At 49.6% G+C, this 142,488-nt stretch overlaps 2 protein-coding genes across 13 annotated transcripts; one reads left to right on the forward strand and one right to left on the reverse strand.

The window, feature by feature from the left end:
• Positions 1–1,029: 1,029 nt before the first annotated feature.
• On the forward strand, positions 1,030–20,994 carry CTPS1 (CTP synthase 1). The gene is made up of 19 exons (XM_075773965.1): positions 1,030–1,179; positions 1,527–1,704; positions 2,160–2,330; positions 3,109–3,209; positions 4,404–4,520; positions 5,938–6,021; positions 6,266–6,346; positions 8,075–8,226; positions 9,539–9,671; positions 11,145–11,233; positions 12,144–12,238; positions 12,777–12,839; positions 13,695–13,738; positions 14,647–14,743; positions 15,007–15,062; positions 15,147–15,243; positions 15,544–15,688; positions 17,974–18,063; positions 19,576–20,994. The coding sequence occupies exons 1-18, from the start codon at positions 1,075–1,077 to the stop codon at positions 18,056–18,058; spliced, it is 1,893 nt and encodes a 630-aa protein (XP_075630080.1). The 5' UTR covers positions 1,030–1,074; the 3' UTR covers positions 18,059–18,063; positions 19,576–20,994.
• Positions 20,995–23,156: 2,162 nt separating this feature from the next.
• SCMH1 (Scm polycomb group protein homolog 1) lies at positions 23,157–96,411 on the reverse strand. Of its 12 annotated transcripts, XM_075773955.1 has the most exons (17): positions 96,200–96,293; positions 85,161–85,310; positions 79,414–79,475; positions 76,137–76,221; positions 73,367–73,435; positions 67,516–67,586; positions 66,484–66,718; positions 63,406–63,494; positions 62,203–62,446; positions 43,250–43,482; positions 42,564–42,690; positions 41,330–41,530; positions 40,467–40,652; positions 34,832–34,963; positions 28,294–28,497; positions 26,973–27,115; positions 23,157–25,230 (listed from the first exon to the last, which is right to left on the reverse strand). In XM_075773955.1, the coding sequence occupies exons 4-17, from the start codon at positions 76,159–76,161 to the stop codon at positions 25,105–25,107; spliced, it is 2,085 nt and encodes a 694-aa protein (XP_075630070.1). In that variant the 5' UTR covers positions 76,162–76,221; positions 79,414–79,475; positions 85,161–85,310; positions 96,200–96,293; the 3' UTR covers positions 23,157–25,104. The 12 variants fall into 12 exon arrangements, 11 of the variants coding, with proteins under 11 accessions (XP_075630070.1, XP_075630069.1, XP_075630071.1 ...); XM_075773954.1 differs by lacking the exon at positions 85,161–85,310 and having other exon boundaries at positions 96,200–96,330; XM_075773956.1 differs by lacking the exon at positions 85,161–85,310 and having other exon boundaries at positions 79,414–79,520.
• Positions 96,412–142,488: the final 46,077 nt, after the last annotated feature.

Genomic DNA, 142,488 nt, shown 5'->3' on the forward strand with positions numbered 1-142,488 from the left:
TGGTAAGTGATGCTTTTCAAATCACAGGGACCTACCTGCAAGGAAGATGCATAACAGAGAAGGGAAAGTAGGAGAAAACAGGAGAAAAACAGCTTGAAGCTGCATATCACAAAACCAAGAGATTGAGTGATTTATTTCTTAAAACTGTACTTCCATGTACAAATTGTATTTGTCATAGACAAGCACAGTGATGAAGGCATACTTATTACTCCACAGCTTAAAATCTGTGAGAACATTTTGGATGATTTATGATCAGGTAAAATTGAGCCAGGGGAAAGGAAAACGTGTGCAGAACATCAGGAGCAGTGTCCCGACAGTGAAACGGGTCAGTCTGTCCAACAGTCACGAGAAATCCCTTGCTATGAGATGCCACCCAACTACTGAGGACAAAACACCGGTCTACCAAAGATCAGGGCAACACTTCTTCTGGGCCAAACGGGCCTTCCCTCGCTCCTCCCCTCCCTTTGCTCGGGCGCATTCCTTTTCCTGCAAGAACCGCCTGACTGGGTCCCACTCACTGGTTGGAAAAGAGCACAAAAGTGATTGTAAAGAAACCTTTGTCTGATATTCTGAGTTCCTTTAAGTTCTGCTTCCCTAGCATACAAAAAGCGGCTGTCAGCAGCCAGTCTGAAGGGAGGCCGAATCCTCCTCCTCCTCCTGACAGGGCCAAACCTCCCCAGGCTCCCTTCTGTACTTCTCGAACCGCGCTCCGAAGCCACCGCAAGCTCTCCTGGGCCAAGCCCGAGGTCTGCAGCGCTGCAAGTCACCCACCCAGCTTCCCACGGAGCTGCTTCCCTCGCACCCAGCGGCGCTGGAGCCCCCATCCCTCAGGGGGTGGACGCACCTCCCAGGGAGACCTGCCAGATCCAGGACCCTCCGGCACCGGATCCCCGCCGCTGCCGGGCCCGATCCCGCCTCCCGCTGAGGCGCCGGTGCGCTGAGGGGCGGGGGGCGGGGCGGCCGTTACCAGGACCACGCCCCTCCCGCGCTGAAGCGCGGCGGCCTCCCCCTCCTCCCCCTACGGCGCAGGCGCGGTTCTCCCACGGCGCCTGCGCTTCGCCGCGCGCCGGCCTCATGCGCTTCCCCGCCGAGCCGGCTGGCAGCAGCGCCGCGCGCTCCGCTCCTCGCCCCGCCCGCCGCGCACCCTCCGCGTGCCGCCCCGGGCCCCGGCGGGCACAGGTGAGGGCGGGGGGCGCGGGCGGACGGGACCATGTGAGCAGGCGGGGGGGGGGGAACGACGGGGAGCGGGCGGGACCACGCGGAGGGGGGGGGGGGGTGCAGATGGTTCGGCGGGGGCCGCGCCTGCGGCGGGAATTGCTGGCGGGGGAGACGGGGGACCGGCCCTCTCTGAGAGGCGGGAATGGCGGGCGCTGACAGGGAGGGGTCTGGCGGGGGGTGGGCGCTGGCAGGGGAGGAATGGAGGGGGCGTCGCTGACAGAAATGGCGGGGCGCGGGGCTCCTCCAGGCAGCGGGTCCGTCCCTGCCTGCCCGGGGCAGAGCCCTCGCTGAGGCGGTGTGGGTGTCAGGCAGCGAGGCAGATGAAGTACATCCTGGTCACGGGCGGGGTGATCTCGGGCATCGGCAAGGGGATCATCGCCAGCAGCATCGGCACCATCCTCAAGTCCTGCGGGCTGCATGTCACCTCCATCAAGATCGACCCCTACATCAACATTGACGCTGGCACCTTCTCCCCGTACGAGCACGGTGAGTGGCCCCGCGGCGCCGAGCTGTCAGCGGGCGGCCGGCCCTGAGCTGGGCACCGGGGTCTCCCGGGTGGGTCCCGGGCTGGCTTTGCCTGGAGGGGAGCAGCTCCTTTGCGTGGCAGAAGGGTTTGCCTCTGGTCCTGCACGTAGGACCCGAAGCTGAGCCTGCCGGCAGTTTCTGGCTGACTGGTGGGGCTGATCGTGCCACCACAAACAGCAGAGATGAGCTCTGGTCTTTCATCACTGCTGCCTGGTCGGGGGGATTCGGTTCTCAGTGTAGTAGTCCTCTTTGTTATATAAGGCTTTTAGTTTTATTAGCCACTCCTAAGCTTGCTGTAGCAATCAAAGAAGGTGTTTCCTTACATTGAATTCTTCCAGCTGTCACAGGCAAAACCAGCAAATTGCTGATGCGGACTGTTTCCCGTTGACGTCTGTGCCTTTCTCTGTGTGCCGCAGGGGAGGTGTTTGTGCTGGATGATGGAGGGGAAGTGGACCTGGACCTTGGTAACTATGAGCGCTTCCTTGATATCCGACTCACCAAAGACAACAACCTGACTACTGGGAAGATCTACCAGTACGTCATCAACAAGGAGAGGAAGGGAGACTATCTTGGCAAAACTGTCCAAGGTGATGTGAAGCTTCATTTCTGACGCTTAGAAGTCTGTGTTTCTGTTCTGGTTCGATGCTTTTGTATTTCATCCTAGCTTAGGTCTTATATGCTGTCCTTGTGATGTTATTTGTTTGTGTTTTTAAAAGGGGAAGTAGAAGACACAGCAGTGCAGGTGTAGTGGTGCTGCCATACTGATTCAGGTTACTTGTAAGCTCCTCAAAAATTTCCAGTGGTCAGCAATGTGCTGCCTGTTGTTGGGACTGAATGCTGGACTTGAGTCCAGCTGTCTAACATAGCCAATAGTAAATGTGAACAGACTTCAGACTAGCACACCTGTGGATTGTTTCTTAGGTGGTTAAAGTGGTTATTGCTTTTGATAACTGTCATGTAATTGGAAAACCCAAAGGATCTTTGAGGATCAGACCAGTCCCTTCCCTTTGTAAGCGTCCTCCACAGCTGGTTTGGATAAGGACTTTTGCAGACAGTTTAAAACAGAGTAACTCTCTCTGCTTAAGCAAAGAACTGTTTGTACTTGAATCTTGCAGCTTAAAGGAAATGTTGCCTACATGTGTTTAAATTGAGGCAGGATTACATTTCCTGCCAAGGCACTTCTCTTGAAAATCGCAGCCAAGAATAATCACTTCAAAAATGCATACTTCTTTAAAGACGCAAATCAGTGCTGAAGTGATACGGGAAGCACTGGCTAGTTAGTTTCAGTAATTTGTTCTGTAATGAATTAGAGGGAGAAAAGCGCATGAGTTGTGGCTTTAACCCTTGCCTGGGTTTCTTTTTCAGTTGTTCCCCACATCACAGATGCTATACAGGAATGGGTAATGAGGCAGGCACGAATTCCTGTAGATGAAGATGGCATTGAACCCCAAGTTTGTGTGATTGAGGTTTGTAGCTCTGAAAGAAAAAAAATAGTTCTGCTTCTTGTATGGAGTAAACTGTATACTTATTTTGCACGGTAAAATTTTTTCACAGTAATGTTCAACTTTGCATGTTGATGAATTGGTTAAAAATCCCTCCTTGCTAGCCTCACTTAGTCGAATCTTTTGAATGCTCTGTGTCTGAATCCACATGTAGAAAGAGGTAGGTGTTGGACAGTTACATATCTGAGATGCTTTGCTCTCTTGTGTATTGTGAATTAGTCTATAGAATGAATTTTAGGTCTTGTAAGTATATACCAAAGCCTGAGTTAGTCATGCTGTGCCCTCTTCTTCCTTGGTGGGTGGAGGGAGGGTAGGTAAGTCAGCATCTGGGTGCAGTTGTGTTTCTTCCTTAGCGGTAAAGGGAGCCTTGGTGTGACTACCTCAGGCATAGACCTAGAAAAGTGAATGGCACAAGTTAGTGGTGACAAACCCATTCAGTTTCCTGTGTGCTGTATGGGCTATCCTGCTGCCAGAGGAGATGGAGCAGGGTGAAGATTCAGATGGTGCTGCCGAGTTGGCTGCAGGATATCCTAGCAGAGGAGAGAGGGAGCCTGCCAGAATGCCTGGGTCACGGTGACTTAGGACTCTCCCTGCAGTGTCCCTTGAGTGCCAATTTCTGTTCCAGGATTCATGAGCCTGGATTCTGAAGTACCCAGGAGGCATTATCTGACAACACGTGGGAGACTGTCAGTGCTCCAAAGAATGCCTTGTGTCTCTGTTCCTGCATGCGTCCAAAACTGCCCTATATAGTTACTAAAATTTAATAGAAATTTTGCTTCTCGGTGCCACCTAATGTTCATGGATGATAATTTTAACATCTAAATCTTTTCCCTGAAGAGCGAATAGAGGTAAAGCTAATGTCCCTGGAGAGGCGCTACCCATATAAGAAGTTGTTTTTCTTGTGGCTTTTTGATTTTTTGGGAAATCATGAAGGTAAAATAATAGTAGGTAGATGGGCGGCCGTGGAAGTAGTACCTACAACTGGGAAATCCTCGTGCTTTTCGTCTTGGTGTTGATGCTTCTTTAGGGAGTCAGAGGGAGGTGCTAGGGAGGTGTTTTAGTGTCCTTTTACGTATGTTTTAGTATGCTTTAGCGTACAAATTCAGTAAAACATGTTTTGGTCCTAACTTTAATTCTAAATGTCTTTGTGTTTTTTAGCTTGGTGGGACGGTAGGCGATATTGAAAGCATGCCTTTCATTGAAGCTTTCCGCCAGTTCCAGTTCAAAGCCAAAAGAGAGAATTTTTGTAACATTCATGTCAGTCTAGTTCCCCAGGTAAGGACCTAAAATGTTTTGGTGGTCAGGGGCTTCCCCAATTCAGAAGTTGCTTTCTAAATATGTCTTTCTGAAATGCTATAACTATAGGCTTTGTTATATTTGTATTTCTATATATAGAAACTTGTGGAAGAAATGCAGAGAATATATGGTTACATATTTTAAAAGGTTTGCAAGAACTGAACAGAAACTTATCACAGTGTGTAAACGTGTAATAGGAGTTGCAGCAAATGTAGCGTTGCATCTTTGACTACTGTTTTTCCCTGTGGAATTGTTTCCTAGCTTTCGCAGGTAAACTTGCTGTCTACAGCTGAAAACTTTCAGTTTCCCTTCATTTGCATAGCCTTTCATTTCTGCAAATCTCATATAAAATGCAGTGATGTAGCCAGATTTCACAGCCATTTGGACTTATTAACAAGATCAAATTCTAAGCTCTTCCTGGAGTTATTTAAGATTTCTGTTGCTGCCCCCCCCCCTTTTTTTTTCTTTCCTTCCCCAAGATTTACAGTAACTGTAGTTCATGAAATGGTTTAGGCTACTCTTGTAATTTCAAAGCATAATACTGTGTTTTGAAACATAATCTGGGTTTTTTTCCCTAGACAACATTTTTAATGTGTGTTTTGATGTTTGACATTAATTTCATAGACTCTGACTGCTGTGTAAGCCAGAACAATCTGAATGGCAGTTGCCCTTGGTTCAGAAATGCAATTAAGAAAAGGTGTTAGGAAGCAGTGCTGCAATAAGAATTGGTTAATTAGGAATCACAAAGAAAAACAACATATCCTTATGTGCCAAGCAGATGGGGTGAACTCCACTTAATATCAAAAGCACATGAAGGTGTTTTATGCCATATAATGCCTGATAAAACCTCATCTGTATTATCTGTTCTGCTTTTGGAGATAATTTATAATCTTAACCAAACAAAAAATCTGCTGAAAAAAATTCTTCCATGGTTATGTTAACAGTACTGGAGAGCATGAGTATTCCTTGTCTCGGAACTGGATTTGACAGAGCAACTCGATAGTTACTGGAGTGCAGATAGATCAGTCTTGGTTCTTCTCTCTCTTTCTTTCCTTTTCTGTCCAGGCTAGGTTACTTATGGAGAAAAAATCAGAAATATAAAAAATTAGGTATTTGGAGGGAGCAGTGGATTAAAACTTTCGGATTTCTGCTCTCTCATTCCCTCACTGTAATGCACACCTACTTACAGACCTGAACTCCGGTTTCTGCTGGTTGCTTTCAGTCTTTGAGATTAACATGATAGTGTACAGGGGTATTTAAAATTCATGTGAATTGTCTAAGAACTGGGTCAAAGTTTTTACAAGATGAATGGGGTGGAGAGTCCCGATTAGCCTAATGAATCATTGCTATATGTCATCATAATTTGATATACCAAATTCTGCTCTTCTCTGACCAGCCAAGCTCTACAGGAGAGCAGAAGACTAAACCCACCCAAAACAGTGTTCGTGAACTCAGAGGTCTTGGTCTCTCACCAGATCTGGTAAGTTTGTTACATGGCTTTGGATTTGAAAATGCAGTACTGGCATGTTGCAATGACATTCTAGTCTAAATAATGCTTAGGTTGAGAGTTCTTGTATATTAGTAATAAGTAAAAGTATCATGGGTTTTTCCCGCCCCCCCCACGTCACAGAGACTGCAGAAAGACAGCTTTTTCAGGGGTTTGTTGTACGAATGTCTCAGTACTTCTGTTTTGCTTCACAACCTTGACGTTGCTGTTCTGTTAGATTGTTTGCAGGTGCTCCACTCCATTGGATACCTCAGTAAAAGAAAAGATTTCCATGTTCTGTCATGTTGAACCAGAGCAGGTAAAGATTGCTGTCTGCACTCCCTTGCAATAAATATTCTAACTATTTGTCAAATGCTGAGTGGAGTTTTATCTGAGTGTAGCATTTTTGTGTTTTAGCTGTGTCTTTTGTTAGCTGCATAATTTATTTGGTGCTTTGTCTTTTACCTACCTTCCTTACACATGTAACCGTTGCAAAAATAGTTCTTTTTATGCCAGCGCACAGGCTTTCTTATAAGGTAGTTAGCATAAGCTTAGAGAATTCTATGGAATCCAAGGTATTTTCTCGATAGCTAGTTTTGACCTTAGTTATTCTTCCACGTTCCTTCTGTGAATACAGAAGAATGAGGTTTTTCAGTGTTAGAGGCCAAAGAGTAGTTGCCTAAAATTAGGTTTAAAGGATACCTGAATGCATTTCAAAGAATACATGAATGTACGCTGCTTTTCTCACGATATTATTTTTCTGCTCAACATTGCATGAGGAGGGATTGCTCAGAAAAATTGAAATGGTATTTGAGAGAAGCATTGCTTCACTTGAATGTTATGTGATATACAAAAATTCCACATTAGCATGATTCTTTTTATACTGAGACTTCTCTGCATAGCATAGTCTGAGGTAGACCTTGGAAAATAATCAGTCCGTAGGCTAAATATTACCAATTTGCAATCCAGCCGGAGCATGAAAAACTTTGTTGTTGTGAAAGACTGAGTATCACTTCACAATTCCAGGTTCTGCCAAGTCATCTTTGATAACTTTCTATACAACATGATCAGACTGAGTTGTGTAGTTTCACGTATTACATGCAAAATTAGCTGCCAATAATACTGATCTGTCAGCAGTACAGTATCTGCCTCGTGTTGGTCAGGAATTGAAAGTTGGCTCTTGTCAGTCACTTTCCAGGAAGTTTAGTGCAGTTTTACATAGCTGTCTCTCTGGCTGCAGTTGCACTTGAATTGAGACGTAAGTGCTGTTGACTATAAAGGAGGAGAATTTGCATCCTAGGGGGTTTTACTGGTGCAGTGTTGAACTCAGCTTTCATTTGAGTCAGGAGAAACGAGGCTTTAAAAATAGTTGTGCCAGTATATTTTTGATCCTTAAAGTACAGTCCCATTTCTGATGGACAGGTGACAGTTGTCCAGAGCCATCTTTCCTTTCTGTGGAAGCCCGTTTTGTTGAACTAGAACCACTGGCGTAGATACACCTCATTGACCTAAGAGTTCTTTGCTCATAGTTGTTTAATCCTAAATTTGATGAAGGAAAATTTATTGCTGTGTTGAGATCACAGATTTCCCTGGGCTTTAATCAAACTGGGAACCCTGGTTAAGAATGACAGTGGTGGGAAATGGGGAAGCTGGCCTTATGGGCAGTTTAACCATAGTTTCCGTTAGGATTCCCAAGAAGCTGTATCACAGAAGTCTCTTTGCAGTGTTCTTTGAACTTTGATATGCACTTGCATGACTTGCATAGCAGCTGACTGTCTTACTGCTAGGTTATCGTGTTCTAGCCCTTCCCAAGGAGCTCCAGTGAGCAGTAATCTCTGGGAAGTGTTGACGGATGACCTTTTCAAGTATGTGGAAACTACTGCTAAGCTATTCATATGTTGTTATGTTGTTCAACAGATGTTATTTCCTGGAAGTTTATGTGGTCATATGGGTGTCTGCTAGAGATAGCAGCTCTCTGAATATCTGTCTAAAAATAATTGCAGAGTCACTTAGATCTGGTTTAATGACACTCATATTTTATGAACAGGTCATCTGTGTTCATGATGTCTCTTCTATCTACCGGGTTCCTCTGTTGTTAGAGGAGCAGGGAGTTGTTGACTACTTCAGACACAGGCTTGACCTTCCCATTGAGAGGCAGCCCAGGAGGATGCTCATGAAATGGAAGGAAATGGCTGACAGGTGAGCTGCACTGCTGGGCGTAGTTTGAATTAAGACTCCAGATTAGTTTCTTTTCTTGGTCGTTGGTTATTAGATGACAAGTGTGATTTCATGCTCCTCGAGTGTTCTCATGTGGTCAATTTTTTTCTTTCTTTTTTTTAACTACAAAAATTCATTTTCTTCCTGGATGTTTAACTGTTAAAAAAAATCCTTCAACATGAGGATCCTGTAAGATAATATTATTGAGCTCCATATCTTGTGTTGGTAGTGTACTATGTCAAAACTAGTTTGAAGTAATTAAAAGGTGGACTGCTCTGCCCTCCCTTTTTATACAAAAAACCCAGTGATGTTACAAAGTGGTGAAATCCTTTTGTAGGCATATGTAGGAGTCATCAGGAGCGTCAATAAAAATGTATCTTTTGAGTGTGCTTTCAAGCAAGTGAAACAACTGTTTGGTAACTGTTCTGTCTGAGACTCCTAGGACGTTTGTTTGGTGTGGGGTTGTTTGTTTGTTTGTTTTTCTTGTGAGGCATAGACTTCATGTTTGTGGGGAAATAGTGAATTGAATTAGTTCATTTGGTATTCAGCCCCTTTCTGAAGCCTCAGATATGTTTGTCCTTAAATTAATTTTCAAGATCTAGATGTTTCCCTTTATATGCACAACACAAACCACCATTGTCAAGAACATTTTCTTTTGACAGGGAAAACCCTTGGTAACCAGCTTGGTTGAAGGTACTTAGCGATTTTGAAATAAACTTTAAACAATCTCTCTGCTGTAGCCAGGAATGCCAGATAAATCTCATGCTGCCAGATGCTGGGGATTGAAAGTGTAGGCAGTACGACTGCAGGACTCTAGAAGTCCTTTCTGTATTTCTAGGTGCTGAAGTGAACTCAGTCAGAAGCAGCGTGGGAAGATGCTGTGCAGTGTAAACATATGCAGAGTTGTGCTTTGATCCTCTCTCCTAATAGTTTACTTCAGACTTTGAATCTAATACAACTCCCTGAAAAGACAGTTTGGATCAACTCAAAATGGTTTTCAGCATAAGGAGTGAAAAGTTAATTTATACATGACTTTCTGCAGCTCTTTTTCTCTGTCATTGTTTTGGGTTTTTGTTTTGTGTGGTTTTTTTTTTTCCTGCCTTCTATTCTTGCTTTGATGTTTCTAAGTCATAATTGCTAAAAAAGGTCATCTCTTCCGAAGTCATCATCTCTCTAGTTGGACAGACTTTCAAGAGCCCAATTGTTTATATTACTTAAAAGCTGAATAGAATGTGATTCTTGCCCTCATTTCCTGTTAATGACGAAATAACCCTTGTGTTTTGATTTTGTTTAGGTATGACCGTCTCCTTGAAACATGTTCCATTGCGCTTGTTGGCAAATACACCAAGTTTTCAGATTCCTACGCATCTGTCATTAAAGCACTGGAGCATTCTGCACTGGCTATTAACCACAAACTTGACATTAAGGTAGGGGGGTGTGTGTGTAAAAATTCCCTCCCCTCATACTCCTTCCACCTACAGTGCGACCCATCTTAATTAAGCTTTTCACAAACCCTTAGACAGTAAAGGAGAGGTGATTCAGCCAGTAAACTTTAAATTGGTCCTTGAATTACAGCATCAAAACATCTGTTGTCAGGCATAAAACAGCTTCAAAGCAAACCAGCCTTTCATCCTGTAAGTTACACAAGGTGTCTGTGTAACTGATGGAAACTCTTCAGCACTCAGTGTTGCATGCTGAACTGTGATAAAGCAGTAGATATATTTGAGGAGGGCATTGTTTGCTTTGATTTCTCTGACAGTTGTTGAAAGTGATCTTTTTTTTTTTTTTTTGTTAGGGTTGTTGCTGTTATTCTTGTGGCACTCAGAGGTTTTATAATGCTTCTGCCTCAGACTTTATTAAGGTTTTAATGCTGGTTTGGCTCCACAGGTGCTTTTAAGGGTCTTGGTTGTAGCTAGATGCTCTGAAGAGGTGAAAAAAATATCTTATGTCAGAAATTTTACTTTAAATATAATTTTTAAATGTCCAGCGGTTTCATGATGCTGGTGAGTCATGGAAATAGGTACTTGCTTTATATAGCATTGTTCTATGTTTTGGGTTACCTTTCGACTTACAAATCAGTAGAGGAGAAAAGAAAACCACTAAGACTGGAGAAGGGTAAACCCTGTGCATGCATCTATGGGTAGTTCCTGACACAGCTGTATTTGTACATTTCAGGAGGGGAATGGGATCTGTGAGTTCTCTGCATGGAGATCTTATGCTAGGTTCAAGAATGGTTTAGTAGTATTCCAGACTTTTTTAAAAAAAAAAGAAGAAAAAAAAGAAAAGCCCAAGACATAAATGGTTGTTTGAAAGGGTAAGCAGACTGCCAGGATGTTCAGAAGTTCAGAGATACTGGAATACTGGAGATGAGAAACTGGAAAATCTGCAGTTTTTTCCATATGTAACATTGGTCACAGCATCCTTTAATTTCAGCAGCCTGTGTTTCACCGTATCCTATTTGTTCTTCAGTCTCTTTTGAAGATTAATTGATGTATATTTGATAAGATAGCGATACAGTCTTTTCTCGCTGTGTGGTTGTTTCTGTCTGCATAGCCCTGTGTTCCCATCTCGCTGTGCTCTGTTAAGACTTCACATTTAATGGGTCTGGGGCTTATGGGCATCAACTTCATTTATGTGGCAGCAGAGCTGCAGAGAAGGGAAGATACAAAAAACATGGCTTCTGTTTGTGCATCAGTAGTATGATGGTGCTGGAAAGCAGTTTCGTTGACTAGCAGACAGGAAATCAGCTCAGAAAAAACATAAGCAAGTGTCTAATAGGAAACAAATCCAGAGCTATCGAGGAGGGATGATGATATCTTAATTTAACGAGAATTAAGGAGACCCCATATTTACACTCTTGTGGCAGTATCTCATCATCTTTTTTTTGGATTTCTTCCCAGTATATTGACTCTGCTGACTTGGAGCCAGATACTCTGCAGGAAGAACCTGTCCGATACCATGAAGCATGGCAGAAGCTGTGTGGTGCTGAGTAAGACTCTTACGCTCTGGCCATTTCTTTGGAGCATGTCTGGTAAACTTGCTGCTATTGACAGTTTTGGAATTAAGAGCCTCACTGGAGACTGTTTTCTGAGGCACCATACCAGCACACTCTGACATTGCCCCAAATACCTCTCAGTGAAATTCAGGATAAGATGTAAAATGGAGAATTGTTAAATAAGTGAGTTTATGAAAGGCAGCAGTAGGGGAGATGATCATGCAGATGAGGATATGCACAGGCTTAGCGGGGAAACTGGGTGAGAGGAAATAAGGGGAACGGATAGGTACTGGCAAAGGCTGTTAAAGCCGGAGAGGATGGAAGGTGTGAATGTGCTATAAAGTTTTTCAGGAAGAAAGTGTGAGAAGGGGACAAAGCATTAGGATGCAGAGGAGTGCCAAGAGTTAGCTCAGAAAACAAGAACAAGTGGGGCTCATTAGCCCTGACGGAAGCAGGCTTTGGGTGCTACCAGGAGAAGGAAGAATTTCCTGCAGAATTTGGTGTCCTTGTTCTTGCAGTAAGTACAGTGTGATGGCGCAGCCAGCGGCTTCCTCAGCATGGGCCTGGCTGGGTGGTAAATTTGCAAACACGTTTGGCGCAGAGCATGTGCGTCATGCAATATGAACCATTCTAATGAACCTGCATTGTATTGGGGATTTCTCAGGAAGGTAAAATGTGCATTTATAAAATGTTTCCCTGAAAATTCTGTGACATTTTATGTGACGACTCGTGAAATCCTATGGAAACTGCTGCAGACAGGCTTTGTCACATAGGGCACTTTAAAGTACTTTTCAGGAGTGAGGTCTTGCAAGCCCAAGATTTTATGGGAGAGAGGTGGTTATGTGGTTGGGGAGAGCCATGCTGGTGAGCCTCGTGTGAATGGAATCTTTTCATCCTCATGCAGTGGAGTTCTGGTTCCTGGTGGATTTGGTGTTCGAGGGACAGAAGGCAAAATTCAAGCTATTTCCTGGGCAAGAAAACAGAAAAAACCCTTCTTAGGTGAGAAGCATGTTCATCCGTAAGAGGAAATGAAGGAGGTTGAATAACAGCCTAACTGGTCTGCAGCAAGAGCTTTACTGAGTTTCATTAGTATTTAGAATGTACAATTTTGAAGATAATTGGCTGAGGAAGGCAATGATCTATGCTCTGCTTAACCAGGTAATTCAGCCGTCTGTAGTTGGCTCTGAAGTGGTCAGGGCTGGCTGGAATGTGATGACATGGAGTCTCTACGAGGGGGTAGGAGTCTCGGAGGAAGTTTCGGAGGAGGCTGTGGTGATCTTGGCATGAGGAAATATGTGACTGCATTTAAACGAAATGGCAAGAGACTGGACACATGTGAGCAGAGTGGATGGAGGAGGGAGGGGTGGAGTAAAACTTGTCAGAACTACTTGGTACAGGGTGAAGAGACCCCTAAATCCAAGTCAGAGGAAAACCTGGATGAGACAGACCTTTGACTCGGGACTGCTCTGTGAAGGTGTGTGTGCTCTGCAGTGGTCCTTGTCCTGACTTGCTCTGTGTTCTGCCTTGCCTTCTGCAGGAGTTTGTTTGGGAATGCAGTTAGCAGTTGTGGAGTTTGCACGCAGTGTTCTTGGTTGGCAAGGTAATTGCACAAAACACTTCCTGGGTTTTGGTCATTTCTTTGATTGCTTGAGTAATACCTGTAATTTTTAATTTTTTATTGATAGGTAGATTTAATTTTTTTTCTAGGCCTGTAAAATTCCCCATCTCCTTTGCTAAGGAGAAGGGAAAAAGAACTATTTCCTTATCCTATTGAAATAAAAATCAATGGAGTAGGGCATGCTTATAATGACAGAAAACTTTCTATTGCTTAGAGTGAGGTTCGGCTCCTGAATGAAACACCTAAGTAGAGTTGTGCCTGTGTGTGCTTGACATCCTAAATTCCCATTATAGCCAGAGGGAGTGAAGACCAAAAAGCAATTCAGCTGACAAGGCATTTGCACCTACTTCAGTGAGTTGAATTGCTTTCTGGGCTCCAGAGCTTGAACTGACTAGGTCCCTGTTGTCAAAAATCCCTGTACAGAGTGCTAATTTTAGTTTCTCAGCCTGATTCTGAGTGTCACTAGTAGTGAAGGTAAGGGAAAATGTATTTCTGAGTATTTTTGTTCCCTTCCCTCTCCCTGGCTTTATTTAAAATATTCTAAGCTATTGAATGTATGCTTTTCCTGAATGACCCTCACTTTCATCACTGATGGAACTAGACTGGTTGCCCTAAGGTTGCAACCTCTAGGCAGTCTCAGAAATTCCTATCAAACAGGGCTGACAGAGTCCTGTTTCTGCTCTCTGGGGCTGAGCTGGCAGCTCTGTGCTGGTGAGCAGCTCAGCACAGTTAAGGTTGATGCTCCAGAAGCATGGGGATGAGACACAGTACCTGTACCTGGGGGAGGTCCTGTAAGTGCATGTCATGGTCTGAGGGATTTCGTGTTTCTAATTGCAGATGCTAACTCGACAGAATTTGACCCCAAAACTGCTCATCCAGTGGTGAGTTTATGGCGACTTGCCTGTAATATCCCTACTGTGCTAGACTTCTCTGCACCTACCTCTTGGTACAGTTAAGAGCTTGTAGCTTTTAAGTCTGTTTTCCATCTTTTACTAATTTGAAAAGAAATGTCTTTGCCTAGTTAACTGTGGCAGTTGCTTTTTCGTAGAAGATGAAGTGCTTATTATAGGTGAAACACTGATTACTGGTTTTTTTTATATTTTTAATTACACTTTTTCATAAAACAAGGTGTTTTCTAAGGTAAAAGGTTCTTAAAGCGCAGCTTGAAAGCTAACTGATTTCACAGAGTAAATGATTTGATGATATCCAGATTCCACTGCATAATTGTGATCTCAGAAATTAACATAGGCAGACATGAATTCCTTGGAACACTTGTGGACAGGTTTCTGAACCTGCATTTCTCAGACTGCATGCTCTGTGTGCCTTGTCCAGGGTCCAGCATAATGATTGGCCTCAGCTATAATCTAAAGTGCTACTCAAAAGAAAAAAGTTTTCAAAAAAATAGCTTATGAAGGTATTTATCACAGTGTAAGCGATTCTGATTTGGGGATTTTGTTTCTGTTGCTTGTTTGTTTGTTTAACACTTAGGTCAGTAAATAGCGCAGTATTACTGCGTGGGATCTATGTAAGCTTTCACTGAGATCGTTTCCTATGCAAGAGCTTCTGGAATACCCCCAAACCTTCTGTATGTTCTGTACAGCCTTTATTGGAATAACTCAACTAACTAATCTAGTTTTGTTGGTCTGCCTTGTCAAGACAATGTTCCTTGGGGTGCTTTGCTTGTTTTCTGTATGGATGTTGGTTTTTTTCCCCTTTTAATGTTTCAGAGTCTCCCTGAGACTGTTATTCCTCCCTCATTCTCACCTCCCTCTCTGAATGCTTCTCGCAGGTCATAGACATGCCGGAACATAATCCTGGACAAATGGGTGGGACCATGAGGCTTGGCAAGAGAAGAACGCTGTTCCAAACCAAGAATTCAATCATGAGTAAGGCATTTCTTACCTCTTTTGGAAGTGTTTCCTGGGAATGAGATGCATATATGGGGAAGAGAGACTTGGGAATGTTAAACCATCCTTGAATGGCTGGTGTTTGCAGACTTTGTTCTGGTAGTGAAATGGAAATTCATCGAATTTGGTCCCCTCGAGAAGCAGCAGATTCCGATGGATGCTGTTCATATGAACTTGCTAAAACTTGGCATCACGTGAACTGTTTGGTATTTGCTCTAAGAAGTGTCATCCTTTTGGTGTAGGGAAGCTGTACGGAGATCATGATTTCTTGGAAGAGAGACATAGACACAGATTTGAGGTAAAAATGCTATTGTAGGTTTTGAGCTTTTTTGTGTAATCCAAACACAAGAGATCACGGGTTTTCTTGCTTCTGGTCTTCTAGGTCAATCCAGAATTGAAAAAGTGTTTTGAAGAGCAAGGTCTGAAGTTTGTAGGCCAGGATGAGGAGGGAGAGCGAATGGAAGTGGTTGAGCTGGAAGGTAAGTACTTAAGCAATTAGTTTGTGGGTGTAGGTACTTACAAGGGAAAGTGTGCAAAGGGTAGTTGAGCAGGTTTTTGTGTGGGACCAGTCCAGGCACTCTCAGAATGATTCCATCCATAAAATTACATTAAAAAAAAAATAAAATCCCATGTGCCTGTCTTATTTAGGGACAAAAGGCAGGATAGAAATGACATTTCTTCCCCATCATCAGGGCTTCAATGTGATCAGCACATTCAGCAGCAGTTCAGCCACAGGCTTAAGAGATCTGACGTTAATATTTTCTGATTCTTTCTCTTAGAGCATCCTTTCTTCGTTGGTGTTCAGTATCACCCTGAGTTCCTCTCTAGACCAATTAAGCCATCTCCCCCATATTTTGGCCTCCTCTTGGCATCTGCAGGAAGACTCACACATTATCTACAAAAGGGCTGCAGGCTCTCGCCCAGGTAGGTTGAAGGAAGACGCCAGTCAGACCTTTCACAAGGCAGTGCTTCTTCCTATGGGATAAACTGGAGAATCCTCTTGGTACAAAGTTACTGCGGGGTGACGAGGGGGTATTGGCAGCACCTCTTTTTCCACTCTTTGAAACCTCTTGTCCTGCATTTTAAGATTGACTGTAGTGCCTTAGAGCTGTCCCACAGTGAGGCCCTGACTTGAGGGAGAGGTAACTGCAGTCTTGTGTTGCCAGTCAGAGGTGTTTGAGGAAACTGCAGCTCTCAGATGTTCAGAGACCTCGTGGGGTTTCCCCACATTCCTTGTACGGGGTCCTAGCTACAGGCTGGTCCTTAAGAAACTTGTTCCTGCTGCTGATTTAAAGAATGGGCCCTGGTGGTTGCAGCTTAATTTTTTTTTTTTTTCCCCTCTGCTGACTTAAGCTTTCTTTTGTCTCAATTTGCAAATCAACTAATGTTCTGGGTGGACTTAATGGTGTGTTTACTTCCTTCTCCTGCTCCCTAACACCCTGCAGTTCTGCTCAGCAGTCATGGCAATATGCAACAAATAAACGTCACTTTGATAGTGACCCATTTTCCTCCTTATAGAGGAGAACACAGAAGGTTTGCCTGTGCAGCTGGAGTGCTAACATGCACTAAACAAATAAACCCAAACTAAATGCAAAAAAGAAATAGCAGTGAATGTATTAAACTAAAGCAATGAAAAAAGCAAAGTATTGGCCTTTCTGGGTTGTGCTGCGATGCAGCTATACCACAGGAATTCCTGTGTCAATGTCTGGAGAACGGCTGTCAGTTGTGCTCTGACTGATCTGCTCTGAAGAGTGTTTCTGTGTGAAGATGCTTCACTTCAATGTTTCCAAGGGTTGAGGGATCTTTTAATTTCCTGGTTTTGCACATTTGAGTTTTAAATGGCCTCTCACAGCAGGGGAGCTGAAGTTTGCTCTGTACTGTAGCATCCTAGGTGAGTATTATCTACTGTTGGAGTCTTTTGTGATTGTGATCACAAATTGTTTTACAGTTAGCATATAATCTAAAATACTGGTGGCAGTTACAGCCCAGCCTGTACTCCTTTTTATTCCTGTGCTCTCGTAACTTTTATCATGTGTTCAGGTAAGTCTCATCATAGCACTCTCTTGAGGTTTGCCAGTGACCCCAAGCCAGGGGGAACAGACTTTACGCTTGAGGACGGGACCACTGTTTGGAGGGACCTGGGCTGGAGGAGTGGGCCAGCAGGAACCTGAGAGGTTTAACAAGGACAAATGCAGAGTCCTGCATCTAGGAACCCCTTGCAGTGACACAGGCTGGGGAAGGGGCAGCTGGGGGGCGGCTCTGCTGAGGTCTTGGTGAACAGCAAACTGAAAATGAACCAGCAGCGTGCGCTGGCAGCAGAGGAAGGTCGAACAGCAGCCTGGGGTGTATGAGTAAGAGCACAGCCAGCAGATAGGAGTGATTATGTCTCTTGACTTGGCATTTGTTAGACCACATCTGGAATATTCGCTGCAGTTTGGGGTTGCTAGTACAAGTAAAACATCAGTAAAGTGGAGACTAGTGGAGGGCCACTAAGAAGGTCAGGAGGTTGGAGTACTTGCACAGTGAGTAGAGACGGAAGGAGCTGGGCTTGTTCGGCCTGGAGAAGGGAAGACTTTATCAGGGACCTAAGAGCAGCTGCAGCACCTACAAAACTGTTATCAAGAAGATGAAAACAGGATCTTTGCAGAAGTGTATGGTGGGAGGATGAGAGACAAGGGGCATAAATTGAAATAAGAGAAGTTCTGACTGGATATAAGGAAAATCTCACCATTAGGCCAGTCGCGCGTTGGTGCAAGTTGCCCAGAAAGGCTGCGCAGTCTCCGTCTTTGGAGAATTTTGGAATGTGACTGGATAAAGCCCCGAGCAGCCATGACTGATGTGCTCTTTGTCCCTGTGGTGTAACTGTCCTGAGGTCCCTTCTGATCTGAATTATTTTGTGATTCTGAACAAGCTGTTTAATGGTTTCAAGGCAATCAGCTGTTACTGGGAAGCTGAAATAGAATGGCTTATGGGTGATTAAGCAGTCTCCTATTTCCTATTTAATGAAATTCCTTTAGAATAACTTTGCCTTATCAAATGCCTATTATATATATAATCATTTTAATTCACAAACCTTAAAACTGATGATGACTCAGCCCTATTTCCAAAGGGACAGCTACACTAGGAATTTTGTGTGCTCTGCTTTTCAACCTCAGCTAGCAGTACTTACTACCAAACCCCACTAACTAAAATCTCTCTGAATTCTGCAGGGATACCTACAGTGATAGAAGTGGCAGCAGCTCGCCTGACCTGGAGATAACAGAGCTGAAGTTTCCATCAGTAAATCATGACTGATTCTGGTAACTTTAATGACCTCAACATCTTCCTTTACGGAAAAACCTCCTTGCCCAGTCTTTCCTCCTGGCATCTGAATGTTTCACATCAGTTGGCAGAAAACTGACACACCATGAAAAGTGGTGGTGCTCACATACGTGTTCCAGCTGTGCTGAGGGATGCATAATACCTCATGTCTGTGTAACAGATGTGGGGGGGTGTTTCCTTAGCAAATTGACACATAATAAAGTATAAAAATACATGCAGGAGTTTGAGATTAAATTCAAATAAAGAAAGCACAAATCTAGCACACATTGCTGAAAATGGAGGCAAAGCTGAGCAAGGGGTTACTGGATTTAGAAAGTTTAGCGTTTTGGGAGCAATATCTCACCTTTGCCAAAACACTTTTGAAATTGTCGTTCTCTCCATCTCTTGAGACAGTGAGTTTCTCTGTCAAACCAGTGGGCTTGAGCTCTGAATTGTAATAGCTGCTGCAGATGTTATGTGGATGCAAAAATTGGAAGTATATAATCCAGTCTTGGGGGGGGGGGCACTAAAACCCTATCATTCAGACTTCACTAGCAAAAAAGGTAGACTTAATTTTTAAATGAGTTCTCCCTTGGTGCAGTAGGTGATTGTGGATGTAACACTTTCTCCCAGTGTTCTGGCTGGCTTTGTGTGGTATTTTTGGAGAAGTTCAGCAGCATTTGTGCACACGCATGTCAAGTGAGAGCAGGGGTTTATTGTTGAATGCCAGGGGACCAAGGATGTCCAACTCTTTTTTTCCTCCCCCCTCCCTTCATATAACAGACACTTCCAAAGGTGGAAATGAGTGTTAGCCCGCGTCTAGCACAGAAGTGCTTCCCCATCCCTGGTCACGGGACTGGGCCTTTGTGGTGCTGAAGATACTGGAATCGCTAGGTGTTGGGTTGTTCCAGATCTGGTTGGCAGCAAACTAAAAGCTGAATAGTCCTCTCTAGATTTTTTTTTTTTTTTAATCGTCCTGAAGATACGCTGAACCTTTGGCTTGCTGACAGTATCCAGAGTGCTCCCTAATGTGAGAAGTCTGGTGCTGCACTGATAGCCGACAGCATGGAGGCTTGTCCCGAATGGAGAAGTTGTAGAGAAAGTGACACTGGCACATGTGGTGTGTCCGCTGCCTGGCTGGCTGGTACACCTCTCACTCAACTCTCTCTGAATAGCTGCATCATGAAGATTTTCCTTTGGTACCAGGCAGTGCTGGGAAGGGCATGAAGTTAATTCTTAGTTTACAGTGCTCACTCCCTACGTTTTACTGAACCATCAACTTGTAGAAGGCGCTTGCTTTCTTAGAGATGTAATACTCTAGTCTTGGTGCTGCTGTAGTGCCCCTATAAAACCAACAGACTACTTGTATCTGGGGAAGAGGAGTGTTGTCAGGTCCATGTGTTGTGTTTGTCTGGGGTGACGTATGTAAGACTCAGACTTCAGCGTGCTGTGCAATTCTAGCTCTTCTCTGTCAGTAATTCCTGCTCCTTTTTCTTTCTCTCTTTCTCCAGATGTGTCTTTGCTGAAGAGAAGAGTCTTCATTAGATTTTCCAGGCATTCTTACAGCAATAGCTTGAACACTGTCAGCTTTGGGCTTTCTTAAGTTATGGTTTTATAATTTTCGTTATGAAATCCTGTCCCTTTATTTCTTCTTCTATACATTTATTTTCGGTGTAGATTCTCTTTATTTCTGGAGGAAAGCTCATCACAGCACATGCATCTCTAGACTTTCTTCATTTAGCACCATCTTGAAGATAAAAAGCAAATTCGGGTATGGGATTTGATGTGTTGGGGAGAATCCAGTTGCACACTTCCTTCCCTAATGCGTGGCAACACCGGCATGAGTTTGTATGAGACATGGACAGCTGAGCAGCTTTCTCCAGCCTTTCTGCTCCCTCAGCAGTCTTTATTACTTAATGGTGAAATTACGTGGTTGACTAGATTTTGGGGCCTCACTCAATTCTTGAGCTGTGCTGTGCTGCAGAGGATGAGTCTGTTCAGCTTTATGCAGCTTTCCTTTGGCAGGGGGTGGGATGTTTTGTTATTTTTTGGGGGTTTTTTGAGGTTTTTTTCAATAGTATTTAAAGCATTTGGCACTGGTGGTTTTGGTGCATTCATTGCTGGCAATGAACTTTTAACCAGGAAAATCTTCCTGGAATAGAGTTAACCTGGAGCATGATCAGCTCTAACTGACATGTCACTCTGCAGGGATATGAATCACTTGGATCGGGGAGGGGGGGCATGGGGGGAGCGGGCAGGGGAAGAAGCAAAAAACTGTCAGGAAAGCCCCCTGTTGCCTCAAACGAGGCGGAACTTTAGCCCTTTCTATGCCAGTGTTTGCTGGTGCTGCTTCTTGGGCTGGGAAATTGCAACTCCTTGCATCAAGGGGAGGTACAGAAGAGACACAAGTGACCTACTTTCAGATGCTGCCTTTTAACAGCTCCCATCGTGATTTGCCTTGGACTGAACAGTTCATGGTGCTTGCTTTCGTTGGTTGGAATTGGAGCCTTCCGTTGCCTTCTTTTATACGGCGGAGCCATGCATCCCGCGCTCGATGCAATACAGAAGTGCTGTTTCCTGAGGGAGGGGCTTCACAATTTGCCTGCGGTGTTCCTTGGTTCAGTTGGTAGATGTGTGCTGTCCCGCGGTGACAAGCTCAGCTTTGCAGTCCTGGGGTGGGAAATGCACTTGCTTTTTTTTTTTTTTTTTTTTTTCCTGCCTCTTGCTGCAGTGTAAGCAACACAGTTCTTGGTCTTTGGAAATTCAGAAGAAAGGAAGAAAGTGTCTCAGTTGTGTGAGGTGTTTTTTGTTCGGAACCCTTCAGTTCATTAAAGTTTGGAGGGGGCTGCACGTCTTCAGTCTGGCTGACTACTAATGCCTGTGTTGTCTGATGCCAAACTTAATTAAACACTGTCCTGTCTCATCTTAAATGATCTTTTCCACAGCCCTTCTTGCTTTATTCCTCAATTACATTAAATCTACGCCGTAAAGCTGCTTTTAGCCAGGAAAGCTTTGAGCATTCTTTGTGTGTGCCAATTACAACAGTTCTGCAAAAAATGATCAAGCGTGTTGGGATGCTCTGTGTACTTGAACAAACACTGGTGGTGAAAGGGCTGGTCCTCTGGCAGGGTGAGATCATTCTTACTGTAGCACAACGTTGTTTTCTTTCTCCTGAAATGTTTTTGTTTTGGCCAGAACTGTGCAACTGACTCAAGCATTTAATGACTATTTGTAATAAAATGAATAAGTAGCCAAGAGTTTGCTACACTGCTTCCATAGCTCAGAGGGAGTGAAAAGGACTGAAGTATAATACTTTTTAAGTTCATCCAGTGTAAGCTAGAAAAAGTTAGTTAACCATATTTGCAGTGGTTCTCAGACATGTATTTCCAAAGTCTGGGGCTTTTCCGCAGCAGTGGAGAACCCTGGGGAAGCTGGACCGATCCTGCAGCCTGTGTGTCCTGCTGGGGGGGGAGGCAGTGTACCCCTGGGCTGCAGGTGTTTCTGCTTTGATGCCTGCCCTTAGCTGCTGCCAGCTTAGCTGCTGGGGCTGCAACCGAAACGAGCGTTCAAAGTTAAAGGAAGATGCAGTGAAATTTTACAAGTAAAATGGGTCTCTGCGGGGCTTGTCACAGGGGTGCAGCAGCGCAGTCACTGTGGGACCTGGCTAAGGCAGCGCTGTGCTCCTTCCAGCCCTGAGGGTGGACGGATCCAGCTGCCACCCAGGCTCTGCTGCCGTGGGGTGTGGGCTCGTTCCCATAGCTCTCCCTGGAGATGCAGGATCTGGGGGGAGGGCTGGGTGCTGATGTGGTGGCCCATCAGCCAGAGCTGGGAGCACCACACTGCTGGCGTGTGGTCCAAGGGGTCCTGGGGTGCTCAGCGAGCCCCAAGGCAGCAAAGCCAAGGCTGCAGGAGAGACCTGGGGTGCTCCCCCCACCCTACCCAGTGCTGGACCAGCCAAGCCTCCTTCTCCCCTGCAGCACCCACCTCACTGCCCTCCCGGGGGCTGGGTGCCTCTCACCTGCCTTCTCCAACCACCACCATCTTCCCTTGCCACCAGCCCCTGAGGAGATGTCACAAGGTGCTCCAGGCACCTGTTGAGCAGGAACAAAATTCAGGCTTGCCCCACATGGAGGCGAGACCCACCGGTGGCTTCATCACCACCTCGTGGTGGTGTCACTGGAGGACCAGCCCTGCCGAGCCTGGGGCACACCCAGAGCCCCCCAAGCATGGTGTGGGGCCTGGCCGGGCCCTCTTGGTCTCTGCCCCTCGGTGTTGCCAGCCCCTGCCCCATCCCCCTCCCTGTGGATGGAGCTGCCCCCGACAGCTCGTAGGAGCTCCCACCCGACCCCAATGTGGGGTCCATGGTCAGGGCAATGGCCTGGGTCGGTGAGCAACAGGGGCGCTCGGCTCAGCTGCTCCCCACCGTCTGGCGGCGTTACCTGCCCTGGACACCGCCGTGGGGCAGACGTGCGGACTTGAGGTGTGTTTGCACAGTGAGGGGTTCGGGGACTCCAGCCAGGGGCTGCTCCTGCCCCAACAACCCCCACAAGCTCCCTGCAGGAACAAAGACTTGTGAAAGCCTCTGCCCGCACCACGGCACGTCCCTGAGCAGCTGTGTGCCTGGGCCAGGAATGGGTGATGCCAAAGGCTCCGAGCCAGCGCTGGAAAGGTGGTGGTGTTTGTAGGGCCGGAGCCTTTCCACCACGCGTGTGTGGCAGTGCAGGGACCTGCAGCGCTTCTCTCAGGGACGCTCATGGGGAAAATCATCCTGGAGAGCAGCGAACAGCTGCTTTGGACAGGGCCAAGTAACACTCGAGGCTTCTCGCAGAGCTGCAAAGAGCAGGAGCCTGGGGCTGTGTCAGAGGGGCTGAGCAGAGATCAGGCAGAAGCCGATGCACCTTGCTCTCGTTACCTCATTCATCGCATCACCAGACTGCTTGTGTTGGTTTGCTTTCCTCAACAAACAGCTCTCCTGCAAACAGCCCCGGAGGAGCCGCCATGGGTTTGCCTGTCCTGAAGCAACACCCTGCTCCTCGTCCCCGCACACGGCAGGGGCCCAGCCAAGCGCTCCCGTCAGTGCACACACAACCAGTGAGGAGGAACATAGTTATCCTTTTATTTATAAACAAATCAATGTAAAATAAGTGCAGAGGAAAGCACTGGCTGACCCCGCACGGGGACCTGTCTGCAGCGGGATCAGCGTCAGGTAAAAACGAGGGGTGTCCCGGGGCCGATGCTGTGAGCAACGGGGCTCTGCGAGTGGCCGGAGCCCCACCTCCCTCTGACCACGCTGCCGCAGCAGCAGGGACTGCAGCACAGCACAGACTTTGCTGTACAACTAAAAGCCTTTTTATTACTTTGGGGTATTTTTTTTTTTTTTTTTTTTTTTTTTTGCAACTTTTCCCCTTAGGGGTAAACCTGACCCAGTGCAAGAGACTGGAGAGTTGTTCACCACGGGGCCCGTTCTGCTGCTGGCCAGGGCCCTCGAGGTTGGCAGGGAAGAGGGTGCGAGACGTTGCTCTGGATGCACGGAGGGTGAGTTAAGACAGGAGAAGAAAGAAGTGCTTGCAGTGGAGACCCTTGTCCCAGCCCTTTGGTCTTTGCAGAAAGGAAGCGTGTGCAGGAGCGCGCTGTGGGTGCGTGCCTGGGACAGCCCTTGCCTCCACGGCTCCCCGTCAGCCCTCCCCAGCTCATCCCAGGCCAGGGCAGGCGACGCTCCAGGGGACGGGCGGCCCCTGTCCCCACAGGCAGCCCCCAGCCCTGCGGCTGCTGCACAGGGGACGTGGTGGCACGGCTGGGTGGCCTCCGCTCTGATACTCCTCCTGCAGCTGCAGTAACATGTCTGGGACAGCGGGTTACCGCTCAAGTGCCATCAACAATAAATACATTAGACTGTCTGAAACAAACAGGTGCCCCCGGGAAGGGCCAAGCCCTTGCAGGAAGAGCAACGCAAGGACAGGTCACCACGCTGTTGCCGGACCCAACACCCTCTTGCACACGCTGTGGTGGGACAGACCGAAACACCAGAGGACTGGGAGGGCTCCTGGGAAGACGAACCTTTGCATCTCTGGCTAAAAATCACCAAGAGTTGCGAGTTCAATAACAGGTAGAAAAATCATTTCATCAATTTAAACAACTCCTTATAAAAAAAAAATTTAAAAAAAAAAAAAAAATCAGTTGAGTCCTGCAGCATCCAGCCAGCCTCCGACGCCAACCCAGGCGCGTCCTTGCCATGGGCACGCCAGACCCAGCCACGCTCCTCGGCTTTCCCACAGCTTGCTCCATACTCCTGGGCAGCACCATGTGCCGCCTCCCCAGTCAGAAATAAATATGAAGACCTCCATTCCCGGCCCGGCGTCCCCAGCCGGAGGAAGGCTGGGAGCTGAGGGGCTGGCAGAGCTCAGGAGGCGAGTGGCCGCCGGGACAGGTGTCTGGGTGCGCCCCAGGCGTGGAAGACAAGGATGGGGGTGGTTGTTGCTCTGAGCTCGACGCGGCGCTACAGGGGCTGAGCGTGGGGCACTGTCCCCCTTGCAGCTGGGCTGCCCAGCGAAGCGCAAAGCGTCCAGCCCCCTGGCCCACACCCCTGTGAGGGGCTGGGAGCCGAAGGCCGCCCTGAGCAGGCGAGGCCGGGAGCGCACGAGCCACAGCGAGGGAGAGGAGCTGGCGTGAGCACCCAGTCTCCACGGGCTCTGCCCAGAGCTGCTGCTCCATCCCAGGGAAGCAGGACCGGGAGCCTGCGGAGAAGCACTGGCTGGGCAGCAGGGAGGGACCCTCCGCTTCCAACAGGGTGCCCACGACTGAGTCCGGTGCGAAGCCTCGGGGCCAAGCACGCGCCAGCCTCCTCCCGAGCGCTCGCCGGGGCCTGGCTGCTGGCGCAGGGGCGGGTGGGCGGCTGGACCCCTGCAGCGGGGCCGGGGTGTTGGCGAGGTGTCCGTCTGCGGCGTAAATGGGTGTGTGTGCATGCGTACCTGTCGGCAGGCGAGCGCGGGTATGGATGGCCAGGAGCGGAGCTTCCAGGATCCGTCCTGCCAAGCGTCCTCTCAGAACTTGCCTTGCTTTAGCTTGTCAATGTGGTAACTGAGCTTCAGGGCTGGCCCCAGCTTCAGCCCCATGTACTTCATCATCATGTCACTCCGCAGCAAGAGCAGGGCTTTCCCGTCGATCTCCTGCAAGGAGGGAAAACAAGCTCATGAGTACCACCAGCCGCACACACCTGGCAGCCCTAACCCTGCCCACTGAGCCGTGCTGTGCCCAAAACGATGACAGCTGAAGCAGCACGGCTGGGTGTGGGAGCTGCATCATCCCGGCGTGGGCATCCCTGCATCCTGCCCTGCCCGCAGCATGGGGTTTAGCCTCAGAGCCCTGCGTGGCGGTGGGAAATCTGCTGTGTGAAACACCCAGAAGCCACGTCCAGCTGGTCAGCAAATCCTGAAGGGAGGAAGGAAAAGAGATTTCCCTGAGAGGGGAACGGTCGAGGCAGCAGCTGTGCAGGGGAGCAGTCTCTTACTCGAGGGCATTGTCATCCATTGCAGCAGTCCTGCCACCACACTCGCAGCCCTGAAGTCAAGGTTGGAGAAGGCAGCAAGGGACCAAACCCTGTAAACCCAGAGAGACTGCCACTGCTGCAAAGCAAATTTCTGGAGTTTCTAAGCAAAATCCCAGAAGCTAGCAGAGCAATGGTGGAGCATCTCATCTGCAGCAGGGCTGATTTCAAAATCACAGCTTTCAAAAGTATTTGGTGCTTTACAGCTGAGCCAGATGTGCCTTCACTGAGGCTCAGGAGGGGAGGGATCCTGAAGCTCAAAATAACCAAAGAACAGCTTTGCACTTAGCATCTGCGACTGGAAGTTTTCCAGTCCCTTGCAACACTCCTTTCCTTGACCAGAGCTTTGCAGTGGACAGGTTTCCATTAATGGACTTCTAAATGAAAAAAAAAATAAATCACAACCTCTAACAACAGAAAATCCTGTCCTATGCCAATGCTTGGTTATGTTCATACTTGGTGAGATCTCCAGGAATCTCCAGCACCAGGTTTGTTCTACTTTTCCCTTCTTCAAATGAAAGTGAAGTTCTTCCTCAGGATTGCCAACACAGGGAACTTTCACCCCTTAGCAGAGCTGAGCACTCTCTTACATAATTAAAACAAAACATTTTTCAATTACTGGTGGTTCTAAAATAGAGCTAATTTAAAAAAAAAAAAAAAAGAGTGTTGTCTGAGCCCAGCACAGAGCAAGAAACATCCCATCCACCTCTCCTGCCTGGGGAAGAAGGGTATTTTCTCCTACTGCTCTTCTGACTTCATGAGCACCAGCATGTATAACATGGACTGAATCAAAAGGCAGAGGGAAGATGAACTGTCTGGCAGGAATCAGGATGTGGAGCTGCCAAAATTTTTGCAGCTTTAATTGTACAAACTTCGTGCTGTATGTCTGCAGCTATTTTACTCTTAAAGACACGCACAAGAACCAAGACCCCTTTTTATAGGAAACAGGGGAGTTTAGCAGCAACGCGCTCAATGAATTCCACTTGGAACATGTTTCTTGCCAGGAGAAATTTGCTATGAGGTGAATATTAAGACTCCAGGATGAACAAGGCTTCATGTTTTTGGCGCTAGGGTTCAAATCCATCTTGGAGCTGAGCTCTCCATACGCACAAAGGCAGCGCTGCTTGGAGCTTTAGCTGGGCTGTGATGGCTTCCCCTTGGCGATCCCAAGCCTGAACACGGTATGAGCAGGATTTATGAGGATATCTTTCTTCACACAAAACTCCAGCTGGAACAAAGTGCTGCCATTCTACTGACTCTCCCAGATTTTCCTTGTGTGATGATCTGCCCCCTCCCATACATAATATATACATACACACACACATATACACACACACACACAAATATATACATATACAGACATACGTGTTTTCGAAAGAGGTCAGCGTGGGGTCCCAGCTGAGGATCCGCTTCTCGTATGAACTGCATCACCTCCTCCACTGTCCAGGACGAGGGGTCACGGCTGCTGAGCCGTGAGACGTCGCGAGATCCGAGGTATCTGTCAGAACCTGGGGGATTGTGAGACAGCAGCCATTACTGCACGTACCCCACAGCCACACTCCAGCTCTTATTCACCCTTAATCTATCACTCGGTCTCCTCTCTCAAAGCAGTGGCAGAGACAATGTGAAGGGCACGTCCCAACCGTGCCGCAGAGATTCCGGCGGCACAGGTCTAGCACTGAAGCCTTCTTCTCTCTCCTTAGGCCTTACTTTTTGGGGCAGCCTTCTATATTAAGCCCTTTCCCTCCCTCTAAACCCCAATTTCCCCTTGCCCCCCCTTCAGCTGAGTTTGGCCCCCCCTCCATTCCCAGTCTTCCTTGCCCATCTGCTGATGGTTCCCACCTTTGCAGAGAACAATCCTCCATTCCCACTTCTCTGCCCAGGCACCGTTATCCCCTCGCTCCCCTGCTCCGAACACCACCTTTAGCAATTTTAACAGGGCAAAGCTGGTTCGTGTTTTCATCAGCTGCATTCTCTGATGGACTGAGCCCATATGCGAAATTCTGTTGCCTTGAAGCACCGCCCAAGCTAACAAGAGTCCTGCTCCCAACGTGCCGGCATCGGCACAGCCCGTTGTTCCAGCTCTCTGCCAGCATACACAGACGTTGGGGGAGGCAGACGGATCAAGGCATCAGCAGCCTGCGCTTTTTAGAGGCTTTTATCAATGCCATGCACCTAGAAGTACAACTTTTTTTGCAAACACCTGGATTTGACACATGCTGATTTACTGCAGTGACCAGCTCTCCTGCCCCTACTCCTCCAGACAGACAGGTGCCGTTCGTGCACCCACCCATGCTCTTGGCCACCCACCCCATCATCAGGCACGTCTTGACTCCCTGGCCGTTCCCAATCCATCCTCACGGACTCAGACACCCATTTAGCGCTTTGACAGCCCCCTGCCCGTGCTCGCAAGCTCAGCTCCTGCCTGCTCCTTCCTCTCCACTGACCTCCAGGTCCCACCTAGCCATCACGCCAAACAAGCGACTCTACAAGCGTCACCTCTCCATATTTCCACCCGCCCATCTGCCATGTCTCTAGAGCTACCATTAAACCTAACAGACTACCTGGTTAACAGTGTAGAAGCCAGTCTCTGGTACTTGCTGAAGTTAGAAAGGTGTAACTGGAGTTAGAAAAGCCCTTTATTGCCAAATTTACAATCGGAGGGCTGGCTTCTTAACTCTCTTACCCCCAGAGCTAAGCCTACGCAAGGCAGAGGTACTGCCCTGGGTGAGGCTAGAGGGTTGGTGCAGGTGCCTGTATCCTTGCAGGCGATAGTCTCTGGAGCTCCTGCTGTGGCTGGATGAATTGACAGAGTTCAAGGCAGAGTCCATGGGGTCCAGGCGAGGCTCCAGGGGCCCTGGGAGCCCATCTCCCAGAACAAAGGTTTCACCTGGAACGCACCAAGCTGCAGTCAGTGCACCCGAACGCCACGCAGCCCGAAGTTACCGCTCGGCGGCAGAAAGCAGAACCACAGCAAAGACAGCGCTCGCGTGCGGCTATGGGAGCGGGGTCGAACCACCGCATCGGTTGTCTCCTTGAAAGCACAGAAATTAATCCAGGCACTGCTAAAGCGCTGCAGCCTGGTGCTTGCCCAGCAAGTGCCAGTCCAGTCAGTTAGGAGTGACAGCGGTTGGTACCCAGACTGAGCAACAGCTACTCTGCTAATGCCACCACCAGCTCCGGCTTCGGTCCCGTGTCCTTACTGCTTCCAGAGGCCCTTCTGTGACAGTGGGGCACGGCGGTGGTGGGCAGCAGCGGACTGCCCGTTCTGGATGCCAGCAGACACAGGACTCACACAACAGCCCTGAGTGGGGAGAGGGGGCTCCCCGACATTCAGGATCAAGCGCCCTACAGCACCGGCATTAGTGTGCAAGGTAACAGACCAGGCAGTTGGCATCGTGGGGGATATTTAGTCAGACTCATGCCGTAGCCCAAATAATAGCAGCACATGTGCGCAGCAGGCAGGAGCAGCAGGCTCCTCTGAGCAGCTCAGCTGCACCACCACAGCCAGGCAACGCTCCCATACCACCAGCTGCTCACCCCTCCTGACCTCCGGCTGGGCCCTTTCTCGTGGCCTGACCAGGTCAGTGACCAACACCCTTTGCTGAGACACGTGCAGGAGGGACAGGGCAGAGGGCTCTCCCTGGGCAGGGGGCCCAGCGTGAGACTGGCTTCCTCACCTTCTCTTCCAGAAACACATTCAATTTTCAGCTGTCAATGCCAACTATTAGGATGGAGGGGGAGGAAACGATGCAGGGTGATATATTGTATTGGCTGAGCCAGCAAGATCTCCCTTTGCTGTTATACTGTGACAGCTTCATCCTTGGACACATGCGTTTGAGATTTTACTATGGCACGCACAACCTACTCTCAGTCCAGGTGGACCTGATGCCTCACGCGTCATCCTCAAATACCTGCGTTCTTTATTATGAAATACCTGGCAAGTTCGTACAGCCAAAGGGGAAAACAGCTCGTACAACAAGGGGTATTGCCTGTGCACTCTAGGCCGGGCCACCATGTCTGGCTGGGAGCTGGAGCTCCACTACCAGCGTCCACAGAGACCCTGAGATCAGCTCACAGTCCTGAGCTGCTGCCACTCAACCACCACAGGAGGTGACAAGGATGAAGAAACCTGAGCGACTGCCCCAGCCAGGCCCCAGGTTTCTTCCCTGGGACTTCCCAGACCACAGAAGCAGCAGGTGAGAAGCCAGCACAGTGAGACTGTGCTGAACTGGGATGGTGGTGAGGGTGCAGAGACCCAAAAGCTGTTGAGATATTCCCAAACTTTCCTGCTAAGCTCCAGTGGCGGGAGATGCAGCTTGCCAGAGTCTGAAGTGGTACCTGTGTGTGGCAGAGGATGGGCCCCACCAAATGGGACAGCCTCTCTCAGAGACACATTGTTCTCTCTGGTTTCTCTGAACTATAGGACTATTCTGTGACCTGGGATCCTCTTGTTTCAGCTCTTCTGTCCGTGCTTGAGCAGAGATCCCAGAGGTGAGTTCAGCTGGAGGCAGCCAGCCTATACCTTCCTTGGCTTTATCTCATGAGGCTACAAAATGGAAACATTCCTCTTATCTAGCAGTATGGCAATTCAGTGAAGCAGATGTGAGGTTATCACCGGCATACCCTCCATCTCGTGGGCTTTGTTACTCTGCACTTGAGGCATTTCTGCCTTTCTTTGCTTTTAGGTCTCTGGGACACTCTTAGAAACCAGCAGCATATCCTTAAAATCTCATGTAGAGACAGTGCTCGTGTGAAGACTGTCATTCCCCCGGTGACCTGTGCTGTGTGCTGGCCCACATGTCACCGGTTTCCTGTGTGGGTAGATGTGTTAGGGAGCTTAGGCAGTGTGGGTTAGATGAGTGGACAGTGAGGTGGGTTGAGAACTGGCTGAATGGCAGAGCTCACAGGGTTGTGGTAAGCGGCACAGAGTCTAGTTTGGAGGCCTGCAGCTAGTGGTGTGCCCCGGGGGTCGGTACTGGGTCCAGCCTTATTCATCAATGACCTGGATGAAGGGACAGAGCGTACCCTCAGCAAGTTAGCCGATGATACAAAACTGGGAGGAGCGGCCGACACACCAGAAGGCTGCGCTGTCATTCAGAGAGACCTGGACAGGCTGGAGAGCTGGGCGGAGAGGAACCAAATGAAATTCAACAAAGGCAAGTGTAGGGTCCTGCACCCAGGGAGGAATAACCCCAGCACCAGTACAGGTTAGGGGTTGACCTGCTGGGAAGCAGCACTGCGGAGAAAGACCTGGGAGTCCTCGTGGACAACAAGCTCTCCATGACCAGCAGTGTGCCCTCATGGCCAAGGTGGCCAATGGTACCTGGGGTGCATTGGGAAGAGCGTGGCCAGCAGGTCAAGGGAGGTTGTGGAGTCTCCTTCTCTGGAGATATTCAAAGCCCGCCTGGATGTGATCCTGTGCAACCTGCTCTGGGTTATCCTGCTTTAGCAGGAGGTTTGGACTAGATGATCTCCAGAGGTCCCTTCCAACCCTGACCAGTCTGTGGTTCTGTCATTCTATGTTTCCACCTGCTCTTTATGCATAAAAGGCTTCTGACTCATGACTGTCCCTGAATAACTTTGGACCCCTCCTTCACTCCTACACCTCTTTCCCACCATCCCGTTTCAGCACGAAGCTGGATGCCAACCCAGCACTGACCTGACTGCTCTGGGCCCAGAGGTGGGCAGAGACTCCCTGGCCCAGGCCCAGACAGACCCACGCTGTGGATATAACTTACACCAGTGGCACTCTGTAGGAGCTTCTTTATAGCCACTATACAGGGTCTCCTCTCCACAGGACAGTTTTGCTTAAAACCCAAACCACTTTCCATTAAACATCTGTGCAAAAGGGTGATGTCTGACTCATGGGAAAGTGCAGAGGCACGAGAGGGATCAGCGGGCACAGCTCTCTGCGCTGGCCTGGGTGCTCTAACAGGAAAGTGGCTGTGGGCATGGAACAGGTCTGTGCTGCACAGATCCATCCTCCAAGGAAAGCCAACACCCTCTGCGAGGTGAGGCACAGCCTCAACTTCCCAGGAAGCCCTGGGACACTCGTGCCAGATGTGTTGGGTCAGGCAAACGCGCGTCTAACTGCTTGTGAGGACCCCGAAGCTCACACAGAGGGGATCTGTGTCAGCAGAAGGAACTTCTGGGCTCAGTTAGCAAAGACTCCAGCCTGGGAGGCTGGGGGACCACGTGCACAGGCTCATGTCAGTGCAATGCTAAGAATCCAAAACTCACCCTCTGAACATATTTAACTCAACAATTAACACACTGTCGTTATCCTGATGTGAGTGCACTGTGATGCATTCCTCAAGTATGTAATCGTGTTCTCACATGTGCTTGTGATCATACATCTGACAAAGGATGAGGCTGTGCAACTGGGGAGCTCTGGGTTTTGCTCAAGAGGTAGAACTGAAGCTGCACGTTCACCCTCAGGTTACCTATCGTGGGACTGGCGAGTGCTTGGTTGGGCTGTAAATATTGCGGCAGGGCTGGAGGCTGCTTGGTAGGGTCAGTGCAAGAGAGATTTAGGATTTTCTTAAGAATACAAACACACAGAGAACAGCTCAGATGAACGGTACCTCCAGAAAGGGGAGAGGGAAACAAGGCAAGAAAGGAATGATTACTGGCTCTGTGAGTCATCTGTAGCAGAAGACAACATGCTTCTGCAAGTGGCACAGACTGCGTTCAGGCATAGACACTGTCTAGAATCCTTTTGCCCTTGATAAGTAGCTTTGGAGTGAGGAGGAGGTGGTTAATTCTTTGGCAGATTTTCTTATACGAACTGCTAGTTTTAAATAAAGGCTTGCATTTAGAGCTTTGTAGGAAAACATACCACAATTAGTGGTGAAGAGGCAGGGAGCAGATAATTAAAGTTTAATTAAACAAATAGTACTATAGATTCAAGAGTGTCGTTTTACTGCTAAAACATGGGAGTTTGGCCACAAGCATAAATCTGATTTGCACAACTACTAAACACCCACTGTTTCCAACAAATGATAGTCTTTGAAAAGCAGGTCCCCACTGTGCTGGAACTGCAGCTTTTTAGCATAAAGCTACATAAATGCCACTGGATGCAAGAGGAAAAACAATGTAAGAAGTGAGATCCCCTCCTCATCTATCTGACTTTTTGCCAAAGGCACGATGAACGCAGACTTCCCACTGCTACTCGCTGCCTTCAATTTGGCAAACTGGAAACTGTTCAGGTACTGTTGTCTGTCACGCTGCTGAAGCCAGAATATGTTCTGCTGGAGGAGTTCATCACTGTGAGAAGATGTACCTCCTTCCTTGAGAAATATTCAATAGCTGAGAATTCCAGGCTCATATTCTTAAAATATATCCTCTGGAATGCAAATATTCCTGCTTGCACTTAAATTTCATGGGGGAGGAAGATGAATAGGCTTTTAACTATGGGATAAAAATTATTTTCTAGATGGAATTTGGAACTGCCCTTCATTTCCCCCTGCCCTGTACACCCCCTGCTTGGACCAAGAACAGAACAGGACCAAGTTTTTGTAGGAAGTTCTCACATCACCAGAACCATCACCCTCACATGAAGGCACACTTTCTGCCCACTTGTCTCTACTTTTACAGAAGAGGGTGGAATATTCTGGGCATCCAGATGGCAGGACCCATTCAAAAGCCAAGAGATAATTGAATGGACTTTGAAGTAGACTAAGAATCAGTCTTGTAGACAACCTAACCTAGGTTCCTCCTTGGAATTACCCATTACAGAAGCCTTCTCACTTCCCTGACAATAAGGCAAGCGTACGATACCCACCACCTAACCAAGGCACCTTCATCTCTAGAGCACACCATCACGCTTCAACACCAGACCGAACACTGTATGTTCCACCTGCCCATAGAGAAGGAGCAGTCAGGCTTTGCTAATGGTTACCTAAGTGCAGTGGTTGATGGATTAGAGGAGAACGTCAAGGAGACCAGCAAGGATGTGTATCTAGAGGTGAGAAACAGACTGGGCCTCAGGGAACAATTTTTGACTTGTCAATATGCTGGAATAGATGAGACAGTCCCACACGTCACCCTGTTCTTCACATCAACTATGTGACAAACCTACAACTGCAACCAATGTAGATACTAAGGCCACTAGAAACTGTCCATCATAGGGTGCAAGTTTAGATCAGCTGTGCTTACATAGGGGGTCAGTAATCCTGAAAAGGACAGGGCACAGTGATGGATGGAGACTAAAATTACAGCACAGCACATGGGAGGCTGTGCACTCTCAAATCTGGGATCAAAAACCCACAGCGAACTCAGCAAGAACCAAGGAAACAGTGATTCTAAAGGGACAGCAACAGAGCACAAAGCCACTGAACTACGGGTCCAGCCAAGAGTCTCCAGCAATTTTTCAGGGACATATTACAAAGAATTGAGACTAACACCTTAGCATTTCATCATCAGTTAATTAAAAGGCTTTAGTAAGGTTAAATCTCCAGTCTGCATTATGGAGTGCTTGCAGTTCAAAACAAAAGGGAAGGTGGAAGCATATTAATTGAAGTCTCCTGCTCAGGCAGTCCTCCAGCTACCTGGACCCCCCAGAAATATCCCACCTGCACGTGCGAAGGACACCTATGGACCATATACCAGAAAGGACATTTCTGCAAGTGCTTTTGAGAACGTTGCACAGCACATCTGCACCAGCTGTACCAAATGGACGCCGCAGGATGTGATTTGATCTGGTTTAGCCGGTGGAGCACACGCCAGTGAGACCCTCCCTGCTATTTAGGGAGGATTGTGAGGAACAAGATGGGATCCTGGGAAAGGGCAGCAAGTTCCTGGCCGGACAGCTGCACATCAGCATCTGTACAATACACAGCAGCAAACCATCATGGAAAACTTCAGGGGAAGATTGAGTGAAGCAACTGGGCAGTTTTATGACCGTTATCACCACGCATAGCAATGGAAGCTAAAATACGTCATTAAATCCCACATTATATGGTAATTAGACGATGACTATCAGGGTTAGAAGGAATTCTCCCTGCATTCCACGTGCCTTACACAACTGCTTGGGGAACCTGCCTTGGCACAGAGTGGTTTCTTTGCTTCTCTCTGAAACGCCAAGCACCGACCCATGCCAGAGACAAAGCAAAGCAGATTTCCTAAGCGCACGGCTTGATTTGGCACTGCAAGTCTAATCCTGCTGCATCCGTTACAAGGCGCTATAAGCAGCCAGCTTTGGGAAGAGACGCTGTGCTCACCTTCCAAAGGGTGACGGTCATTCTTTGGTAACTTGGGGGAGAGAGGAGCACTGTATGGAGGGGAATCTTGGGAATATCGCTTTGTACCCCGGCCTGGTCCCTGCAGAGTGCCGTCTAACGAACTGCTTCTGTCTAGGAAAAGAGAACAAGCCCTATTTAGGAGTGCAGACTTTCTGGGAAATTCAGTCTTGCCAGAGTCACTTGAGACTCGCATGCATCGCCAGCCTGGTAACAGCCTGTTAAAACTGCAATCCAGCACATCTGTCAGTGCTTAACTTTTCATATTTTGCTTTGCAAGTTTTATCAGAGGAAAAGGGTGGTGAGAAACCTAATGAAGAATCTTAGCCACATTTTGCCATATTTCACCCCAAATATCACCTCTGATTGACTTAATTCCATTTCTCCTCATTCTACCCCTTGGCTCATCCCGCACAATTCCTGCTCCTCCCCACTCTTCACCTTTCAGACGCACGTAACCCTCGGATGACTTGCAAACAACCCTTGGATGATTTGCAAACACTCTGTGCCATACACAGTGCTTGATTAAACCGTATTCAAATTTTCAATCTTTCCCCAACTGGATCCCTCAAGCGCCCCAGCTGTCACTGCTGCTTTTCTCCAAATGCTTCCCAACGACGGGTTCTCCATATTGTACGCGGCAGACGGGACGTCAGGCTGGGCTGCGAGACGTCTCCTTGCAGACGGCTAAAGGCTGCACACAAAGCGTCGGTGTGTGGATGAACACAGAGCATGGAAGCGCTGACACAGATGGGAACAGCAGCCAGGCAAGCGATACAGTGGGTGGCAGACCATGTCCCACATGGGCACGGCATGGTGAACTGAGAAGCTATGACGAGGTGACCCACCAGCACCCACGCAGGCCACCAGCGCTGCTGGCCGGTCCCTTCCAGCTGCCCCGAGCACGGACACATGTGAGCCTGCAGCGTTTGAGGTGTGCGGGGAGAGAGGGGTGAAATGCTCGTAGTCAAATGCCGGGAGCTGGACAACAGCACGGAGTGGCCCCAGCTGGCAGCGCAGGGCAGGGACGGGTGCTGGAGGGGTGACAGAAATACGGCGGGGAGCGACTGGGGCCGGACACCAAGGGAGATGCATCACGCCAAACAAAGAAACGAAGGTACAGATGGGTGAGAAGCATCAGACGGTCACAAATTAGTTGAGGAAAGAGAAATACAAAGGTAGAGAAAAGTATCTGTTCTATCAAAATCCTTTGGGGAAACGAGAGATAAGCTGCTGATACTGAGGCCCTGGGACTCCATATGAGTATGATCAAAAATCACTGTAACATTATTGGAAAGACAAATACTGTCCTCAGGACAAGTACCTGTAACAAACATTCATTGCCCAGACAGAGATGGGAAACAAATGCTCTTAGTGAAGTCTCTGGATATCTCTAAATGTAAAACTGCATGACCCTCCTCACCAAACAGTCACAGAACCACAACAAAAGGTGATGCTTTTAAAAGGATTTAGCAGGTTTTGTTTTTTTTTTTAAATTGCTTGATTTTAAAAGTAATACACACAAAGAAGGTCAGGTTGCAGAAGATAACCCAGGGAATCAAAAGTTAGGTCAGTGTAAATTAATGAAAGGATAAACCAAAAGAAGGTCTGTAGTTAGAGTCTCCAATTTTAAAGGACAAATTTTAAGAAAATAAAGAAATGAACTAATACATAGAACTGCACTCAGCAGTCACAATGCAGATCGCCAGGAAAAAAAAAGAAAATACCTTCAGTTTAAAAGATGCCATAAACATCACGAATGTGTATCATCAGTGAGGAAATAATCTGGGAGGAAAGGACCCCAAATCTAACGGATAAACGTTCACTTTGAGAAGGATGCTGAGAACAAGCAGATCATTTACTGGAGATGAAAAGGACCTGCTCAGTATGGAGCCGTATGCCTCAGAGGATGGTGAGTGCAGGGACAAAGTTGCTTTAACATTTTTATTATTTATGTATTTATTTATTTATATTATTTATTTATTTATCTTTTAACTGATTCTGTCTTTTGACACAGTGCAAAGGAAAAGACAGGACTGCATCTTCAGCTACAGAAGTAACAAGCACATGGGAAAGGAGCGAGAGGATACTATGCTGAAAGATTGAGAAAAAAAGAAAAAAAAGGTGTCCTTGTCTGCAAACGATGGGGCAGCTCTGAGGGATATTTCACCTCACCTAGCTTGGGAGGCTGGTGGGGAGGAAGAGAAGCGCATCTGCCCATGCCCGGGTTTGTGCTGTTGGCCATCCCAAGGCAGTCAGGATCGATGCCTTTACAGTCAGTGAGAGTCTGCTCACCTCATCGGGTCAAAGTCAAAGTCAAGGCTCCTACTTTAGGCTGCTGTAACTTGCACTGACTGCCCTGGTACCTCCTCCGCGACTGCAGAGCGTGCCTACCAACCTGCTCAGGTGTCGATGCCTCGGTGACATCCACCTGCATTCAGTAAAACAAATCCCACCCTTCACTTCCAGTCGCAGCCATGCTGAACACCAGGGCAAGGCTCAAAGGGTAGAAGAAACGGGACAGGAAGGAGAATATACACTATTGACTAAGAAATGGAAATCAAATAACTGAACGTACTCATGTCTTCCCAGATGATGTCTTCCCAGACATCAGGCCAGATAAAATAGCATTTGAAATGATGCAGAAAAAATATATATACAATGGAGTACCAGAAAAGAGGTAAATCCAGCAGCAAAATGCAGATGTGCACTTAAAACATTGTCCCATGAGCTGGGAACTTGCAGTTGACAATAACGGATGAGAAGAACAGGGTACGTGACCAGGACGGGTTGATCATCACCTGCTATGAGAATACAGCGACGAAAAGCAGCTTCCAGAGATGCTTCTTGTGAACATGGTACTGCCAGTGCTGTGGCATCAAGTCCCCATGAGCTCTTCCCCAGAGTGCTGGGTGGCACTCTGGTCAGCTCATGAAGTTTAATTCAAACCAACACTAGATGAGGAGAGCAGAGAGCTGAAATTTCTTACCAGAGCAGCCAAAAGGTGAGCCCCCCTGAAGGATACGACTGCTCTCTAACTACTTCCAGAAGAAGGAGAACTAAGTTAAGCTAAAAGACCATGTTAAGACAAGGAGAAACAGACACCAAGTTGCCCAGGAATAAATTTGGGCTAGAAACTACAACATAGTTTCTAAAAATTCAGAAAAAAACCTTGGAGCAGCCTCCAGTGGAAAAACAAAATCCCCAACTCCAGGGTTAATTAAAGCAACACCGTATGCTGTGGTGCCTGTAATAACAGGCCCCAAGGCTCAATGGTCCAGAAGGTCCCTCCAGCCCTGTGTTTTCTGATGGCTCCAGATCAGATCTACCTATTCACAACATTTCACAGCCCATCCCTCTTCCTATTAAAAGCAATCAACTCCCTGCTTTCTTGCAAATCTACTGCTTCCTGATGTACAACTTGATCTATTTCCCTTATTTCCATGATTATGCCTTATTTAGCAAGACAGAATGCCAGGATGCAGCTGACCTAAGGGCTGCTGCAGACCTTCCTTCTGCCCCAAACACATGCACGGATTCTCTGCGGTATCCACAGTGGTACTCCTGTTAAGTGAGTTCGTTCTGGGAATTGACGTCAGGTCCCATCCTAACCAGGGATCGTTTTCTGGAGGAACCAGCCCCATTCAGACACACGAGCACCTGCACCATAGAGGAAACAAAGCAGGACACACAGCTGAAGGTGAGACCACGGCAGCCTTGACACTTGGTGTGGTTTAAGCTGATGTACAACTGCACCCTCACTCTTCCATGATCAGCCTGAACCTCTCAAATCGCCGGTACTGTTTCTTTGCCCTCACCAGAAGCCACTCTTACGTGCAGATAACAACGTTTATCATCTTCTTTCAGGTGCTTGAGAAAAATGTTAGATGACCAGATGCGCAACAATCCCCGAGACATCAGTATGAACTACAGGACTAGGTGTTATCACTTCTCTGGACTGTGATTAATCTTTCTTTAATCCCTGCAAACACTCTAATGAAAAGTTCAGGATGGGCAGGTCTCAGCATCACATCATATCTGGTGCTCTGCCTGAGTTTCCCTGAATTCTGACTTTGCTCTTTATACTTTTCCACTCTGCCAGGCAGCCCAGCTCTTAGCACAGACATCACTGATATCTCACGGTGCCTAGAAACCATGTGTGAGCTATAGGACCCTCTCCATCCAAGCCTGCTACCGTGCCCAGACCCTGGCTCCTCTTCCTCTTTCTGGTTTTGCTGTAACTCATGACAACAGGATACTTCCACACAGAAACACAGCAATTTCTTCTTGGCGTAACCTCTAGTCCCAGTAACAAGACATGCTGTTCCTGTACAAGCCACAGCAGCCAACCCGCTGCCTACAGCTCCTCTTCTAACAGCACACCACAGCTCCCTGCTCCTGGCGTTGCTGGCTCCAGCGCGGCTCTGCACAGCCCCAGCCTGCAGGCAGCTGTCAGCCACGGAGGAAGCAGAGGACAGTCACGCCGAGACCCTCACGCTCTTTACGCTGTTGCTAACCCCCTCCCCTGAGCTTTGGGTGTTTTGCGAGAGGCCATGCAGCACTGTGGCGTTAGGCTGTTGTCCCTGAGCTTCACACTTAGCAACTTTTCCTTCAACAGTTCTTCTTAAGTGCTTATCCTTTTACATTAGAAATTCTTGTTTTTCTTGTCAGAGCCATAATTATCCAAAGGATTAACTCTAAAAGACCTCAAACAGCTGTTTGCTGGGTCGGGGGGCAGAAAGATAGTGGAGGAAGCAAGAGAGGAGAGCAGATCAGCACGAGACACTTGTGAAGTACCTAAAGAGGGTGCAGATAGAATATCATCTCCAGAATATCATCTCCACGGCTGGCATTCCTACAGCAGCAGTTCTCCCAGAGCCCCACAGCCAGCCCAGGGAGGCAGCTATCACCCCGGGGTGATACGCAGCACTGCAGGGAAAACTATTGGTTGTCTTGTTTTCCACCGCTTTCACTTAAAAGCAATTTTGCAGCCTGATGATTTGCATCATGGCATGAACTATCTTGCCGGGGGTGTTGCTTCAACGCAGCCGAGCGTTAGCCATGCCAAGAAAAACAAAGGCATCCATGCCTCAGATCGCTGCAGCGTGCATCATCTCTGAACGGGCTAAGTGTTCACTGAGGGCTGGATGAGCTGGCTACTGGCAGCAGATTCACAGCCGCTGTGGAAACTGCTCTGCTAGGTTTTAATTCTGTTTCTAATTACAGTTTACCTGCTACATGTTATCACTCTTCTATTTCTCATGCAGAGTCTTTCACCTTAATTCCTAACTGGAAACTGTACGAAGTCACTATAATCAGATTACAGGAAGTGGGAAGGACTGGGGGACAAGGAGAGGAGGGAAGACAAGGAGACAGCACGGATGAGCGGAAACCTACAGGCAGAGATGGAAATCAGACCGACAGGCAGAAAATACAGCAACTCGAATCCTGAGCAAAAAGAGCCCTGTGGCCATGTGCATGACACTAGGTGTGATGCAATGAACCCTGCAGAGAGGGCTCTGAAACGCACGCCTGCCTCCTGAGATAAAGATAAAATCGGAGTTAAGACATGGAGCACCTGGGGTACCTACAACGCCGCCCCCGCCCCAGCTCCTACCTGGTAGATACCTGTCGTGGTCGTACTCGTGTGCCCGCTGCATGTGGCTGTTCTGAGTGAAAGGCTGGTTCCCAAAGAGGTTGTCACTGCGGAGATTGTGGCAGAGCTTCTCCAGGAAGCGGAGGACGTAGGTGATACTGTTTACTGCTGGCAGGTTCAGAGTGTGCTGTTCCCGATCAAACACAGCTGGAGACAGAAACAAACAGAGCCCAACACGTAAACCCCCAGCAAAGGCAGGAGACTACGCCCAGGGCTGCACAGCCAGCTTCTGTATCTCAGCATCGCTGGTCTAGACTAGAGCAAACAAAAGCCACTGCCTTCCGCTGGCTGAGCGCTGGCGAGCTTGCTTCCCTGGGACAGGCTAAAACCAGTCTGCTGCACCCAGCGTCAGGTACGGGGCTGCAGCGCATGAGAAGCTGCGTTCGAGGGAACGGAAAGGCATTCAAGGAGGGACCTGCAATCCCAACATCCGGGTAAACACGGGCTTAAAAGCAAAATTAAAAAACGGGGAATTTCTTGTCTTTCCGTCAGGAGCTCTGAAAATCCCACCCGTTCCGCCTCCTCCTGGGGGCTCGGGCAGTGCTGGGGGACGATAGGTGAAGTCAAACGCTGCCCAGGCTGACAGCAGGGCTGCACGCTGCCTTCTCCAGCAGCTGTGCCTGGAGGCCATGCTAACCGCTCGGTTCTGAGTCAGCCACTAGCTGTTGCTTCACTGACACAGATGTTTGGCAAGAAAGAGCAGACAGAAATCTTCTGTCTGCCCCTGGCCCATGACTGCACCAAGCTTCAGGAGAGACATCTTCCAACGAGCGAATTCTTGCAATGACATCTCTGAAGGCAAAGTGCTGCAGGCCAGTTCTCACCTGAGATGACCTCTCCCCCGTGGCCTTGTTTTAAGAAGGAGAAGACTGTTTTCTGATGATAAGCGCAATCAATGCAGGCCTGTACTGCTTGCTGCAGGACAACAGAAGCTCGAGCTGGTCCAAAATGGTCCGGCAGCTGCTGAACTTTCTTCTTGTCTAGGTGGGGCCCAGTGCTGCCGTTCTTGTTCAAGTAAATGCAAACTGCCAAGATGAGAAATGTGTTTGCCATTAACCCACTCAAGAAAGCAAGAAACAGATGCCTAAAATCCAACCTGAGAGATGCTGGGATTTTAAGACTCTCAAATCACCCACAAAGGGGAATCCACCATGACTGCCTGTCTGCATCCTAACAGCAGAGCCACTTACAGAGGGGAATTGCCTCCAAAATCTTCCTGCCTCACACTCACCATCCAAGCTGCTGCTGTTTCTCCTACGCTTTCCCCAGCGCTCAGGCTCCCAAAGGCAGGCTGCAAAGTGGTCCCCATGACAGCCAGGTATGATGAGATGAAGGAATGCGGCCCCCACTTTTTAGGGACACTGCGTTCTTTAGGTTCCTCTGAAAATTGGCCACTTATGCTCTGGGGAAACAGAGGGCTCAGCCCATATCCAGTGCTTGACCGAACATATAAAAAGCAGCTTTACATTAGACTTTTCTGCCCAGATTCATCTTCAGCTACATCTCACAGCTGTAGCAGAGCATATACTCTGCACTGTGCTCCTACTCCTCCCCTGCTCCCTCTTGTCCCTGTTTGCCTCAATATCCTGGCTGAAGCTGAACAGATATGGCCACTGTCATTCAGCAGTTGTCTGCATCTTGCTGTGGCTTCAGCAGCCGTGCCTGGCACAGTTTGGGAGAGCTCACGCTCTGGACTCACGAGAGGTGCTGCCTCTGGGCACAGTGGGCCTCGAGAAGTGCCCGTCAAGAGCTGTGGAGTCATTAGCATGCACATGGTGACTCAGGGAAAGGGGTCCCTGCGCTGACCAGATGGACTCACAATCTTCCTACAACTTCATTATCTCCAAACAGACAGAGAGATAAGCGAACGGCTGATCTGAACTTGTGTGCCTCTCTTTTCCTCCTGACACACTCTGTATTAGGCCAGCCTCTCTGGAATTGTAACGTTTGCTGGTCTGTGGGTTTAGGAAGAAATGGGAGTATCTTGGTGTGTCGCTTTCTGACTGATGCAGCTCCTAACTGTGCAATCTTGTCAAGAATGTGGTTCGAGACCCTTACCTGTGGGAGCCTGCATGGCAGAGCTGGGGATTGTAGCAGCGTCCTGAGGCACAGTGCTTGTGTCTGGTTCTGGGGTACTGGTTGTTGGAGAGGTGGGTGCTGGGTTCAGCAATGTCCTAGGTTTCCTCTGCAGAAAAAGAGGAGATATTTCTCCTTTTATCCCTGCTCTCCTTTACCACCCATGATCACTACACTCTCTCCTTTGCATCCAACAGACAAGGCACTGTGGAACATGACACACTTCTGATGGTGATGACGGGGAGTCTCAAGAACCTAGTAATCAATATGTGTGTATTTTATAAACCACAATCCTGAAAAAATAACAAGCCTGAGATCTGCCACCTCTGCTTGACTTAGACCAGCTACACACGATGGATGGAAGAGCTTATTCCACCGTTTGGCCATCCTGTCATGATCACAGCATCTGCCATGCTACTTCACAGCTAATGCAGCTCCAAAGACACAGTTTCTTGATGGAAATGATCTTTAGGACACAGACATTCTCTACAGCTCTGGGGCTGGACTCTGAGGGATATTCCCAGCCCACATACCCCTCTGGTCTCCTACTTGCTGCAGTCACACAGCCAGAGGCTGAGACAAACGTGCACAAACACACGCATGCACCATCCCATGGCAGAACTTGCAGCACCTGCTTTTCACCCGCCTGCATCAGCATCAGCTTTTACCTTACTGCCAGGCTTGGGGCCTCTCTTTCTGGGGAATTTCAAAGGCTCCACTGACTTGGAGGGTGTAGGCATGGGGTGATGGATTAGCGCTTTGGTCGTTCGACCACGCTTCTTCCCTGTTTTGCGACGCCTTTGCCCTTGTTGATGCCCCAAAACAGTCTTTGTGCTACTGTGCATGCTAGGTTTCTCCGAGTTTACTTCGGAGGCAGGTAAAGGGCTCTTTGGAATCACAACTGAAATAAAAAGAGAAAAAGCAAATATAATTAAATCAGGCGAGAATCAAAACAAGAGCAGCCTCCATCTTTATACAGTGTCACATGGAAAAACCTGGCGCATTTGCAGCCCCCTGAACGGAGGCTACTGCTCTCCATGCCAGAATAAAAACCAAACGCACTGATCCTTGGTTCAGCACTTGAGCTGTGGGACACTGTGGCTTAGCCTGGATGGGCTGAACTCCAGAAGGATCGTGCTTTCAGCCATACCTTCCTTCCTGAAAATAAGTGGTACCTACACCTCTTCCTTCTGCGAGTGGTGACCTGCCAGCGATCACGTAAAATGCACCGAAAGCATTCCTAAGGGGAGGATCAGTCAAGACCTGCCTGACGGTCACAGAGCCAGTGCTGTGCTGGAAATCCCCTCTCTCAAGGCAGAAGTCAAATTTTCTCAAATTACCAGTGAACTGCAGTGGAAGGTACCAGTTCCATCCTCAATGCCTGCAAGGACTATTGCTTCCAGCCCCAAGTAATAGCTCATCTGGGTTGGATCAGCTGAGCTGCTCCTCTCACGTACTGCCAGAGGTAAGTGAAGTGCCAGCACATCGTCCATTCCTTCTTATCTTCTCACACTTTCCATGACAAAACCAGGTTTCTGGTGTATTTGCCCACCCCTGAATTTGGTCATTCATCTTTCCCAAGCCTTGTTAAAAGCTAGAGATGAACTGGCCCAGCTCAGCAGACCAGTGTTTCCTTTAGATTTAAATTTCCGCTAAAAAGAAACAAAACAAAACTCTCCTAGATTTTGAAAAATGCACAGTGACCTTTAGGATGTCTTGTTTCTTTGACCTGGAAACCTCACTGTGTATTCAACATGAGGACTCTGAATTAGAAAGAATAAAACCACTCCTGAAGTGAGGAGCTTTATAGTTAAGAAGAAAATCTTGGCAAAGGAAACAGAGTGCTCTAAAAGATTGATACCAGCATGGCACACAGCCCTAACAGTGACACAACTGTGGGTATATAAAGAGAATTTTAAGTTTTTTCTAACAAGGGTTTTATGAGCAGTTACTCCAAGCAAGGACTCATTCCCTTGGCACAAAGGAACTGTTTCCTGCCAACAGCTCAGAAGCAGCAGAGCCAGGTCCAACTTTCTAGGGGTCTGGAGAAGATCAGTGGGCTGCGAGGTCACAGCAGCAACCCCGAGTCTGGAGATACTCCAGGGATGGGGCAGTGAGCTGATGGCTCTGTTAACTACTTCACTGCTAACCAAACACAGACCGAGTGAACGGTGTGGCTGGTATGGGGAGATCTGCATAAGGTCCCATCAGTGGCAGCTTATTATGGCCTTATGCGAGCGAGCCACTGGAGGTGGAGGATCCTGCTTCGCTCTTCTGGTCTGACTTCACTCACCAGCTTCGGCTCTGGGGTGCCCTGCGCTCTCCCCAGGGAGACTGGGCATGAACCTGGCTGCCAGGTCCGAGACAACCTGAGCGAATGGTTCATTCAGGCAGCTGGAAACCAGGGCTGGTGTTATCTCGCAATAGGACTAGACGACTTCACGCAGGTGGGTGTGCTGGCCCGGCACTCCTCCAGGTCCAAGCTGCCATCGGGACTCCCAGCCTCCAGCCACATTTCTGTCTCGTTGGCAGTGCCAAAGACGGCTGTGCAGGGGGCGTGAGGGCGGATGGAGCCGACCCCAGCTGCCAGCTCAGTGTCACACATGTGGGGTGCAGAGGTTAGCAGGTACCGCAGGGAAGGGCCAGGAACACCGGGCAGCACTTCTCCTGCTGCCGGCAATGGCTGCTGCCACTGGCAAATCTTGCGTATGCTTCCACTTGCTGCCATGAGATGATGAACTCTGCTGTCCCTGCCCCTACCACACTGAGATCCTGCATGTTTCTACAAGTAACCTGCACAAAAAGTGAAGTGCAGAATGTCCTGCATTTGTCTTCAGGTGGTTTACACCCGCCCCAACCTCACTTTGCACTGGCGCAAATAACACGGTATACGGTACCTCCAGGAATCGGCCCCATTCTGCCTGTCACATGGGCAGGGCAAGATTTCTGGTGCCCTCAATTTATTTTTTTTATTTTTAATTTTATTTCCTTGCTATTGTGCATTAGGGTTCTGTATCAGATGCTGGGGAGTAGTACACAGTCATTCAGGGATCTAACTTGCCCAGTGATGTCTTTTTTTGTGTCAGGCAGATACAGAGAATTGTGGTAAAAATACGGTTTTACTATTCCTTGTTTGAGATGTTAACAGCAAGACTACTTTGCTGGCAAGAAAAGGAATACAATAGCACAAGTGCTTCTTACAGCTGATGGTTTTCCAGGACAGTGAGTGTCACCTGTCACCAGGTGACATCTGGCATCCAGCTGTGCTAGCAGAGAGGACAGGCACTGACTGCTGAATTGGTCTGCCTCCAGCCTTATGTGTGCATGGCTGATCTCAGCAGAGAAATATTTGTATTAAAAGATTTACTAGAATCCCACAAGTTGATAGAACAAGGATAAACACAGGTAAAATGCTCAGTACTTCAAAGAAACTCTTAAACATCAAAGGGATATGTAGAACAATGCAGGGGCATTTCATTTGCAATCTGCACCAACGCTAAGTGTCTGAGCCAAGCTGTTCTGCAACAAGGTTTCTCTAACCTGGAAGAGAAATTGAGGATTCTACAGACAAGCCGTGAAGCAAACACACAATCTCAGTGTTACTAGTGAAACCCCCACAGAAACGGTGCATTTGGGAAGTTGGGATGCAGTAGGCAGAGCTGCTGAACTGCACCCTTGGCTCCCAGGCTGGAACCACGTTGCAGAGAAATCCCAGTGCCAGGGAAAAGGTGACTGATGTCAGGTGAACTCCTGGTGCGCAAGCTTTCGCTGTATAATTTTATAATAAAAAATGATTTCATCTTTTGGTACAATAAATAATAGAAAGATCTATTGTTCGCTGCAGCTGTAAAGATATTACAGGTAACGTTAATTTGCAAGGCTTAAAGAATCGCTGCTTTGTTTTTAGGGCAATAAAAGCACATAAGTAGGTGTGGGCAGACCACACGATAGGAAACCTCATTTCATTCACCACACCAGAGGAGTTTCCACTGTTACTGCTGCCCCTGGCAGCACGTCCCTGCTGCAGCCACAGCTCCCACAGGGATGGAGCTCAAAAGGCTGTTCAACGAAACAGGCTAAGTTACATCTAAATGTGTAGCCAGCTCAGAGCATAAATACACAGAAAATGACCTAGATTGTTGCTTTGTGCCTAACAGTATTGCTGAATACAATGCTGAATACATTGCTGAACAGGCACTGATATTTCTTCCTGTGGCTGCTTCAATGAGACTGATATAATGCACAGTTTTCTGACCCAGAGGGATTGAATGAAACGAAGTCTTATCATCCCACGATCCAGCGCCATTCAGCAGACCTGCCTGGCTTTTTGTTTGATTTTAACCAGAATCTGAGAAAACACCTGCCCGTGCTAATTCATTTCTCTTTCCCAGATGTGTTGAGCTGCACGCAGTCAGTGCGACGAGGAGACACCAGCCACTTCAGAGTGGAGCCGTCCTGCCAGCTGCACCCGTGCGGGAACGGCGCAGCCACAGAAACACAGGCTTACGGCTGGCCGCACTGCCCTCTCGCCACCGAGGCATTTCTAACCACTTCCAGTGACTGGATGCTTCCTAAAGGAACCTGAAGTTTTTGCCAGGTGTCTATTATTTTCCTTCAGGATTTCAGCCCCTGGTGTTACCAGGACATGGTCAAGTAGCACAGGATTGCTGCGGGAAGGAGCGGTGCAGAGGGCTCAGCCCCGCTCGCACCCACCTGACACCCACCAAGCTCCTGGAGCAGTAACGGCTGTGCCCAGCAAGCAGGCTTATCTTGCAGCTGCAAACCATTGCCCACGTACCCTTTAACTGCCAAAAGCTTCGATTTACTGCATCTTATTCAGCTTGTGACAGTGCCAGCCCAACAGTGAGCATCTGCCAGGGACATCCCCACGTTCTTCTACCTTGTACCACTGTCTTCACCCCACGGTGAATTGCTGAGAGGAGCCAAACTTTCTGAAAATCAAGTGGGGCCCACTTAGAAAATCAACAATTTGCTATCACTGAGAAAAGCAGCATATCTCTGCCCCACAGATTTGGTGCTCACGTGAGCTCTGAGCAACCTAACAAACTCCAAAGCTGGCCTTGCTTTAGGCAAGGAGTTGGGCCATGCATCCTCCAGATGTCCCTTCTGACCAAAATTATTCTGTGATCTGAACTCGTAGTTAATTATTTCAGCTCATTAATTGAACAGAAAACTAATCAACAAAAGTTTTCTGCTGGCTGAACTGTCCTGTTTTGGGTCATGCAGGCATCTGCGTCAGCACCAGGGCAGACACACACAGGGGTGGGCCGGCTGGCATCGGATCAGTTTGGCTGCAGTGACAAACATCACCCAAAGGATGCAGGATCAAACATTGCTGAACTCCGAGCCAAAGAAAAGATGGACACCACTGACTGGGTTACTAATTACTGAAGGATTAATTTAAACGAGTCTTGAGCTTCCTGCAGAAACAAAGAGACTTGACAGAGAATTCCAGACTTCAGGCTCTATTTCCTAATGCCAAAATATCCCTTGCCAGTTGACACATGGCACCAGCAGCACCTGCAGCTGCTCACCACACTGTGACTCAAACTATTATTGGCAGAAGACTCTTTAAAGTTGCCATCTACACTTTGAGGATTAGCCAATACTAGAAAGCAGCTTTTGTCACTCATCAGCTTACCTCAGGCTTGTCACAGCTTGAAGAAGATACAATTATGTCTTTGGATAAGAATAACAAAGCCAACACTTAAGAAAATATGGAACAGAAGAGCTGAAGATGGAGAATTGTTTCTTACTTTTCCCTCCAATACACCAGCTATTTAACAGTTTGCATTTACTAACAGCTGCTGGATCACAAAACACAAAATCTCCATTTTACATGCTAAGGGCTACTGTACTCTTAGATGCAGCTGGAGCTGACAGCCCTTCTCTCAAGAGGTACCAGTAATGACCACTACAGTGTCCCAAAACACAGGGGTGGTTTCCGAGAAGACTGAAAACGCTGTTCATGTCCATTTTAAAGCAGAATGCTCTGTAGGCCGCCTGCCCAGTGGTTCTTTGGTGCTCCAGCTGCCCCTTGTCCCATCTTCAGCACTGCACGGTCAGAAGCGTGACCCAAAGAGGTGGGTTAGAGAGACTCATTTCGGATAAACAAATTTGCCAGAGAATAGAAATCTTGTTGAGATCTGGCTGAACTCTTCCTTGGATGCTGCAGTTCAAGCCTAGACATCCTGAAGGCTGGAGCTGGACAGAAACCAGAGCTCAGTGCCTGTCCAAGAGTAAGATGTTTAAGTTTCAAACCTCTGTGATTCTTCCCAAAGCAGCGACTGTCATCACTGGCCACTATGAGCACACTGGAACCTAAATATGGGCTCAGGGAAGGCTCAATACATGGCACATTCTGAGCTCTCACAGCAGAAACTGTCAGAGCGGGGGTGGGAGACACGGGCTCCTTGCAAGGCCAGGGATTAGGAACAATCCTCCAAATCCTGGAATTTAGAAGTCAGAATGCAATTATTCTGATAATTCATTATTTCCTGCAGGGATTCCTGCTCTCCAGCCTAAAACATCCGCTTGAGCTAAGGCTGAGAGATCAGAGGGTGTATCTAATACAGTAATACAGCAAGAGGATCCAAGTGCTGCATGGTTCAGCATGTTTGAGATGTTCTCATGATTAGTTACCTTAACTCCCAAAGATGCATATTCTTTTTATACAAGATTTGTCTAGTTTCAGCTTTCAACTGCTGAAACTTGCTGTTGCCTTCACTGGAAGCCATGAGGTGCCTTATTCACCCATCCCCTCCCAGACGTCACTAGCCAGTGGTTACACAGCAGCACACACAAAATACAAACCCATGGTCCTTCAAACTGTCCCTGTCCTGCTCATGCTGACGATCAGGTTGCATTTTAATGTCCGTTTTTGGACAGGATATCCATAGGCATGTGAAGAAGAGCTTAAAACTAAAGCAATATCTTATGCATTTGTTGAACCTGAGAAAGGCTCTGAACTTTCATCATGAGTGTCTCATTTCTTAAAGGCTGAGAAGCATTGCATGGCCTGGAGCCGCAATTTTCTTATTCTAATTGTTTGTATGTGCTTAGATGAGCTCTGTGCACTGCAGACGCTACTGTACATCCCATTGGCACAAGTTGTGTCACTTTTATGGTTGTTTTATTTACAAAAATTAAACAACTAAAAAAAAAAATCTCAAGAGACTCAAGAGTGATACCAGAACTGCTATTTGCTTTTTGCACAAGTCTTACATTTACAGCTCTCAAGGCAGCATTCCTGTGTGCCCTAAACCACACTGGTAATTACACTCGGCACTTTCCGAAGGCAGGGCAGCCAGAGATCATAGAAACCTTCCCAGGCGTTCACTACACCTTACAACACATCTCAGAGACGCAGACACTGACAGCCAGAGGTTTAGCGACTCGCCTGAAGTGCCAGACCAATAACAGTATTGCAAAACGTCCCAAGTGTCCTAACTCTAATTATAAGCACACATGGATACGTGAAAAAGAACAACTGAAGACTGGAGTCAGCGCTGCTGGAGCTGAAGGCCAGAAAATTCCTATTCTGGACCTGCAGGGTCTGCTTATATGAATCAAACCCCAGAACTCACAACTCAGAGATGCCTCCATCGCCAAGGCTGCCCTTCTGTGCATCACTGTCTGCCCCATTCACCCAGTCATTTGCTAAATCCAAGCAGCTAATTTTACTGATGCACAAAAACATTTTCCGAAACAAAACTGAGGCGTTATCCAATAACATGGCCCCTAAGAGGAATCTGGTGGACGTGGGCAGTGTCAATACAGCTTCTGTAACAGAAACCCGGCCTCGCGAACCTGGATGGGTCAATGAACGCGTGCACGGATGTGACACAGCCTACCTGCCTTTCCACAAAGTCTCCGAGATCCTCACCAAAGACTTTTATAAAAAATTAAAGACCCATGGGATAAGAGGAAAGGTTTCTCTGAGGATAAATCAAGGGTTAGAAGAGGTAAGAGCAAACGGTCATTCTTGCAGAGGAAAGAGGTCTATGTGGAGTGCACAGGGATCCACAGCAGGATCTGCACTGCTCAGCGTATTCATGAGTGACCTGTTGAGGGGATAAGCAAAGTGTGTTTTCTCATGATTGACACTTCTCAAGGTAGACAGGATGGTGGCAGCCCGTGAGCAGCTCCCAAGAGAAGCTAGGAGACTGAGTTTCAGGGCAAGAAAACAGCAAGTGACTGTCACACTGATAAATATAAAGCAATGAGTGTGGAGAAAACCACTCCTACCTTCAGATGCAAAATGAGGGCCTCTGAGCTGCCTGGTGCTCCTTCAGGAGGGACAACTTGGGCTATAGCATTCACTGCACAAGAACATCAGCTCAAATCACAGCACTGGCCAGAAAGAGCCAGGGAAAAGATTCCACTTTGGAAAAATGAGAGATCAGGATGTTGGATGTCATGGTAGAAACCAACTGAACAGAAATCCTCATTACACTGGTTAAAAATCAAGCAAAAAGCCGCCAAACCTGCAGCCAATCCCTGGATTGTCATTTCCAGAGTTCCAGCCTTTCTGGGGATATATTCAGCCAGGGCTAAGCTTTGCCTTGCCCTGCTGCATGCTGAGAGCCATCCCGAGTCTGCCCTTCGCTGTTCTTATTAAGAAAACTCTTTGATCGGATTGAGCATTTTTAAGAGTTCCTTCACACTGCTTTGGCTCTTCTGCTTAGCATATGTAAAATATCTTTTAATGTTTTTAACTAGTTTCCAGCATCATTTCAGAGACAGTAACTCTTATTATAACTTAGCAATTATTGGCACTTATTAGAGTATAAACCTATGTGTGCAGATATTCCTCAATGCAGGGGGAAGTGCTTTGAGACCTGGCACAACAAGCGTTACGAATGTGCAACACAATGGAATTATTTATTAAAATGCTCTGGGGGTCAGCACAGTCCCCATTCTGTTGATGGCAAAATAAACAGAGATAAGTGACTGGCTCATGATCAGAGACAAAGATAGTGACAGTGCTGTGAAGAGCAAGGATGCCCAAATTCTCATCCTCAGCAAAAGTAATTTTCAGTTTAGCGTTGAGCGCACAGATTTACTTAGTCCCAAACCCCAGGGCTTAATTTCTCCCCCACACAGGAAAAAAATTAACTGCTTTGTATCCACTGGGTAGCATTATAAAATGTATGGGTAAACTGAGTTATGCATCTTTTTTATAAAATACTGCGAAGGCTAGCATTTGGGTAAGGGAAAATGGCATCACGCCTGCCACCACTGGAGAAACTAAGCAAGTTTCTCCCCAACCAGGAGCTCATAAGACCCTCATCTCTCAGCACGTTTGCTCTGAACATCTGCACAACTACCCATAAACATTTCTCGCTGCCAATTATATGGCTGGAGCTTGGAGGAGCAGCACACTGCTGCTTCTTCAGCCCCTTTTCCCTGCCATCCCCTCTGCCAGCTCCCAGAAGGCAAAGCAAAGGAGCAGAAAGCCCATGCTGGGAACAGACCTGGCACAGGCACTTACACCACAGAGAAACATGGCAGTTTTGGACAGTGGGACTGGTTCGAGGGATTTAGCGTGCAGGTCTGGATTGTGCAGGAAGCCCTCAACAGAATTACAGCCCATACTGCAACAGTGCTGTTGTTTATTCCATGCAGAGAATCCACATCACCCTTAGAGAAATACTCGCTTGTACGAGCCAGTGCCCAGCAATCTTTGCAGCCCATTTTTACAAAGCTGGTGGCCTTGGCTCGCGCTCTGTGCCAGCATCGATTTTTATTTCTCCAGGGCTCAGACAACTTAACTCTGGGTCCAGTTCTACAAGGCCAGTTAGATGCTCCTTTGTGGGTGCAGCCAGGAGCATAGAGGCTACCAGCTCCCCCAGCCTGCAGCACAGTTCCTCCTCCTGGCCCAGGTACCAGGTTGGACAACAAGGAGCTGCAATGACCTTACTGGGGCATATGCTTCAAATGTAGAGGACAAGCAAATGCCAATTTTGTCTATAATCATCCTCTTCACATCCGAAATCAGCAGTTTTCCTCTGTTCCCATCCCACTACTTATTATTCCAAATAAACTGGCTGCAACACAACCCAAGTTCCTCCTTGCTGTGACCCCCATTAGTCTCATCTTCTCCAGTCCACTGCAAAAACAAAGCTGTTGTAACGGTGTGTTGTTTTAATCAGCTGTGAAGCAGCTATGGGATTAAACCAGAGAAATTCTGAACTACAAAAAGGAGATGAGAACTGAGCTGGGCAGCTCCAGCGTGAGAAACGCATCAGCAGAGTTGGAACTCAAGATCCTGACTGAGGGGATGCACAAGCAGGTGAAAGAAGACATACAGGGGCAAGCAGGGAGCTCCAGGAGAAACAGCAATGCCAATATTCGTTGGCAAAGTCAGAACAAAATCAAGTAAAAATCTGAACTTCAATACTCAAGCTTAATTTGATTACCCCAAAGCCAGGCTGAGATCGTCTCCTGCATGACAGTGCCCATGGGCACATGGTGAGTACTCCAGCAGCAACTGCAAGAGCCCACCCGTGACCCCCTGGAGCTGCTCAGTAGATGGTACATGAGCAGAACTGGCACCTTTGTTCCTGACACAGTCACCGACAACATAAACAAACTCATTTCCACACCTCAGGAAAACCGTCGTACTGCAGCTCTTCCAGGCTTAGTGCTTCAGGAGAGGCCAGCAGCAGAACATGTACCCATAGTCCTCAAGAAAATCCCAGAGCTGTGGTCTTAGGAAGCAACCAACCTGCAGACTGGGTAAGCCTTCAGCTTGTGCAAGCACATCCAAGTCAACCTGAATTACGCCTGCCGCAGGACAGAGCTCGCTAGTTGCTTCGCAGAGTTAGAGCCCGCAGGAAGTTTGCAACGGCATGGCTATCCAGCTAGCTCAAGGACGTACATTCAGTGAATATATGAGAGGCCACCACAGTCAATCTACTGACTGATCATGTCTTCTGCTCCGGGAGTTAATTATCAGTGGGTTTCCAAAGCCCCATGTTGAGAATCAAAACGTTTCTGTACACTTGCCATATTCAGGTTATTCAGGACTGTTCCTGGGGTTTGTGCTTGTTCTGATCTTCTCTAAAGCTCTTTTTTTAGCTTTGGCTTCCTGGTTAAATATTAGCAGAACACCTTCAACATATCAGTGCACAAAGAACAAGGAGACTGCCAGGTGGGTGCGGCTCATTCCACTTTTTGTTCTTTTTTAAAGCTGTTCAGAAGTTATAAAAATACTGAAGATCAAGAGGAGAACTGTAACAAGCTGCAAGAGGTCTGATCTTTATAACAAGAAGGGCTGTATATTCAGTACGAAGTTCCTAGATCCAATAAAAATACACGCCATGGCAACATATACTTGTTCGCCAAAGCCAGGGTCAGAGCTGAGCTCAACAACATTTACTTCCCCTCTCCAAAAAACAGGGAGGAAACAAAAAAACAAAGAAGCTACCAGTAGGTCACGAGAAGATCATGTAATGTTCTTGCTCCCATGGAGTCACTGTGAAAAATCCCACCAAAATGGGTCCATTTCTCCCATATGTGCATACGCTGCTCCAATCACAACCACCCTGTAACCGTGTGCAGCCTTTACAGACCTTTGTGAGAAGACTCAGGTCGATCATTCTGGTTCCTCTGGTACTTGTCCGCATCAGAAGCCGCATCCCTACAAGGGACCAAGCTCTTGTCACCAGCGGCTGGCGTATGTGTGCTGGTGACAAGCAGAAACTAGGAGCCCCAAATCCTCAATGTGAAGTTTCTTAGTACCAAGTGTTTAAAATACTTCATTTAGATGGGAAACGGTGCTCTCTCCCTGCGGCTACCCTCAAGATACACTGGGCACACTTCAGACATTAACTCTAGCTCCAAACCTGGCAGCAGAGGACGGTTAGGGAAAGACATCAGCCCTACTTGTAACCAGCAGCTCAGGACACCCTGAGTCAGACACTTTTAGATCCCCCAAAATAAAAGCCCCGGACTGTTGCTGTTCCTTGAGTTTGTCCAATTCCATCCTGAAAGCACTCAGACCTTCAGCTGACACAAGCTTCATGCACAGCCTTGCACCACGTCCCATCAGCAGAACCATTGTTAACAGTCAGAGATCTTGCAGAAATGGAGTGGCAACCCCAGCGTTATTCACCCAAAGAGAGGAAGGTTTCAATAGCGATGTTCCTGTAGAGATGTCCTGCAAAGACTCAGTAACGTCCTGAGATTTTGAAACCCTGTTCTGGGCCAGGAAGCAGGGAAGGAAGGCCGAGACGCTGGTATTAAGGACGGGCTGGGGGATGGTGAAAACTCTGCCTTTCCAGGTCAGCCCCTCTTCTCAGAGGCTCTTGCCAGCGCTGAGACATCACGCAGTAACATCAAGTCTTTGACACGCCAGACTCACCCCTCCCACTGAGCCACAGATTTGCTGTTTGCTGAGCTGTGGGCACTGTCAGCATCCAAAGAGGGTCAGGGAGCAGCACACCCTCCAGTGCTGCTCCTGCCCAAACCCCCAGACCTCCAAAGCCAACGGTTATTCCAGGACACACATCCGAGCTGAGCCGGGATTACTGCTAAGCACCTTGGCTCCGTGCTCCAAACAGCTCAAGAGCTTTTCTTGGGATCTTCCGATAGCAGTCTCAAAGGCAGCAACACCAAGGTACCACGGCTGCACGTGCATTAGACTTGCGGGTAAAAGAGAAAATGCGGAACTTCTTTGTGTAACCTTCTTCTGCCGTCGGTGCATAAGCTCTACCTGCGTGGTCCCAAATCCAGCCACCTTGACACACATGAACGTCACCCAGCTTGATCTATGAGTTCCAAATCCCAGCTCAGTCCTGAAGTGACTATTAATATTAATATTTTTCCATCTCCTCCAAGCAACGAAGCACAGGAGCTCACCTGAGTGTTACCCTGCCAGCTACTCCTGATGAAGCACCTCCACCCACTGCTGTGTTCTCGCCCCATAGGAGGAAAAGAAACCAAGCAACATCAAAAATAAAGTCATAAAATACACATTACCTTTTCCCATGGGCAGAAAATCTAGCATCTGATCATTATCTTCATTTGAAGACACCAAGCAGTTAACCAATAAATCAGATGGCAGCAACAGCGGCAAAAGATGAAGAACTTCATGAAGTTGCTCTCCAGGGTCAGCATTCCGTGCCTCTCTGTGACCTCCTGGAGTTACGGCTCCCGGCGCAGCACCCACGCAAGGGCAGGCCAGGCCCTGCCAGCACACTCCGGTCTCTTCGGCAATACGGGCGGGCTGTGTAATGCATGCAACAGATGGCGAGTCCAGGAGTGGATGCGAGCTCCACTTCAACATATCCCCATGGTAACTATCTAAAACTATTAACTTTTGCTTGCTTTGCAAGCAGAGGGAAACGCTCTCAAGGCAGCCAAGCCCAGGGAGGGGGAGCAGCGTGCCGACAGCTCGCAGCAGACCCGGGCGAAGGCAGTCGAGGCAAGTGCCGCTGTTGAATCCTGCTGAGCACCAGGGTCTCCACACACTGGCTGCAGCTCCCCGTCGGCCTTGGTACAGCGGCCAGGAGGACGTGCTCCGTGTTAGCTCTGCCGACCTGGCTGGGTGAGGGGCCTCTCCGCCAGCTGGGCTGGTGCCAGGGCAGCAACTCCACTCCTCCAAATTCCAGCGCTGGGGCTGCTTCCAGCTCTGCCCGCGCAGCCTTAACACTTTCACTGCTGCCCCTCTCCCACACCCAGCATGGCGTCACCCCTCTCTCTGTTACAAAGGGTCCAGAAGGGTGGAAAAGGGTGTAACAAACCCACCAGGGAACTCCAGAGGAACTTGGCAGCAGCCAGAGGCATAGCCGAAACGGAGGAACGGCACAAGGACCTTCTCAGTTACAGACTTTGACAGCGATACTTTTGACTGTGGACAGGTTGCTGCAGGCTGCGTGTGTCCCTGCCTCCTTGTTTTTAAGGTTCGAGTATTTCCCTGACCTCCAGCAGTGATGTACTAAACATGCATGAGCACACTCAAGGGACACGATTACAGTGGAGGAAGTGTGTGTATGCATGTGTGTGGGGTGAAGGTCCTAATGCAGGCATGGATTAAACCTGGATTTCTCAGGACCTGGAAAATGAGCTGCAGGGAAGACTGTCCCTGCCACAACATCTTCCAACAGCAGTACTGTGGGGATCCTGCACAGAGCCATGACCGCTTAGCTGTAAGCAGGGCTCCTGGGGGTCCTGTAAACGTCTCGCACTTCCTGAGGCAAATCACAACTAAAGTTCCTGATACTGTAGCATAAACCCCAGCAATTTCTTTGAAATTTAAAGCTAGTGTGTAAATAAAAACGTTCTACATGCTTTCTTATGTAAAGACCCAGACCTCGCAGAAAATCTCAAGGATTCCTGTGCCCACAATCAGCATCTATAGGCAGAAAGCCCCGATCCCATCTGCTCAGTCGCTTTTTCCCAGGCTGTGGCCCTTTACCTGGCACAGACAGACTCCTCGGTGCATCACCTTCTCAGGTGAAGAGCTCAGAGCTGGAAGCCACCTCGCAGAGGTACGTGACAAGACCCCAGGTTGGTTTCTCTTCCCCCAGGGGCTCACAGGTCTCCATCCCACAAACCTCTTCAGAAAGGAAAGTAACTTCTCATGCATCCTCTTCCAACGTGTTTCCCTGACTACAAAGGACAGAACTTCCCTCTAGTCTGCGATCGGTTGTGAAAACCCAATTTTCCCATGGAAACAGTCGCATCTCCTCTCTGCAAGGCCTGTTCATGAGGAATTTCCTTCATCCCACCTCCCCGCTGAGGGCAGGTGGCCCCAGAAAATACAATCATTAACCAGCCTCTTATCTCTTTCTTCTTTCTTCTCAGTGATTCTTATCACAGTCTCGTATTTCCCTCTTCAATCCGTTTTGCCCTGAAACTTAGCAGCGGCACCTCCATTTCGCTCTCTTTCTCCCCAGACATGATTTAAAGTGACGAAGCAACAATCCACATTCTTAGGTTGATCCTTAGTATTGATTTTCTGTACTGCTTACAATGGAGAGGGACTCTCCTGAGCAGCTTTCCAAATCTGCGCTCCACTTATGTCAGTGACCTGAGAACAGGATTGTTTCTGTCCTGTTGAAGAGCTGGAAAACTCAAGTTGCTCACAGACTCCCCACGGAGCAGGAAGTCTAGAAAAAGAAAAACCCATGCAGAAAGTTTTTCCAAAAGCACTGTACTGGTTTTGGCTGGAATAGAGTTAACTTTCTTTAATCATAGCTCGTATGGTGCTGTGTTTTGGATTTGTGACCAAAACAGTGTTGATAACACCCCCATGTCTTAGCTATTGCTGAGCTGGGCTTGACAGTGCCAAGGTCTTCTCTGTTTCTCATGGTGCCTTGGCCAGTGGGTAGCTGGGGGTGCACAAGGACCTGGGAGGGGACACAGCTGCGACAGCTGACCCCAATGACCAAAGGGATATTCCACACCATATAGTATCATGCCCAGCAAATAAAGCTGGGGGGAAGAAGACGGAAGGGGGGGACATTCAGAGTGATGGCGTTTGTCTTCCCAAGTCACCGTTAGGCGTGATGGAGCCCTGCTTTCCTGGGGATGGCTGATCACCGGCCTGCCATGGGTGGTGGGGAACGAATGCCTGGCTCTGCCTTGCGTGGGCAGCTTTTGCTTTACCTGTTAAACTGTATCTCAACACATCAGTTTTCACACTTTTATCCTTGCGATTCTCTGTCCCGTCCTGCTAGGAGGGTGAGCGAGCAGCTGCGGGGGTGCTCAGCTGTCCACTGGGGCTAACCCACAATGGCTGACCTAAGTATCTTCCTCCTTCAGTCTCTGTTTTCCTCCCAATTTGTATTTTTACCTAACATTGCTACAGTGCACAGACTTGTACACTGCTTATGTGCATCACAACTTAATCCAAACCTTGAAACTCTCAGATTGAGAAATATCAGCTACCCCTGCTCTGCATCTACTGCAATGTCAGTTGAGTCACTACATGACTCAAACGGAAAAGCACGCAGGCCTGGCAGATGTGGATAATTCCTTCCCAACACACCTTCAGGGTTTTATGCTGAAAAAATCCACATCATTAGTAATGTGCACACAATGTATTTTGGCCGTGCTTTTCTGTGCTGCAATATCTAATGATGGAGAAACACCATTCTCCTCTGTTTTGCCCTAATTCTCACCCCACCATGCAACAGGAAAGTCCAAAACCTTTGCAGTAAGTTTGGGTTTGATGCCCCACACAACCGTAATTCAGCTGGTTTATTTATATGTGCTGTGATAGATTAATATTCCTCACGCAATATTTCTCTAGGATGACTGCTTGACTCAGTAAGAACGGATGTGCAAACAGCTCTTCTGGAAACAGTCAAAAAAAAAAAGCTAATTTCTAAAACTCTGGAATGAACCCACAAGTCATGAGCATCTCCTGTGCAAGGCATTAACAGTTTGCCCTTTGAGCAGAACTCAGAGCTGCCATCCAGCACTTAGTTTAATAGGAAGTCCACCTCACCTTATGTTCCTAAAAGTCCAGGGTATGTGTTTAAGGGTAAAAGAGCACATGTGTAAGAGGCATGAAAAACCATCTAAGATGCTGAACACTACGTGTGAAGGGTGGAGTGGGGTCCTGCCCAAGAAACAACCCCAGGAGTACCCCACTGGCATGGGCGGGAATGCTGCACCTCCAAGAACCCCCTGCCTTTGGGACAGTCACGGGGACCTGCCTTCCCCAACTGCTGCTGAGCCGGTGTGGAGAAACTGAGGATGCGCCTTGCTCTGTAAGCCCAGTAGAGCCGACCCCCAACCCCAGCCCGTCGGCTGATGCAGAGCAGAGGATCAGGACCAACCGCGTGTGTAGGCACCCCCAGAGCTGTTTCCCCTGTGGCGCGTGTTTATTTGAACCCCCCAGCTCTAGGCATCAAGAGAGGAGCTCCAGGAGACCCCCGGGAGCCCACAGCCATCTGGCCGCCGGCCAGCCGTGGCGGAGCTCTCCCAGCAGGCCACCGCACAGACAGCACATCCTGACAGCAATGTAATTACCAACCTGGTGCGCAGAGAGCTGTTCTTCCTCGCCGTTTGACCTCCCTTTCCTCCCTTCACACACACTTGCCCTCCTGAAAGCTCCCCTCAGCGCGGCTGGCCGGGCCCCAGCTCCACCAGCACCCTGCCCAGCCGCCCCAGCTAAGCAAACACTGGTGGGAGCGGGAGGCCCCAGAGCCAGAGAGGGGATGTGCCTGGGGGAAGCCCTGCACTCCTCCACCTCTGCTGGCAACCAGCAGAAGGGACAGATTAGAGCTGAATTAAGTTACCGGCATTAAACAAACATGCCTCTTTGAAGTTCTGCTTCCCGTGAACATGAGCTCATTTCACAGGCCTCTCTTCAACTCAGCCCCAGGAAGCCATTAGTCTCAATGGAGTTAACTCTTCACAGGACTTCTCAGCTCCCCGAGCCATCTCACCCTGCAGTACCACCCGCTCAGGACAAGACGGTCAGTCTGGTACGTGAGCAGAGCCTGGTATAACCACGGTTAGCATTGACCTCCTCCATGTCTCCCTGGCTCTCCCTGATTTAAGGGGAATTCCCACCAGGAAAGGGAACCTCCACAACTCCACTGTGTGGTCCTGCAGGCTCCAGGCTGGCACACAGGGAAGCTTTACTGGAGCTGAAGGAAAGGGGGATCCCTTTGCGGTGAAGCATCCTCCAACCCTGCCAGAAGCAGCACTTTCAGGTCCTGGGAGGACTGTGCTCAACGCTCCTCCAAAGCAGGGCCGAGGGTAAAGGAACAAGGGAGGAATTTAATTACAAATGAGGAAAGTTCCCAGCGCTCTCTTCTTTTGGGTTAATCCCACAAAGTAGAAATTGGAAAGTCTGGGGCAGGAAAGGGAGGGGGTAGCCACAGAGAGGAAAGTAAAATACCACAAAGACAAGGCTGATCCTGACTTCCCGACATTTTTGTATGGCTCATGCAACCTCTGCCAACCCCTGCTCTTGCTCCAGTACTTGAAAAGCACAGCAAGGAGAGCAGAAATCTGCCTGAGAGCAAGGGCTGCCTCTGCCTGGGAGAGAGGAGAAGAGACGTTCAGGGTTCACTATTTTTGTACATAAGCGGGAACTGCAGAGTTGCTGCCAGTGGTGCCAATGCGAGAGGGAGAGCCTGCCACTGCTGCCTGCCAAGGGGGAAAGCAAATGTTTCTCAACGTGGCTCCAAATTACCACGGTGTTGCCCCCATGATGGGGTGTTATTTCTGGATGCTCTGCTCACTCACAGCTTCAGCCCCTGGCACAGCGAGGCTGGAGAGGAACAGAGCTGCCTACACCAGGCCCCACAGGTCAGATGGAGGTTCCCACTTCTCCTGGGAAGGTGGCTTCCACCTCCTTCCTGAAACCTTCCACCCCCGGTTTACTGCCAGGAGAGCTCCCACCCAACACAAACAAGTCTTTAGCCACTCATGCAGTACCTGAGAAGCAACTTAGAGACCCTGGGCAAGAGCCCCTGATGCCAGGGCACTGCTGGAGACGTCAGCCACTGTCCGGGAGGTCCCCAGCAGCTCTGCGGAGCCTGCAGTGTGGCAGCAGGCAGGACACAAACAGCAGGAAGAGAGGGAGAAAGTGGGAACAGCAAGGCCAAATGCAGAAATCCAAAACCGCTCCATAATCCATAAACGGTGAGAGCGCCTTTCAGTTCCCAACATAACTGAAATCATCTCCACCCGAGGGGAGCCCACAGCTTGGCTTTCACACAGGCCATGCGAGACAACCTCAGGCAATCCACCCTGACACTATCCTTGCAGCACAAGAGACAGCAATGGCTCACATCAAGGGATGGCAGGAAAGCACCAGCTGAAGGGGTTAGCACAAGCTGACCCTGGATTTTCAAGAGGAATAGTCTCATCAGAGAAATGACTTTCCTAAGTAATCCTTCAGTTACCAGCCAGTACAGAGGTTGCCCTCCTGCTTCTCACTTCATTGACAAGCGTGTGCCAGACTTGCCAGCCAGCAAATACCAGTGGGATATGCATGGGGACAATGACAGCTCCCCTGGTCCTAAACACAACTGCAATGCTAGCAAGCTAGAGATGCGTCTGAAACTCAACAGCCAACACTCAGACCTTTGCAAGGCAGCGAATTCCCCAATACCATTCCTAAGTAACAATCACAGTTCTAGGAACAAGGCAAGTACAACTTGATTCAGACTTGCTCTTTCCATGTTTACAGCAGAGATCACAGCATAAGGCAGAGCAAGGTAACTCTCAGAAGTACAAACAGGCACAGATCTGCAACCTAATAGTCATTATTCCCTTATATCCACACAAATAGCCCAGTCAGTCTCCTTGTGAAAAAGTCCCTAGGAATGTATGTTCCAGAGATGCAGTAAAAACTCTGAGGAAATTCCTGAAGAGGAGCAGACATCAGCAATGTTGTACAGCACCAGCCATCATCCTGCCCATCTTTACAGATGGCTGTTCCTTAGCACCTTGACGCCAGGCTGTTACGCTGCTAATAGGTTTGATCATCTGTACCTTTACCATATGTGAAGCAGCATAAGAAAGCCAGACAGGGCACCCAGATGTCCTTGCTAGCCTCTGCCTGTTTTGCTGCTCTTTGAGAGCTGAGTGGAGGAAGAAGACAGCTAAGCAACAACGTGGGCCTTACCTTTTGTTCCAGGGGGCTGCAGATTATCTCCAGTCAGCGAGCACCAGCCTACGGGAAAGATGTCCCGGGAATCATATCGGCACCAGTAATCGAAGGCACCTCTCCAGCCATCAAATGTTATGAGGACCTCAGAACCTCTCACCTCCCCAATGGTGGCCGGGCAGATGAAGTGAGGGTTCTTCCTGTCCACTGCCTCCAGCTTCATACCTGTCTTGAAGAAGTTTTGGGATGGAGATGGTGGTTCCTACAAGAAGAAGTTGAAAATGTGCTCAAAGAGGATATGCCAGTGCCTCCCCAGACCAGAGCTGTCCCCTTCATCGGCACACTCACCTCCATGAGCAATGAAGGAGGAAGCTAGTGGATTGGATTTGAACCCCAATTAGGTGTGCACGCACTGGCCTAGCTACGCAACCACATGTCCTTTAAGTCAAGGGGCAATGAAGTCTACTACCGACTGCTCTGCATCACCTGGCTGCTGGACCAAATCCAGACAGTGCTACGTTAACACTGCACCCTGGGACAACTCTGCCATGCAACACAGGCAGAAAATAAAGCTCCAAAGAAAAGAACCTCTGTAGGATACTCTCACCTGGTGTCTCAGAACTCTCACCCTGTGTCTCAGAATCATTCTTCCCCTACCTTCAGCTTTGCTAGACATGTGAGAAACCCGTCATCCATCTTCATCTGGGGCTTGTTCTTCCTAGTCTTTTATACTTGAGATAACACTAAAGCCACATCAGCCATCCCATACCACAGCATACACCTCTAGACTGGCTTCTGTCTCTGACTTCACTAAGGGTGCGAGAACACAAACTACATCATCATACTTGCAGTGTTGCCTCACAGCAGTATTTGCACTCCTTACAAGCTCTAGAACGCTAAAAAGTTTCAGAGAGAGGTGCTGATTTTCACATATTGCATTCCTGACTTTGAGTAGCATCTGCAGCCCAAGTGAAAAACAAGCACATCTCTCAAGCTGAAGACACTTTCTTAGTAGACCTCTGCCTGCATCCTCGCACTGCTACCACACAGCAGCAGAGGGTACGGGTCTGTCCTAGAGAAGCAGCACCGTGGCAGAGCTGGGCAATGTTCATCTCCTCTGGGATGAGCAGATCTCACATGAGATGCCAGCTGTGATTTTGGTGCTCTGCAGTGAAGGCGATATGCCAGAAGGATGTCTTCACAAACAGTACAGTAAAATACCTTGTGAAAAATCCGGACAGGAGCCATCTCTGCGCCATTCAGAGTCTTCAGAAGGAACATGGGCCAAGAGGAGGCATTCAGCCGAAAGCCTGCAGAGAAGGAAGCAGAGATGGAGACTTTAAGGCTGTGGAGGCCACTGGATCTGGCAGCACATGCCTGCTCTGATGCAAACTTTACCGCGGGCACACATTGTGATCTCACGCTATCCTCCTCCTCACGCTGGAGAGTCAGATTTGACCTTTTCCAGATACTCTGAACGCAAAACATTATGTTGTTGAAAAGAAACATCTGGAAATGGATGTTTGACTGCAATATTCGCTTATCATAACAAAAGTCTGTACATTGACCATGCAGGCAGAGCACTTTATGCAGCTCTAGTGCTGGCAGCTTCAGTGATCCTACTACAGGGGAGACATGAATCAGCAAGTGCACGCTCAGGCTATGAAATTTCTTCCTCAACAGGGAACCTCAACTTCTGGGTGGCCTCCTCCACCTTATAGCGTGAGCTGCAGGAAGCTAACCTGAAGAAATAAAGAGGCTGTGACTTGGCTGGGAAACAGATTTAACCATTAGAGGAAAGGATGGCAGGTTTTGGCTCAACACCTTCTGTGAAAAAAAGTAAAGAAATAATAGAAAGGGGCTTATGGGAAGAAAAAAGCAAATTCACATTATCTGAGTCTATGGCGCTGGGTACGACTGCACAACCAACAGAAGTGTCCAGATATTACAAAACATCATCTTTGCTAAATGTGCATTTTCCTGTACAGGCAATTTCTGCTGCTCAGCTGAACACAGCATTGTGCTTTCTGTATTTGCAGTGTTTTGAAGGTAACCCTGGGACCGGACCTAGAGGGAGAGCATCCCACGATGATTAACAGGGCAAAGTTTTGCCATGGTTGAAACGCCAGAACACAGCCAGCTCGGTAGAGGCCACCCTACCAGCCCTGCAACTCTGTCAACGCAGCCTAGAAATCAAACAAGCTTGCAACAAACCTCAGGGGATAGGAAAGCTAAGCTCCCAGAGGGGCAAAGATAACCTTTTATATGAATTATCTATGTAAAGAAGGGGAGCAGCAGATGCATACAAACAGAAAAATGCTACAAGGAGCATAGAAAATCCTTGCCGTGCTTTCTGGGCCCTTATGCTCTGCAGGCAGAAAGGACAACTGTAGAGCTAGCTATTTGTTACCTGTCTTTATGCTGGGTGCAACAGAACCACTCTTGTCTGGCCCAAGGTTAAGCAGGTGATACAGATCAGAGCTGGGCATGCAGACTTCTTCCAGAGTATGAACACTCTCTGGTTCTCTGGCACATCAGAAATGAGTTTTGCTCTGCAACTCGATTACACTTATTGCCATCTGCTGGCAAAACCAAGACAAGGCACAGGAGGAACCCATCCCTGCCAGCGAGGGCAGGTACCTGCAGCAGAGCTGTGAGCTGCACCCTGGGACCAGACTTTGAAAGAGATGTCTGCAAATGGACCGTAGCATGCATGAAAATAACATGAAAAATGGCAGCTTCCACATTAATGGCTGCAGCAGGCTTTGCCTGTAGCAATTATGAAGGGAAAGGTTATAATTAGACTTGCGCACACATGGCTTTGTGTGGCATGATGCGCCAAAACATGCACCTGCTGATGTTTCTTCCTTCTTCACAAAGGTCAGTCCCAAGTGTCCCATTGCAATTTAGACCGTACTTCCACCAAAGCTCACAAATGGTGCTCCAGGAAAAAACAGGAATAAAAATATTCGTAACTCAAGGTATCCTATTGAAGGTTTCTTGCATCACTATAGATTGGCTTGATGTTATTTGGGGATGTGCTAATTGAGAGAGAGATTTATGAAACGCTTCAAAAATAATGGGCAGCAGAATGCAAAGGCAGCTTAATCTTGCTGCTTAATCAGGAAAGAACCAGCAAATCAGCTCATCATCTGGCCAGTGTCAAAAAAAAAAAAAAAAGTGTGTTTAACTGAAGACAAGACTGGAAGAAGTGTTTGACTGTCCAGGTTATTTATAAAGCTGTAGCCAAGCAAAATTAAATAAACAAACAGATGAAATATTGCAAGCGGCCCTTCACATGAGACAGGACGTAAATCAGTGGGAACCTTTTCAGACATTATGTTTCCCCATCAGATGGTTTGCAGCTAACCAGCTATTGCCCCAAAGACACTTGGGCACAAATACACTCAGACAGCACGAATGAAAATTTAAATGCTTTTGAAATCACAGTGTCAGAATTAGCAGTGATACAGCAGATGCCTCAGCCCTAATTGCTCTCTTGGTTATTCTCTACATCAAGATTTACAGATCCCCAGCAAAGTACCTCCACCCAGACACCAGCACTGTGCTAGGCTCGAAGGGGGAGTGCAGGGGAAAGCACTAACGGATGGCAGCTGTTTCATGACAAGCACACCTTTGAGATGACAGCACTTGCAAGCAGGATCAGAAGCCTAAAGCAATGGGCAACAGCCAGAGATCAAACCATTGCTAGAGCTCTGTGCCAGGACTGCCTGTGCGACTGTGTGGTGTCTCCCAGAAAAAAGAACCTGGATCTGTTCTATCCTTACACAGACAATCACCCAGGAAAGGCCATCACAGTTGCTTTGCCTTCAACACTACTGCCCGCACTCCTGGGTCACCAGGACTTTGGGGTCCCCTCGACTGCTTGTGTGTCTTCTGGGAAACAGTGTGGCTCTAGCATTCTTTCACACAAATGCATGGAAAATGTGGTTTTCCTTTGAGGTACACAGGGAGAACTTCAGAAGGCAGAAGAGCATGGTCACCATGTGCTAATCCTGAGCTTGAGCTGCAAAGAGTGCAAGCAGCTCACCTAGCTGCAAAGACCTCTCTCACCTACACTCTAAAGCATCTCCCTGTCCATGCCATGATGTCCACATGAAAATACAGACGTGGTGTGGGATACATTTGTTTAACAGCCCAAGCTAACAGGGCTGGTCTACATCACAGTGTAGGCAGGGGCTGTCCATGGTCTCTGTCCCAAGCACAGCAATATAAGAAAACCCGGGTTTTCCCCACAGATAATGCAGGCGCTTGCTGAACAGCTGAACTCCATCTCACCCAGTGGAGGCTGCAGCATCCCTCCATTCTTCTCACAGTTTCCTATGGGCTGGATTTCAGCAGAGTCCACCAGCCGCCAGAAGTCATTCTTGTTATCACTGCCATCGAGGCGCAGGCGGAGGCGTGCGCCTGTCAGACCCACCACCGTGGCAATGCAAGTGGAGGTCGTGTTCCTGGGGTCCTGGGCTTCTAGTTTCATACTGATCTTGAACTCGTTTGCAGGTGGAGTGTATGACTGCGAAGAAAAGAACAGGGACCCAGTTAGAGACAAGATTTCCAATATCTACACCACCTCAGTCATAAAGCTTAAGACCTAAGAGCATCAGAACTGATTCTACCGAAGACTGACAGCATCCTCCAAGCACAGCATGGGAGCAGACACCACAGAGCAGCAAAGAAAGTTTGGCGAGACCTGGCAGATCTGAAACCCAGACCACCATCTTTCAGTACTGCATCATCTAGACAACAAGACCTACCCTCTTCTCTTAGCCCTCTTCTCAGGACAATCACCAACCTGACCCAAGGCCCAAAAAGATACTCCTCTGTGCTGCTGCCCCTCTGTCTGGGCCCAGGGGTGCCACGCCAATTCACTCCTGTATCCCCTCTACTCAATGCTATCACCTCTGTGCGCAAGCACCCAATGTCTGGGGCAGGGGGTGCTATTCAATTCACAAAGCTCTGGTGAATTCTAACAAAAATCTCCTTGCGAGGAAGGATCCACCAAAACCTGGATCACAGCCCACTCAGAACATTTTTTCTCCAAGACTCTGTGCTCAGCAGAGAGAAAAAAAACATTCTTGTGTTCCCATCCATGCACATCTGAGAGTTAAGTCTTCTGCACTACTCCAACATTTGTAGCGCCTGAACGTATCTTTTTTTTTTATCTGCCTCAGCAAAATTAGATTTCTATTAAGTCTCTGATATCCTTCAGCATCTTCCTTGCCAGAAAAGGGGCCTAGTCCAGACACAGAACCCCCGGATCACCAATGGACCATCGCCCTTGGCCTTTATTGTTTTCATTCACTTTTTTACCTGCTTGAAGCAATGGGCAGGAGCTGGGATGGCACATGTCTCTTTCAAGTATTTCTCCCACGTGAAGTGACCTGAGAAAAGAAAAGGATTCAAATAGGAACTGATAAGCAAAGATCTCAGAAAAAGAGATGGCTGGACTCTTAACGCTGGCAGTTCTCCACTTCTCACAGAGGAGGTGCTCACAGGCAACATGTTTTCATCAAGATCCTCTGATGTTTGTGACCACAGAAGATTTACAACTGCAGCTGACAGGCAGAACAAAGCATGGTGCTGCCTATGGCATCTTGCTGCCTCCACGCTGCTGAGGAGGGTCTGCAAAAAATGAGGATAACAACCTACAATTTAATATAAAATACCCAGCACAGATGGGAATCTGTGAAGTCTTCCAGACAACTGCCCCTTAAGAGCTATTATTTGTTAAACACGTTGCTCAGTCTGGGGATTAAGAACAGTCACTGCGGGCTAAGGGCAGCCCCTATCAACAGGAAACTGTGCTGTGCTGACTTTACAGTTCCCCTGGTCCAGCACGCATGCAGCCTGCCCCAGGAGCCAGCAGCTCGGAGCAGGTATCAGCCCGTCCCCAGCAATTAGTGGACAGGTCAGCAATTAATTTCCTGAAGCAGAGATGGAGTCCATTGCTTGGGCAGGATGGAAGCAGGGGTCCTCCAAACAGGGATTTAGTGAATACCAAAGCCTCTTCACTGAGCGCTACTGCCGGGGGAAACGTATTTCATCCTTGCCCACACCTTTCCCATGTACAGCAGGGAGGGTAAAAGCAATATGCCATCCAGGGAAACCTGTTATTAAATGAGGAATTAAAAGCTCTCATGATCCAAGCAAATCATGACTTCTGCCATTTAAACTGAGCAGCTGGGAAAGGATCCTTCCAGCATGACATTACTTGCATTCATCCGAATGGCTCCCAGGAGACTGCTGTTTTCAAGTCATTTCAAGAGCATTGGTGGCAGCACAATTAAAGAGTCAGCTACCGCTTCCCCTATTCATGTCAAGTTTTTAATCAGTCTATTTTCAAAACAAAAGCTACATTAAGAGCCATTTTAGCTACTGCAGTGCACACCACACCTCTAAAAATTCAGGCATTAAGGTCAGCACACGTTACTTTAGTTCTGCCTCACGTGCACAGAGAAGCCTTAAGCGCTCAATAATCTACTAGCTTCCAATAAAGAAAAGAAACGTTGCTTTCTTCCCACCTCCCATGCAGATAAGTAGCACACTGTTAAATATAGTGGAAATTAACAGAAAAAAAAATATAGTGTCGCTGCCACATTGGCTGAATATATTTCTGTTTACAGACTGACAGCAGCTCTCCATTCCTCAGAGTACACATTTCCATCCATTGGTATGCATTTTTTTTTCCAGCCAACAGTATCACACCACGATGAATGAAGAAATTCAGTGATCAACTGCAACGATGCTCTCACAAAACCAAAATTCTTTTTCTTTAATTGAAGATACACTTTTACACTCAGTTACGTCAATGAAACTCTTTGTGTGAATAATGTGTAGTAACTACCCAGCCAAAGCACACCCAGGCACGCCTGGCATGGAAATGCCTTGCTACATCCCAGCTCTTAACTCTGGTTGCTGATCTGGCTCATCTCAGACTGGGGTGGCCCTTCGGAGGACCCTGTCCATGGAGCATAGAGAATGCCCGTGGTGACAGCACCAGGGCCAGGAGTGCAAGCCTCAGCTGCAGGCCTTGAGCAAGTATCCCGAAAAGGATCAGCTGCGCTTGACAATTTTATTTTAAAAAAAGAAACCTCCCCTCCCCTCAGCTGGTTTCAATCCCTCGCTATTAAAAGTAGTCATGGTTTTAATCCTTCCACTTTTCACTCTGAACCAAGTGAGGCTGTTCTGCTGCCTGCAGCAGCTCACGCCGCAGCCCAGATCGACGCCGCACAATCCCAGCAGGAGCAGTAAATTTCTGAGACAGCTGCGTGCCTCTAAAAATAGTCTTTGGACATGGAACTTATTTGAGATTAATTCTAGAGCCTGTTGGGACCCAAACACCATACGAAGACACACACACAACACTAGAACTGCAGCTACTTACGACTCACGGTTCTGGTGACTTATTTTGCAAAGAAAAGCAGGAGCAGCAGAAAGACTTCTCTAAACTCTAAGAAAAGACAGAGCCGATAGAGCAGAGTTAAGCCTTCCTTCCTCCTCTGTCACTATTCGCCATTTCTTTACATAAAGGTGGCATGACAAGGAAAATTAAACACTGCACTTCTCTTTCAGGATTACTCCCAAACCAGGACAGAAACTGCATACTGAAATTGGAGGCTGCCACCATTGCCTTAGCACGAGAGGAAGCCCTGCACAGAATGTAGGGAATGGTTTTAAATTAATTCAGTAATAGTATTTAGCTCACGATACAATGCTTTTCAAGCAGGAATTTCAAAGTACACTTAAAGTTAACCAAATATGATCAGCTTCAACCTAAAAACTGCAGGAAAAATCAGAAGAAAATGGCATAACACAAAAGTTGGGGTTTTGGGTTGTTGGGGTTTTTTTACAACAAAGGGAGAGCTGCCAACAAAATAGAAAAAAGCAGGAGGTACTTAAGGCTTTTTAATCAGGGAGCAAACAACAAACCCTGAGCTCTGTACTTGAGAAGAAGCGCATATGGTTGAAGATGGGTACATCACACTTGGCCCTCTCAACCTCAGCTTCCCTGGGCAGTACCCAAATCCTGCTTGCAAGATCAATCCCCACTCCCTTTCATCACGCAGCTTCAAACAGATCTGCTCCGGAGCCCCCGCGCCAGCCATGCTGTCAGCCAGGACACCAAAACGATGCTGTTTTACAGGCTCACTGTGCGCTGAGATTATATGGCCAGAGGGACACATTGAGAATATCTTGCTTGTTTTCTTGTTAGTGCTGACCGACTGTCTTTTATTTTGTATTCTCTCAATATTCTTATTCATATTAATAAATTGGATGCCTTACTGTAGTGGGACAGGACATTTTAGTCTGCAAGATGCTTGCTTCTTATCTGGCCTGGGCAGGTAACACTGGAGAATGTTTTCTGAGTGTTGGTCAAAAACACCTAGTGGCTTTTCTCCAATTCCCAGTGAATGACTTTGCTTCATACAACCCAGCACTTCAGCTGGTCCTGAAGTGTCCCTTTTTTTACTGACGGAGCAGGAGTGTCCTAGGACAGAGCTGACTGTAGGGACTGAAATCCTCTCTGACCTGAAAAGCAAAGGGGAACACTCGCTCTGCTGCTGCCCCCAGCTTCCAGTACAATATGCAAAATGTCCTACCAGCCCTAAAATCATCCTCTATTTTGCCTGGTCTCTGCCTTCTCTTTCATCCCCCCTCCCTGGCAGAGCACACCATAGACTGGAAGGATCATTGCTTGAACGGACCATGTTTCTCCTTATAACATACATCAGATCTTCTTTACAGGAGGAAACTGGAGAACGACACTTAATGAGAAACACCACGTTTTTGTAATTACATCTGTGAGCTAAACAAAAGCCAAGGATTGTAAAACTATACAACTCCCTGTAACTCAGCTGTGAAAATGCCTACTAAGGGTGACTGTTGATCACTTTTGCTTCCCTTTGGAAAGCTCCTTACCATGCGCTTGTGCCAAAGGGAGATATTACTTGCAGGCAGAGTGTCAGATTTGGGCTCTGATGTCTTAACCTTTGAAAATATTTACTACACACAAAACACTCCACACACCCAAGGGGTCAAACTACAGTAGTTGTGAACAATGCAACTCTGCACCCTTGTGTTTGGACTCTCATCATGTTGCATTTAATGTTGATCTTTTGTCCAGAATTTAAATGAAGACAGAGTTTCTGTTTATATCTTTAACCAAAGTCTGGTTTGGGCTCCATTAGCATTTCAGCTCCCAAGGGGTCATCAATCCAACTGAAACGATACATGTGCATTTCAGGTCACATCTGCGAAGGAGAACGTGCCCTACTCAGATCAAGGCATCGCATTAAAGTCTGCAGCCCATATGTGTGTCTGCTAACGAGCATCAAGGCAGCACATGAAAGCAGCACGGCTTGAGCCAACTCTTTATGAAAATTAGCAGAGTATCGTCTCTGCTCGCAGATCCAAAGGCGACAGTGGCCTTCCCCGACGTCTGGGCGCAGCCTCCCAAGGGGTCAGCTCTCCCACCGCGACAGCAGAGCTCCTGCACGTCCTACCCATTATAACTTCCAGGCACTTTGCTCAACCATCAATCCGGCTGCACATTCTCCACTGGCAGCAGCTACAACCGATGACATGATCCCACTTGCTCACTGTCTTCTCAGAAGAAAATGCGAGAATGCGCGAACCAAAAATAACAGGTTTCAAACACCACAACGCCGTCTGCTTTGCTTCTTTCAGAGGTATCCCAATTCAGTATTAGCTTTGAGCAGAAATCCTTTCAGCATGGACTTTCAGAAAGCTGCCACAGTTCCCCCCCCCTCGCTGCATACCCCAGCTTTGGGCAGTGATCCCTTCAGGCAGGGAGGCGATCCCTGATCCCCGCTGCTACACCATGCACTTCCTGAGCAGACATGTGCACATCAGTGTATCTGCAGCGTTTCCTCCCTAGGCCAGCAACCCCTGGGATGCAGTGAGGTGCGGAGGTTGGTGTGCTGGGTTACCACGAGTGCTGATGGGAAAGCACGCCTCTGAATTTCACAAAAAACTTCATTTCAGGTCAGCATTGCCACCGAACAACAGCCAGTCCTCTGACATCTCAGAGATGCTAATAAACTTCCTCCCTTTGGAGGAGGTCCCTCCCAAACTGTGATCCACAGTACTTCAGTATAGAGGTAGACAAGGACAGATGAGATGTCCCAAGTGAGAACATCAAGGGCTGATGGTGACCACGGTCCAATGTGCCCAAGACCCTGAAGTCTCGCCTCGGGGCCCTGGATAACCAAGCCCCTGAAGCACAGCAGCCACTTCAGCTGTCCCAGGGCTTCTAAGAAACACAGGTGAGCCTTCTATGAAGGCAAACACGTGTTTCCTGTCAGAAGTGGCTTAATGAGGCAATCATTTAATTTCTTGTCACTCTGTACTTGGTGGGAAGTACAGACATCACCTTAAGATAGGGACACAGGGAATCTAAGGACATAAGGACATCATTATTCTCTATAAGTAAAATACAGGCCTTAAAATCTTTTGCTAAATAATACAAGCTTTACATAAACTTCCTAAAGTTGGAAGTCACCTGCACATCCCCCCAAGAGATAGCAGTAGCTGCCAGTTTTACGAACTCTACCTGCAGGCGCTGTGCACAGGGCCATAGCCGCGCTGCCCAAGCACAGGACGCCCCATCCCCAAAGGGAGTGAGAAGTGACTGACTCCTGCGCTGCTACAGCCAGCCCTCACCCTGCACTCTGCCGAGCCCGCCAGCATCGCCTCTGCTGGGGTAAGGGCCAAAGTCCTGCCACTGGGGAAGAGGGAGTGCAGGTCACACCATGGATCTCCTACAGCAACGAGGACTGGGCTAGCCACTGCTGTGACCACGGAAGAGGAGCTCGTGGAGGAATAAGAGGCTCCTTGTGCCCAGGACACAGGTGAAAATGTGGGCAGAGTCACTCCTTGGCACTCACTGCTGGGCAGTAAGAAACAGATCTGCTCGATCCTGCCTGATTTAAAAACTAGCCGGCTCACCCTGGTGTCTTCTAGACCATTTTTGACTGTGGTCAGAATTAAACACATGAGGAACTGTCCAAAAGCAGTTTTTATCTGTAAACTAACTTGGCATGCTGCAGTTTCCCACATCCAAGCAACTCAAAAAGCTTTTATAGAAAATAAAACAACAAACAAACCACAAATTGGAGAAGGGAGCAGGGAGGTCTCTTACCTTGGTACTGGGAGGGAGACTCTGACGGGCGGCTGTACTTGTGCTTTTTACCATCTTTCCAGTCTATGGCTGAGACAAGAAGTAAAGGATTTGTGTCAGTGAAGGAAGCCAGCTAGCGCACTCTTCAACATTATCTGCTCATGTCACCTGCTTTACAGACACCTCTGAGGAGTGCCCTCGCTGTCATGACCCCAGGTAACACGGATGATTTGCCTAAACCTACGGGATGTGCTCCCTTCCTCCACACAGCTCACAAGAAGACCTGACACAAGGTATCTGCATCTTGGTCTATGCCCAGTCCTCACCAGCGAGTGTTCTCCCACAATGGCAAGCAATAATGTAAAAAGCAGCAAACTGCTAGAGCTTCATCATTTTAATTATGTGAAGAGGTGGCAAGCCTTGAGAGGAGCAAATGCAAAAGCCAGTAAAAACAGCTCACATGGATCTTGTACACCGAGAAGTGGAGCCTGAATCGCTCCTTTTTTATCAACTCCAGGGTACTGCAGCTGGCCTTGCTCACACAACAGCCTCGACCCTCCCCAGTGACTGGGAGAGGACTTCTCCCAAAGTCTGCACAACTGCCCTTTGCATGCAGAGCACAGGGTTACCACGCGTGTCCTGGGCAGCTCATAGGAGACCACCGCAAAATGGCACCAGCTCTGAGAACTGCATCTGAGCAGTCTTTACTCACGACAGCTTTGGGCCTCCAAGTTGCAAAAAAGTAAAGTTCCCAAGGCAGCTCTGGAAGGTGATACAGCAGAGAGTGGGGTTGCCCATCCCTGTCTCTAGCCACCTCCAGCCCAACGGAGGGATGCGAGAGCAGCGTGCCGCAGCAGAGCTCGCCCTGAGCTTGCTCCTCCACCCGCTGCTGCCTGACTGACGCACCACTGGGAGCGCTGGGCAGTGCAGCTCGTGTATTTTACGAAGCATTTTTAGGGCTATTATAAACAACAGTTTGGTAGTGCTCTACAAAACGCGCCTTGACCCCATGAGCAGCAGTTCCTCGTGGAAGGAACAAAAAAGAAAACAGGAAAAGTTTTGACATCTCCTGACAAGTAGCTGAAGGAGGCAGGCCATGAGCTACTGCTAGAGTGGCCTGGTGGCTCCTGAGATGTCTGAAATTGCTTTTGGACCATTATTTTTGCAATCTTCTCTTCCTGACATGTTCTCTTCCATACAGCGGACAGGAAGACTGCATGTAGGTTTTATCCCTTAAATGAACACGAGAGACCCACAGAGTGTGGCCACAGCATCTCTAGACATGGACCAGACAAAGAGCCTCCACGGAGAGACACAAACGACTGGAAAAGCTGGAAGGATACTCTTCCTATAAATGTATTCCCATAAGAACAGTATTCTGCCATCTCCTTAAGAAAGCAAGAATAAAGGACACAAAGTATTTAAGTCAGAAGCAGAAAAGCCCCCCAGGATGGGTAACGCTCCTCTCAGTGTTGCAGGATAGCTCTCTAATAGCATCCGTGCACTCAAAAGTAGCCTCTTGCCACACTCTGCAGGTGAAGTTACATTTTATTGTTAACCTTTAACATGCAAAAATCCTCATTAAGCAAGCTGCAAAAGCAGCAGAGAGGGAAAGAAACGCAAGAATTTCTGCAGGCAAAACAAGAAAAAGGAAAAGTTCAATGCATTATTAAAAAAGCAGGTAAGTAGGACAGAAACCCACGTGTGCACGATGCAGGTGTTGCTTCTGCAACCTATGGCATGGCATTCGCAGCACAGGTCACACAGCCGTGCTGGCTGGAGGTGCCCTGCTCTGCGAGGACAAGCTGTGTAAGAGGCTAAATTGAGCCAGCCTGGTCCGTGGCCGCACTGCTGACTAATCAACCTGCCTCTTTTATTACCAAGCCCTCCAGCTGCCTCGCAGCAGGCTCTCCCCATTCCCTGCTTTCCTTCATTTATTTTCACTTCATTAAAGGACAAGCAGCATTAGGAAGAGGATAATGCTTCTGTAAGATGAACCACCAGAGAAGCAAAGGAGACGTTTAAAAAAAATAAAGGGAGGAGAGAAATTGAGCATAGAAATCTCCTGCAATAAACCTTGTGAGCGTGTAGCAGATGTGAACAAAGAACTGCGGAGGATGCTCCATCCTCTACGCTTCTCCCTTCCCCCATCCTCCGAAGCGCATGTGATGAGATCACTCCAGTTGAACGCACATGCATGGCACAACACTAAAGGAAATCAATATTTTAGTTAAGCACAAGAAGTCCGAGAGCTCAGCCACAGACAGCCTGCTTGACTTCACCCTTTTTGTTGGGGCAGGCAGGACACAGGTAGCATGCGTGCGGTAGCCCTGAGCACCGTGGCTGCTACTGCATGTAACGGGACAAGAGACTCAGGCGGCGAGAGGTAAGCGTCCGTAACAGATTTCATCTCCACAAGGTAGGCTGGTCTTTGGTTTCACGCCTCATTAGAAGGGGAAGGCTTGTGCCAGTGGAGAAGCAGTTTGCCTCACGCTGGGAGCACTAGCAGATGGTGCGTGCCGCAGGCTCCCCAGAGCACCCTTGCCACCTGACACCATGCCCCACAAGCTGCAGGGGTGCACCCAGAGAGGGACTCTTCCTCTGCCTGTCCTGGGGGTGCACTGATGAAACCCTCTCTGCCGGAGAACCGAATGACTCTGTTTTGAGCGTGCAACCAGTGCACCCCCCACACTCCCGCACCATCGCCAGCCTCCCAGTGTGCTGCGCTCGGTCCTTCAGTCCACACCAGATCGCTGCGGGGCCTTTGGCTCTGCCAAGCATCACTGCTCACCTTTCTGAGGGCCTGGTTTCCGCATTATATCACCCGCTGCTGTCCTTATCCTGGGACTGGCTTGCTTTTAGATAACTGAAGATGTCTAGGACAAAAGAAATAAACATGAGAAAATTCTCCCGTTCTGGAGCACAGAGTCATCTGCAACATTAACTAATCACACAGCAGGGAGAAAATAGATGCTCTTTCACCCTGGGTTGCACAGAATATCTCCTACTGAACACAGACAATTCATTTCAACCCCCCTGAAACTATAAGTCTTTCTCCAATATGTGGACAGCTTCAGTGGGAGTGGCATAAATAAGCAAGAGAAGCATATGCCAGTCTCTGTGCTAACTCTACAGTGGGTCCCGAGTGTGTGCCTGGAATGGGGGGCTGCTCTTGCTCACTAACAAAGGGAGGCAGAGCTGAAATTTATGAAAGGAAACACATGGAAACATAACATTAACTCTGGCAAAGCAGCACCACAATCCCCAGCTCGCCACTTGCAATTCAAATTGCTCGCAGCAGATCTGGGTAATAAGGATGAGAAATTGGACAATGACCCAGGAAATATTTTTGCTATTAGTCCTGCAACAAATGTCCAAGTTGCGCTGCATTTTTCTCCTGGTTGGAGGAAAACTGGCTGGACTGTCCTCAAGAAGAAAAAGCATTTGCATTCTTGTTATAAGCAAATGTTACCAAAAATCAGAGCTCTTGGGAGATGCGTGCTAGACACATACACAGAGACCAGTGGTCCTGCACAGCCGGTCTCACAGGGCAGTGCCTCCTGTACGCACTGAGCCTTGCCAAGCCCTGACAGAAAATATCTAAATGAATGGCTAAGCTGCAAACAAGCCCTTAGGAAAGCTAGTAAAAGCATGTTTTGACACTACACTAACTAATGAAAGATTAATTGTGTCAATATAACTCCATTTTGTTCACAGTGGGGCAGTCAGGCTGGAGGATGTAAGAGGAAGCTGTCCCAGGATGCAATGCTGAGTTTCTGCTTAAAGGGTTATTTACAGATCCAACTTGGCGAGAAGTTTTGATTTTGAAAACCAAGCTTTTTCCAAACCTAAGAGAAACAAAGAGTTTAATTTTCTATAAAAGTGCTACAAACTACACAGTAGTCTCTTATTGCCTCTCTCATAAATAGCGTGTGTGTTTGTGCATACTTGTGAAAGGAGTAAAGTTTCTTTTCCTTGCAATAGCGGAAGGTAATCCACATGCGAAAGCTTATTTACAACTTTTAATGCTTCTTTTCATAATTTTCTCCAGTCATTTTTATTAAAAGCTAGCAGTCATGGTAGGAAAAGTCCCCCAGCCATAAAACCCAGGGTGAAAGGTGTTATATAAAGGCACGAGACAAGCATTCACCATCTCTGGCTCCGCACCTCTGCTGTCTGCTCGGCTCCCCCGGATGCGGGACATTCTGAAGTACCTAAACACTAATCATAAATCCCATGCGTTTGGCACGGGACAGGAGCTCCTGTGCCACTCAGACGGCTTTTGAAAAGCTGCTACAGCCTGAGCATTTCAGAGCCCTACCCGGCAGGGATGTGTAACCCTTCCCTGCAGAAGTATTTGGAGGAAAAATTTGTGACTGTGTAGGAGATGCTCAGATGCGATTTGTGGAAGGCTGCGGCTTGGGAGGAGAGGTGAAGCTTCTGCACCCTCCGTCCTTATGCCGACGGGAATGGGAGTAACCCTAACAACTTGTAAAGCACACAGATGATGGCTGGTGTCCCTCAGCCAACACTGTAGTGGGTTCCCAGCAAGATCTCATGTTGTCAAAGAGAATGAGACATCATAAATATTGCTCCTATTAAAAGAAAAAGGGTGGCTCTTCCCAAAAGACGATGACTTAGGCTGCATGGGGAGTCCCACTGTGCTGAGAGCCACATGGGTGTGAGCCTGGGGACAGCTCAGTCCAAAACACGCTTCCAGGAAACTGTCCAAATGAGATGGCCCCAGCCTGATTCCTGCCCTCCTTCAAGATCCTCCACTGCGGCTCTGCACTACCCAGCTCCCCTGTATGTTCTCACACCACAGGACAGCAACACGTGGTTTCATCCTGCAAGATCATAATTCAAAAATGAAAAAAAAAAAAAAAGCGCAAATGAATTGGTGTGATTCAGGGCCACGTAACGCCCAGAAAACACCCAGAACCAAATCCCACAACATATGGCTTCAGCCCACCTGCCCTGGCAGCAGCTAGCCCTGCGCAGCATGGATGCGAGCCCCCAGAGCCACCAGCCCCACCACATCCCAGGGATAGGGACCGGTCACTGCCCTCTCTTCTTTAGCCACAGAGACATAACCCGTGTACCCCAGCTCCCCTGAAACTGGTGTAAGGTGGGCTTTACCAACACAGGGCTTGGGAATTGGTAATTCCCACTGGCTGTGATTTCATTCTGTAGTTGCCCAGAGAAGCTGTAAAATCTCCATCCTTGGAGATGCTCCAAGCATGGCCAGCTACCACCCTGACCAGTGTGATCTAACCTTACAGTTGAGTCTGACTTCAAAGTCAGCCCAGCTCTGTGTGCGGGGCTGGACCAGATGCCTCCCAAAAGTTCCTTCCAACCTGAAATACCCTATGATTTTATTTCACTGACAACTGATTGGAAGGCAAGCAGAATTTCCCTAAAGGCTTTGGAAAGCCTGAAAAACCTCGGTGAAGAAGAGAGACTTCAGTCTAGAGACAAGAAAGTGAACAGCAGAACAGGCAAGCTAACAGGCACAAATGCAGTGTGGATGTATGTGGTCTTTACGCTGTTCAGAGACTGAAGATTAAAAATAATCTTAAAGTAATAAATAGCAGAAGCTTCAGTTTGGCATCCAAGGGGGAAAAATGGTCTATCCACACAGAGATATCTTCCTGAACCACCTCAGACACAAACATGCTCCTGATGAGAACTTGTCATCTGGGTCAATGAAATGAAGGAGACAATCTTACTTTTGCATCAAAGCATCCAAGATTTACATAGCCCAGCACATGCTGCAATACTCCCATCTCCAGAACCTGACACTCATACAAAGCTGCATACCAGAGTTAAAACTCCTCTTTTTTGCAGAAGCTGTATGTCTCATGCTTGTGGATATCAAGATAATCTTGCAAGTATGGACCGTGCTTTTACATGGCATTGGTTTCCAGAATTTATACCCTGAAAGGACAGATCATCGTGCAAATTCATTTTAGCAGGACGCTACCTTAAAATCTAAAAGGCCAACTGATTTGCCACCTTTTGTAGCAGATAAAGGGCCTTTCCCACAGTTTCAAACAACTTCCACTCACCGAGATATCAAAAGTGCCAACGGCTCCACTGAACTGTCATGGGCTCTAGTTCCCCATCATTCCTACAAGACAGCAAAGTCAGTACAAATACTGCGGCATAACAAAACCTGGAAGCATAGAGACAAAATGAAAAAGTTTGCATTTAATTGCAGAAAGGCTACGTTACCAGTTGCATTATTCATGTTCATATTTAATTCATTTAAAACATCCAAATTTAAAGACAGCTGCAACAAACATTCCCACTTGCCATAGTAAAGCAGCGCAGAACTTGACACAATTTAAGTTCAGCTTGCAATGAGTACACGGGACCACAGCTGTTAAACACCTTTGATATGAGTAAGATCACATCAACCGAGTTGATATAAACTAGTTCAGCTTTTGTAAAATGAAACTATCGCACAAAGAAGGATTTAAAAGACTAGACCTGATTAGTAATAAAAAGGAGAGAGACCACAGGAGAGGCACATAAAATAATGAATAGCACCAAGGGATTGAACTAAGGACTCCAAATTATCCCTTCCACAGTGTAGCAGGGCAAACCTGTAATACTAAAAAAAAAAAGTATATAGCAGGGAGAAGAAAATTTTGTTTATTGGAAACTAACAGACATGCAACTTCCTCATGGAGGATGTTAGCAAGACAAGTAAATAAGTAACACTAAAAAAGGACAAAGGCATTCAAAAGCAAAATAGCATTTATAACTGCATCCAGGTATGAAATGCACAGGCCATCGGTACTCACACCTCAAGCAAAAGTTGACTGAAAGGTGGGGTGACCAGCCGAACCCTGCCCATACCATTACCGTGTTACCTACTGCACTTTGGCAAGGAAAAGCCAAACACTCGCCTTCCTGCCAGGCTGCCGGCACCAGGTCGTGGCCAGAGGCAAGACATCAGCCTGAGACGTGGTTTTGTTAGCACCCCAGTGACCCCCTGCATTGGTTTACACTGAGATTTACACCTTGGATATGTTTTCCTTTTTCTTGTTCAGAAATAAAGGCAGCACAGAAGCAGCTAGGGCTGGGAAGAGCATCCCAGGGCATGCCTGGCTCAGACTGCCACACCGCACAACCCTCAGCACAAACATCACCTAACTGCATCTTAATCTAATTAAGTTCTCCCCCCTGCTGCTCTTACCAACAGGCTCTTCCAACAGCTCATCCTTATCATCCCTAAGGGGAGAATGATTCAATTTACCTGTGCCAGATTGAAAGGGACCTTCAGGGTTATAAAGTAGCCTGCTCTGCAATATTCTTCCACTAAATGTTGCAACTGCAATGTCAGTAAAATAAAAAGTGAGAAAATGTGGGTGGAAGATACTGTCACTGCTATACAGACCTCATAAGATGCATGTAATCTCTTTATCTACAAAGCCTCCGCTCCTTTGGAGTGCATAATTATGAAAAGAGTAAAAGCTGAGGTTCTTAATGTCTCCTCTAGGCTCTTCTTTATTCCACTAAAGGCACCACTCGCATCTGAATTATTTCCTGGGGTTGTCTGGACTTCCTATTATACGAGGAAGATTATGGTGAACCTTGGGATGGAGGCCAAGTCAGTTCACAGCGCTACCATGTTTGATTGAAAGGGTAACTGAAGTTTTGTTGACAGCGTGCCAAGCTTCAAACCTCTTTGGACAATGCAGTTGCCAGCAGGCAAGATGTTTTCAGAAAGAAGAGGAAGAAAACTACCAACAGCGAAGCTGAAAAATGGTTTTATTAGGTCGGATACATACCCCACAGATTAGGATCAAGGGAAAAAAAGAAAACTCTGCATATTGCCGGAGGACTGTGAGAATGACGCTTCTTGGAAATCCCATGGGACAGCGACAAGAGGATCTTGAATGTTTCTCATAATGCAAAATGCCTGCAGTCATTGATTTTTTTTCCCCCACAAAAGCGTGGGTCTTGAGCACCACGACCAGTCCAGCTAGTACAAATCCCATCAACATAACCTCTGCTTCAACCAAGTTTTTCTTCGTGGGTATCCTTCCATCAAACGCCACAATAATAAAGAGCTATTCCTTAGAAATTCCCTCAGGAATTGTGAGGGCAGCATTGTAAGTTTCTGCCCATCAAGGATGACAGCGGTGCTGCCATCCGGGTTCCCAGCTGGAGGCTTGGCTGTGCCGGGTCCTGCCTCAGCACCATTCTGGAAGCCCATACGTGCACCATGGGTTACACAGGAGCATCCAGTTGCATCCTGACCTGGTCAGAAAACCAGGCACAGACGAGCAGATGCATATAACCACCTCAGCCTGCTCCTTTAGTATCTTTTATTGCCATTTTTAATTTCTGTGGTGGAGAAAGGCACTTCCAGCCTAGTTGAGAAATTAGAGGACTGCCAGCATGTGATTTGAAACACTTCTTACCTCTTGGTTTTCACACCAGACTTAGCTCCTCAGATTTCTGCCTGATCTACAGACACCCTAACTTTCACTGGTCTGAAATCATGGTTTTCCCCCTCAAAGCATGCTCTGGTGAGCCAGCCGACTGACCCCTCATCTGGGTAGAAGACAATGACCATCAGACAGCTCTCAGCACCACCGTGAACACCAGCTTCCTCAGAGCCAGCACAACCGACAAGCAAACTAAATGCCAAACAAACGCTTACATGGGACCTGAAGGAAAGTCTCAAGAGCAAGTAGCTGCAAATTTTGAAGCGGTGAGTCAGAATTTATCTTGACCAATGGGTTTATTTCCTTCCACCTCCCTGTTTTCCTCCTCCTGGACAAGACTGGAGTTTTATTTCCCCTCGTCTGTGCAAAGCTGTATTTTGGCAGCTCTGAACAAAGGCTGATGAAGCTACAGCTACCTCTGAAAGCATCTCCCCTCGTTAGGTTGCAAGGGTCCTTACATTCAGAATTTTTTCAAAGAAACACTGTAACAATGAATGTTGGTATTTCCATCTGGAATACTGATCCCCTTGTGTGATCTGAAGTATCTGATGGCTGCAAACCATTACTCCTCTTTCTACCAGAAGGATTTTCTGTCATTTCCAACATCTCTCCCTCTCTGGAACTAATTTTATCTTCCTACCATGTAAGAAGTGGACTGATAAACTCCAGACTTCACAATTGGCTCTTCATAAACGCATTCTTCTGAAAGATGTTAAGACACTGAGGTGTCCTAAAGATGTGATCACAAGCAACACACTTCCTTAGCCCCTGAGCCAAATCTCAGGGGAGAACATCTTTTAAGAGAGACAAAAACATGCAAAAAACTTGGATAGACCATGTCTCTACAATGAAAATACCCACTTCATGACTTCCTTTTGAACACCTTCAGGTTGGAGGGGAGAGGAGATGAGTCAACCTCTGAGCAAACGACAGCTGGATCATCAGACACTGCTGAGTCGAGCTCAAGGGAAAGCCAACAGCTCAGGATGAGGATGAAAACCAGGGACCACTGGAAGGAATCACTCACCACCGCGAGGGAGGCTGCAGGAGTTACCACCTCTTGCAACTGTGGAGGAAATGAAATAAAACCTTGCAGGATTCCAATAAAGGTTTCCTTCTCTCAAAAAAAAGCCCCAGCATGGGCTTTGGCTTAAAATAGAAACATCTTGCTGTGTATCACTGCAAGCAGACCTTGCTCTTCACAAAGATTCAAGAGGCTGCAATAAAAACTACATTTGGCATGCTCCAGGAACAGGATACCCAGGCCGAGAGAAATGGAGAGAGGAAAGGGCTTAAAAAAAAAAAGCAAGCCAGGTGAGATAGTCTGGCTTGAGTCTGTTAAGAGGAAGCCCCTTAACATGTTCAATCTTCTCAGTACAGACTTTTCTACAGAGGAGCTGGCCTGCTCCATGTCTGGCATTTCTGTGGCAATGGGAGTGAGCACCCTGGGCCTTCCAATCCTCTTCAGAAAGATGGGGGTTGACTGCCCTAAGAAATTCACACATTGTGGAAAAATCCCAACTGCTTTTAAGACCAGTGTTGCTTTGCTTCTTAAAAAAACCCATGCACAAATAGAAAGAAAGCAGTGCAAAACCTAAAGCCTCCCCATGCAGGGAATCACAGACTGGGTTGGGTTGGAAAGGACCCTAATGACCAGCTAGTTCCAACCCCCTGCCGTGGGCAGGGATAAACATCAAGCAGAGGATCCTGTGCTGCTCCTCCTCAAGGCAGCGCTGCGCTCAAGGCTTCGAGTGAAGACCTGGGCTGCCTTCCATTGCCAAGGAGACAGGGAATGGCCCCCATGAAGACTGGCTGATGTGGCGTAGGCTTAAGCTAATCATACAAAACCAATTCTCTGTCATTACAGCTGGGATTAAGGAAGCTTCATTATGCTCTGGAATTATTTCAGCAGATCCCCTCATTGCTGGTCATGCTGCTGAACTGACTTTGTCACCATTGTTTCTCCTCAGGTGAGCAATGCCCACATACCACATCTCAGTGTAGATGAGGCTACCAAGACCATGGCTCACTGTAAATGTTCTGAAGGAGCTTTGGGAAAAGCAGCAGGTCTCTGGTGTTAAGCAGAGACATTTCTGACCCGTACCACCATGTACCTCCAGTGGACCTCTCCCAGATGCACTGTAACAGAAACCAGCACAGACAACTGACTTTTTGAACAGGCAAGACACCTTCTACATGTAGAAAACTGAAGGACTGGTGGACTTACCAAGTGCTGTATAGGAAGAACGTGTTAAGGCACAGAATTGAATCTGTGCGCCCTACGCTGATGTTTCTCCCACTGAACCATCTGGGTTACAACTATTTGGTGTCAGCAGGACTCACACAGTCAAAAGTTAAAGTTTTCTGCCTTTAGAAGAGGCTTGGGCTACAGTAGTGGAAGCTATCTAGAGTGGCACACCAGTGTACCCAAAACCCAACCCACAGGGGTCACCTCAAATTAGAGGGGAAAATTTATCACACACGTGGTGCTCTGTAGTCCTGACCCCAGTGCATTCTGACCATACCTCCCTCTGAGGGCAGGGAGCCAGGCCCTGTGCCAGTTTTGCAAATACCTGGGTTTTCTTTCAAAGCAATCTCAGGAGCACAGAGAGGTGCAGAGATATGGTGCACCCCAACACACCTCTACCGCCCAGGGATGAGCTGGAGGGCACAGACTGAGAGCAGCGTGCAACGCAGAGCACCCTGCCCAGTGAGAGTGCACCCAGGCTGCAGAGGCTCAACGGGAAGGCCAAACCGATGCAGGCGGTAAAGAAAGTTTTGCAGCAATGTGGCTATTTTAATCTGCACTGAGCCACATGCCAAATCCAAAAGCTATTAATGAAAGCAGATGGCTTACAGAAGCCCTTGAAATGGGATTCTGCCCATGATAGTTACAAAGTCACCCCATACAAAAGCACACAATAGGATGCTTCAAAGTCTTTAAATAAGAATTTAAACAGGAGTATGTAAAAAAAACAACCAGTAAAGAGTGCATGGTTTCCATATCATCACCAGGCTGTAACAGAGGCACAACCTTCTCTCCCAGCTACATGACAGGCTAATACAGCACCCCCCTCACAGTAAATCATGACTGCTTTTCCAGACAGCAGTTACACACACAACGTATGTTGCCCCAGAAACGTGCCCCAGTGTGTAAACTCTTCATAGGTCTCTGTTCAACACTCAGTATATATATTCTACAAAAACCTGTTTAATCATCCTTATACTTATTCTCTGCTGGAATGTATCTTATTAAAAACTAAGCTCTTTATGGGATGGGACATATGGGAAGGCAATATCAGGTAGATAAATATATACATGATTTGTAATAATAATAAATGAAATGAATGTACCTTAGCTCCAGGAAGACAATATATACCCTTGTCCCTAGCAAGAGGAAACAGGAGGTAATCCAGAAAGAAAGGTCTGACTTGCAGCTGTGTCTCTATTGGAAATGTCGCGACAGATTGTGTAATGATGCTGCAAGCTGGATGTGAGAATTCCTGAAAGAAGATTTTGCATTAACTATTTCTAGTCAGTAAGTTTGATAAAGTTTCAGCATAACATCTTCAGGAGAACATAAGCAGGAAAAGGCAGCTAGAGGGGGAATAAAAAAAACAAAGGGATGGTAATTAGGGGACACAACAGAAATGTAAATGAGGAAAGCCTTGGAAAGGGAGGGGAAGGAGATGACCCCATCTCTTACATTACCCTGTATCTTGCAAGCACTCCAGCACAAGGGAGGAGGATGCTCCCCAGGGACAGACACACAGGGCAAGGTGTTTCCACTGAAACGGCAGAGAGGGAGATGAGAGCTCAGGGTGCAGACAAGAGCAAACCAGCCCTGAAGGGACAAAATCACCACTCTCTAATGAGCTAAAATACTAGATACGTGGGGGACAACAATGGTTACATACACCTAGAATGGCATTTTCCTGTCTTCTACCTTCCTTCTATAACCGATCCTAACAATTAAATTAAATGCTTAGCAATAACTCTTGGGAAAATACACAGGATGAAAACTTTCATCCTTAAGCCTCACATGACATCAAAGCAATTGCCAAGCGTGTTACTCAGAGTCCGTAAGGTGCTCTCTTCCCTCATCCAGCACAAAGTAATGACCTTCTGTGGAGTTAAGTATTTCTAAACTTCCTGGGGTCCAACACCAACACAGTCACGTCCTTACTGGCAAGCAGCACTGGGGGGGAGTAGGTGGGGTGCAACTCAAGTCACACTCAAGGGTGAATTCTTCATGGATCTGTATACAAAACCCTGTCTGTGGCTCAACATCCATACAGCCAACCTGTCACATACAACTCTGCCTGCCCTCCTGAACCTGTTTCTTAGAGAAGACAAGGTAAGATGATCCCTTTAGCATCTATATCCTCAGACTGATAAAACTCAGGGTCTCCCCTGCCAAACAGTATGGCCAGATTCAGAGTCAAATTCTTCCCTCCAACACTCCCAACAGCTGGTGGTTCTTGTGCAAATGGGGGACAGAAGAGAAAAAATTCCTGCAGATCTGCCCCATCCACAAAAGAAATGAAAAAAAAAAAATCCGAACCCACACAGTATGGAGTGCATCCAAAACCTGGATTTACCCCTGCTAGAGCTGAAGAGGAGTCTGCCTCTGCTGCTTGGAACATGGAGACAGAGGTAATCCAGCCCCTGATAGAGGGAAAGCCTGATGTCCGGGAGGGTGAAGGGAGAGGTTGTGCCATTACTTCTGCTTCCTGGCCTCCTCCAGCCCAGCAGCAGCTGGCCAAGGCAGCAGGGCTGCGCGGGAGACAAGAGCTCACAGAAACTCACTGTGCCCCACGGGGAATGGCGTGCCAGGGCAGGAAGCAAGCATCTTTGTTTTTTCTCACTCATGTAGAGAGATATTAATTCATCTATTTCTTAGGAAAAGAAAAGGAAATTGCAGCGCTGCAACATGTCAAGAGAGACTTGAAGAGCCAGGCTCACTGAGGATGGGTATTAATTACTGCTTTCTATTTTTATCCTGTGTATAACTCTGGTCTCGTCTGTGACTTAAGGAGCTAAAATCCCATGAGTCAAAACTGTAAATCTACTGAAATGGGTGAAATATCCTCTACAGACTGCAAAGTCTGGATACAAAGAAATTCTAACAAGTGCCCATCAAAACTTCCGTTAATTTTAATAAGAAAAGAAAGAGCAATCTAGCACTACACAGAAATGTTATCTCAAGAGAATTACTCCCAGAGAGGAAAAATCACTAGCCAGTTCCTGCAAGAAACCCTGAACAGATTGCTTTTAATTACGTAAAGAAAAAATTGTTAGGCTGCTTTACAGTCCTGAAGGGCCAAGAGTTTGGAAAACTAAAAAATATATTGTGAGGGCCTCCACTGTTGTCTGTACACGGCACTAGGAAATCTCTTATTTTGGCAACAACATGTACATACGGTAGATGCCAATATTAAAAAAAAAACCACAAACAACCATGACCACAAGCAACCGAAAGTCCATCCTGCAGCTATGAAAGTATGTTTAGTGTCTGCCAAAGAGCTAATGAAAAAAACACGCTCTTACAGACTGTATCTGCTAGACATTAAACTACCTGCTGGACATTTTGTACAGCTTATAAAGCCATAAAATATCACAGGGCATTTACAGATTTTCCAGCTGACAACAATATGAAATAACTGAACAGACCCAGAACAGACTGAGTGCTCTGGTCAGGCTCAGTGGATAATGCTGAATATACAACTAGAAATTGTGCCAGCAATGCACAAGACGAGACCAAAGCTTATGGTGATGGAAGATGCGCCAAGACAGTAAAGCCATCCCTCAGCCTCGCTGTAATGCTGGAACAACCGTGGGACTGCCCAGATTTACAGTGCAGGGCCCTGGATAATGCCCAGGTGGAATCAGTTCCTCCTGCCCTGTCTGGGACACAGGCAATTCACCATCAAACAAGCTGCTACCTCCTGCCATGCTGGGGGACATGTGGCATTGTACAGCCACCTTAAAACCTCCATTTTGGGACTGCGGAAATGACAACATGGACCTCACCTCTGGAGCAGTGACAAGCCAGGAGGATCAGCCATCTGCCAGGGTTTATTTATTTCCCTTGTGGCAAGAGCCAACGGCTCCAGGCGAGGTGGTGGCCTAGCTGGTTAGAGCTGATACCTATCAGTCACCAGTATCTTCTGGCTGATGTCGTGTCAACTGTACATAACACAAGGTACAGCAGATATTGTGCTACAGAAAAAAAAAAGCATTTTACTGAGTAATCTGCACTCAAGGATAGAAATACCAATAGCACCAAAACCTGAAAGATGTAAGCTTCCATCACCTTGGGAACAATGTGGGGACCATATATTACACTGTTACTGAACTAGTAAGAACTACTACACGGATGTAAATTAACAACAATCCTGAGATTTGGTGGCTGATAGCACACCACTATTTTAGCAGCTTTCAATCTTCCATCCGCAGCTGATACTCTAATGGAGACCCCTATCTGAAAACATTTTTAATGATGCTGCACTACTTCAAGAGTTATTTTCTTTAAGTCTGACTAACAGCTCAGGACACGAGCTGATGACGAGGATGCCTCCACAGTCTTTTTGCAGGCAGGTGCAAGCTCGCCAGACACCAGAAACTCCGAGCTGGAACTGTGCAATTGCAATGAGAACACGCTGCGCAGCCCAAACGCAGCATCATGCAGCTACGAGGCTCTCAGTTCAGGGCTGCCTCGCCCTGGGCTTGCTACCAGCAAGAAGCAGGGACTATCGCTTTCCACCTGCCAGGTACCTTTCACGAGTCTTGCAGGTCTGGAGAGCTAGCGTATGAACACACAGGGGCATTTCTCGTCAGACTGTAGCGACATGCAGCCACCAGAAGCATTCAAACAACTGCCTGACAACACGAACATGCTCTAGGTACATGCGATAGTGAAAAGTTTCACCAAGGACTTCTGCAGAAGCAAAATGGAAATAAAATCATGAGGTTTAATACATAATGACACTAAAAACTACAGTGGCAATGATTTCCAGGAGCTGGGCAGACAGGGGCACCATTAAAGGCATTGTGCACATTCGTTGCTGCAGTCTCTCCTCGCAGGGCTGCAGGAACAGTTACACGCTGCCAGTACAAAAATGCAATCCAGGAAAACATATGAGCTCCAGAGATAACAATTAGCAGACACCAGTGGCTAGAAAACACAGGAAGGAAGCAGGATAACTGTGTTACAGAAATCTTCATGCAACACAGAAGGCTTCAATATCGGTACTGCTTCACAGCTAGGAGTCCGCCCCAGCCCACTTGGGCTTTGCAAGGCAGTAACTCTTGTCACGGGAAAGAATTTGAGAGTGTTTCATCCCTTTTTTCCCCTTTTCTGAAGAGAAAAAAATAATAAAATAAAATCACAGCCTATTTCAACTGTAAATCTCTCCCTGAAATGCATCGTAATGATTTTATCAATGACCAAAATGAAGAAATGTTATGATAATGCCTTGAAGTTATCAGGAAGACCCATCGTAGCATGGAAAGGGAAGTTAGCTGCAGATCATGAAAATGCACAATTCATAAAATGTTCAACCACAGGCCAAGGAGACAAAACACCACTCCATGACAGAGAATAATATTCTGCTCCTTCCTACTCAGCAACAGTTTCATCAGCAGCATCTCTATATCATGTTTTGAAGCAACGTAACTTTTAATGTCATCGTGTTGATTTTTATAAAATGTATTACAAACCAAAAACTCTGAGAGATGTGCATTTTGCTATAGAAGTATGAGCCAACTGGGAAATTCGTGATATACAATTTTAATAAAACACATGTCACCTCAAGCGCCACACTTTCACCGACATCAGCACAGATCAAGGACTGTTAGTTATGACCACTACAACACGAGGAGTCAGGAGTAGGGCTTCCCAGCTGCCACAAATGTGTATTAAATACACAAAGTGTACGAGAGCCTGCAGATGCTCTCAGAACACAGAAGGGAAAGGTAGAAGGGAAGATCAAACTGCACAAATGATTGCTTCTACATTTACAGAATTTTTCTTCTCTTTGGTAGCCTGCCAGAGAGAAGGTGAAATGTCAAAATGACGAGGTTAAAGTACAGCAATACCAGCCTGAAATCAAGCAAAGCTCCTTAATCATCCAAATAGTCAGGCACTGGAGTAGATTGCCGAGGAAAGTCTGAATCATCATCATTGGAAATCTTTAAGAACAGCTGAGACAAACCTCTAGGAAACACTATGTGTAGGTAATTCTTCAAGGTCACTTCTAGAAACACTGAAACAACCAAGACCTTTCTTCATAAGCTTATATCTGATCACACAGCCACTGCAGTATTTTGATGGACTGTAGCATCTTTTTTTTTAAATTTGCTGGAACAAGACAAAAAAAAAAAAAAAGAAAGCAAACAAACTCAGCGTATAGAGAGCCCCAGCCTCCGGGCTGCTTGACTTATTTTTAGAAAGTAGAATCGGTGCAACTTCCTCCTCAGTCCACATCAGACTTTATCAGCTCTTCTGCCTGCTCACTGTGCCTTCATTTAACGCTCCGTGTGCATACAGCAGAAATTTCTCCTACCTTAAACACACCACTTGGGCAGGAAACGCCACACTCCAGCAAAAGAGGGGAGCGGGGAGGCGAGGGCCCCTTTGCAGCAGCAACAGCAGGGAGGGGAGCGCCTGCCAGGAGATGCCCAAACACGCCGCAGAGCCCACCCAGCACATTCAGCGCGAGCCTAGGGAACCAACCTCACCCTAATGCGGTCACCTCTGCAGACCAGCCGGTTTCAGGGACATAAAGCAGCAAGGTGTGGGTGGCGTTTCGTGCTGCCGGGAGTCAGAGTCAAGCCCAGGTTCCTGCCTTGGAGAAGTGCTGCTTACCCCCGTCCCCCCACGACGTGTGTGCAGCCCACCCTGGCTTCCTAAGGGCTCTGCTCGCTGGCTGCTGGCCTCCCCCGCGGGCTGCAGGGGACACGGGGAGGGCAGGCAGCCTCTGGCAGGCGGCCCAGGGAGGCTCTCGACCGCCAACAGCCAGGAGGTAGCTGAGAGGGAACACAAGCCACCCCTCCCTTTGCTGGAGGCGCAGCTGGATGTGCGTCCCACGGCTTCAAACGCGGGCAGAGAGGGCTCAGCGTGGTGGGAGGCGGCAGGGGCTTTTACAAAACAGAGAAGGCAAAGAGAGGCCCAGGAGCTGGGGATAAGGTGCAGCCGTTGCTTAAGGGGAGGTCAGGGTGGACAAAAGCCGGTGCCGGGCTCTGGCTCGCAGCAGGCATTGTGGCACTGCCTCTTCCAGGTGGGCAGCGGGCAAGGCAACTGCAAACGGCATCCAAAGAGACCACGGGTCACTCGGTGCAAATCGGCTGTGGGCCGAAGTAGCGCCGGGCTGTTCACACTGCACAGGGCTCTGCCAATGCTAAACTAAAAGAAACAGCACAAGCGTCCTGCAGCTCCCCTCCAGACACAAATTCCTTGCTGGAAAGCAACCACTTTTCTAAGCCGGACCTTTCCCCGGAGCCAAAACATCAGCAGTCCTGGGGGAGCTCAGATGGGTGCGCCTACCACCCACAAGCCCAAACAAACCACAGCAGATGTACCTCCAGCAATGTGTGAACCAAACTTGTTCCCTCACCATGATATCCAGGAGAAGGGACCTGACGTAGTGTCCAGAGCAATGCTGGAAGGACCAGGGAGGGGAGGAATCGTGTGTTTCTGAACGGGCAAAGATGGAGCTTCACAAATTTCCACTGGCATCTACTCCTATGGTTTCCGCTGTTAAAAACAAAACGGAGCCACAGGGAGGTTTCTGGACGGTTCACGCTGTGTCAGTCTGGAAAACATAAGAGCTAATAGAAGTTGGGTAACTTGGAGCACATTGGCTGGGAGGAGGTACCTCCAAAAAGAGGTAGGCTTCTGACTGAGGCTAATACCATTCGATTTGCAACACATACAAAAAACCTTCTGAGCAAGAAATGGAGAGGGGCACATGTATTTGTCCCAAGGAAAAAAACCCAACAGTCCTGCACTGAACTCCCACGTCAGCTCCCTTCTGTTGGTAATGGCCACACCAACTCATATCTGCTCTCGCTTCCTTATCTCCAATGACCAGCTACCAACCAGACAGTGGAGCTGCAAGGGTGACTTACCGCTGCTGATAAAGTCAGATCTCAGGAAGACAAGTGCTGGCAGACTCTTCTACAGCAGCTTATGACATCAGCCCATCCATCTAGCCTTTGGACGAGGCTGCCATACAAACAGTGGAGGCAGCAAAACGGACATTCATCTTTTCCTTCAGTTCACAAATACTTGAACTTCAGCTCAGGATGAGTCTGCATAACACCGTGAGACTATGCACAGCAAGAGCGGTGGCACAGAGAGAAACTCTGCTTAAATGCCTGCTACAGGTGCAGAAACATTTGGTAAGTGTCTGAGCAAACCCTGCAGACTGCAATACCGTATATCGTAGCGCCTAAATCTGCTAGAGGCTGTCTGTCAGAAACGATTGTAAAAGAGCTCAGCATTACACTGTTCTTTTAAGGAAATTTAATGCAAATGGAGATCTCTGGGAATTAAAGTTTTCAGCACCAGCCAGGCTGCAGTGATGCCCCTGTACTGAACTCTCCTGCTTGATGAGAGCTTATGATTGAAGCTACCTCTGAAATTTCCCATTAACAGAGATTGCTATGCAGGACAATCAGCAAAGAGCACAGCTTCACAAACAAGAGGCGGTGGTGATCTCCAGTGCACAGGTGCCCTTGCCAGATACTGGTTTGGCACCGCCAACTCAGGCCACTAGACATGGACAAGTTGTTGTTTGCTTCAAGACCAAGCCCAGCAAGACCTGGTGACACAGATGGAACACCTCACAGGCTTCCCGCTATTTTCAGACTTGCATTATCACTTTAAACATTGAGCAAGCATTTTATGAAAGCCCTACTGTTAGATATTTAAGCTTAGTAAAAAAAGGAGTTCTTTACAAATATAGGTGTACATAAAAAAGCATTTGCCTTTAGGACTAGACCCTGTCATCCTGCAAACAAAGTGGGATGAAACATTGCTCATCTCATGCAGCTTGGAGTGCACATGCTACACCAGGGCGTACCGCTGGGGTGAAGAAAGGGCTCAGAGTTACAGTCCCGTTACAGAGTTTAATTGTGAGGATAATTTTTACCTTGGCATGTTTCTGAATTATGTAAAATATAAATGTCGGCAGGAGATTAACCACCTTGCAAAAGAAGCTAGGAGCCAGAGCTGCTGCTCTGTCCTCAATGCATCTTGCTTCGTTTCTCACGGACCCCTCCTGGCCATGTCGTTAGGAAAATTTTCAAACACAAATGGATGAGTAAACAACTCAAAATCTGCTTGTCTCATCACAAACTGGATTTCAGTTGCAGCCAAGAAAAAGAAAAGGTAGAAAGACAGGGGGCTAGATGCAAACACTACGGCTTTAAGAGACCCAAACATGCCAACCTTTAACTTACGCCAGCCTCGAGCCCATGCTGCTAGCACACTACTCCAGCTTTTGCTAATAGAAGTTCACTGAGCACGCCAAGTCCTTTGCCACAAACGTCTGATCTGCATTCTTTTTCACATAACAGTACTTAGACACACCCAAAATGGGGTCATTTGGGCCCACTTATTACTACTCCTCCACAGAAGCTCAACTAACACAGTCCTACAAGCCCAGCCTGACCATGGTGCTTTAAGGAAAGCGTGGACCAACAGCGGAGTCCTGAGAAGGGCAGAGATCAGCTGTGCAGACAGCAAGCCCATGCAAAAAGAGCTGAGAAACAGAGCTTGTTCAGCTTAGGAAGGGGAAGCAGTCTTCAAACACTACAAATTTAGCTGCAGACTTCTAGGGAGTAGAGTGTTTTCCACATGCCCTGGAGATCAGAGAAGAAGGAACAGGTTTAAAATGCAAGACAAAGATTTAGATTCAACACCAGGAAAATCTCTCTAATGGTGAGGATGCTTGAGTGCCGGCATACATCATCTGTACAGGATGTGAAATTGCCAGCAGGAAGAGCCTTAAAAGAAGAAACATTGCTCAGGAAGGGTTTAGATGGGTACTTGACCTTACCTTGGGGTTGGGAAACAAGGAGGACATCTCTGGAGGTCCTCTCTAGACACACTGTGTCTGAGACTATGAAACAAAGTTTCAGATATTCTTTTAAATTAGACATACTGCAAGGACACAAGCCCCAGACCACTCGCATCCTGGTCTGAAACACAGCTGCTTGATGAGTAACATCATCATTTTATACACTAACAGCATCTTCCATTTAAAGACACCAAACTGTGCTGCAAAATTCATCCAGTTTCCAGATAAGTGACTCAAGAGTTAAACATTACCAAAATTTTAGATGCAGGAAAACCAGGGGGCACCGGCTCACAACTTGCAGGGGATGCCACTCGCACTCCTGTTCTAAACTCTGCATTTGCTTTCTTTCGATTAGCCAGTTTAGTTAATGCCAAATACTTGACTAAAAAGCAGATTATCAAAATGCAGATTTATCATTTCCTAAGATGTAAATACAGAAACAGGAGGACCGAAGGTCAGTGTATCTCTCTCAGATAAAAAGCACTTTAACCTTCAATAAAATAAAATAAAAAATAGCACAGAAATACCTGTATTTCCCTCTTGCCCATTGTAAAGGACTCCCCTATGTCCGTCTGCATTTTCATACCATCTACTGGGCAGATCCTGAATTACCCAACTGCACAGCGCAGGCCCTGCAAGGCTGCAGCCCACAGCTGAGCCCCCCACAAGTCGAGTTTTACTCCCCATGTTAGCACCAAGCCGCAAGCCAGTGTTTGCTACAAAACGCGAGGGAGGTATAAAACCACCATCCCATACTCCAAATACTTCCAGCAAGAGTGTGGGGACACCACAGCCCAGCTGGCAGAAATGTGAGGGTAGGAGAAGAGGAAGGCAGAGAGGAGGAGGAGAGGCGGCCGTTCCTCTGCCAGCATCCTCAGTACAACCCGCCGCATGCCGTCACTCCGGCAATTGAGCCGAGGTAGGAGAATGCTTTTCCCCAATATTACTGGCTGCCGAAGAGGAGCTACCACATGGCTGTTCTCAGCCACTCAGTGCACGGTGTTTACTATAAACAACAACAGTAAACAGAAACAGAGCCAAAAATCAAAGCTGGGTACCCCGGAGCTGGGTCTCCACATCCTGACTTTACCCATGGAAATAATTACTTTAGTATTCGGCTGCTGAACCTAAAACATCTGAAGCTGAAGGCAGCCAAGTTGCTCAGTGCATCCGAAACTCAGGCCGCGTGTTCAGATTCGCTATCTGTAGCTTTAGCCATCCAGACTCCAAACCGCTGCCACGATTTTACACAAGAGCTTCACAGAACCTTCCGATTAAACCTGAACGATGCGCGGCTGGAGGCAGCCTGACATGTATTTATTTTTAAATATCTTAGTGTGCACGAAAACCTCAAATCTTGTCTCAGTCCCAGCTCTAGTCAAGCGCCTGACTCAGAGGGGCTGCGAAGGAGGCACAGACGTTTCCCCAGGGACAGTGCTATGGGATTTCTCCGTCCAGTCCCGGGATCACCCCTGACACCTCCAGCGGCAGGGACCTGCTCCGAGCATCGCTGCCCATCTCCAAAACACACCGTGGTTATGGGGAGAGGTTTCCCTGACGTCCTAAAGGGCTCCTGGGGAGGCAAGGGCACAAACCTTCCCCGGGCACAACCCACAGGCAGGGGCCACCTCCTGCAAATCCTCCGGCAGCTCGGTCTCGCTTCCCTTTTCGTGCAAGGAGCGTCCGGCAGATAATAAACAGCGCCGGGGAGGAGGGCAGCAACCTGAGGTCCGCCAAAACCGCTCTGAGGCCTTTGGTGAACACGATAACCGCGGCCCGGTGCTGCTGGACGAGCTGCCGTGCCCGCTCCCCCCGTCCCCCCGCGCTGGCAGGGCCGTCCCGGTCGAGCCCTGCCCGGGGACACCTGGAAGAACAACAAAGCCCCTCGAAGGAGCTTTACCGGCAGATACAACCCGGCCGGGAAGAGGCAGACGGCCCACGGGCAGGCGTGGGAGGCCGGCGCTGACACCCCCCCCTCCCCCGGGCCTCTGCCCCCTTGCCGGCGGGAGTCGCGGCGCTGCCGGAGAGGCCCCGGGGGGATCCGGACCGGACCCTGACGGCCACCAACAGGTGTCGGCGGTGACACCCCACCTCCGGCCCGCAGCCACCACGACCCGGCCCCGCGGGTGAGGTGGCGGCCGGGCCGCGCTGACAGGCTGGATCCGCGCCGGGCCGGGCCGGGCCTGCCGCCCTACCACCGCGAGGCCTACTCGTCCGACACTGCCCCCCCTTCCCGACCTCCGGCAGCGTCTCACTGTACCGCACCGGGCCGTAACGAACCGGGCCACCCCTGCTGTCCCTCTCACCTGCACGGCCGCCGAGCGCTGGGGCTGCTCAGTCCCTCGCCGCCGCCATGTTTCCGATGCGCAGTGAAGGCGGGGAGCGGGGGAGGGAGCGCGGACAGACCCGGCCCGGCCCGGCCCGGCCCCGCGCCGCCCCCTGCCGCCCGGGACGGCGGCGCTGCGCGGGGACTTCGTGAGGGCCGAGACGAGCCGAGCCGAGTTCGGCTCGGCTCGTCTCGGCCCGGCCCTCACGAACTCCCCGCGAACGTCGCCGAACGCTGCGGGCGGCCCGGTCCTCAGACTGAGCACGGGTCAGACCCCCACCATCATCCCCACAGCTAAGGACCGACCCCGGTATGCCCACCCGGGACCCTGTGGGTAGCGGAGAGTGACGCCCATCCATGTCTGGGTGTTCACTGGGGACTGTGATTGCTCCAGGCCCCACGGGAGACACCCGGGATGGGGTGGACGCCATGCAGCACTGCCATGGGGACAGACACAATGACAGAACCACAGACTGGTCGGGGTTGGCAGGGACCTCTGGAGATCATCTAGTCCAACCCCCTGCCATACAGGATCACCCAGAGCAGGTTGCACAGGGTCACATCCAGGCGGGTTTGGAATCTCTCCAGAGAAGGAGACTCCACAGCCTCTCTGGGCAGCCTGTCCCAGTGCTCGGTCACCCTCAGAGGGAAGAAGTTTTTCCTCATGTTGAGATGGAACTTCCCGTGTTCCAGTTTGTGCCCGTTGCCCCTTGTCCTGTCATTGGGCACCACTGAGAAGAGTCTGGCCCCGTCCTCTGGACACCCGCCCTTTAGATATTGATAAGTGTTGATCAGATCCCCTCTCGGTCTTCTCTTCTCCAGACTAACCAGCCCCAGCTCTCTCAGCCTTTCCTGGTATGAGATATGCCCCAGTCCCCTCATCATCCTCGCAGCCCTCGACTGGACTCTCTCCAGTAGTTCCCTGTCTGTCTGGAACTGGGGAGCCCAGACCTGGACACAGAACTCCAGGTGTGGCCTCACCAGGGCAGAGTAGAGGGGCAGGGGAACCTCCCTTGACCTGCTGGCCACGCTCTTCCCAATGCACCCCAGGTACCATTGGCCACCTTGGCCATGAGGGCACACTGCTGGTCACGGAGAGCTTGTTGTCCACCAGGACTCCCAGGTCTTTCTCCGCAGTGCTGCTTCCCAGCAGGTCAACCCCTAACCTGTACTGGTGCTGGGGTTATTCCTCCCTGGGTGCAGGACCCTACACTTGCCTTTGTTGAACACTATTTGGTTCCTCTCTGCCCAACTCTCCAGCCTGTCCAGATCAACCCCCAGATATTCCCTCTTCTCCCACCCCAAGCAGGATCTCACCTTGCACACAACACTGCATCTCCCTTCCAGCTAGAGATACCACAGGTGTACCCCAGTGTCCCCAAATCCCCTCAGAAAGAGTAAGATGCCTTTGACTCCCACCATTATATCTCGTGACCTTCATGGCACCATCCTCAGCTTGCATTCCAGAGAGACCCCTGTGCAAGCCAACCCCATGAGCACCCATGAATCTTGGTCGCCTCTCCTGAACAGAGACAGACCTCTTCTCTCCTCTAGAGCCACACACGGTACCCTCAAAACATCCCCTTAGCACCCCTTAGCTAGAGAACCCCCTATGTGACCCATGGCTACTGCAGGGGCCACCTTTGCCCCCACAACCTCCCATCAGTGTTGTCCCTCTTTGCCTTTGAGCCCCTTGCACCAGCACACACAGAGATGTCTCACCAACACATCTACCAGCAGCAGAACCCACCATCCGCTCACCCCCAGGCCTCCACCCTTCGTGCAGTGTAGCTGCCTCCCATCCTTGCCAGAAGGCACAAACCCTGCACCTCTCTGGTGCCATCAGAAGCCAGCAGGACACAGTGTTCCCAGATGCAGGTTCCCAGCTGAGAATGCCATTTCCCAGTTGCTCTACTCAAATATTCTGGCCGTGCTGAAGACTCTACTTCCCCTGCAAGGTTTCGCAACTAAAGAAGAAAGCCATTCATCTTAAATAGCAACCAGGTCATGCTGCAGCTGGATACTGAGCATGAGATCCTGTCCTCTCTCTGCTTGCTGGATTGCCTGGGGGGGAAAAAAAAAAATTATTGGGTTCTGGAGATCCAGTTCTTAACTTCAAAGCTGCTCATGTGAATGGTCGGTGGATCTAAAGGACCACTTCTGGGTAACAGTGACTTCTCATGACCGAAATATTTCACTGAGACATCACTTTGGAGAGAGTCACAGACATCTGTGACAAGCCTTCTCTGGGAGAAAGCACCTGAACATTTTCCAAAGTGCGTGTAGTGACATGGCCAGCATCTGAGTCTCTCCCTGAATGTTTTCTTGTTCTGGGGGATTACATGGAAACTTGTCCATTTAGGTCAAAGCTGAAGCAGAAGATCAGAAGAAAGCATCCCTGGTGCAGACAGGGCCGGGTTGAGTTTGGAAAGGTTGTGCCTGAGAAAGCTCTGCCAAATGCAGGGTTTCCTGCTTGTGGCTTTGTTATATGTGATGGAGGGAAGGTAAAGTCACGTTTCATCCATTTACGGCCCGCTGTTGAATCTGTGGTACCTGCTGGTCCCAGCCAGGAACCATTGCTGATGCTGAGCAGAGGCACATGGCAAGCAAGGGCTCTGGTGGTTCAAGGAGAGGGGGGGCCTTCCCACCACTGCCCATGGGGAAACCTTGCAGGAAGGTCTGAAACCACCTCAGCCCATTCCTGTGCCCTTCCCTTTTCCTAAGGGAAGTTAATGCCCTCTGCTGTGTGGGGCTGATGGCTGCAGGAGGATTCCCAAGGAACAGAAATGGATGGCTGGCCACCATCTACTGAAGGCAAGAGACAACACAAGGTAGGTGCTAACGCTGTCCTGGTTCAGATGCTGGACTTGGTCCAGCCTGTGCAAGGCGTAAGATCCTGCACAAGGCCAAGTGAGCTTCTGCCTGGCCAGTAGCTAACTTCTGGGGTTCAGCAACTAGCCCACAGCTCTTCAACCCCCTTCTCAGGAAACAAAAGGGATCAGTACTCTCAGAACAAAATACAACCTGCATTTGCCTGTTTGTCCCCACAAAAAATGGTAAATAAAGACATATATTTCATCAAATGGGGTGGAATTTCTGAGGTCTGGGGAGAAAATTCTTTGAGAGAGTGCTGTTCCAGAACTGCTATTTGTAGGCTTCTCGTGTCCTTTTCTGAACAGTGACAATGACCACTGCTGAAGATGAGCACTGGCCTGGAAAACCTCTTGTTCCTAAAATATTTGCACTGAGGGGATGGACACTTGGAAATGCTGATGAGAGCTTTTGTTTTAATATGTGGAGTACTTGGTTATGATGGTAGGACACAGAGGTATATTCACTGCTATATCAGGGCTTCATGGTGCTGCCTATCAACACAGCATCCAAGCACCTTCCCTGCAAAATCTGAAGTATCATCAACGGTCCTCATGGGTTTCATCAACTCTGGTATTTCCTCATTTCCACAACAATCAGGATTTCATGAATGGAATAAATGTGCAAGAGCTAAGAGCCGAAGATGGAGACAGGAGAGAAATTTCCCCATTTACTTTAATTTGGAGTTAGCAGCAGCCGAGTTCAGAAGGATTTACATATGACATCCATATGAGCACCACAGGAATTCAGTTTGATTAATATTACAATGGAAACGAGCTGCAGAAATGGCTTGCCATTTATTATGAAGTGTTGCCAAAAAATCTCAAGCACATTTGCAGTCTGGTTTGGGTCAGCTCTTGGAGAGTGCCAGCACGATAAACAACTGGGAGGTAACAACTACAAAAGGGCACCGATACCCTGATGCATGTGGTGTCAGACACACCAGAGCAGGACCTTGTGAAGGAGAGGACGTAGGTGAATGTAAGGCAATGTGACTGGGAAGAAAACCTCCTGCCGTCTGTATTTCTCCCCACCCTCCTCCTCCCTGGTTAGTGCCTCTCAGCAATCCGGGACCAAACTTCCTCCTAGGCTGGTTCCTGCTATTTGCAATGTTCCCATTATACCATTGACTTTGTTTTCTGCCAGGAATTGATCCTGAATCTGGTGCGGATGATATAAATATGGACCATATTCTGCTAGAAGAAAAGCCTAGCATCCCATGGTCCATGACCTTCTTACCCTGAATCTGATATTTAATAAAAAGGTGAATAATAGGGCACAGGGATGGATGCAGAGGAGGATGATCTAAAGGAACATAGGCACATAGTAACCCTGGCGCTCTCATCAATATGTTTTTTGACCTGACATCTCCCTTGGAGAGGGGAGGTCAGAATCTCTTCCCCATGCCTTGAAAAGTCAGGAGGAAAGGTTATTTACAGAGTTTAAAGCCCTGATGAGCAGCAGATCACCTTGCAGGTCCTCCCATGCATTCACTTTCCCAAACCAGTCTCATATTGAGACCAGCTGTTGAATTTACCTTGGGTATGTCCTCCCAAAAGGGTCCATTTTTATTCTGAAGACTTCATGGACTGGAAAATCACCTTTGTGAATACAAGTAAGCTCTTTTGGTAGTAGTGATTTGTCTGGCATCATGTCCCAAATGTTTGCAGGCAGCTCTGCCTTTCCCTGCCAGATTGCAGAGTGATCCTCTGCAAGAAGGCTGAACACTGCGAACCCATGCAGTCCCCCTCCTCTTTCAACCTCCTTGTGAGGCAAGAGAACAAATTTTCTCATTATAGCACATTTCTCTTTCTCCCATTTTTGATTGCTCTTTTCCTTACTATTTCTATTTTTTCCACATCCTTCAAAAACTTTGGACTCTAAGCCTGGGTGCAGAGAGCCAAGGTCTGTGTCACCATGCCATGTTCAGGCTCAAACCCCCGCTTGTTCATCATATCCACTCCTCTCCAGTATATGCACCCTAATTTAAGCAAACCCCCCTTTCTTAAAGAGTCACTCCTGCAGTTCAGGTCTGCTTTGCTCACCCCTAACTTCTTCCCACAGTTGCCACTTTCCTGAGCACAACTGCCCATGCTATCCACCCCGTCTTTGCTGCTTAGCACCCACCAAACTTCAGTACTTATATATCATTGTTCTGTTATTCTGATAGCAAGCTAGCCTGCTCATAATTACCTGATTTCACACTTTCATGATAGCTCAATACCAGCACCCTTCCTGTCTCAGCAGTTCTCTGGTATTTCAAAAGCCTGCTATATAACTCTGCCAACTCTTTAAGGATGCTTCTGTTTGGGTTATCCAGGCCTAGGTGTAAAAAGTAAGTTTATTTTGAGTGCATGTTGTTTAAATTTCTTGGCTAATAGCAGTCTTGCAAGTCCCTCATCAGCCTTATGTATTACAAGAAAAATGATCCAGTTTCTCTGCAAAAGCAGAATTTAGAAAGTTATCGAGCACCTTATTTGTTACTGCTGTTAATAAATTCCCCATGTCTATTAATAAACTCATATGGGTTTGAATTTCCTTTGTTCCTAGCTTATTTTAAACATTTCCTACTGTTGCTCTTTAATGCCGCCAGCCACGAACACTTTCCCTAATAGCTTGTTTCTTCTATTCCTACCCTTCACAAATTACTGCACGGCTTAATCCTGGCCGACCTCTTGTCCTCCCGTCGGGATTCACGACTCCACAGAGTCCTCTTTGATCCACCTATCGGAAAGAAACACCATTCCCCAGGACATAACAAGCTGCTGCGGATGGGTCATTAGCGCTCGCAGGCTCCCGGCCAGGCAGCCGGGGCTGAGTTAATCTTTGGGTCTGCAGGGAAGGGGCAGGGGGTGAGCTGCCTTGTGGGAGTGAGCTGCAGGGACATGAAAGAGCCGGGGCATGGTCACTTGCGGCTCAGTGGCCTGTGTCTGTGCGTGCCAAGAGAGCGGAGAGATCCTTCCAGATGCTCACAGATGCAGCTGGATGTGGGAGAATATAAATCACGTCTGTATGTCCTGGTGTCCAATGCCTGGCATGCAGGGGTGACACTAAGCAGGTCAGAGCTGGATGAAAATTTTCGTCAGTTTTCTCTTGCACAAAAAAAAGAAAAAAAGAAGACTTTTCTCCCTTGGCTGAACTTTGAAACCAATTATTTGAGGTATTTAATTTAGTAGGGAAAGTTCTCATGTTCAGTCCTCCTGTTGCGTTTCCTCCCTTCTTTCATTTTTGCCATTTTCCCCAACACAATGCTTGCTTTGCTTTTCAAATTATTGTAGAAAATTTCAAGCAAAAGATTTTTCTTTTTGGAATCATAATAAACTGTTGGAATGAGGAAACAGCTCAGGTTATTGAGTCAATTTGGTTCATCTTTTCTTAAACCGCCCTTTGCATTTCTGGGATGGTTTAGATTCAGGGTCATCTTGGACTCATTGAACTTGGATCAATATAAAATGTTATTATTTATATGTCTCACTTTTTGTTTGCCCTTACTGCTCTTTGACACGTACACATCAATTTGAGATCATGAATTCATTATTTTTTCCCCTGCTTTTCCAATGGGATTGGAATGGGATTCCAATGGTGTTGCTTTCCTCCCAATGTTGTGACCATTCTGAGATTTTGAAAAAGAGTTTCTCCAGGAAGTCCCCATCTCCATTCAATTTTTGTGACCAAATTTTTCCTCCCCAAAAATTTGGCCAGTAGCTTGCAGCTCCTTCAAAGCAACAGACTCTCAGACTGCTGGCTGGGATCACCTTCCCAGTGAGCATGGCACCTTTCTAGTCCCTTCAGAACGGAATAACCTTTTAGAATACAAAAAAATATTAATCATTTTATGCTAATTCAAAGAATACATAATCAAGAAACCAGACCATAGAGTCCACAGTGACTGAAGGTTGTATGTATCTTTTGGGGAAGATTTCTTCGTGAATCTGGTGTGAGTTCATCCAAGTACTGCTCCAGCTCTGCTGGATGTCCTTGGAAAATCTGTCATTTTGCACCGATGCAAGCTCAATGACATCGAATATTTTCAAGTTGACACTCTGGAAAGCCTAAACCCAGGACTGACAGGGGAATTAGCTGGGAAGCTGTCTGTGTCGTGAATGGTGAGATTTGGCAAGTCTTGCAAATTTGGAAAATCCCAAGGGACTGGAGGATTACAAAATTGTCATGATGGCTTGAGAAAGGAAGCCACAAACCCAGATCAAATGGTGGGAAGAATAATTGAGTTTCTACAGCTAAATGTTGGCTAAACAATGTAATTAATGGCTTTTGGCATGGCAAGTAGGTCTTGCTGGACAAACTCCTGGTCTTTGCTGTGAGAGATTGGGGCTGGTGAAAACATCCACGCTGGACGAGGCCATGTCTGAGCAGTTTTAAGCAGGCACCATGACCTGCCCACGCTGTAGGCAGACTGAATACAAATCAGTGTGGAAATGGTACCACCAAGGAAATCATTAAATGCTCTAAACTAGCAAAGGTAAATGAGGGTTAACAGGCCGCATCAGCTGTCTCTGGCTTCATGACAGAGCTCCCTACCAACATCAGCACTTTGAGGTGAAGGAGAGATGCTGTTCCTGCTGGGACTAGAAATTAGAAACATGGAGCTGTGGGGTCATTTTATTAAAGATGTAGATGACAAGTATAAAATATTTGGTAATGTGTGCAGATGACAAAAGGACTGATCAGGACAGGTTACTGCTGCAAAACCATCAAGATCGTTAAACAGTCCCAGTCCGGCCGCTGTTTGAAGAGCCATCCACAAAACCGCACCCGAGAGCCAGGAAAACACATTCCCCGGGATGAGACACCCTGTCTCACAAAGCATCATGCAGGGCGGCTTCAGAGTAATTCTGTGCATCCGCCTGACGTCGGGTGTATAAAAGAGGAATAGCAAGAAGTCAGGAGTGACCTAGATCCTTCACACGGCATTGGAAAAGCTATTACAGGAACACCGTGGCAGCTCTGCTGTCAGCCTCTGACGGAGCCAGTAGGAGCACAAAAGAGGGTTGGAAGAAAAGCTACAAAAGTCTTCTGAGGGCTGGAAAACATCCTGACTTGAGGTCAAGGATCGCTTCATGCATGGCACAGAAAAATGAAAGATCTTTGCCATGGTGTGCCCCCCTCACAGGGCAGCAGCTGGATGGTGAGATGGAGGGGCTGGGAATGGAAATGGGGGTGATGCAGAGTGGGAAGAGCTGCCCATGCCTGGGGTGGCCTGACCAGGGCCAGGGAAGTGAGACATCTTCCTATGGGCAGTGCTTTGAGTCACATTTTTTTATTATATATAAATATCACACTCTGAGCGTCTCTTTTTATCTGCAGAAAGACTTGTTGTACTTTTCTGGGTTTCCCTTTCTCCCAATTATTGCAAGCCTGTCCCACCTGGAGATGGAGCATGGTGGACCCTGTTTTCACCTACGATGGAGAGTCTCTGCTGACCCTGACCGGTGTCTTTTCATCAAGTACAAACCCTGGGAGGAATTAGCTCCCCAGGCTGGCAGAGGTCTGAGGAGTTTCCATCTCACTTCAAGCACGTGGTTTGCCATGTTGACTTGAGGGGAATTGCCTTGGCAGATCCCACCCGATCGAGTGGCCCTGCTGGTCCCTTTCTGCTGGCAGCTGGGTCTTACAGGGTTGACATGTTCAGCCTCACTACAGACTTTGGCCTCAATATAGAGCACTTGAGTGAGACTACGACCTATGACAGATAAAAGTTGCAGTGAGTGGTCGCTAATGGTTACTTTTGGCTTTAATTTTTGCATCCCCTCTGTGGGTAGAAATAGCTGCTCAGCCCATTCATCTCTTTCAAATTAAAATTATTTTCTGTTTGCAAGTGAAGAGGCACTCCTAGGCTGACAGATCGCAGCTGATTTTTCTTGCCTCGTGGCCAGCTGCCACGGTGCCATGGTGAGGGTAAATCCTGTAACTAGTGATGGTGGGAAAGCAGGGGCCGGCCTTCAGTCCTTCCCGCGGGGCTGGCAGTGCTCTGAATTCCCTGGCTTCGGGGAACCCCTCACTGCAACTCCTTGCTCCGGCAGCATCACCCATGGTGCCACATAGCTGCCCACTGTGATGCTCCCTGCCAAGCTTGCCTGCATTTGCCTTTCATCACCACTTGCAGCAGATCCTTGAATGCATGCTTTGCTCAAAGCTGGTTGGAAAAATAATTTTTGCAAATTAATTTGTGGGAGTTGTTAATTCCAAATATTGACGGGTGGCTGGGTTTTGTGGGGATGCAGCTCCCAGTACAGGCTGGTGTGTGGGGCCACGGGGAGCTCCTGGGGTTGGGCTTGTAAGAATGTTTTCCAAGGTATCACTATGTTTTCCTACAGGTATGTCACTTGCTTATTTATTGCCCATCTATATGTGTAAGAATACAGAGATTGCGTTACAGAAAGAGGGAGGTGTTCCTGTGCAATCCTGCTGGTAAATAGCTAACAGGGATATTTCAGGACATGAACGTGGAAATCAGGCTGTTCAATATGGAAGTGGAGCTGTCTTTGCTTTCAAAAGTACTTTTCCTACATAATGTCTTAGCTCTTCTCGGGATGTTGCTTTCAACCCTTGCCAGCATGCTTAGGAGGAGTGCAGGAGATTTTTTTTGTATTTTCCAGGCTTTATGCAGGATTTGCATCTGCCCAAACTACGCGCCAGGCGATCTCAGCCTGCCCATGAAGGGCTGCGCTGTCCATGGGTGACAAACAGGTCATTGTTCCTATCACCAACACTCCAGCTTCAGGTATTCACTCTCTTGCACTTAATGTCAGCTTGAGGACCGCCAGGCTCTGAGCCGGGGTCCTGGGGCAAAGTGTGGCCATTGCAACGGCTCGAAATGGGGTGAAACACTGTGTCTGGGGGGGCTGGGGGCAGCAGGGGGGGCAGTGGAGGGCAGGAGTGAGCCCCAGCTGGCCGCGGGGTGCAGGGAGGGATGGACGAGGCCTGTTCCTGCTCCTGTTCCTGCTCGTGCTCCTGCTCCTGCTCCACCGGGCAGGTCCGTGCCCGCTGCCTGCTGCCCCCCGCACCCCCCGGCTGCAGCGCCTCGCGGCACCGGGCACAAACGGCAGGGGGCGCCGCTGCGCCGGGCACTGCCTGCACCTGCCCTGCCTGCAGCCATGGGTACTGCCTGCACCTGCCCTGCCTGCAGCCACGGGTACTGCCTGCTCTGCCTGCAGCCATGGGTACTGCCTGCACTGCCCAGCCCAGCCCTGCCTGCAGCCATGGGTACTGCCTGCACCTGCCCTGCCTGCAGCCATGGGTACTGCCCGCACCTGCCCTGCCTGCAGCCATTGGGTACTGCCTGCCCTGCCTGCAGCCATGGGTACTGCCTGCACCTGCTCTGCCTGCAGCCATGGGTACTGCCTGCTCTGCACCAGCCCTGCCTGCAGCCATGGGTACTGCCTGCACCTGCCCTGCCTGCAGCCATGGGTACTGCCTGCCCTGTGCTACCTGCAGCCATGGGTACTGCCTGCCCTGCCCAGCCCTGCCTGCAGCCAATGGGTACTGCCTGCACCTGCCCTGCCTGCAGCCACACGTACTGCCTGCACCTGCCCTGCCCTCCCTGCAGCCACAGGCACTGCCTGCACCTGCCCTGCCTGCAGCCACAGGTACTGCCCGCCCTGCCCAGCCCTGCCTGCAGCCAATGGGTACTGCCTGCACCTGCCCTGCCTGCGGCCATGGGTACTGCCTGCCCTGCCCTGCCCAGCCCTGCCTGCAGCCATGGGTACTGACTGCACCTTCCCTGCCTGCGGCCATGGGTACTGCCTGCCCTGCCCTGCCTGTGCCGCGTGCTGTCTGCAGCACTGTGCTCTGCAGCATTATTCACTGCCTGCAGCGCCACGCACTGCCAGCCCTGTGCACTGCCTGCAGTGCAGTGCTGTGCTCTGCACCCTGCGCCATCTACAGCACCTCACACTGCCTGCTGCTCCGTGCAGTGCCGGTGCCCTGCGCTGCTTACACTGTGCGCTACATGCAGCCCTGGGCCCCACTTACGCTGTGCAGCACCTGCATCACCAGGCGCCACACTGCTGTACTGTGCTGCACCTTGTGCCGTCCTCACCACGCACTGCCTTGCAGCGCCAGGCACTGCTTGTGTTATGCACTGCCCTGCAGCACCGTGCACTGCCTGCACCGTGTGCCACTATGGTTTGGACACCCTCTGCACCACGTATTGCCCTGTATCAGGCACTGCTCGCACCACGCACTGCCTGCATCGCTGTGCAGTATTTTGCATTGTGTGCTGCCTGCACCATCCACTTCCTGCCGTGATGACCTCTGCTCAGCACCGTGCACACCCTTGCAATGCCCGTGCTCCCTCGCTGCAGGGGAGCTGCAGGCTGCAGTGGGGCTGGGAGCATTGCTCAGCTACCCCGAGCGATGCTGCATGGCTGAGCACAGGGAGGTGCGGCAGGGTAGGGGGAAGGCGTGAGCAGTGCACTGCTGCGTGCAGATTGGGACTTGCATGCAAATTTGGAAGAAGGGGTGAGGGGTGTTTGACAATGGGCTCACTGGGAGTGCTCAGTGCGTTAAGGGGTTTGGCTACCCACGTGCACCCAAAACATGAACAGACTTGTGACGGTGCTGTGACTGCTTCCCTGAGCTGCTGTGTGCATCACACCCTGCAGCACTGCACAGGACAGTGGCTTTCGCCTGCAATATGTGTCCCATTGCATTTGGGTGCTCCTGCCTCGCTGTGCTGTGGGTGACTTTCCATGGGCAGTCAGGATCTCTGGTGCTGGCAAGTGTCAGCTGAGCAAAACAGGAGCAGAAAGCTCCTCTTTGCCACAGGGCCCTGGTTGTCTTTTAAGACCAGCTCCCTTGTTATGCTCTTTAATTGCAGCATCCTACTGCTTCTGTGAGCATAAAATCCAACAGCCAACTGAGTAACGTTGTCTAATTTGATTCATGTTTTAAAATCTACAGATGCCAAACACAATGCACGTAATAATAGCAGGCAGATTTACAGACAAAGTGTCATGCTGCACCCCACTACCAGTTTCAGGAGGAGTTAAGTGCCATTATATGATACAAAGAGTGTTTCAAGCATGTCTGAAGTCTCCCCCTGACTTTTTAGGGGATCTCTGTGTGTTTGGGATCTTGTCTTGATTTGCTCTGAGCCATTAAGAAAGGCAGTGTGAGAGTTTTCCCCTTCATGGGAACTTGCTTTGCTGAGGACGGAGGGACCTGGGGATACTAATATTTGCCTCTCCCAGAACATGAATTGAATTGTAGATATAAACTGATGTTAGAGTATTCTGGAAATAAGATATAAAAAGATTTCCTGGCATAGTGCTGCAGGTTTTTCTTTATTAACATTTTGCAGAGAACAAAATACAGCTCACAAATACCTGCTATTAGTTTCATTGTTTATTACAGTGTCACCAACCATGCAAGAGGCATGAGATCTGCAGGATGCTAAACACAGACCCTCAGAGCCTGTGGTGGCCTACAGGAGACAGGAGGATGGGCATTGTGAGTGCCTTGAGCTCCTGATCCTGCTTTCCAATAATTAGGTAAAATAAGCCAGATGAATAGGAGGTGAGGAGTGCTCCCGATGTGAAGGAAGCAAAAACCCCACCGGTCCTTGACAGATCAGGGAAGGGTAGGTCCCTTCTTGACCCAAATCTTGAGAAGACACTGAAATAGTAGTCACATAATGGTTGAAAATCACAAAATTGCTCTTTTTAAAGAGCTCTCCCTCCCCCCTAGGAAGCACCTGCTATTTTAGGGGCAAAATAGTGCTGAGCTCAGCTTGTGGCTGCTCACGGCAATGTCGAGTGGGGCCGGCAGTGATTTCCCACTGATGATCCTGAAGAGTGTGACATGTCTGTGCAGCAAGGGCAGTGCAAGGTGGGTGCAAGGAGGGGCTCAGAGGAGGTCAAACGTTTTGCAAGAGACTATGTCTGTAATTGGCTGTGGCAATTTAAGCATGGGAAGAGATACAAGAGTGTGCCTGAAGCACTGAGGAGGAAAAACTTGGGGGAATTTTAGCAAGGGAGCAAGCCCATAAAAAAAAAATCCTAGAAAAAGTGATCTGCAGATGTGTAAGTTCATACCAGGATACTGATGGTATATGGGAAAAATGTCTAAAGAGGAAGAGCCAAAGTACAGCAATGCATGGGACAACTCCAGTGGGACTTATGAATCTGAAAGATGAAAGAAACACATGATACTCATGAGAAAGAGAGAGAAAAACAGATAGGAGATGAAAGTCTCACAGGTATCATGGTTCTCCATCTGCTTTCATAGGTAGGAGATGCGCCGGTGGTGCTGAGCAGCCTGGAAGCACAGCTGCTCAGAGTTATGTTTCCCTTGCAACTGTGCCTTTTGTTAAATAAGGAGAAAAAGCCTGGAGAAGCTTATTTTTTACGTTTCCATTTTGACAAAATTGGAAATGAAGAAAAGACAAGTTTGAGGTCTTGCTTTCATCCTTCCCAGTGTACAGTGTGTCCGTGGCAAAGCCCAGGATAGAGAAGAGGAGGGAGAAAATGCTTAGAAAAGAAAAGGAAAAACAACATATGAAATTTAGTGTGGGAAAAACCTTATTTTTTGAAACTGATGGAATTAGTGATACCAAGGTTTTAAAAAGCATTGCTATTTTCCCTTCCAGCTAAAGAAATCTTCTAAGGCCTGGTCTTGACTCCCCAATTAGTCCCGGAGAAAGAAGTAAGTGGGTGAAGCTGTGAAAAGCAGATGGTAAGTGCTGAAGGGGATGCGAGAGAGATGGGGGGTTCAGCAAGACCCCAAGTGCTGCTCCTGCGTGCCCTTGCAGTGGGCCATGACCCAGCTTGTGCCCAGCTCTCCGGGGGCTCATGCAGTGGTCCAAGGCAGGGATTGATGCTCAGAGACGTTGCATCCCCACCCAGACCCCATGCAGCAGTGTTGTGCAGTGCTGGCGTTGGAGCCATGTTACCTTCTGTGACATGAAACAAGGCAGGTCAGGAAACAAGAGGGTCCTCTGGGAGACTGGCTTTGATCTGAGGATGGTAAAAGCTTGGTAAACCTGCCCAAAAGCCTGGCAGTTTGAACAGCTTTTAGGAAGTCCAACTCTAGCAAGCATGGAGTGAAAGCTGCCTTTGCCCCTGTGCCCGTTGTCACGGGCCATCACTGCCCGTCTGAGTCCCCTTGAGACGCCTGGGGAAGCCATCCTCGGAGGAAAAGGAGTTAAACCAAATCCACTTCCAACATTAACTCATCCCCATCCCCATGTCCCCTGTGTTTGAGACAGCAGAGCCCTTCAACACAGACCTGTCCCCATGCTCTGTCCCAGCATGTGGGTGACCTGTGCTATGTGGTGGGGAGACCACTGGCTTGGGGTCTCCTTGTGGGTCTCATTGTGGTGGCACCCAGGGATGTGGCCCTCTGATGGGTGATGCTGCCCAGCTGAGCCCCACGCAGACGGGCTCCTGTGGTGCCTGGGCAGTGGTGGGACCAGCTGGGGCTGTGCGTGGACACCCAGAAGCCAGGACAGGCTTTAGGATGCCATGGGTGTGCATGAGCCTCCCGTGGGAAACCAGATAGCTCTGCTCGTGCTGCTGCATTGGGGTCGGGGGACGTTTATGTTCCTTCTGCTCCTCTGTGCCAGATTATAAGGTAGAGGCTGAGGCAACTCCTTCTCGGGCTCACCTGGAGCCCAGGACAGTGGAGAGATGATCCTTCTGCAAAACCAGAGCGGTCTTTGCCTCTTGGAGTTGGACTGACATGAAGCACTGTTGTAGTTGGGGCATTTTTTCAGCCCAAGCAGAGAGAAAGCCAATTTAGAAGCTCTGGTAAAAGCAGCAAAGCTCTTGTGACCATTACTGCCATCCCCACCTCCAGCTCCTCCATCTGAGAGGATGCTCTAACATGCCCAGCTGGGACTAACCCCAGCCCGTGTGCTAAAACCCAGTCCAATACTGACTCAGTACAGCTAGGAGCTTTAAAACTTAACCACAGCAGATCAATTTCTTTCCTGCCTCTAAAAGTTTCACTGCCCAAGTTTCTGCTGTGCTGCAGAGCTGGTGGCATGGTCTCTTTGCCAGGAGGGAGCAGGACGGAGGTGTGGGTGCTGCTGCAGGGGACCCTAGCTGCCGTGTTTCTTGTTTCTTGCCTAGGCTTGAGCTGTTCCTTTGCTTTTGGACCAGCCACGTTTGTTAGGTAACGGGAAGGCTCCCTTGCTGCTCTGAATCACTGCTGGAGTGTGTTAGCATGAGGCTCCAGCTCCCTAGCATTAATTAGAGCCAGCCGGATTTGCAGTGAGCTCATGGCAGTAGTGACATCAGCCACAGATTTCTCAAGTTCCCCTGAAACCTGGGGCTGCTTTCGCACTACGTGTGCCCAGGCAGAGCCCCGTGTCATGTCACCTGCCCTGTGCGTGGTCCAAGATCCCCTGGGCTCAGCACGGCGTGATGAGGGGCACAGGGTCCTTCACTTGAAGGGGAGGTTGGTGCTTATGGCAGCATTTCAGAAGACAATTTCTCTCTCAAAAAAAGAAAACTGCTGCTTTCCTATATTTTTCAAGGTGCCCTCTAACCTTTTCATGTGCTAGTTGACTTTCCTTAAAACTGCATTTTCCTTTAGCTTCATTTTAGCCACTTCAGCTCCTTGTTGCCTGTGCTCCTTCAGACCGTTGCAGCAATAACCTCTCGTGCCATTGCAGCTGCCAGCAAGGGAAGGGCTCTCCATCGGGGAGCACGATGCTCTGGAGGTGGGAAGGTGCGGTGCTGCTTTCAGCAGATTTCATATCCCAAGGACCTGGTTCCTGATCCGAATGGCTCCCAGGTCCCTTCTTCCAAAGACCCTTGATTGCACCCATTGTCAGGTGCAACAGCCTGGAAAAAGATCTGGGCTGGCCACGGTTAAGCTGAGGCTGATTTTTGAAGAGCTTAGGACCTGGCCATATTAAAAGCCTATCAAGGGAAAAAGAAAAGGAGATGGTTTGGAAAGCTTGTTCTGAGATGGGGAGAGGGATGGTTTTTATGAATAAAATAGTTTGGTTTTGTCTTTGGTGCTGGAAAATTTTCAGTGCCCAAGAAGGGGAAACTGAGGCAGCATGATGATTTGGGGAGCTCCCTGCTACACTTCTCATCAGTCACACCAAGTGACCAGACTCTCCGGATCCACTCCAGGCTCTATGCAGTCCTGTCATTTTCTTCTTGATTTACACATTCTATTGCACAAAGGCCAGTTGGGAACATCCAGAATGGACACACCTGATGCTCCTGTGTGTAAAATCCAATTGCAAAGCCTTCAGTTGCTACTCTTTGGCTCAAGAAAGGCTGAGAGTTGTCTGGTTTAGCCCTGTAATAACCAAAGATGTGGCAAGGACAGTGTGATTTTTAATATGGATGGTTCATTTATTATAATCCCCCACTGGGAAGTCAGTAAAGGGGTCCAGGACTGGGCTGTGTTACTGCAGCTCTCCCCATGCCTGGACTGCAATGTGGTCCTGTTTGCTGTGCTTCTGCCCCCCAAGGGGACGGGCAGGCTGGCAGCAGGAGGAAGAGGACACTGATGTCCCGGGGCGGATTTGATCCTGTGGCCACCTGGTCCCCTCGCACGCACCGGGCTGCAACTCCGTGGTGCAGGGTCCTGTGCCCAAGCAGGGGGGCTGAGGCTGGAACTGCGTGAGCCCAAGCTGAGCTCTTTCTGCCCCATTAGACTCTAGCAAGGGATGGCAGCAGCAACCTCCTGGAGGGGGTAAAAGCTGTAGGTTGGTGCAGAGGAGAAATACAGCCCATAAAAACAGCGAACATCCACCTACTTCCCCTTTACAGCAGGCAATAAATCCTGCCAGACCCTTTCCAGGCGGCTCCTGCTTGGGGTAAAGGGAGAGGTGAGCTCCTGCCGTCCAGCCAGCCATGGGAGCTCCCATTCCCTGTGGCAGCGCACTCACAAGGTGAAATATCTCCAAATTACACACACTTGATCGTGGCATGAATTATTAGCAACTGTTTTCTGAAAGCATGGTTCATGTGAGAGGAGAGAACGGTCTTTCTTCTCGCCAGTACAGGCATTTTTGCAGCCAGCTGAAACCACAAGAAACGCGGGCAGGAATTCAGGCTGTTGGAGGTAGAAAGAGATACAGTTTCCAAGAGCTGATCAAAAAAACCCAAAAACCAAACTTGCAATGTGTGTGCTTTCAAAACCAAGCAAAGGAAGGACTAATGGCCATGCCAGCTTTGTCCTTTAGTGCACACTGCACAGCGTAGCCCCTTCCATGCCTTTGCGGTAGATTATAGTTGGTCATCTGGCCCCAAGGTCTGAGGAGGCTTCACCTCCGGGTCCTGCTGCAGTGCCCAGACCGAGTGGCATCGTCTCTCGAGCAGAGGGGACAGGGCTGGAAAAATGCTGACACCCCTGACAGAAGCTGTAGGGGAATTCAGATGAGTGGGGCCCCTCTCCCCCGTGCACACAGGTCTCCTGCCTCGTGCCCTGGGATGCTCTGCTCCCTGGACGGAGGTTTTGTGACTAGGCTGGGGACGAGAACTGTCCAGGGCAGCTGGGTCTGACGGTGATGGGCAGGGCTCAAGCCAGAAGTTAGCAGCTCCAGCTCTGCAAATCTCCTTTGAAGTCACTGAAAGTGTCCTCTGAAGAAGAGCGGCAGAACCGGAGCTGGTTTGAACCCAGGATAGGAAGCGACCTGCCGGGCAGGCGTTGGGTGTCTGTGAAAGCCTTGTGCTGGGAGGAGGTTTGTGAGGTCAGCAATGACACCAGCAGTGTCTGACTGGCTGGCTCAGACCTCTGTCCTCGTCTCCAAGGATTGCTCAGGGGTAAGCCGCACCCTGCTAGCCCTGAGCCAGCCAGCACCTCCGCTCCCAAAGGAGCACACTCCGACTTCAGGTTAATTGTGTGTGGAAAGTTTGCAGGATCTGGGCTATAGCTGTTACCATCCTGATGCTTCTTAGCAAACCACCAGTAGTTTAAGAAACTGCTGCAGCTAACGCCAGAGACCACTTATATCCATTTTTTCAGATGTTTGTAATTGTCTGAAACATCCAGCTGAGATTCCCTCATGCTGTCTGTGCCAGAGGATGAGCTGTTTTGGAAAAACCAAAGGAAAATTACCATGATACTTCTGAGGATATGAGGAGACAGATATTATTTCCCCATTGTTTATAAACAACTTCTTGTGCCTTCAAAAAGTTCAGCTCTACAGCTGGAAGAGCCCATGGGGAGATGCTGGAGTTCAGCAGCGATGCAGTCCCCACCGAGGCTGTGCTGATGGGGAGCTCGGTGTGCCCAGCGGCTCCGGCACCAAGCCCTGATACTTGATCTCACAGTTTGGATGGGTCACCAAGCTTTGAAATGGGAAATTGTGGGGAGCGGTGGTCGTGAGCACCAGGGTCACACAAGCAGCAAGGGCAACCTGTGCCCAGGGAGTGTGTGGGAAGGTGCGGGCAGTGCCGCCGTTGCAGCAGCTCTCCAGAGATGCTGCTGGAAAACTGGGTGCTTGGGGATAGAATCCTTGGGAGGCTGTGTACGGCCATAAACCTGCAAGATGTACCGGCTGGTATGGTGCAGAGCTGCAATGGCCTTGCTGGAGGTGTGGTTCAAGGATAACTTTGCAACTGGAGAATTGTGATTTCCTGATGGGCAAGGGAGCTTCCTCCCTAGGTTGATTCCTGAAATATGAAAGTGGCTCAGACATTGCTTGGGGCTTTCCATCCCCTGCCAAACTTGCTCAAACTCCTGGCAGCGACCTGCAGGACGCTCTGCCTGCCTCCCAGCTCCACCCCAACAGCACTGGGAGCTGGGGCTCCTCTGCTGCCCAGAGCTTGCCAGGCCAGCAGATGGGCACCCATGGCTTCCAGGCTTGCTGAGTCCTCAGCAGCTTGCCACACGGGTTGCTGCAGAGTGGGGATTGCCAAACTGCTCCGCAGCTCGCCAGATGGACCACAAGGCTGGCAGGAATCATCTGCTCCTTGCTGCCCGCTTGGCAAGCTGTTGGCATCCCTGGGCTGGCCTGCTCCCTGAGGTGCCTTGGCCCAACACTGTGGCAACCTGGAAGGATGCTCAGCATCTGAGACCATCAGGATTTTCAGGTGCCTGCCTGGCCAGTTGCTATGGAGCAGAAATGCTGTGAGCCTGGGGAGCCCCAGAAACTAAATCCCACCTCTGGCACTGCAGCACTTCAGGGGTTTTCCTCTGCTGCTGCATCTAGAAGGGTGCCACCAAGGCAAGGACACTGTTGTCCCCACTCACTGGCACCCCTTGTCACAGCTCAGGTCCCCCGTGAACTGCTGGGGAGGGGGCTGGGCTCTGCACCGACCTGCTGATGTGCATTAGGGAGCTGCATGCTACTGAACCTGGGGATCCCGGCTCCTCCAGAGCTCACCCACCCTCATGGTGCTGGACTGGGGTGACATCCCGTCTCCGTGCTCGCCCTCTGATCTCCTCTGTCCTTCATTCATCTGGGCTCCAACAATGCAGCCAAAATGGTCTCGGGTCTGCTGCAGATTAATGGATCTCTTTTCACACACACCCTCGCCCCCGAATGCACAGGGGCCGAAAGTCTGCCAGGCAATTACATCCAGGAACATAAGCAAGTTATTGAAAAGCCTTGCTGGCAGAAACATCAGGATCTAATTTCAGTGTGTGAGTGAAAATATTATTCTCCAGTGTGAGGGGGGAAGTGATGAAAGAACAAGAGGCTTTTTGAGACGAGTCGGGAACACCAAGTTACACCAGGACAAAAGTTGAGCAGTGATTTCCCAAACCCCAAACATCCTGCAGAAAGATTTTGGTTGTGGTTAAACCATTGCCAGGAGCTTCCCTCTGGTCCAGGATGTGATTTCTGGTCCTAGGACACTGCAGTGGGGGTTAGCCAAGGTTGGAGCAGGAGCCAGTGGATGGTTGGGAGTTTGCAGGGGTTGGGGGATGCCACGAGTGGGAGAAGCTGGGGCTGTGCATGGTCTGGTGCAGTCACTGTGAGTATGGTCTCATCTGCTGTAGGCTCGGGACGGAGAACTGTGCTTGGGCACCGTGCTGGGGAGCAGCAGCAGCAGATTGCACCATGCCACAGGTCTCCTGCGGTATGGTCAGTGCAGCCAAAGCAGGTTTGCAAAGCAGAGAGGTAGGGTCTGGTGGGTCTATCAGACCCTCAGGGATGACATTTGGCACAGCCCTCCATAGCTCTCAGGGATCAATTGCCCTGCCAGGGGGTCGCCCAGGTCTGGTTTGGTGCCAGCCTGGCACAGTGGAGGGATGGGGCAAGCCGTCCTGCCCCAGGCAGGGTGCACAGCCCTGCCCTTGCCTGCCCCAGAGGCACCTGGGGCTGCAACTGCTGGTCCCTTTCAAAGGCCAGGACAAGGGCAGGAGGTCTCAGGGCAGTGCCGGGGGGGCCGAGACCCTGCTGCTCTTTCTCCCCACGTCCCCGCACACGAGGCCCTTGGGGCTGGCACTGGTGCATGGCTGCTCTCCCCACAGTGCAGGGTGTGCGGCACGTGTCTCCAGCAGCTCCCTGACACAAGCCAGACCCCTTCCCAGGCACACTAATCCTCTCAAATGCTCGCAGCCCCCAGTACAATAGCAGCCTTTCAAACCCTGGCACCCAGGAGAGCGGGGAAGATCACACGCATCGCAGGAAAAGGCTGGGGGTGCGTAGAAGGACGTTTGTCTCCCTGAGCTAGGCTTTGGTTGCTCACGAGCTGCTTGCCTTTCATGTGCTTTCAAAGGCAGCACTGATGTCTGGAGAAGCAGCTCTTTCAAATCACAGAACTTCTCTGCCTGCCTGTGTTGTGCTGAGAGCTGTAATCTCAGGCAGAGAGCTGCAGGGGGAGAGAGGCTCACATGGACACACACGCACACCATGGCTAGACACGTGTGCACAGGCGTGTCTTGGTGACACACACACACACACACATACAGAAGCTGGGCTTGAAGCAGGACTTGGAGCAGACCATCTCCAGAGGTTCATTCCAGCCTCAGCTGCACTGTCACTCTGTGAATGGCTTTATCCTTTGCAGGAAATGTGTGGAGATACAGCAAAACTGGCAACCGCACACACAGCCTGGCTTGGGCTCTTGTTGCAGTGTCAGGCTGCAGGGAGATCTGGTGGGACGAGCTAAGCCTCTGAACAAGTTGTATTTCTATGGCTGTCCTAGGCAGGACCTGAGGTCCTGGCATGGAGCTGCACAGGCAGGACCAATCCAGCTGTCCCACTGGCTGCGTGGAGTGGGGCTCTGAGCCTGGGGTGAGATGGAAGAGAAGGTGGCTGGTGGACTGCAATGCTTTGCCTTCCTGCCCAGCACGTGGGAGACCCACACTGAGAGCTCCTCAGCACCACGTTTGTGCTGTGCTCGGTGCTGCTGGCATGCACAAGTGGGTGATGGGTTGGCCTGGCCTGGCCGCTGTGGCAGAGCCGTGGTCCGCACTGCCACGCAAGGTGTGGAGGAGGTGAATGCCCTGGGGATGCTCTGGGGCAGCTCCAAGCCCCGGCTGGCATCCCCTTCTGCGCCCACAGGCTGCTCCCCACCAGTGACCCTGTGCCAGCAGCGAGACCCAGAGGGACCCCGGGGGCTGTGCTTGGATCTCACGGCATCACCTGCCCTGACCCAATGCCTGTGCCGATGGAGCTGCAGCGCTGGCAGGATGCAGCTGATGCCACAGGGCTCGGCCGCACACCTCATGTCCCAGAGTGGTACGGACTGGGAGCACTGGATTTCCCATTGCTCTGGTTACATTTGTGGCCCGCAGGGCAGCAGCTGAGAGCTGCCAGATCTGGGTGCAGGATGTACCTGAGTGGAGACAGCGTGGGGTAAAAGAGATGTAAGAGGGAAGAGCGTCCTTGGGCTGGAGTGGAGTCAAAGCCAAAGGGACAAAGTCCTGCATCCCTGGCCTGCCAGGCCAGGTCTGTGTGACACGCCATGTGCCAGTCTCTGCCTGAGCACCAGGCAGGGGCTGCAGGCAGCTTCCTGGCACTGCGTGGAGGGCAGGACCTGCTTGCTGTTAGTGCTGGGCAGAGGAGGGGTCCCTGCACGGAGCCCTGCTGCGGCTCTGCCAAAAACATCTGTGGAAAGCAGGGAGGAGACATGCAAGTGCCTGAGCATGAGGGACGCTATAGCCTCTTCCCTGGGCTGTCAAGCGACAAAAATTTTGGGGCCCAGTTCCTCTGCTTTGGGTGCATTTCACATGGTGTTGTATTTGGAAGAAGGCAAGAGGACTGGAACCAGCAGTGGACACCGCTGCCAGCTGGAATTGGGGCTGTCCTGGGGAGCAGGGTGCTGGGACTCCTCCCACCTCAGGCTTGTGGCTGTCAGCACCCATGGTAGCTTTGGGGATGGTTTGGGGTGCACATCAGCCTCCAGCAGGCCCAGACCCTGCTGGCAGCTCTTGGCTGATGATGGCTGTGTCCTGCTCCCTGCTCCTGCCAGTCCCAGCCTGGGCACATGGACTGGTGGGCACTGGGAGGGGCAGGTGGAGGAGAAAGGCTCTGCAGGATTAATGAATCACCCCTTTCCCCTCCTCTGCCCGCTCTCCCTGCTTTTTGCACTCCTCCTCTCCACTCTGTGTTTGCATCTGATGCAGGGTTTATGCTGGGCACGGCTGAAATACGGGCGCTGCGCCTGTGCCGGGCTGTCTTGCCTGGACCCTGCAGCTGTCACTGCAGTGGAGGTGGCATGGGATCCTTTCCTCCTGCGCCTGCCATGGGCTGGCACTGCCCAGGGCTGCCTCAGCCCCTCACCTGAGTGCTGGGATGGGTCTGCGCAGGGTAAATGAAAGACATGTCCGCGTGAACACCAACACATGCAAACAGCTCCCTTGGACGAGCAGAGTTTCACAACAAGATATGGGGAAGGTGATGGAAACAGGATTCCTCCTTCCCCAGGGCCCCGGCATGACTCCAGGGCCTTCCCAGGAGAGTGTCCAAGACTGAGGAGAGCTCAGCTGCCCAGAGCAGCCCACGCTGCTCCAGCCTACCCCGACCCCCAGGCCCCGAGCCACTCCCAGGGGACGGAGAGGAGACCTGGGCAGGCTGTCCTGCAGGGCTGGGGCTGCTCCGTGGGCAGGGCAGAGCTGTGGACAGCCGTGGAGACTTCGCTGGCTTGCACCTTAGTACATGGAGCCACCAGCTCAGTCTGGGAGTGTGACATGGGCTGTCCAGGGGACCTCTGCAGCATGGGAGGAACGAACTTTTCCTCGGTGCCCTTTCATACTGGAAGAAGGTGATTTTTGGTGGTGGGAGGGCCACAGTGGACTGCAGTGCAAGGCAGACAACAACTGGAGACACCACAGAGGCTGGTCCCTGGCTCCCACCAGGCCACTGCGGACCCACCCAAGGGCCATACGTGCATGGATGTTCCTGAAAGAAGCAGGAATGGCCGAGAAGGACTGAAGTCCTCAAGATCAGGGTCTTTCCCCGAAACCAAAGAGATGACCGTCTGAGCTCCCTCTGCGCAGTGCCAAGCCAGGGGACCGCTGGAGAGGAACTGGGACACCCAGGACCAGGGGTTTGTGTGGGAAAAGGCCCACACTGCGCTGCTGGGGGGGGCGGGGGGGGAAGTTCATGGTGGGACAAGTGAGAGGCAGCCGCGCTCTCACCCACCTGTGCGCCTTCCCCGCACGTCTGGCACCAGCACCTGCCCGTTTGCCCGTGACATGAGGCCCCGGGTGGGAGCTGCCCTCCCCTGCTCTCCCCGTCCCTCCCCGTCCCTCGGTCCCGCCGCCCGGGGCTCGGAGAGCCGAAGGCATCGCTGGAACCGCGCCGAGGAGCGGAACATCCCGTTTCCGTGGCAACCGGGTGTCTCCTGGCAGAGGGAGCGTCCCCACCAGAGGGCAGTGGGCACTCGTGGATGCGCCGCTGCCCCGGGGAGGGGCCGGGCTGCGCGGGGGGCGGCCGGCCCTGCTGCTGGTCCGGGGTCCCGGTCCCGGGTCCCAGCCCTCACTCCTCCACGCCGGAGGCCTTTGCAGCCCGTGGCGGGGAAGGAGCTCCAGGGATGGGTTGCCAGCACCCCACGGGGGACGGGGTACACCCCCTGCTCATCCACGGGCACCCGGTGCCGTTCTCTGCTGTGACCTCGGGGAGCCCTGCGGTCAGCCCAATGACATGGACCTGCTGGGGTGGTGACCATCCTCTCCTTGCAGGTCCTCTGGTTCAGCCGATGGCAGGCAGTGGTGTTGGCACCAGGGCTGAGCTGTCACCCTTTCCCAGCCCACTGCATCGTTTGCTCCTTTAATCTCCCTTTTATTCCATCTCAAGTGAGACCTAGACCAGTCTGAACCCCGCTGCCGTCCACAGACCTTCCTTAAAGCCTCCCTTTAAGGTGCTCAAAGAGTTTTTTCAAGTGAAACTGATGCAGAACTGTCTGGATGGTCCCTCCAACGACTCCCAAGGGAGGAGCTTAGGCCAACCCAGGGAGCCACACCATACTGGAGGGGCTGATTCCTCTCCTGGTGGGGCAAGACCCCTTCTCAGCTCCCTTAACACCTCTTCAGCTCCATCCTGCCTTGGCACTGAAGCCATCTGAACCGGTGCCAAAAGCACATCACCACCATCAGTAACATTGCTAAGACAAGCCCTCTATTTACATATTTTATAGCATTAAACATGCACTGCAGCCCACACAACGCACCACAGGGGTTTTGTCTCCCCTCCACAGCAACTCCTCTGCTTGGTGGGGACACCAGCTGGCTCTCCTCCTGGGTGACCCATTCTTTCTGAAGGAAAACACCAGCAGGATCCCCCATCCTGGGCGCTACAAGGGAGGATGGTGATTAGTAAATGCTCCTGCTCTCATAGAAAGGCCTGTTTTGCTCTAGCAGCAGGATGGCCAGGAGCTTTCCCTGCCTTCAATCCTGTGCCTTTATACGATGCTGTGCTCAAAATTTCTACCCCCCGCCTGCTTTGCTGGACCTGGCTGCTCTGTCTGCAGTCCCATCATCTCTCAGTGCCTTGGCCCTACTGGGATGGTTGCACGTCTGGGGGTGTGGAAGGTAGCTGGGGGATCTCTGCAGCACCTTGTGGCCCATGGCCAGAGGGTGCCTCTATGGACATCACCTACCTGCATGGGGGAAATGAGGAGATTGGCATTTTAGCCAGATCCTGTGTGAATTTGCAAGAGTCAGAGGAAAAGTGTGTGCAGATTTCAGCTCTTGTTTGAATGCAGCTCAGCGACACAGCATTCCCAGACTGAGAAGGAGTTTTCCCCGGTCCCTTGCATGGCTCTGTAGCCTCAGGCACACAAGCACAACAAGAAACATCTGTCCTTCTTTCATGCAATCAGTTTCAATCACTAATAATTATCTCTCCTCTTCCTTTTTCCTCCTCTGCTGGCTGCTGTCCTAGTGCAGCGTGGCACTACTGGAGACCAGGTATCCACCTGCTCGGTGCCAGGGCTCACGCAGCATGGTGAGTCTGAGCCCTGTTTCTTTTTTCTGGCCAGGCTTGGCCAGGGCTTAGCCTTGCTTGCCAGATCCTGCAGCCCTGGGGATTTTGTTGAAAACCCCAGTTCTTGGAAGCAGGTGATGGGAGGATCTCCGCTCTCCTTGCTGGATAAGGGCAGATTGAGTGGGAAGAAGGCTGTGAGTACAGAGTGACAAAGTAAAGGCACCAACTTATCCTTTTATAAAGAGACTTCTAGGCAGTCTTCTGTTTTTTTGGGGGCCTGACCATGGCAATGCATCCATCCCTTGGAGCCATCATCCATGTTCTCCCTCTGTAGCAGGCAGGAAAGCGATCTTAACACTGCAAGAAAACACAGTCCCCAAACCACGTCATTCTTGTGACAGGAGGGTTTGGGGTGAGCGCTCAGGTGGAGGGGTCACCCTCCTGCTTGTGGGTACATTTCAGTGTCAGCTGTCCTGGGAAGCTTTGCAACCTCAGCCCAGGCAGCAGAGCACGAGCAGGCTGCGGGGAGCTAACAGGGCTGCGGCTGGCTCCCGTGGAGCAGCAGGCTCCCAAGTCTGGCTGCTGGGCCCCAGCCATGCGGGGCTGCGTTGTGCAAATGGCAGAGCAACAGGGTGATGTTTATATGGCTGGCAAGGCAAGGTGTCAGGTTAGATCTGGGCTTACGCTTGTTGGGTTAGATCTGGCTTGTTTTAAACACTGGCAAGTGGTGAGCTCCTGGCTCTGAATACCTGTGAAGATGAGACATATATATATTTATACATCTGTTATTAACCTAAAAATATAACCAAGTAGCAGATTACCTGTCTTGGTTTTTCATGGAAATTCAGGGCTCTGAGTCCTTGCAGAGAATAGAAAAGGACTGATCAACCCTGCAGCTGCTCCATGCCCAGCTTGTCAGTGCCAATGCACCATGGGATGACCCTGCGAAATGGGCATGAGAATGTCCCTGAGAATGCCCAGTCTGTGTCTGGACGCACAGCACTCATCACAGCTCAGCTCTTCCCCCAGAACAGGACAGTGGGTGTCACACAGGTCTCCCACACCAGTTGCCAAAGCAGGTTCCCCTGCTGCAGACAGAAGGAGCCCTGGAGAGTCCCAATCCTCAGCACCTCCTCTTCTCCTGCAAACCTGTCTGAGTTTCTGGCTTCCCCCAAAACTGGCCATGGCCACTAATTTCCAGGGCTTCTGGACCATGTAGTTTGAACTCCCACCACCTAAGTGGCCTCAAGATGTCCTGACAGCACAGCTTCCCAAGAGCTTCTTATGGCGGTACGTGGTGAGTATTCACCTCTTCTTTTCAGTCTGCTGGGACATTCACCCCCGGGTCCCTTCTAGAGATGGTCTCTGCTGTAGCACTCTTCAGTGGCGTGTGGTCTTCCCTGAGCAGGTGAATCAGTGACCACCTCTGATGTCGTTGCACTTAGTCATCAAATCAGCACATATTGTCCCTTACATCCTTGGCCTGGAAGGGAGATGCTCCCTATGTGCTGTGAGCGCCGTGGGGGTGGTGGGTACCCGAGCACTGACCTCTGGGAGCGCTGCTCTTCCAGCACTGTGGCTTCCTGTGCGGTGTCTGGACATCCTTTTATTTCCATCAGCTGCAGCAGGTCACCAGGATTGCTGCAGTTATGGCACCAGGAGCTCTCTCTGTCAACTGGAAATTGTAAGGACATCATGAACTGCAGTGGTGGCTGAAGGTGAAAGCTGTGCAAAGACATGGGGACCTCTAGGTTGTTCAGTTACTGTAGGCTTTTATGTTCGGGGTTTTGCACTCACATCCTGAGGGAAGGCCCCTGACTTACACAGTATCCCTGCCCACCCCACCAGGATGACCCTGCTGCTGCCGTGGTGGCCAGTGAGCCTTGCTGCAGTGACTCCGGGTATGTCCCTCACGCATAGCTACTGTGGTAATCTTCAGGGCACAGCAGTCTTCAGGAGAAGAACAGACACGAACTATTTAACCCACCAGACCAAGACCCTCTCCCAAGCCTACCCATCCATGCCCCCGCTGACAGCCCTCATGAAATGCAGCCTTATCTGCTTGGGGCCAAGGCATACAGCGCTGGGACTCATCCCCGCCATCAGCAACCCAAAGCGGTGTGCGCAGTTGAAACCCATCATGCAGGCTGCCTTGTGGGAGGCAGCAGCAGGAGCAAAGGACCATCCCAGAAGATGGTGGCTTGTTTTACCTTAGACACTGTCCTGGCCCTCTCAGAGAGCCTGCCTTGCCCTGGAGATGATGGTGTCCCTTTGCTGGGCTGAAATATCTCTGACTGCAGACGTGACTCTAGAGGATCACGATAGGTGAGATGAATCCTGTCCCAACATACATGCCGAGAGCGTCCAGATGGAGAATTAGCGTAGAATATCAGATGCTCCTCACGTCTTTCCAGAGAAACCTTTGAGTCATTTGCTCCGAGGCTGTGTGGGTGTGTGGGTATTTGTGCTCATGCACGTGGGTTTGCACCTGGCTACTTGTGCAGACAAATTCATGCTATGCCCATGCGTGCAGCCCGTGGGCATACTCAGGCCCTATGTCGTGCCCCTGCAGGCTGGGGCACCTAGTGCGTGTCTGCAGGGAGGGGTTGCTGAAGAAGATGGGCAGACCCCCGTGCAGTTGCCGGATTTCCTCACAGGCAGCAGCAGACGAGGTGAGGCTCCCAGCGCGGCCACCACGGCTCTGTGCACCGGTGCTCTGAGACCAGTGCGCTGCCTGAGCAGAGCAAGCTGGTGGAGACAAGATAACATGCCATGGGGAGCAAAGCCGCTTGGATCACCTCTAAAATGCCTTATGCGATCAGACACTTATCACCTTAAATCCCCAGCTTGTCCTAGGTCACGTACCACAACCGGTCTATTACTAATATCATTAAGATCCCTTTGCTGGCTTCTAAATAATAAGCATAGGCGGGGACGCTGTGATTAATGGAGGGCTGATGGATGAAACCCCCTGTCACCATTTAATACCTGTAACAATAGATTCATTAACTAGGATTAGTTTCAGACATAAGCTTTCTATACCCATGGCTATTACTCACTCAGTTCATTAACAGGACAGCATTAGTTCTGGTACCTTTGAGCTAGAATACATCCTGCATACAAATGATGCCCGGCACTGTAACTTTCAGGAAATCCAAAGACTGTTTATAAAAAGCTGGAATCTCTTAATTCAAACCTGTCAGCAAAGGCATTTCTGCTCTCATTTTCCACGTGCTTCATTTCTGAAGGTGAAGGATGGAGGTGATGTGCCAAAATACAGGTTCCCGCTGCTCCAGCTCTTGCCATGGGTAGATGCTGAGGGCTGGGGTGGCCGCCCCGGGCGATCCGTGGGGTGAGCTCTCTGTGCTTGCTGGGTGCTCACCACGGCGTGGCACTCTTGTTTCCCAGGAATTAACTCCAGAGAGTTTTACATGGTGGTTGTTTCCCCACGCCACCAAACGTGCTTAAAGGCTGACAAGCTGGCTGTGGGTTGCTGCGTCCTGAGGATTTATCCGCACAGTATCCTCCCAGGTTCAGCCAGTCTGTGGGAAGAAGGAAAACACTTTTTTACCATATCTGGTGTGTTTTGAAGCATATTTCTGCTTATGGTCCCTGGAGACAGGTGGTTGGACAGTACTTGGTGGGGATGTGATGGATGCAGGTGATGGAGGATCTCTGGTGTCTGGAGAAATGTGCAAGCAAGTGTCTGCAAAAGGTGATTTGGGGAAGTCGAGGTGGCACTGGACAAGTGCAGCCAAAGAGATGCAGAGACTTTGGGATGTAGCTGGCCAGCGTGGGACAGAAGGGGATGTGTTTGCTCTCCTCATTGACTGTCACACAGGGAAATGCTCCAGCTGTAACTGCCAGATGTTTGCTTAGCTTAGGACTTTGCAGTGGTGGCTTAGCTGTGGTGGGGCATTAGGCGAATGAGACTTCTTGTCTCATCTACCTTAGCAAGAGAGCAAAGCTACAGAGATATCTGCCTGGCTTAGTTTTCCAGAGGATCTCCCGCTAATCAGGAACCCAAGGGATGGTGTTCAAGAGGGGGATGATTTCTGCAGTGCAGTTCAGTGGGTGGTTGCTCAGGCTGGGTGGGATGTCCTGGCAGGTGGGGGGCTGAAAATCCCCCGTGCCTTGGGTGGTCACAGAGTTGGAACTGGCAAAATAAGCATTTTCCAGTACTTCTAGATGAGTCCTATGCAGGGTAACTAATGCCCTGGTGCTCCCCAGGGAGGAAGAACACGGCATTAGCTGCCCACTCCCAGTGCAGTGCAGGGAGGAGCGGTGAGAGGTCCCATCGATTGGGACTTAGCTGCTGCGCTCACACAAAGACTAGCCGAGACAGGATACTCCCCTTGACAGAAAAGTCATGGAAAAATGTACGTGTATCCAAAAATATTTGAGAGTTGAAGTCAATCTGCAGGATTTTAGTCTACTGTGGAAAGTGCCTTCTCAGTTTATCATAATAAGTGTGATAAGTTCATTGTTACAGAAAGTGCACAATATGTTTGGCCCAAAAAGCAAAATAAGGCTTCTGAGGATGCAAAAGCAAAGCTGAGTTCTTGCATTTTGATACATTTCAATCTCAGCCTCCTCCCTATTAGTATGCAGTGCTGAGCCAGGGGGGTAGGAGCTGCGATTTTGCACATATGGAAAGATAGGAAAGATAACCCATTTCCTCCAAGAACATTAACATGGGCTGGAAGAAATCACTTTGGGACTGAGAGAGGAACCGGGGCAGGAGGGGGAAGGAGAGGAGGTAATTACGTTTCATAGATAACAATTCAGATGACATGAACCAAGACCACGAACCCTGGCCCTGTGGTCAGGGGGCAGGAGGGGTGCACAGACAGTGGTGAGGCGGCAGGGCGTCAGCCAGTGCTCCTGGTCCACCTGTGAATGACGGGGATTATGAAGGTCTTTGAAGATGCCATGCTTATAGTGCCATGTGTGTGTTTGCAACACAAGGTGGGAATGGTGCATTTGACCAGAGGTTAATTTGAGGGACAGCTTCAGATCAAGTATTGAAAGAAATTAGGAGCTGCGAGCTCTGGTGCACAGCAGCTGCCTGGTGCAGCTGCTGGTGAAAAGCAGTTCAGCCAGAGCTGCTTGATTTCTCTTGAGGGCAATGAGGAGGACAGAGTAGTGCACCCAGAGCAGATTAGCCCCGTGCACTGGTCCAGACTGGGACATGACTTGCTGAGCAGCAGGTTATGGAGGACCTGGAGGTTGCGGGAGTCTGGTCCGAGCACTGGCCAACAGCACATGCTCACTGCACATAAGGCAAATGTACCATGCTATGCTGGGACAGCCACAACTGGCACATCGAGGACAGTTACCCACTCCATGCAGCATGGGTGAGCCTGCATCTGGAGTACCGTGTCCAGTGCTGGGCCCCCAGTTCAAACAGGATGTGGGGAAACTGGAGCAAAGGGATGGTGAGGGGCCTGGGGCACACAACCTGCGAGGACAGTGGGCTGGGTTAGTCTGGGGAAATGTGAGCCGGTGGCAGCCTGCAGCTTCCTGAAGGGTACATACAGAGGTGACGGAGCCAAACTCTTCCTGGCTGTGGCAGACGCAATAACAAGGGACAGCGTCCATAGATTACAGCTTGGGACGTTCAGGGTGGATATGAGGGAAACCTTTTTCCCCAGGAGGATGGTGCAGCTCTGAGAAGGGTCACAGATACAACAGGCACCTCCATGCTTGGCGAGACTTGGCTAGGCAAAGCCATGGCTATCCCAGTCTGGTGCTGGTGACAGTCCTGCTCCGAGAGGGAGGATGGATTGGGACCTCCAGATGTCCCCACCACCAGCACTGCTGTGATTCTGCAAAGACCGGGAGTGGATGGACAGACAGAGCAGATGAGCCGTGCAGCCAGACACAGCCTGGGGAGAGGCACCCGACGCTACCAGCATGCCTGCTCGTCCTGTCCTGCTCCTGGTGATGTCCCAACTTGGTCATAACAGCCAAGGATGGCAGCAAGCACCATGTCCCTGATCTGAACTTGCTGTTAGCCTTCTGCAGCACTTGTGGGGTTGGTGAGGAGCTGGCATGGCTAGGCGATGCTCCTGCTCTCTCTGCCTGGGAGAAATGAGCCCCTGCTTCATCCCCCATGGCAGGCAATCGCACAACAGGATCAGTGACAGGAATTTTCTATAGGGAGGATTTAAATAAAAATGGGGAGGAGGGGTGGAAAGAGATGGAGGGAAATATCTAATTTTTTTTCTTTTACTGCAGATTCCAGCTTTTAATCAAAAACCAGAAACAGACTTTGACTATTATGGCTTATTCTGATGAAAGATTTTTAATGAAAACTGAAACTGTCCATAGGGAATAGAAGCTTAAAAAAAAGTAAATAATGAAGTCAATCAGCCATCTAACCAAATTTGAGCCACCAACAAGTTTATTGAGAAAGTGGGAAGAAGTGGTGTGACAACAATGGGGAGGGTGTTGGGATGCATGGCCATGATGGAGAAAGGGGTGGACAAGTGGTGGTCAGGAAGATTTGGGACATGCCAAATTGCACTGTGTGATGTGGGATGCTCCCTGGGGCTGAAGGGTTTGCTCACATCCCATCGCTAGCTGCTGTCCCATCTGGCTGCGAGAGGCATGTGGGGACCCTGGATGGCCACAGCTCCGGGGACAGTGACTGCACTGGGTCACGGCTGCTTCAGCGTGCGGCGGGTCAGCAGTGGGGGTTGCCTGCACATCTGCCAAACACTGTCCGCTGCATCGCTGTCAGAAAGTCACAAGGCGTTTCTTAGCACACGCATGTTCTCGGTGCACACACACATCCATGCACATACACGTGTTTATGGACTAAAGAAGGGGTGCAGCTCAGCTGGTTTCACCACTAAAGGGGTAGACACCAAAGCCAGTGAGGGGAAGGTGACCATCCCCTTGGAGAATGGGCATGGAGATGGTGGAGGAAGCTCTCACATCCTACCCCAGCAGTGCTGCAACATGCACGCTTCCATGAAATGAGCCCAACCTATTGAGTCTGTGCATGAAAAAGGATCTGACCCCAGCAGTGCCTGTCTCAAACACAGTTTCATTTGGAAACGACAGAGGAAGCAAAGCTCACACCTGACCCTGGTCCTAATCCAAGAAGAGCTGAGGCAAGTCAGAAAGCAGGTCCCACCCACGGTAAGTGGTAGGTACCCTGTGTTTATAGTAATAACAATAATTTACCCTTCACTATCACCTTCCAGCTGAAGAGCATAAAGCCCTTTGCAGGCATTAATTATCATTAGCCTAATGACACGGTTGATGAAACAGAGGCTGTGAAAGCTGGAGTGATTCACCCAAGGTCCCAAGGCCCCTGCGGTGGCAGAGGCAGGAGTTACAGGCAGGTCTCCTCCGTGCAGGCAGGGGATGCAGGGCAGGCTCTGGGCTCGGGGTGGGGGCACCAAGAGCTTCGCCTTGCCTTGGGGAAATCGGCAGTTAGCCGGCCGGTTGCAGGTTGAGGTGGCCGCATTCCCACCTCCTCCCCGGGACATCTCTGCTGGCTGGGGATTGCTCCACGGAGGTGGAGTGGGTGGCCACGGGTGAGCAGGCAGGCAGGCAGGCAGCGTGGTCTGCTCCATGAGCCTGGCAGTGGCTGGAAGAGCCCCACGGTGCTGGGGACCACGGTGCTGGGACCCTCCCAGGTGTGCCCAGGGCTGGACGATGGCAGCACACCCAGCCGAGGAGCTGGGGAGCTTCGCCCGGGCTCTGCAGGGAAGGTGTGGGCAGAGCTGCCGGAGCCCCCCCAGCTGCAGAGGGCAGAGCACCTGCCATGGGGTGCAGAGCCCCGCTGGGCACGGGGCTGGCAGCGAGCGCTGGGGCACGGGAGCCTGTTAACACCGCACGGGAATTTTCTTTTAAGGAGTGGAATGATTTATGGATTATTACTGGCTGTGACAGGGTTGGCTGCCAGACCTGGGTGATTTGGGGTTGGGGGTGCAGGAGGATAATGGGGACAAATTGGGGCCCGAAGGAATGTGCACCGTGCGGAACAGGGGGAGGCGGGGGGGCAGAGGAGGTGCCACCTTCTTCTCCGTTCCCAGACACAACCTACTCTCATTATCCTGAGCCACCACAGGCGCTAACGCACACAAATATATTCTAATTTATTAGAGCTGGCAAAGATCTCTTTGCAGAGAGTGAACGTTTTATTTTTGAGGCTCAGTGGTTCAAGTGTTTGAAAGGGCAGCATTCTCTGTGCCTCCAATGTGGGGCTAATGATAATCTAAATTAGTTATTGGAAATAATTACCAAGGCTTTATTGTGCCAAGCATAGCAGAGCCCTGGAGAGCAGTCGTGCTCAGACACGGCCATGCAGCTAAAAGCTTTGATGCTTCATTAATATTCAAGGGGAGTCTTTGGCTGTTTTCCCTCCTCCCCTCGCGAGCTGCTGCAGCTCTCTGAATGAACCCGAGGCCTCCGGTGACACCGGCGAGGGGCCTGCCGATTGAAATTAGCAGTGGTACAATATCAAAGTTCACTGCACTCCTAATCTCAAATGGAAAAGGTGGGTTTCGGAAGATGCTATCGCTCCGTGCGGTGGCGAAGATTCAGTGCCGAGACGGCTTCTTCTGGCTCCAGGCGCCTGGTTCCGGGCTGAGATAATGCTGGAGAGGTAGCATCTCCAGTGTTGTCCTACACAGCTGGGTTTTATGATATAATGGACCAAACCGGCTGCATAATTAATCAGCCTATATTTTTCCCCTAGTAAATCTTCCTGTGATGGGCAAACAGAAGCCCTGGAGCTGTGTTTGCCTGCCAGATCCGTGGTGGTGCATGTGTGTCTTTTTGTTTTTCTTCTCCCCATCTCTCTTTTGGAATAAATGCTGTGATTTGAAAGTGACTCTAGCACTGTTCACGAGGATGCGGGGATCTCAGGGCTGCTATTATTTTTTTGCATGTGAAGCAGCTGCAGCCTCCCTTCCAAAAACCTTTGGGCTCTGAGCAGGACGGCAGGATGTATTTTTGGATGTGGACTTGGCCTGGCAGGGCTCCAGGGAGAATTTCCTCTCCTTGCTCAGGATTCTGCACTAATCAACAATTCAGTCCCGGTGCCTGCGGGCAGGGCTCAGAGCAGAGGTACTGTCCATCTCAGAGATGATAACCATGCTCAGCACATCTCCGCAGAGCCCTGCGGGCTCGACCCGTGACCATCAGAAGCAATGGCAGGATTCCTCCGGTTCAACGAGGGCTGGGTGTAAAGAGCAAATCCTTCTAGCTTGCAAGATGGGGAACAGCTGCTGCGCCTGTTTTCTGGGCAAGCAGTGTAGGGATGCACATTAAATCGGGACAACCCAAGAATTTCAGCCCCCCCCTTATAACCACCATGCAATGGCTAAAAACACTGCGAGCCCCATAAATATTTGAGCAAATCCTGCCACACTCTGCAAGGCTTTTGTGCCACTCTGGAAGTGCGGGACGGGGACGGACCCCACGCCGGTCCCAGGAGCCCGCGGGCTGGTCGGGGCGGTCGGTGTGTGGGGAGCCCCGGTGCCGCAGCAGGATGCGGCGTGCGATGAGTCATTCCCCGCTCGCCGGGTCGCGCTTCCATCCCACGCCGTCTCGGCGGGTGAGTTATGGGACTTCTCCTCTGCTGAGCAGGCACAAATCATCAGGGCCTGTCAGGAGTCAGGATGAAGTGGGCTGGCTGGAGAGTCCACACTAGTCCTTTAACAAGATTGATGCTTTGCCGCTTCCCAGGTCTGAGTTCAAGAATCTATATTTTATTCCTTCCCTTCTCTCCCTTCTCCCTGCTCCGTTCACTGCTGCAGAAACCTGCTCTTATAATTCCTGGTCAGGTTTGCGTGTGCGAGGTGGTAATGTGTCTCCCTGGGAAGAAAAAAATTGTTTCTAGGAAAGATTTATGGAGGAATGAATTATTTAACCTCACACTCCTGGCTACCCCTGTGCCTGCCCGCCAGCAGAGGCTCCAGGACCAAAGAACTTCGTCTAAGGAAGCCCAGGTCCAGACGGGCCAAGGTCCAGCCGGTGCTGCTCGGCACGTGGTGTGGGGCTCACTGGGGACCCTGGTGGGCGGAGGCCAAAGCCAATGCTGGGTCTGCGAGCTGTGGATGTCCCTGCTCTTGCCAGGTGCCCCTGCCCAGCTGCAGCCATCACCTCCTGCCCATCCTCGAGAGCACTGTGGAGGCACGTGAGAGCAGGGAGAAACCAGAGGAGAACAGCTGGTAAAACATCTGAGTGGTCTTCTGCCAAGGCAGGGCATCTCTGCCCCACCAGACAGGACACTGTGGTGGAGCTCTACTGGCATGAGCCCTCTCTTGGCCAAACCCCAAAGTCTTCATATCCACCACCCAGGCTTGGAGCTTCCCTCTGTGTCTTTGACTTCATGGGAGCCAGACAAACCCAGCCTGAGCCCCACGGGAGCGATGGGGCAGCACGGGGAGGTGGCGTGGTGGGCAGCAAAGGGGGCAGGGATGGTACAGGCAGGGCTGGTGTGGGAGCATGACGCTGGTTGTTGCTGCTGCATGGCAGGGCCGGGAACACGAAGCAGCCCAGCCCAGGGTTTTGCAGACCTGGGGCAAACTGAAAGGGACAAAACATGTTTGCAAGATATTTTTCCCTTGAAAATGATGATTTCTGCAGGAAGTGCCTGTCTGCAGCGAATTTCCAGAAAGAGAAAAAACACACACAAAAAAATCGGTTTGTGCGAATTGAAAACAAAAACCTGCCAGACGTTCCCTGCTCCTCGCTCGCCCGCCCCCTCGAAGAAATATTGGCAGAAGACAGGGAAGGGAAGCCAGAAAACTTTTGAAGAAAAATATTAATGAAAACCAAACCCTTTCTGCTTCTTTTTTAATTTCCAAAGGGGAGATAAAGTGGTCCCTGCCCTGTCCTCTGGACTCGTTGCTGACCCTGGAGTGAGGACGGGAGCAATACTGGTCCAGCTCTGCTGCTGCTTGTCAAAGAGCCAGCCCAGAGCCCCCGGACCTGGGCACGTCTGGCTCTGCCGACCCCTCTCCCATGGCCTGGGGTCCTGGAACAGCTTCTGATCCCCAGGAAGCATTTGGGAATGGGCCCTGTCTGGGGAGCTGGGTGATGTCCCAGGCAGGAGAGGAGCCCCAGCACAACGGGAAGCTGGGCAGTGATGCTGTGTTTGGAGAGGAGTGGATGGAGATCAGATGTCCATGCTGGAGGTGTGGAGTGAAGGAGAGCATGGGTTGCTCAGGGGTCTGGAGAGCCTTAGCCAGCATGAGAATGGCCTGCCTGAGCAAAAGACCCTGGAAACCCCCAAAAGGAGTTCCGAGTGCCAGCCTGCCTGGGGACATGGTGCCTAGTCTAGAGACAGAGCCACCGAGAGCCACTGACAGGGTGTCCCATGGCTCCAGCCCCACTGCACAGCAGCAGCAGGAGAGGTGGGAAGGGTTTTCTTTCCAGCTGTAAGCTGAGAGCCCAGGGAGGAGTTCAGACATGAACACGACAGGAGGATTTGATGGAGGCAATGGAGTTCCTAATGCTTCTCTTGCAAAATGTGCTGAAGGACTCAACACCTGCTTTCTGAAGGCTGCTCCTCCTCAGCCACAATACAGCACTGTGATGGAGGGGAGACCACGCCAGCTGTTGGTGTCCTTAGCACCAGCCCCCAAAATACCTGACTTTGCTGCTGCAGAAGACACGAGCCGGAGTCCCTGCCGGATGACCTGCTGATGGAAGAAATCACATCCAGGACAGCCAGCTGGGTGTGAGGAATGAGGAAGGGAACTGCAGAGGGACGGAGTCTGCTGGCACTGTTGCGTACGGTGGTGTAGTGGGATCCTGCACAGGGGACACTGGAGTCCCACGCTGCAGTGGGGTTCAGCAGGGTCCTGCAGTGCAGCAGCGTGCTTTGGGCATCCTGAGATCCCACCATGTCACTGGTGGGGCAGACTGGGATGCTGGAGTGCATAGGGGGTTGTATACTGGATTCCACTGGATTTCACTGGTGACTCCTGGGAGGATGAGACATAGTGTGGGAGTCCCTCCTTGGGGTGGAGAGCACTGGGCAGTGGCACAGTAGGATTGTGCAGGTCGGTGGGATATATTGGGGTCACTGGGACGTGGCAGTTTTCCAAGAGACAGCAGGATGAGCAGACAATGCTGTGCAGCATCTCTCTGTGACAGCAGGACTGTCATGAAATGGCATCTCCTCTTGAGGAGAGGGCAAGGCAGGCAGCTGGAGCCTGACCCTTCTCAGTTCACAAAGGTTTGATCGAGGACATGGTGCCCTCCTGGCTTGCTGTGCAAGGGCAGACTTCAGACCCTCTCGCCTGATTTTGCGGGGTGCTCGTTCCCCCAGCCAAGTCCTGCCAGCACTGGCTCTAGGCTTCCCAGCCGTGTGTCGCAGCAATACAGATGCAGGTCCTGTGAAGGGGCTCTAGGGCCAAGGGAGTCTGGGAGGGGGCTGTGGAGTACCAAGGGGGGTGAACTGCACGGGGAGAAATTAGGGTCGAGCCTTGGACAGTCAGGATGAAGGAGGAGGTCTCCCTATTCCTCTCTTTCACACGTGGGGTGTGGGATGTGCGCTCCAGGACTGCACTTATCTCCACTCAGGACTCACTGATCCCCTTCTCTGTGCAGCCACCTACTTCTACCACTGCAGAACACAACCACTTTCTTCCTGCAGCTGCCCGTAATCCCTCTCTTGCATCTCTCAGGCTCCTTGGGAAAAAGAATAAGGAGTCAGAAGTCATGGCCCTACTCCTGTGTGGGTAGGGGAGAAGAAGCTGGAGGAACTGGTCAGGATGAGCTCTGCTCCCATTGCTGCTGGAGCTGCGGTGGGCACCGCTGTCGCACTTGCTGTCCCCAAGCCATGGTATGCACAGCAGGTGCTGAGTCAGGCAGGATGCTGTGCTGGTCCATGCAGGCAGCTGCCTAGTGCCTCTCTGAAGAGATGGGGTTGCATCATGCAGCTCTACCTGGAATGTACCACTCTCCATCCTCTCATAGAAAGCTTCCACCCCTCCAGAGAAGTCCAAAAGCTCGATGGAGACTTAACCTAGCAAGCAAAGTGCCTGGGAAAGCCAGGAGCAGGAGAGGCAGCTGATGGTACTGGGGCAAGAGGAATACAGAGTAATTCCACCCCGCACCGCACAGTGAGCCAGGTCTGCTGGAAGGGCAGCTCTGCCACAGGGAAGCAGCACAGACTGGTGCTGCCTTGGCCAGGGTGAGCAGAGCCCGTGTGCCTTTATATGCCGCGAGTTCATCAGGTCTCTCTCACCCTTGCTGCCCCTTGTCCCCAGCCATCTTGGCTGGGCTTGTCCTGGGAGCAAACCTGCAGGCACTAACGCTGCACCAGGGCTTGGACCTGCCTCACCCTGCTGACCACACACCGACCACCCCAGCACCATAGCAAACCCGGGATTTTTAAATGCCAGAAAACCTCTGCAAATACTGTTTTGCGGTAACCAGCCACACAGCTTCAGTCTGCAGAGATCTCCGAGCATGCACAAAAAGCCTTACAAGGCACACAAGAAGGATTACACTTTACAACGCGCATACATGTGCTGTATGCACACAGTCATGCTTATGCCTTGTGCATCCAAAACAATGCTCAAAGACACCCACAGTAATGCCTCCAGCTTTCAGTTAAAACTAATTTTAACCAGCGAACACCTGCCAAATTGATTTTACGGGTTTGACACCGGTAAATCACTTGAAATTTCAAGCCTCCACAAAATTTGCATTCTGCTATTTTCACATCTCTTGGAAATTCTCGACTTTGGCTGGTTTCACTGTGGAACTTTTTTACAAAGCAGCCCAGGGGCCAGAAGGCAAGGAGCAGAAAAATGGCAACATGAAAGACTGCTGGGAAACACTGAATGGTTTGCGCTATATTTTTGGGTCTGATATTTGGGTCTGGCTTATCCTGAGTTTAATCGACTTGTCTGTAGGTGAACAAATCCTTCAGCTGATGGAATCTGGCTTGTGGATGGGGTTCCTTGTGGTTATCTCCCCAAATAGAGAGCAAATTACACTATTGTATGTCAGGGTGGCTCAGGAGGGCAGCTTTGCTGAACCCTGTCTGTAATGAGCGTGGAGCCTGCACTTCATGTATTCCGTTTTGCTCAAGAGGAAGATGAAATCAGATAAAAACCACAAATGATCATGATGGTCCTGACTGCAAACTCATCTCAAAACGGTCCCTTCTGCAGAAATGGTTATCAGGGTGGTATATCACGGGATTTTGGTGTATCTCTGCGTAGCCGGATGGGTTGGGCCCAAGGAATAGCCATAAAACCAGGTTTTATTCCTTCTGACCCTGATGTGTTAAGTAGCTAGTGGTGCTTGTGCGGAGAGTTGTTCTGTTGCTTTTGTGTAACAAGGATATAAGAAATGAAAAATCAAAGGGTCTTTAAGGTGTTCCTGAAAACAACAATGCCACTAGAGGAGGATTTTTATCTCTGAGCTTTTTAATGGGATGGATATCTTATACTTCAGTATCCCAGCTGTTGTGTGGCTGAATGTGTCGTGCAGTTTCTTTTTCTTCTAAGTGGGCTGCTTGTGGCGAAGGGTCAGAGTGGTATAGCCTTTGCTGTGTGTATTACATGGCCTGATTCCCCTCTCGCTTGCAGCCATACAGGAGAGGATGAACAGAGGCGAGGTACACGGGATGAGGCTTGATATAAGCTAGAATACCCTTATTTTGATCCCAGTGCTTCCCACCAACTTGTCCTCCCGGTGCTTGCAAGTGAAATGGGGCTGTGGCCAGAGAGCGTCGTGGAAGAGAGACCCAAAAGTGCAGAAACAGCTGGATATTGTGGTGGAGAGAAATGAGACATTTAAAACAATATAGAAAAGGAGAAAGGATCAACTCTAAGAAAACCAAAGAACTGCAGATACCTGCTGTGTGAAAAGACCTGAAGGGCAGTCTGAACAAAGGTTGACACCCTCAGAAACGGGGTTAGAAACCCAAGGCAAAAGGAGGAGGCTGGTAGTAGAACAGAAAATGGAGTGGAGACCTAGGTTTGGTGCACCAGAGGTCAGGGAGGAGAAGTGGAAGGTAGGCCATAAAAGATAAAATAGCAGCTAGTCTTAAAAGAAGAAAGATGGAGGTAATAGTGTTAACCAAGACACAGAGGTTGAGGTGAAAGGGGCATGCAGAGAAAACTGAGAGAGGGCAGAGCAGATGGAGGTGTGTGAACTCTCCTGGCAGGGACAAGTGGTGGCCAGGTGTCTGCTCTCACAGGTCAAGAATGTCTAGGCCATGGTGGGGAAGATGAGAAAAGTGAAGAAAGACTTCAGAGAACTTCTGTGGTTGCCTGTTGGAGAAGGGCAAGGAGTGAACACAGTGGAGTGGGTAGGTGATCTGAGTTTGTGAAGAAGGCTTTGCCACTGGGAAAGTGTTGTTCTTAAATGTGGGATTTTCCCTGGGCACTTTGGGAACTGGTCTTCTGGGGCTCAAGCTGGCACAACCAGTAAGAGAAGTCTGGAATGAGTATGGGAGGAGGTGGGGAAGATGCTGCCACGCTTTCACATTGCCTGGACACTCTGCGCTGGCACTGGTGAGTATGTCCTTTTTGAGCATAGGAATGATGGTATGGAAATGGAAGTGACCACTGCCTTGGTGGGAAGAAAGCTCCAACAGTTTAATGCACTGAAATTAGGGGGAACCAGCTCACCTCTGCCTGAGAGTCCTGGAAGAAATGGTCCATGAAGGAGCAGAACTGGTAGCAAGGAGTCAGTCCAAGGCACTACCACTGTACTGGAGACTGTAAAGCATGTATCTTAACCTGTAAACATGGGGTAGATAATCTCACCTCTGTCATATGTAAGATTTTAGAGTTTATGTTAAATGGGACAACAGTTAAAGTCACTGAGATATATGGAAAAATGGAATAAAATGCAGCATGGGTTCTCCAAAGGTAGCTTGTCAGACACTAAGCAAGCCACGGCTTTTCTGCACAAAGGCAATGCATTGCATTCCATCTGTCTAGATTTAAACAACTATTGGATAAAGCACCCATGGGAAATTATTAGCTAACCTAGAGAAGATGGGATCGCAGAATTAAAGTGGATAAAGAACTTGTGAAGGGTGAGTCTGCAGTGGGTAATATTAAAAGAAGGTTATCAGGAGGAAGAAAGATAAGTAGCGATGTTCCCTGTGGACGGGTCTTGGGACTGTCTCAGTGAGTGTTTCCTTTCTTGGCCTTGGTTGCACCCTGCCTGGAATACACATAAAGCAGGAGGATGACCATGTCAGTAGGAGCAGAGCAACCAAGAAAGGAAGAGCAGAGAGCAGCAAGGAATGGGAGAGCACTTCCCTTGCCAAAAACCGACGTCAGGCAGGCCTTCCAGCCAGCAAACGGACGGCACCTCCTCGACTGAGAGCTCAGATAAGACCAGGCAGAAACAGTTCAAGTATTTCTGTACTGACGCCAGGAACATGAGCAATAAAATGGAAGAATTAGAAGGCCTCATCCAGGAGGAATGAGTAATCCTGGGAACTGTGGATACGGGAGAACTTATCTTCCAGGGCATAGATGGAGAACAAGTGCTACAGATACCCTTGATCACAGTCAGATTGCTCTACCAGCCAGAAACAGGGGAGATGAATTTAGGTTTGTTTTGCTAACGAGAAAAATAAGAGAATTTGGTCCTGACGATAACCTCAGATTGAACTGCATTGTTTTGGTTTAGTGTCTCTTAAACGGGCTGGGGTGGACACAAACTGGTCTCTACCCAAGGTTTGGGTGTTGACACGCAGACTTTGAGAAATGAAGCAAATCAGATAATGAGGCTGCCTGGCCAGGGGGAGGTCAGAGGGTGACTACGGACAAATGGCCAGTCCCGCCTGGAGCCTACATCCCTGCAGGAGGAGAGGGCTGGGAGGGAAGGGCTCTCGGTCCCCTCGATGGACGCGCCCCAAGCCAGGCACAGCCAGAGAGCTGGCAGGAAATGGAGGGACCGGGAGGGGAGGGAAGCTGAGGCCAGGAAAGGTGGGACACAAGTGGGAAGGGTCGATGGAAGGCCTTTGTAAGGAAAACCTGGAGGCAGGAGATCTATGGTTTCTGTGGGCAAGAGAGAAACGCAGGCAGGGAGCCTGCGTGGCACCAGGAATATTTTCTCCTGCTGCATAATGAGGTTGCCAAGACTGGAAGTGACTACTGGCTTGCTTGACGCTGGCACACTGATGGCACTTGCTGGTGAGAGTTACTTGCAGGTTCAAGGTTTAGATGGGACAGTCTCTGGACTTTGCTTTCCTCTTGGCTGTGAGAGTTTCACCTGTGCTGATGCTGGGGTACCTCTGCTCTGGGGCATGCTGTAGCCTCCAGACTTTCTGTAGGCATTGGAGGTGAGCTTGAGGAGATGTTGGAAGGGAGGAAAGGAGTATCCTGGCCTTAATCTCTATTCTCCACTTGCTTGCCAGGGTTGTGAACTGGACTCAGTGGCCCATCCCTGTTCCTTTGTGCAGTGTAACAAGGCCAGTCCCTCTGCACAATGGGGACCGCACCACTCTGTCGAGTTGATGGCTGCAGAAGCGCTTGCTTGCTGGCACGTTTCCTGGCATGTTTCCTGGAAGCAGTGCCCCAGCCCCTCTGCCCTGAGCCGGGCCAGCTCGGAAGCACCTGCAAGGGCTGGAGAGCAAAGCGTTGCACAGGCTGCTTGTCCAAAGCCATTAGTGCTTGGCACCCTACTTCTAGGCAAATGAGCCAGTTAACCTGATCAAATGAACATGTGGGCACAAATACGAGCAGCCAGCAGAGCATTACCTTCCTTGTCCTACACGTGAGGCTCCTGCTAATACAGCCCTCGTGTGACAGTGTGGCAGGGCTGACTCAGATGGAGTGTGTCATCGCGCCAGCCCCCGGCTCCCCGTCTGTGCAGAGATGCTCTCGCCCAGCTCTGTGCCTTGCTCTGGGAGCTACTCTGCCTTCCCCTTCCAGCACAATTTGGAGTTAGTTACTTCAGTCCCCTTCTCCTGAGCGCCTGGGGGAAATCTGGGTTCACGCTGTGCCCACAGAAGCATTCCATCATTCGCTTCCTCCTCTCCACCTCCTCATCCCACTGCTGCTGGGCAGCACCTCTGCATCTCTGTCAGGCGGAAGATTTTGCTTCACCTCCTGACTTCCACCACACCTTAGGTGTGTGGGCAATTACCCAGTAACTCTGAACACACCCTGTCAGCTCTAATTACCCAGCAGAGGCAGCGCAAGAACAGAGCAGCAAATTGTGTCATCTTCCAGCTGCCCTTTGCCGAGGGAGGCTGGTGCGGGTAATGCGGTGGGCATTGCTGACTCAGCCTCCCTTGCCTGGATGGCACCAGTGGCTGGGCACCGTAGCACCATCCCTCAGTCCTGTAGGATCACCACACAGCCAACGGGAGATTTGATGGACCCAACATGGAGGAGTTCATCAATAAGAAAAGATCCATGGCACCAAATGCTCCCTTTAGCAATGGCAGAGTGGCCCCAGGGCTTCTGTGTCTGTCTCTTCTTGCATATGGTAAATGTGGATGCTCTGCAGGTCGCTGGCTCCCTGTCCAGAGCTGGGCCAGTCCTGCCAGAGCTGCACCCCCCCCCGCTTTCCCCAGAGCATCTCCAGCATTGAGGCCAGCAGTCTGACAACATTGTGCATGTCCCTGCATAAGGCAAAGTGGCACCGCAAACAATTATACCCCCAAAAAACCTGTACAAATCTTCTCTTCAAACTAATCTCCTCTGCGGTCATTCCCAGAACATCATGAACCTCCAGGTTTGCTCATCTCACTGCACCCCAACATCTCCGTAGGCTTTCTGGGGGTTGGGATGGAGCTGGCTCATCAGCCAGAGTGGGTCTTGTCTCAGCGTAAGACCCTCATGTCACTGTTCAGTGCCTGGGCTCTTGTGGATATGGGGAAAGGTTTGGAGTGAAGATGGTAGTCTGAAAGAATTCCAGCCAAAAGAGTGCAGGATTTTGTTGCTAATGGCTGGTAAATGAGCCCCAAATGCCATTTTGATTGGACTGAAGCTGGGTGTGAGGGCTGCAGTCAGTGTACAACTGCAGGAAAAAGGGGCAACTAAAACATTTTCTTTGTGCATGTTGTAAATGAAACTTTTTTTATTGTAGAAAACCCCCAAAAGAAGGAATAAAAGGAAAAAGAAAGGGAGAAAAGGAAAGGCTTGTAAAACATTTCATTTCCTGTAGAATGAATGCTTTGGCATGACCCAAATTCACTCTTCTGATTTCCATTTCTTGCAAGTTAAAAAGCTTTTCTTTCGATTTGCCTCAGCCTCTATCTCCCCCCTTCAGGTTCTCTGCTGGCAACTGGACGGAGAAATCCCCCCATATCCCTGCCCCAGTAACTCCCTGCTGCTTCACCCCGACAGCTCTTGATGCCTGATCAAGCCCCCACCCGGGGCTGGGTGCAGGCAGGGTCTGCCCCACTGCGAGCCCAGAAAATCCTGCCCTGGGGGGGGTCCCAGGAAAGATGATGGAGAATCTCTCTGCCCGTAGATGGGAAATGAAGGAAAGCGGTTTCCAGCACCGCAGATGCTGAGCCCCATCAGAGAGGGGAGGCTTTCCTTTGTGGGAGCGGAGTAAGCTGGCGGTGGGTGGTGGGTGATGGGGCAAGGGTCCAGCGAGCTCTGTTTCTTGTGATTTGAGCATGACTGAGCCTAGATCCCTGGGTGGGAGCACTCCTATAAATGCGAATAAATAAAGGAAGTAAATGACAGTCATTTTGGACGTTTTCCTGTATGTAAATGCGTTTCCTTGGTAATCACATCTCTAGTATTTCTGTTTATTTTTATACATCTGTTTTCGGTTAGCCCACAGAGCTCTGTGCTGAAGCACAGCAATATCCTTAGTTGTCCCTCACCTTGGCACGGGAGAGGGGCCACGCAGTCTCACACATGCAAGTGTGCTAAGGCACAGACCCCCCCATGCATGTCCACTTGCACACATACGTGCACGCACACCCGCGTGGGGGTTCCCTTCACCACCAGCGATCCCACACGCACTTGGCAGGGAGGTGCAATGCCACAGGCAGCGGGGTCGCTGGAACTGGGTTTTTGTGTCCCTGCCCTGTAGTTTTTTTGTGGCGTGCTGCTGCTCTCAATGACACATTTTTAATTGTGCCTGTTAAGTAGCCTGGAGGTTTTTTAAACCCTGGGATTTGAAACATTACATCGGTATCTGAAGATGATGGCTGGTCCGTGAATGCCTGACCACGACCCTGGTGGGAGTCCCCTGCTGCTCCCCTGGTCTGCTTGGGCTGGGCAGGGTGAGGGCAGGACACGGTGCCCTGGCTTTGAGCCCAGCAGTGTCAGGCTTTTTAACCACCCAGCACAGAGCTCAGCGCTGGGATCTCCCTGCCCCACAGCCCACCACACTGCCTTACTTTTGATGCTCCGCTTGTCTTGGCCCCTCAGCACTGCCCTGATGAGCTGTGAAGTGAGGGTGAGAAGTGGGACAGAGTGGGATGGAGGGCTGATGGCCCCATCCACTTGCACCCAGCATGCTTTTGACCTGTGAGAATGGTTCTCTGTTGAAGGTCCCTGGCACCTGGAAGCCACCTTGCCTGGACCACCTGGTCTGGACCACCTGGTCTGGACCACCTTGCCCAGACCAACACATGGTTTTGTGGAGAGCCAGCAGGTTGGATGTTTACGGCTGCTTCCCACAGCCCCGTGCTGTTCCTGGAGCAAAGAGATTAGTAAGTCCCTTCTAAGACACCACCTGTGAGACCTGCGACAGCCAGTGGGACCAACATGTTCATGCACTGCAACAGTCACAGCAGGGTCCAAACAGCTGGTGTGTCCTTCCTTTGACAGCACCCCACGCCACAAGCCTCAAAGCCTCCAGCAATTGGCCATCAATCTGCAACACACCAGCTGACTGTGAGCTCTTCATGGTCCCCGTGATCTCCCATCACTGTCACCCCTGGGAGCCCTGGATGGACTGAACTTTGCCTCATGGTCTCACTTCATGACTGTGTCTGTAAGTGCTTGGCTCACAGCCTGTGAAAAAAGACTGAATGAGCGCGGGAGGCACAACCTGGGCTCCCTAACCTGATCCTCGCTGTGCAGTGGATGAACTGTCTAGGAAAACATCAATGCCCAGGTTTATCAGTGCCAATCACAGACTCTGCAAGACCACGTGGCCATGAA

The sequence above is a fragment of the Balearica regulorum genome, chromosome 22 (genome assembly GCF_011004875.1).
Source record: "Balearica regulorum gibbericeps isolate bBalReg1 chromosome 22, bBalReg1.pri, whole genome shotgun sequence".
Taxonomy (NCBI): Eukaryota; Metazoa; Chordata; class Aves; order Gruiformes; family Gruidae; genus Balearica; species Balearica regulorum.

What these genes read in the sequence shown, in the direction of transcription:
- SCMH1 (XM_075773954.1), bottom strand. Translation starts at nt 76,161, where the DNA reads ATGCGGAAACCAGGCCCTCAGAAAG. An exon ending in CTGTCCGGATTTTTCACAAG is followed by an intron (nt 62,447 to 63,405) that starts GTATTTTACTGT and finishes TTCTTCTTGTAG; the next exon opens with GAACCACCATCTCCATCCCA. An exon ending in TGACCGTCACCCTTTGGAAG is followed by an intron (nt 28,498 to 34,831) that starts GTGAGCACAGCG and finishes GGTGCGTTCCAG; the next exon opens with GTGAAACCTTTGTTCTGGGA.
- CTPS1 (XM_075773965.1), top strand. Translation starts at nt 1,075, where the DNA reads ATGCGCTTCCCCGCCGAGCCGGCTGGCAGCAGCGCCGCGCGCTCCGCT. An exon ending in GTCATGTTGAACCAGAGCAG is followed by an intron (nt 6,347 to 8,074) that starts GTAAAGATTGCT and finishes TTTTATGAACAG; the next exon opens with GTCATCTGTGTTCATGATGT. An exon ending in CAGAAGCTGTGTGGTGCTGA is followed by an intron (nt 11,234 to 12,143) that starts GTAAGACTCTTA and finishes ATCCTCATGCAG; the next exon opens with TGGAGTTCTGGTTCCTGGTG.